We start from the raw sequence: 138,891 nt of genomic DNA on the forward strand, positions 1-138,891 counted from the left end.
TGAGATTTTCTGTGCCCTTCCTTTATTTCCCTTTTTCATTTATCTCCATTTTTATTAAAATTACATTGGTAAGAGCTACTAATGGATTCCTGATTTGAGAATAAATTTTATATCGGTGATCACAATATTTTATTAATATTACATTTAATAATTTCACTTTTCATTTATTCCATTTGGCAGACCACAAAGGTTCAACAACCACCTTCCATCTTCTCCAATTTTCTTTGCTTTTTACTCTCCTTAAGTTAATTTTTTAGTAGTTCACTAGGAGCTGTTTGACAAGGTCACATGCGGAAACCAGTTACTGCAAAGCAGCCCTCAGGAAGGATGGAAGCACCCACTGAAACTTTCCTTATGAACATCCCCTTATTATTGGAATTGCTATGATTATTCCCCAGAAAAAATAGATGAGAGCAACATGCTTGCAGGATTCATACAGATGCCTCATTTTAATCCCCCCAGAATATCACCAAAAGATTATAAATATAGAATTAAACCTAAGGATTCTTATGTACCCACTTAGATAGGACCCTCTTTTCAAGGCATAAAACTGGCAAATCTGTGCTCAGAATTCACCAACCTAATTTGGGTCATGTTGATTCTCCCTCTGACCCTGCACTTAGCAACAATGTTTTGTTGACTATGTCCTTAGGTTTCATGTCTGTTGTTAGGATCTATGGAAACATTTATGTTGAGAATAAAACTGTGTGCCAAGTAGATGTGTGACCGTGAGGGTATAAAATAAAGCCAAGCATCAGCCAAGGCAGAGCAGTTTTTCCTGTGAAACCTGTGCTACAGGTTGAATTGCAAGCTATGTCCTATTCATCATTCTGCCAACACCATCCCACCTCCAAGACTCCATCCCATGTGGGAGGCTGCTTCATCCCACAGCAGTAGCTAATTCTTTAACTTGGAGTTTTCACCCCACTATTGGTAGAGCAGTTTTGAAATAACAAAAGGGCATTGGTCTGATACTAAAAAGCTTTAGAGATCCCTCAGCAGTGGCAGAGAAAACAGCCTAAGGAAAGCTGTGCAATGGCAGCAGGCTTCCTCAAGCCACCAGGAGTCAGACCTTGTGGAGCCTGATGCTACTCCCACCCACCTCCCACCACTTCCTGCCACTCCTGATTTCTGCAAGCTAATGAAGTCAGCTCCCAGTGAGGATCCTTTGGAAACACCACATCTTCTTCTGATGTAGGCCTACTCAAATCAGCTGCAACTGTTCAAATTAATACAAAAGAAGGTCCACCTCCTTCTATTCCTCAGTATCCCCTATAAAAAGAGGCAATTGAGGGAATTACCCCAGTGATAGATTCATTAATTGAGCAAGGAATAATAATTCCATACAAAATTGAATATAATACATCTATTCTACCTATAAAAGAGCCAAAATTAGACACATATGGAAAACCTGTATGTTGATTTGTACAGGATTTATGGGCTGTAAATAATCATGTCATAAAAAGACGCCCTGTGGTTTCCAATTCAGTCATAATTATCTCCTCTCTTCCCAGCACAGTCACTTATTGTACTGTAGTAGATCTGTTTTCAGCATTTTTCTCAATCCCTATTCACGAAAATTCCAGCAATATATTTGCCTTCACCTGGAAAGGTTCCCAGTGGCCCTAGTCCAGGTTACCAAATGGGTTCCTGGAAAGTCCTACCCTGTCCTCACAAATTTTAAGACAGGCTTTAGAAAATATTAAGTTTCAGGAGATCTGTTTGATACAATTTGTAGATGATTTGCTCTTGGCCTCATCAAATGCCTCTGTATATCAGAAAGATAGCAAACATCTTATTTTAGAGCTACATTGCAGAGGCCACAAAGTCTCAAAGGCAAAGGTTCAGTGGTGTTTCCCTAAAGTGGAATATTTAGGATTTATTTTAATTGCTGGTGTCCACTCTATTTCCCTGAAGTGCATTCAAGATATTCAGAAATTGAGTGCCCCCTCCACTAAGAAACAGTTGAGGGCAATTTTAGAAGCAACACAATTTAGTAGTCAGTGGATCCCTTGCTCTGGGGAAATCACTAAACCCCTTATACCACTGCCCCTGCTCTAGGCATTCCAGATTACAAAAAGCCATTTTCTTTGTATGTACATAGACAATGAGAAGTAGCTTCAGGTGTTTTGACTCAAACCTTTGGACCTGTTCAATGTCTAGTTGCTTCTTATTCAGACCAACTGAACCCAGTAGCTTCAGGAGCCTCACCATGTCGTAGAGACATAGCTTCCACAGCTTTTTTAGTAACAGAATCTACTGATTTAGTATTGGGATGCCCATTAATCATAATGTGCCCATATGATGTCGAAGCATTGTTGCTAAGACATAGAACACAGGCATTTTTAGATCAAAGATTTGCTAGGTACAAGGTAACTTTGTTGGGTAATGAGAATATTACCTTAAAATGCTGTACAATTCTTAATCCTGTCACCTTCTTTCAGATTTACCAATTTCACAAGCACCATTATACAGTTGTGAATCTTTAGTGTCCTTGGCTAAATTGAGATAATCTCTGGGACACTCCTTTAGATAACCCAGTCTTAGTGTTATTCACTGATAGTTCTTCTTTCATGAGGAATGGAATACGCTACACTGGAGCTACTGTAGTCACAGAATTGGCCACTGTGGGGTCAATTTAACTGCCCTCAAATATAAGTGCTCAAGGTGCTCAAGTGCTCAAGAACTGATAGCTCTAAAACATGTGTGTATAATTGCCAAAGCTAAGGAGGCAACAATTTACATAGACTCTAGATATGCATTTGGAATATGTCATGCAGTGGGTCTGCTATGGTTCCAAAGGGGTTTTAACCTCAGTTGGAAAATGTATAGCAAATGCAGAAATCATTAATGAAATAATTTCTACTCTCCAGTTACCTGAAGCCCTGGCTGTGATTCATTGCTCTGCCCATACAGGTGGAACTGATCCTGTTTCTAGAGGGAACCACCAGGAAGATACTACAGCAAAACTAGCTGCCTTTAAAGGACCTGAATTAATTTTAATTTTGGAAACTAATAATGATTCAAATTTATCCGTGCCTTACAATGAACAGGAAGTAGAAAAATGGAAACAAAAGCTTAAAGCTAAACAGAACAATGGAGTGTGGGTGTCATCTGAAGGAAAATCCCCATTCCCTAGAAGTTTTTATCACCAAATATTATTATCCATTCACAAAAACGGTCACTTTGGAACCCAGGGCATTGTAGACTCTGTTAAAAGAGTATGGATAGCCCCTGGTATAACTACCATAGCCTCTAGAGTGTGTGCAGCCTGCTCTATCTGTCAAGTCTATAATCAGCATGCCCTTTTGTGGCCAAACTTTTGGTGGGCATCCTCTGGCTTACACTCCTTTCAAGCATTTACAAATTGATTTTATCACTATGTCAAAGGCTGAACATTGTAAATTTTGTCTGGTCATAGTGGATCAGCTGACCAGATGGCCAGAAGCATTTCCTCCTGCCTGAGTCACAGTGGCTTTTGTTGCCAAGGTGCTCTTAAAAGAGATTATTCCTCACTTTGGCCTACAAGCATGAATTGATTCAGATAGAGGAACTCATTTTACTGATTTGGTTTTGTCTCAAATTTATTCATGTTTGGGGATGACTCCCAAATTCTCATATCATTACCAGAGCTCAGGCCAAGTGGAAAGAATGAATAGCAATATTAAAACTATGATTGGAAAATTGGGCACTGAGATTCATTTAAAATGGCCTGAAATTCTCCTTCTAGCTCTCTTCTATCTTCAAAGCAGACTCAGGGAAGATCTACATATCTCACCATTTGAGATGCTTTTTTGACATCCCCCTATTCAGACTAACCAACAGCTATTAAAACTGGAGAAAAGGACTCTTGGATTAATTTATTACATATAAAGTCAGCACCTTCTATAGACATGGAATAACTGTATCCTGTAATGCAATTGTTCTTTTTATTTTTACCCCTCCTATGATAGGACTGGAGGTATAAATCCATATCTTATGGCTCCTCCCAATCATTGACTGACACGTTGTCATGAAATCGGTACTTATGCTTTTTTAATTTTGAAGAATAAGTTAAAATATACATTATCCCTAATATCAATGCATACCCCAAAGGTTTGGACTATAAAAACATGCCATTAATTGTTAAGTGTTATTGGACTTTAACTAATAATTATGTCTTTCAGAAGAAGGAATCACAAAAGAGTCACTGTACAGTGCTGATATGCACAAGATCAAGAAGACCAACCAATCCCAGTGGGATTGATGAGAATCTGCACCAAGACAGGAGACTTGTTTTGAGGTTTGATAAAGCAACTGTTTGACAGTATCAGACACTGGACTTCCCCATGCCTGATTTCTGACAAGTACCTCAGGTTGGCTGCCATTTTGGATCCCCTCTCCCTGAGAGTAAAGATAAAGTCAGACAAGGGAATATTTCCCTTTTGCTTCAAAATCTAGTCCCTTTTCTTTCTTTTATGGTATGGCAATTTTCTGTAGTTCTGGCTACCAAAGAGTAAATGCTACATTGTGTTATAAGTAAGAGAGGGTTATAGCTTGAGAGGGTGATGTGCAGTGACAGATGCAGAGGATGGAAGCAGGGGACAAACAGGGAAGGAATTCTGGAATGTTGAAAAGAGGGTTGAGCTGAAAAACTGAGAAGCAGTTAGAGTCTCTCTGAGGGTTTGTTGACAAGCATCTAGGAGGCTTTGCTGTGAAGCTACCTGGTGGATTACCTTCACCCATCCCATCCTTCCTGCTAAGTCCTGTGTTTACTGAGAAAGAAAATCCTTGAACTGAAGCTAGCCTGACTTAACATCTTGTCTACTGCAGCTATCAGTGACTGGGAGATATATAAGTCCATCTGGACTTGGGATCTTTCCCCGAGCCCTGCCAAGCTTACTGCAGGCCAGTACCTTAGTATCAATTAAGGAGGGTTTTAGTGCAGAATTAGCTAGAGTAGGGACTGGGAATTTTAGGTAATTGAGGTGAGTAGTGTAGACTAACTCAGTGAAGACTCTCCTTGAGGAGACATTTAGATCCTGGGGGCTTTAGTTAGAGAAACTTAGTATCATGGCTACCTGATCTCCATTTCAACCTTTCCCTATTTAATTAAAATACTGTTTCAGTTACTGAGTGGTCTGTGTGTTGCTCTCAGACCAGGCTCTGCCCTGGTTTGAGTTTCTGTTGGCCTTTCCACCCACAGTTAACAACCTGATTCTGACCCAATGCAATTCATCCTACCCCAACTCCAAACCACCATGTTACAATAATTGTTACAATTATCCCACAGGCATAAATCATTTTAATTGGGTCCTGATTTAAGGACCTGTTATTATTATTATTGCTTATTATTGGATACTTAGAATTTTATACACATAGATATTGAGATTTCCCCCAAAATTTTTGAGTTGATTCATATACCCCATAACTCTGCCATGTATTCCAGGTTGATTCTGATTTTGGTCAATACCTTCCTCAGAGGGGCATTGTATAATTGTCATTGATTCATATTTAAACATTTTTTCTTGTTTTAGAGTAATTTCAGCAAAAGAAGTTCACTAATACCCTGAATTGAGAAAGTGAACTGTTGGAAAAGGCGCCATGGGGAAGCTTGAGGAGGCCATACACTGCACTGGGAGATCCAGAGTGAACTTTGGGATATACTGAATTGAACTGAAGAGGGTTGAACACATTTACTTTGATTGTAAACTTTTATGCCAAAGGGAATTGCCCCCTAATAGAATTTTTGTTAATGCACCTACCAATCATTGGTTTTGTTCTCTTTCTCTTTTGTTTCTCTCATATCTCCAGTTATGGTAATTTTCCATTAGATGTATTGTATGCTCCTTTTGTAAGAGATATAAGCTGGTTATTTATAATGATTCACTGGGGAGACTAGGCATGTAGATCTAGGAGATTTCAACATACTTGTCTCCCAGTAGAATCATAAGGGGGATTGTGATGATATAAACCACTCCCTAAGTTTGTCCTATCCCACACCATTTTTGGCATCCATATGTAGTGGGATGTAGGGGCATGTAGGATAAAAGGTGTGGGGTAGAGTGCTCTGTGTGTGTGTGTGTGTGTGTGTGTGTGTGTGTGTGTGTGTTGGGGCTTAAGGGTTTTGCTGGTGGACTTCAGATTTCGGCTTATTTTTCTAAGTATGTGAGATTTTCTGTCCCCTTCCTTCATTTTCTTTTTTCATATATCTCCATTTTTATTAAAATTACATTGCTAAGAGCTACTAATGGACTCCTGATTTGAGAGTAAATTTTATAATGGTGACCACAATATTTTATTAATATTACATTTAGTAATTTTACTTTCATTTATTACTGCACTTGGAAGAGTTTCCATATAAGACCTCATACTTAAATATGTAGAATAAGAAAAAGGTAAATGAGACTGGGAGAGGGGAACTACTATATAACAGGGAGGGCAGTTAGGTGTCATCATGTTCCTTCATCTTACAATTTGGTCACTGTTTTAAATAATTTATTTGAAATGCATTCTATGTTGGATTCAGAGAGCCTTCGTAGACCCCAGTCTTATGACAATCTCCTGTAACTTTGAGGGGAAGACTCAGTCCTTCAGGAAGAAAGAGTCTGGTACAATGCTTTGCAGTTACAGATAAGTCTTCAAAATGGTGGTGCATCCATAATGCCATTAGTGAACAAATTCTGAAAGCCAAACTAAGAAAATAAAGTAAACCAAAGAAAGTTCATCTGTGAGACTGGAGGATTCTAAGGAAAGGCAAGAGAAATGTCAATGCCAAGAAAATATAGTAAGCCAAAGAATGTGCACTTGTGAGCCTATGGATGCCAATGGTTATTAATCTCAGGAGGAGGGTTCATTACCTGCCAGGGTTGAAGCACCAGGTATCCTTCATTTCTCACAGATCTCATTTCTGCTCTGGTTTGGAACATTTCATGAAGAGCCCAGGCCACAGCATACACAGCATTGTAGACCAAGTAACTGAGGCCAGACATGGTCATGTCAAAATAGTGCAAAGGCAACATCTCCAAAGAAGCATTCAAGAAACAGTCCTCTCGTTCTAGTTTTGCTAGCTCATCTGGACACTCAAATGCTGAGACCCAGAAACTCTTGAGGAAAATGTCCCCTGGGTATTTGGCTGGTGTGACTGTCATGAGAAATGTTCTGAAACCAGGAATCTCACTTGTCTGATGTGAAAATATGAGAGAACCATGAAAAGTATCACCATCATGGTTGTGGGGTCTCATAGTGACATCCCAGTGTGATGTTATAATCCAAACCTTCCAAAAAGAAAGTACAGGTGGCTGAGAATATCTCAGGATCATCAGTGAGTCTGTATCACCATGGACAATGATCACCTTGGCTGATGATGCAATGATCCTGGGCATGAAAGCCACCCGGGATTCAGCATGGCGTCGCTCACTGACAGGGATCTTCTCTGTGAATGCCACACAGGCTTTGTTCTTTCTCATTTCTTCTCCCAGGACCCAAAGGAACTGTTCACCTTTCATGTTGTCAGGGACAACCAGTCCTACCCAAGTCCAGCTAAAATACAATAGCATCTGGACAATGCCCAGATGCAAGAAGGAATCCTGAGGTGCCATCTGATAGAGGGAAGAAAACTGGGCCTTGTCATTCAGGGTTGGATCAAATGGACCATAGCTGATCTAGATGGGAAAGAAAGATGGGTCTTCCTGGGCTTTGTGGAAGTGACATTGGTGCATACCAACAAATCTCAATGAAGTCATTAGGGAAAAATAGAGTGGGTGGCTATGGGTGAAATTTTGATTATCCCATTATTAGGACACTTGAAAGCCAATGGCTAGATGACAAAATACTAATGCTACTGCTTTTGTCTTCCACTTACCTGAATCCTGTAATTTAATAAAATTCAAGATTTAAATTTTTGTTCGAGAAAGATCTTCTTCAGAGAAGAAGCTTGCTAACTCCTAAATCCAGAGAATGAACTGTTTGCTGAAAGATATCTAAACCCTTTCACTACAGGAAGATCCAGAATGAACCTTGGGGTATGGTTGATTGAACTGAAGGTTGATTGAACATTTATTTTGAATGTACAATTTTGTACCCTTGGAATTCATTTCCCAGCATTCTTTTCCTTTTGTCCCCATGTTGCATCCTTACATTTGTATAGATAAAAGGTTCTGTAACTCTGCCCTTTCCCTCTCTCTCTTCCCACTTTTCATGGTCCAGATAGCTACTCTTGTTCAGGCTACCACTTTCCTTTCCTTCAAATTATTATTAATAAATCTTATAAAGATACAATACTTGGAGTAGTGGATATTAATTTTTAATCTTACATTTATGGTGATCCACTTCAGGATAGACCTCATATTTGTTTAAAGATAGACTTTCAGTAAAGATAGTAAGTTTTCCAGGTGCTAGGGACATGCCCATCATGGGAGCAAGGAGCGGGGACTGGTGTCTCTGTCCATTGCTGCTCCCTGCCTCAGGCCAATGCTATTCATGTGCCTCTGGCTATTGCTTGCTGCTGCTGCCACTTATTGCTGCCAATTCAGCCTGGGTGGTCCCCATCCATCCAGTAGCCTCCAATAGCCCTTGGAGGGCTCTGAAATTAGTTCAGCTTTGGTAGCTGAGTTGGAACTTGGACTACTTTGAGTAGCTGGGTCTCTGAACACTAGAGTTTTGCTTGGACAGATCTTGTGGTGAGTGATAAAAGACTGAATAGACTCTCTTAAGGCTCAGGCCTAGGCCATTTTGGCCTAGGTCCTTCATACTATATTTCTCTTATTCTCTCTCCTTTTTCTTTAATTCCTTCATTTGTATTAATTAAAATCTCCATAAAATCCAGCTGACTTGGGTATTTCATATTTGGGAATTTTTCCCATGGCAACCACTTTATTTTTAATATAAAATCCAGACACTAAGAATTATCTTTATGCTTTTGGCAATTCAAAGTCTTGAACTCATATTTTCATGGTCACAGTTTATGGCAACCACTCTTTTAACTGTAACACCCTCAACCAGACCTGTTGCTGTGAGCCTGCCCCACTTTTTTTCCCCCATGGAAGGGTGAGATCTAATCTCTATTTTCTCCTCTTAAAAATTGAAAGCATCTGGATAACCATTGCTTGCTACAGCTGGGAAGCTGGGTATTTTGTTTTGTTTTGTTTTGTTCTTAGCAAAAATTAGCCTCTAATCCTTCTGACTCCTTTCACCTGGGAGAAACAACATTGACCCCTCACCCCTCCACGTGGGTTCCTGGGTTGCAACCTTAAGTGTCTTTTAACCTAGAAACAGCTTCACAGCTCAGTGTAAATGCTGCCTACCCTATTTACCTTACTGAGGTGCTAGCCCACATGGGGGTCTCCTGTGCCACCCTCACCAGATCCTAAAACCCAGTATAATAGGGAGTCCAGGCACCATGTCAGTGGATTTGAAGCCAAATTTTTATTGGGAGTGGGGATAAATCTCTGATATTTTTTTTCTCCTGACCCCAAACACCAAAGGGTACTCTGTCTTTCATATTCAAATGCCTTATTGTTCTCCCTGGCAGTTTTGCCCCCAGGAAAGGGGTAACAGAAGAATAGCTTTTACAAGCCCCTTAGCAAACATCTGAAAAGTTTTTTCCCCCCTTCAAGTCAGGGTCTTTGGTTTATCTGTAAACAAAACCCCATTGACCTTTATTTGAAGAATAAAGATGTTATAAGCTTTGGTTGAAACTTTCAAGGAACACTTTTTGTTTCCTGGAATTTTTATTCAGGTGGAAAAGCTTATAAGTTTAGATTGGCTCAGTTTACTTGTCCTGGGAGTCCTTATTTTCATTGGCCATTTCCCACTTTATTTGCTTCTCATCAAGAATATACAACAACAATCTAGGCTGCTTAATTTACAGACCCAACTGGAAATTTTTGACAAAGTTTTAAAAATCTTAATTGAGTAACTCCAGAGGTGTGACCAAAGGAATCGAAATGGATGATCATACTGGGGAGGGGAAGTAAACTTAAAAGAGTCTAAAGGTGATTTGTTAAGCCTTTTCAAACACCATTGTTTTATCGATGTTAACTCTTTTCAGTTTTGTTTTCCCTCCATAATAGTCAAGAAGTCTGTTCAAATTGGAGAAAAGAATTTTTGAATTCAATGCCTGTGTCCTGTCATGCTTATTGCATTTGATGAGTATTTCTTTAAGATTTAATTTTGTTTTTAAGTTTATGTATATATTAATATGATCAATACAATTCTGTTACAATTAATCATTTAAAATTACTATGTTTTGACTATTAACTATATGTTCTGTTACATTGTCTTTCTTTGTACATCCCCCTATGACTGTACTGAAGAAAATATCACCGTAAAAGCCCATAGTCAAGTTGCACAAACCATTTTCAGTGGCAAAAACATAAGTCCTTATGGATGCTAGGTTTGTCACCAGATCCACTGAGATCACATGTTGCCTTAACAAACTTTTGTTCCTTTTTCCTTTTGTTAATTGTCACCTAGATGATGGATGAACTCCATCAAAATGGTTACAACCTCTATAAAACTTTTGAAGAATTTAATGAGCTAAATATTGTAACTGATTTTAAGGGGCCTTCAGACATACTTTTTAGATATCCCTACCTCTAACTGATCATTTGCCTGCCTCTGAGTTGTTTGTAACAAGAGGTAAGGGTCCATTATTGTTGAAGTGAAGTGCAATAGTACTATTGTATTTTCCCATTTCTGCATTTATTAAAAATGTAATGGATGAGGCATCTGAAGTGATTTTTGCTATTTTAGTTCTCAGATCCACATTAAAAATGGGTGTGACATATTGGAGAGAGCTCTTTTACACTGTCATAGTTTCATACCAAAGGGAGGAAGGTCCCCAAAAAGAATATGTCTGATTCCAGGAGAAGGGATCACAAAAAGAGACACTACATAATGCCAAGGAGGCACAAAGAGAACCCACATAGTGCCAAACAAGCACACTGACAAAGAGACCAACCAATCCCAGTGGGATTAATGAGATTCTGAGCCAAGACAAGAGGACTTGAACTTCCTTGAGGTTCAAGGTTATGGCTGTTTGACATATGTTAGATGCAGAACTTCCCCATTCTACATTCTACCAAGTACCAAACTTTGGCTACCATCCTGGCTCCCCTATCCCTGAGAGAAAAGGCAAAATCAGACCAGGGAATACTATTTCCCATTTGCTGCTAAAATCTAGTCCCTGTTCTGTCTTTCATAGTGTGGCAAATTTTCTGTAGTTCTGGCTGCTGATTGGGTAAGTGCATAATTGCTACTACAGCCTCATGGGACATAAATCACTTTAATTGGGCCCTGATTCAAGGTCCTGTTATAGGTCAACTTTTCCTTTACTTAGAATTTTTACACATAAGACTTTGATATTTTATATTTCATCCAGATGTTATTTTTCTCTTTCATTTGGATTTTTTGATGTTTTTCACTTTCTTTTGCCAATTGATTCATATACCTCATAACTCAGCCATGTATCCCTGTGTGATTCCTGTGTTTGTCAATATCCTTCTGGGGGGGGGGCTGTATTATTATCCTATAATGCAAAGTTTCAATTCTTTTGAGAGTAATTTTACAATAAGGATCTTGCTGCTTTTCTGAATCCAGAAAGTGAACTGTTTGGAGAAGGCACCATGAAGATGAGTGCAGAGACCACACACTGCACCAGAAGATCCACAGTGAAATTTGGGATGTGGTGATTTGAACTGTGGGCAGTTGAATGACTTTTTTTTAATGTACACTCTTATGCCAAAGGGGACAGTCACCAAATTGTTTTTTATAAATATAACAATCATTGGTTTTTGTTCTTTATCTCTTTTATTTCCCTCTTACTCCCAAATTATTATAATTTCCCTTTAGAAACTGCAATATTATATATACCTTTAGTTAAAAATCTTTAGAGATTTATGTTGGTTATGTTTAAAATTATTCTTTGGGGAAACTAGGCTCTCAAAGGATCACAAGGAGAGGGATGTGTAAATAAAATTTTGTACCTTTGGACTTCATCTCTCAGCATCCATTTCCTTTTGTCCCCATGTTGCATCCTTATGTTTGTATAGATAAAAGGCTCTGTAACTCACCCCCTCCCCTCTCTCTTTCCTCCCACTTTTCATAGTCATGGCAGCTATATTCTTGCTCAGGCTATCACTTTCCTTTATTTCAAGTTATTATTAGTAAATCTTATAAAAAATATAATACTTGGAGTAGTGTATATTAATTTTTATTCTTACAACTAGGACTCAAGTCAGGAATCTCTAACATAAAATTCAGCTTCAGACACTTAGTAGATGTATGTCCCTGGAAAAGTCATTTAACCATTGCCTATTTCAACTGAAAAATTAGGAAAATAATAGCATTCAACTCCCAGGGTTGCTGTATGGATCAAATAAGATAATATTTCTAAATTACTTAATTAATCTTAAAGCACTCAGTAATAGCTATTTATTATTTTTAATAATTATTATCTTACTTATGTTTACAAGATTGATAACTCACTTGGAAAAATCTAATTTCTAGAAATAGGGAACCACACCTGTTTAATTATTGCGTTAAATAAATTTATTCTACTAAAGCTGGCCAGCATTTTCTTTGCAATACTGAGGTAGAGAAATAACTACACCTCTGAGGAATTAAGTGACTTACCCAAAGTCACACAGTCAATATTGCTCAGTCTCTGGGATCACTCTCCTAAAGCCCATTCGCACTAGCAGACCAGATTCATAGAGGACAATTGGATACTTCTCACCTCTTGCTTCAATGGGTAACCCTAAGGGACTGGAATTATCTTTCTTTTTTTTTTTTAATTTTAAACATTATTTAATTTGGTCATTTCCAAACATTATTCACTGGAAACAAAGATCATTTTCTTTTCCTCCCCACCCCCCCTCCCACCACCTTTCCCTCTCCCATAGCCGACGCACGATTTCACTGGTTATCACATGTGTTCTTGACTTGAACCCATTTCCCTGTTGTTGGTATTTGCATTAGAGTGTTCATTTAGAGTCTCTCCTCAGTCATATCCCCTCAACCCCTGTAGTCAAGCAGCTGCTTTTCATCGGTGTTTTTACTCCCACAGTTTATCCTCTGCTTGTGGATAGTATTTTTTAGATCCCTGCAGATTGTTCAGGGACATTGCATTGACACTAATGGAGAAGTCCATTACCTTCGATTGTACCACAGTGTATCAGTCTCTGTGTACAATGTTCTCCTGGTTCTGCTCCTTTCGCTCTGCATCACTTCCTGGAGGTTGTTCCAGTCTCCATGGAATTCCTCTACTTTGTTATTCCTTTTAGCACAATAGTATTCCATCACCAACATATACCACAATTTGCTCAGCCATTCCCCAATTGATGGGCATCCCCTCGTTTTGCAATTTTTGGCCACCACAAAGAGTGCAGCTATGAATATTTTTGTACAAGTCTTTTTCCTTATTATCTCTTTGGGGTACAAACCCAGCAGTGCTATGGCTGGATCAAAGGGCAGACAGTCTTTTATCACCCTTTGGGAATAGTTCCAAATTGCCCTCCAGAATGGCCGGATCAATTCACAACTCCACCAGCAATGAATTAGTGTCCCGACTTTGCCACATCCCCTCCAGCATTCATTACTTTCCATAGCTGTCATGTTAGTCAATCTGCTATGTGTGAGGTGATACCTCAGAGTTGTTTTGATTTGCATCTCTCTGATTATAAGAGATGTAGAGCATTTTTTCATGTGCTTATTAATAGTTTTGATTTCTTTGGCTGAGAACTGCCTGTTCATATCCCTTGCCCATTTATCAATTGGAGAATGGCTTGATTTTTTGTACAATTGATTTAGTTCTTTGTAAATTTGAGTAATTAAACCTTTGTCAGAGGTTTTTATGAAGATTGTTTCCCAATTTGTTGCTCCCCTTCTGATTTTGGTTACATTGATTTTGTTTGTACAAAACCTTTTTAATTTGATGTATTCCAGATTATTTATTTTGCATGTTGTAACTCTTTCTAAGTCTTGCTTGGTTTTGAAGTCTTTCCCTTCCCAAAGGTCTGACATGTATGCTATTCTGTGTTCGCCTAATTTTCTTATAGTTTCCTTCTTTATGTTCAAGTCATTCACCCATTTTGAATTTATCTTGGTGTAGGGTATGAGGTGTTGATCTAAACCTAATCTTTCCCACACTGTCCTCCAATTTTCCCAGCAGTTTTTATGAAATAGTGGATTTTTGTCCCAAAAGCTGGGATCTTTGGGTTTGTCATATACTGTCTTGCTGAGGTCGCTTGCCCCCAGTCTATTCCAGTGATCCTCCTTTCTGTCTCTTAGTCAGTACCAGATTGTTTTGGTGACTGCTGCTTTATAATATAGTCTGAGATCTGGGACTGCAAGGCCCCCTTCCTTTGTATTTTTTTTCATTATTTCCCTGGATATCCTTGATCTTTTGTTCTTCCAAATGAACTTTGTTATGGTTTTTTCTAAATCAGTAAAAATTTTTTTTGGAAGTTCCATGGGTATGGCACTAAATAGATAAATAAGTTTGGGTAGGAAGGTCATTTTTATTATATTGGCTCATCCTACCCATGAGCAGTTAATGTTCTTCCAATTGTTCAAGTCTAGTTTTAGTTGTGTGGAAAGTGTTTTGTAGTTGTGTTCATAAAGTTCCTGTGTTTGTCTCGGGAGATAGATTCCTAAGTATTTTATTTTGTTTAAGGTAATTTTGAATGGGATTTCTCTTTCTAGTTCTTGCTGCTGAGCTGTGTTGGAATTATAGAGAAATGCTGATGACTTATGTGGGTTTATTTTGTATCCTGCAACTTTGCTAAAGTTGTTGATTATTTTGATTAGCTTTTTGGTTGAATCTCTAGGATTCTTTAAGTAGACCATCATGTCATCTGCAAAGAGTGATAATTTGGTCTCCTCCTTGCCTATTTTAATGCCTTCAATTTCTTTTTCTTCTCTAATTGCTACTGCTAGTGTTTCTAATACAATGTCAAATAATAGAGGTGATAATGGGCATCCTTGTTTCACTCCTGATCTTAATGGGAATGGATTCAGTTTATTCCCATTGCAGATGATATTAGTTGATGGTTTTAGATATATACTGTTTATTATTTTTAGGAATGACCCTTCTATTCCTATGCTTTCTAGTGTTTTTAGTAGGAATGGGTGTTGTATTTTATCAAAGGCTTTTTCTGTATCTATTGAGATAATCATGTGATTCTTGTTGGTTTGTTTGTTGATGTGGTCAATTATGTGGATGGTTTTCCTAATATTGAACCAGCCCTGCATCCCTGGTATAAATCCTACTTGATCATGGTGGATGACCCTTCTGATCACTTGCTGGAGTCTTTTTGCTAGTATCCTATTTAAGATTTTTGCATCTATATTCATTAGGGAGATTGGTCTATAGTTTTCTTTCTGTTTTTGACCTGCCTGGTTTTGGAATCAGTACCATGTTTGTGTCATAAAAGGAGTTTGGTAGAACTCCCTCTTTACTTATTATGTCAAATAGTTTGTAGAGTATTTGAGTTAGCTGCTCTTTGAATGTTTGATAGAATTCACTGGTGAATCCATCAGGCCCTGGGGGTTTTTTCTTAGGAAGTTCTTTGATGGCCTGTTGGATTTCTTTTTATGATATGGGATTATTTAAGAAATCTATTTCTTCTTCTGTTAGTCTAGGCAATTTATATTTTTGTAAATATTCATCCATATCACCTAGTTTGGTATATTTATTGCCATATAGTTGGGCAAAGTAGTTTTTAATGATTGCCTTAATTTCCTCTTCATTGGAGGTGAGATCCTCTTTTCATCCTTGATGCTGTTAATTTGCCTTTCTTCTTTCCTTTTTTAAATTAGATTGACCAGTACTTTGTCTATTTTGTCTGTTTTTTTTCAAAGTACCAGCTTCTAGTCTTGTTTATTAGCTCAATAGTTCTGTCACTTTCGATTTTATTAATTTCTCCCTTAATTTTTAGGATCTCTAGTTTGGTTTTCTTCTGGGGGGTTTTAATTTGTTTGTTCTCAAGTTTTTTGATTTGCATTTCCAATTCCTTGATCTCTGTCCTCCCTAATTTGTTAATATATGCACTCAGGGATATGAATTTTCCTCTAAGTACTGCCTTGGCTGCATCCCATAAGGTTTGAAAGGATGTCTCGCCGTTGTAATTTTCCTCAATGAAATTATTAATTGTTTCTATGATTTCTTCTCTAACTAACAGATTTTGGAGTATCATGTTATTTAATTTCCAATTAATTTTTGATTTGGGTCTCCATGTACCCTTGCCGATCAATATTTTTTATTGCCTTGTGATCTGAAAAGGCTGCAGTTATTATTTCTACTTTTCTGCATTTGAGTGCCATGTTTCTATGACCTAGTGTATGATCTATTTTTGTGAATGTGCCATGTGGTGCTGAAAAGAAGGTGTATTCCTTTTTGTCCCTATTTATTTTTCTCCATATGTCTATTAACTCTAATTTTTCTAAGATTTCATTCACCTCTTTTACCTCTTTCTTGTTTATTTTTTGGTTTGATTTATCTAAATTTGATAGTGGTTGGTTCAAGTCTCCCACTAATATGGTTTTACTGGAATTATCTTTCTAATGCTATTGTTCATTATTCCCTACCGTAAGTCTCCCCCTCCTGGATTATAAATTGATACCAATGAGTCATATGGACTTAATTAGCTTTTAGAAATAATTATTTAGTAAGGTCACCTAATAAGAATAGATGGTACAAAGATTTCTGCCAAATATGAATGAATGAATGAAATATGAATAGGCATTTTTCAGATAAAAAAATCAAAACTATCAATAAGCACATGAAAAAAGGTTCTAAATCTCTTATAATTAGAGAGATGCAAATCAAAACAACTCTGAGGTACCACCTCACACCTAGCAGATTGGCCAAAATGACAGCAAAGGAAAGTAATACATGTTGGAGGAGATGTGGCAAAATTGGGACATTAATACATTGCTGGTGGAGTTGTGAATTGATCCAACCATTCTAGAAATCAATTTGGAATTATGTTCAAAGGGCTTTAAATGACTGCCTGCATTTCAATACAGCCATACCAATGCTGGATTTGTACCCTAAATAGATAATAGGGAAAATCCATGTACAAAAATATTCATAGCTATATTCTTTGTGGTGGCAAAAAATTGGAAAATAAGGGGATTGCCTTTGATTGGGGAATGACTGAACAAATTATGGAATCTTTTGGTGATGGAATACTATTGTGTTAAAGGATTAATCAACTGGAGGAATTCCATGTGAACTGGAACAACCTCCAGGGATTGATGCAGAGTGAAAGTAGAACCAGGAGAACATTGTACACTGAGACATACACTATGGTACAATTGAATGTAAAGGATAATTTTAGCGTTGTGACCTAAACTATATTAAGTATTTGGTTGCCATGGATATCCCAAATCAAAAAAATACCCAAGTTAGCTAGAACATTTATGGTAATTTAATTAATATAGTAGAAAGAAATTTAAGAAGGGAGAAGGAAAAGGTGTAGGAGCCAGGTAGGAAGATTAGAGGCTCCAAAAGGTAAGGTTTTGAAGAGTAAAAGAGGAAGGAATCAGCCTGAACTCCAAGAGGGCTCAGCCAAGATGCCTGAGCATGAATTAGCTCAAGAGCAAAATCACCGCCCAAATCCAGACAAATAGCTGCCACCATGCCAAGATGTCGGAATGCTTAGCATGCTGCCAGCCAGAGCCACCTCTCCAGGAAAAGAAGCTGAAGAGAGTAACTGACGTGTCCTATATAGATGGTTTTATGTCACTTTCCTGTGTCTCGTCTGTACCAATGTTAGCTTAGCTTGACTTAGGACAGCCCAGGGGTCTGTCCACTGTTTCTGCACATGTCTGTTGAAGGCCATTTTCTCAGATACTTAATCCTTGAGTATGGTGCAGACATTCCTGACCTTGTAAAACTAAGTAGGGTGGAGAAATTTAGAGTTCCCAAGACTTGATTCTGTTAGACCAAGTATCTCCATTGTTACTAATCACAAAATAGCTAAATCAGATCTTCTAAAGTATGGTCTGAGTAGGGTGGAGTAGTTTTAAAATTTACACTCTACTAGCAGAAATGCAATGATTCAGGACTTTCTGAGGGGCTTATGAGAAAGAATACTATCCACATCCAGAGAAAGAACTATGGGAGTAGAAACACAGAAGAAAAATATTTCCTTGATCACATTGTTCAATGGGGACATGATTTGGGATGTAGACTCTTAAGTGATCATTCTATTTCAAATATTAATAATATGGATATAGGTCTTGATCAATGACATGTGTAAAATCCAGTTGAATTGCTCATTGGCTACGGGAGGTGGGGAGGAAAAGAATATGAATCATGGAATCATGGAAAAATATTCTAAAATAACCAAACTAAATAATTAATTAAGTAATTAATTTTAAAAATATTCCTTCCAAGAGACAGTAAAGAACAATGAATAATTCAAGCTCTATCACTACAAGTAAGAGCTCACACAAGTCATTTAAATTTTCTTAATTCTCTCCATTTTAATTTTTTTTTTAACTCCAAAGTCAGGGGACATGATTTGTGAAGATTCTTCCATGTCTAACAGGGAAATAACTATAATCTACTCTATTAAAGGACTAGAGTTTCACCCCACCCACCCCCCACATCTCATGATGTTAGAGTGAGGGGGTAATGCTGAAGTTGTCAAAGACTGACATGGCATGCCAGCAGAGCTCATGTGGAAAGACAGACCAGAAAAAAAAAGCCTGACTGAGTTGGAATAGATACTTCCTCAAACTGGCTACCAGCTGTGACATTTCCCTCAATAATGCCTGAGCATGAATGACACTTTGACCTGACATATAAGGTTTCATGGGACATTGCGTATTATGCCAGAGACATCAATTTGAGCTCTATTGAAGTATGAATTTCATTCTAACTGCCCTATCTCAGGTAGAGTGCTAGACTTGAAGTCAGAAAGTCCTCGGTTAAAATCCTACCTCAACAATGAATAACTATATGGCATCTCAGTGGCATGGTGGATAGTACTCTAGGACTCAAGTCAGGAATACTTGAGTTCAAATCTAACTTCAGTCAGTTATTAGCTGTATGACCCTGGTCAAGTCATTTAACTTAGGTCTACCTCATTTTCTGCCACTGTAAAATGAAAATTCATAGTAGCTCCTACCCCCAGTGTGATTGTAATGATTAAATGGCATCATACTGCCAAGGCATTTAGCACAGTGAGCAGCACATAGTATAGGTACTTAATAAATTCTTGTTTTGTCCCTCCATCTTGTGCGACCATGGACAAATCACTTAATTTCAAGAAAGAAGTAAAAGGTGGCAGGTCCAGAGTTCCCTACCTGTGGGAACTGGTACAGCTCCAGAAGGGTTCTCATCTGGACAGAAAGAGCAGAGGTGGCTCCTCCAATAACAGCCAGCAACTTGTCTTGCCTCTCACAATTATAATTTGGGATGGTCTGGCCCTGTCCTGAGAGCCATCTCAGGGAGCTCTCCAAGGTCCTGGCATCACTGTGGTAGCTGTTGTAGATGTGAAATCCCAGGGTAGTATTGGGGAGGAGTTTGGGGTCTCTGTTGATCTCCTCCACAGCAAACATCAGGGCCAGAACCTGCTGGTAATTTTTGTGTAGCCACCTGCAGGAATGGGGAGAAGACCAGAGGCTAGTAACAAATTCGTGAGGACTCAAACTTCAAGGAGATGCACCAGACAGCCATGCCAAGGTCAGATCACAGGGCCTGTGGTTGATGCCTGGTCTGTGCTTAATGACACCTTTTTTTCCCCAGAAGACCTATATACCTCTGCACTGTTGACTCTTCTGAAATTTGGAGTGTGGGTGATGGACTTAGAATTTTTCCAGAATTCCTTCTGACATTGAGTGCCTGGAATATTCTCCTTGCTCAGGGTCAAGGGCCTGTGATTTCCTGATTATAGGAACTTCCTCCGCTAATACAGTTCACCAGCTCTCAAGAACTTCTAATCTTAGAGTACCCTGATACTCATTGTAACTCTATGTTGTGAATTTTAAAACTACTCTCCCCTACTCAGACTGTACTTTAGAAGATTTGATTTAGCTATCTCCTGATTGTAACAATGAAGATATTCTCTTTAACAGAATCAGGAATGTCTTGTAGTACTTTACATGACTCCAACTTATTTAGACATGCTTTAGGGGAAGATAAAGTTGTGATCTCCTAATTGAACAATGAAGGTACTTAGTTTTCACCTTATAGTGAAGCTAGAACTTTAAGCTAAGTCTATTTTTAGACCTTAGTACAAAAAGGTGTTAAGGAACTATAAAGGTTAAATTAATCACAAAAAGGTCAAATAACTAACAAAAGGTGAACTCAACAAAGAAGTGTGAAGTAGCTCAAAAGATATAAACTAATCAAAGAAGGTGAGAACTAAAAGTATGGGCAGTTCTGGAGAAAGCCTTTGATGTGATTGGGAGACATGAAAATTTAGAGGTGGAGACACAAGGGTGAAAGGTCTATATATTTGGGATTTTTTCGTCTCTCAAAAACTCTTTCCCCGGAAAATTGGATCTGACTGATCACTTCCTGTGAATAGCCTGGGCACCAGTTCGATCCTGGAACTCAGCCTGGAGGAGCTCACTCAGACAGCTTCCTTGATACAGTCTCAGTCTTGTTGAGAGTGATAAGACTGATTTCCTTTTCCCTTGGGCTCAGGGAGGCCCCTTTGGCCAAGGCCTTTAACTCCTGTCTGGCTCAGCCTGAGCCGGAGTAGTTTAAATTAACTTTTTCCTCTCCCTCTCTCATCTCCTTAAATTCTTTTCCTCTATATTAATTAAATTACCATAAATTTCCAGACTGACTTGGGAATTTTATTTGTCAACCACTTAAATCTAGATTTAAAGTCACAACTCTAAATTCATCTTTACAATGTGTCAGCTTATGTCAGAGGAGAGATATGAAACTATGTCTTCCTAGCTCCACATCCAGCTTTTTATTGAATATTCACACTACTTGTCTCCCTCTCTCACTTCTCTACTGTCCCTAAAGTTTGTTTCATATTCTTATAAATTAAATCCAAATGTATTTAATATGGTTGGGAAACAATAATAAAAAGGAGAAAGATAAGAGCAAGCTGGCAAGTTCACAGACTAAACTTTTATAATTTTAAAAGTTTGTTCAATGTCGGGAGTTATAAGAAACTTTAAAAAGTAAATGTAGGATTGTTGTAGTTGGCATGCAGATCAAAGCATACAATTTTTCACTTTAGTTTATTTGGATTTTAATTTGGGGTTTTGGGCTTTATACCAGTATTCTCTTATAAAAATGAACAATATGAAAATGTGTTTTGCATGATAAACATGTTTTATCCAGATCAAATTGCTTTTCCTCTCTGGGAAGAAAGAGAGAAGAGAAGGACACAATTTGGGTTGTATAACTTCAGAAAACTTATGTGAAAAGTTGTTATTACATTTAATTGGTAAAATAAAATGTTTCCAAAAATAAATAGAAGTAAGTGTAATTTTCATTGAACAATTTTAAATCTTTAAATTATTCAATATGAAATATTTTGAGAAATTCTACTCTTAGGCCACATAGGAAAGCAACAAAAAATAAAATGTCAGAAGAAACATATAAAATGTTAAATATGATTGTAAATGGGAATGGCTAAAAATCTAAAAAATTTTAGAATGTATTATAAAAGAATAAATATTAATATGTTGCTTCTAGGAAATATTTAATTTTTAAAATGGATTAAAGTTGAGGTTAACCTAAAATGCATTATACAGGTACAAGATTTTTTTTAGAAGCATAAATGGCAATATTCAGAATTTCATAATCGAGAGGGACTTCAGAAGTCATCTGGTCCAACTCACATATAAACAAGTTTCCCTATGAGCTACCTAATGAGTGATTATCTAGAATTCTCTTGAAGGGCTCTACTTATAGGGAATCCTTCAACTTCTGAGATTAGAATATGTCTCATGGTTAGTAAATTTTTCTTTACCCCAGTAGCCTCTTTACTACTTTTACCTATTGTCCATAGCTATGCCTTCTGGAACAACTAGAACAAGTCAAATCCTTTATCTATCTGTCAGTATTTCAGATGGTTTTATAACTTTGCCTGGAAACTCTTCATCATCTTTATTGTCTTCCTTTAGAAAATTTCCAGCTAACCAATGCCCTCAAATTATAGCATCTAGACCTGGACATCATATTTCAAATCTAGTATGACTGTGTCACAGTACAGTCAGATCTTTGCCTTTCTACTCAACACCCTAACGCTATTCATGTGGTTTATGATTGTATAACCCTCTTTGGTTGCCATATCACACTCTGATGAACCATCTTATTCCAATCAAATTGTCAAAAACTAATTAAAAACAAAGAAGATGAATGTTGGCAAAATTGTGGAGTCACAGACACACTTGTTCATCATTGGAAAAATTTCAAAATAGCAGAATCTTTTTTGGAAAGTAATGTTATCTGTATATAGAACAATTTTTAAAAGGGCTACACTCATTTAATCAAAATACCACTGCTTAGAATAGACTCAGGGAATATTATGAAAATGGGTGAAAAGATTAATCTGTTCAGAGATTTTCATAGCAACATTGAACAAATGTGCTTGAAATTTTTAAAAACCAAATCTTGAAGTCATCGAATTGTTCTAAAGATCTTAAACTCATGGTCCACAGGTCACATGTGGCCTACAACAGTTCTGAGTGCCAGACAAACCAGATTAAAATGTAACTAGGAAATCTTTAGTAAGTGAAACAAAATAAAATATAAGTAGTATGATTTTCTAAGTCAAAATGGAGCCTTATTGGATCCTTAGGTGTGATTGGTACCAATAGGGTACCAATTTGCATTTGAGTTAATGGAATAGAAGCCACATGGTATGGTGGAGCTGTATCAAATTTAAGTACATATGGGGGCACTCCTTACATAAAATCATAAGAATCCCTAAAGTGACTGAAAAGTTGTTTGAACATTTTGGGGAAATATTGAAATTTGGTTATTTGAATATAAACAGTTATAAAACACTTTTAATTGTTGTGCTACTATTTGATATTACATTGATCATAAAACATGGTTAGTAGTGGAGGAAGTTTCAACCAGAATTAAATAAATGCAACAGGGAAGAAATAAGTTTAATTCTATAATTTAAATAAATTCCATGAATGAAGAGATCAATATGGAGAGGAAAGAAAATGACAGTAAAGCATAAACCATCTTGCAGGAACAGGGAGACAAAAGGGAATGCAGATTATTTTGTACTCATGAGATGTGAGATGGCCTTTAGGTTTGAGACCTGACTTTGATACATTACCATGTGCAACACTAGCTTTAATAACATCTCTCACAGAGACTATATATACTATTACTCCATATTTAAGAAGGAATAGATTATTACATGACAGAGAGTTTAACTTTGGGAATGGATAGTGTATTACTTTCTATGGGAGAAGAGAAACCAGATAAGGTATGGAGACAAAGAGGATGAAAGAATATTAATCCTAAAGATCTGTTTTCATTTTACCCTGGGAAGAAAAACATTTCTAGAGAACTCATGAAAGACTTTAGCGGCTCTCTTGAGAAAGTTGAATGATGGGACTATGTTTCCAGAACTGAGAAGTCAGTAATTGCAATGATAAGACAAATGTGACTTTGTATATGATTTTCTCACAACTAATATAATTGAATGTTTTATCTTGTTACACTGATAAATAAATAATATTGACAGTAACTTTGTTGTTTATTTAAACCTAATAGATTGGTTGAATTTGAGATTATAAGCACACATATATAATATACTTACTTATATTCTACATATTCATACAGAGAAAGAAAGGAATGGAAGAATAAAGAGATGAACTATTGTTTTGGGGGAAATTATTTCACTAGTTTATCATATAAATGATCTAAATCAAATAAATAATATTAAGTGAACTGGTGTGGGGACTCTCATCTGATTAATTACTTAAAGAGAGAAAGTTGGTAAGGGGACACCCAGTCATCTTTGAATTATTACAAAACTCAGGATTTTTAGAATGAATAAGGTACCAAGTTGAGTAGCTAATGCTGAGCTTCCTCTTGCTCCATGGAGGTCACACATGAACATCCCTCAACTTTGCTATATGTCTACTATTAATATTTCTATTGAGAGCACCACCTTTCTTCTAGTCACTCAAGTTTGTGACCCTAGAGTCATACTCCACTCTTGATCTTCACTCTTATTCACCCATTCAATCATTTGTCAAATTTTGTTGAATATTCTTCCTTGACACTCCTGGAATCCGTCCCTTTCTGTCCATTCACACCACAAATTCTCAGTGCAAGACTACATATACCCTTTTGCCTATATTATTGCAATAGTCTCCAAATGATCTCCTTACATATAGTCCTTCCTCTCTCTGATTCATCCTTCATATATGAAACATGATTTACATCCCCTCCCTGTTCAAGAAGCTTCATTGACTTCCCATTGCCTCTAAAATGAGACAAATTCCTGAATAGCATTGAAAGTCCCTTGCACTCTGGGTCCAACCTATCTCTTTAGGCTGATTATATATTACCTCTTTCATGTACTCTATAGTATAGTCAAACTTGCTTCCTGGATATTTCTCTCACTTGACATTCCATCTCAAACCTTCATGTCTCTGTGCCTTGTGTCTGGAATTTTTTTCTCTTCTTATATCTGCCTCTTGGAACTCCTAACACCCTTGAAAGTTCTCCTTCCATGCTAACTCCTAGAAGAATCTTTTCCTGACAAGTCCATTTGTCAGAAGCTTCCATCCCTTTATTTATTCATTTGTTTAGCACATCGTTTATATTTACTTATCTGTGTATACATTGCATTCTTCCCATACCCCAGTTCTTTGAAGAAAAGGAATATCTTGCTTGTTTCTTGGGTATCCTCAGGGCTTATCAAAGTGTCTGACACACAGTAATTAATAATGACAATAACAAAAATAGCTAACAGTTACATAATACTGTCAGGCCTGTGCTAAGCATTTTCTACAATTTTTCATTCAATCATTAACAATCCTAGGGGATGGGTGCTATTACTGTTCCCATCTGCTGTACAGATGAAGAAACTGAGGCAAACAGCGGTTAAATTACTTACCCAGTCACTGACTAGTGTATGTCCAAGGCTAGATTTGAACTCTGGTCTTTATGACTTGAGGCTCAGAAGTATATAAAGCACATCACTGCCCTTAATAGATGGGGTTTAAATTTTTTTTAACTGGAATATAACTTTATAAATCCCCAGACAACTTGCTAACAGAGGAGTTGCTGCTTTGTATCAGTGGAGATTTCCCCAACAAGGATTCTTTATTCCATTGAAATCACATGCCCAATCTATGACTTCTCATTTCTTAATGAAGTCTGATTCCTGTCAAAACACACACACACACACACACACACACACACACACACACACACACACACACACACACACACACAGAGGCACACAGCCAGAATCCAAAGTCATGTTCTAGTACCATTAGTCTTCAGTGACCTCACAATAAACATGACAAATAAAAGTTTATCCCAGGGAGGAATCCATGACTTTTTAAACTCACACTACTCTTCCTGACAGTGCCTAGTGACTGATCACTAAAATGTATCTTTTTTTAAACCCGTACCTTCTGTCTTAGTATCCATGTAATGATCAATTCCAAAACATAAGAGTGGTACGTGCTAGGCAATTGGGGTTAGATGAATTGCCCAGGGTCACACAGCTAGGACATGCCTGAGACCAGATTTGAATCCAGGTCCTTCGGACTCTTGGCAGGGTATTCTATCCATTGAGCCATCTAATGTACCTAAAATGTGTCTTGATATAAGTTTGTTCCCTGCTATATCATCTTGCATTTTCCCATCAGGAACAGAGCAAACAGGCACCTCTCTTCTCCAACACAAAGCTTCAAGCCAGTGTCTAGACCATCAACACAAAGTAGGACAAGATTCAGAGGAAAAATCAGGCACATGACAACTGGCCCGGCTGAAGGCAGGTAAAATGGTTCTATGTCAAGTTGCAAGTTAATACAAGAGAAAACAAAAGCTCTTGATGCCTCTGAAAATTTCAAATTTCATATTTCAGAAACAAGTCTATGAAGCCAAAGCTAGAAAGGACCCAAGAGGCCATCTAGTCTAAGCCTTTATTTTCATCATAACAGCTAGACTATATGTAGCCCTTTCAGTATATTGCACATAATTTCTCATTTGATACTCAAAACATCCATGAGAGGTAGACATTATTTGATCTCCATTTTATAGATGCAGAATCTGGGACTGAGAAAGGGTTAGTAATAGGCCCAGGGTAATAAAAGTCATAATTATCCAAAATAGGATTTGAACTCAGATCCTCCTGACTCCAGTTTTAACATTCTTCCCACTCACTAGGAAGAAATTGAGATCAAGTAAGGTTAAGTGACTTTCTCAAAATCACTCAAGTAACCACTATCAGAAATAAAATTTGTTCCTAGGTCCTCTGATTTCTGAGCTAGGACAGTTCTCAAAGCTGCCTTTTCAGAATAGTCTGTCCATCCATTCACCTGCCTTCATCTTCCTATTTACTATGACCTTTGGGTATAAAACTAAGAGAGGAGCCTTGGGTATAGAACTATCCAGTGAACGAATTTAGGGAGTGTGAAGGAAAACAAGATTGATTTACAACTGCTTCATTCCTTTGGTTTTGACCCCTCAACACCCATGAACCCAGTCCATCCTATAAGCCATTGGTCACCAGGAAGAGTCTGATGTAATCAATCCACTGTCACTAGTGAAGGAATCTGCACCCTGTATCCTGTGATGATTTTGGAGGGCAGTCTCTTTATTTCATCTTCTTAAATGAAAGAAGACACTCAAGTTCCCTACAACTCACACCCTCATTTGATATTTAAAGCATTAATCAATTAAGTATTTGTTAAACTTATTGGTATCCTGGTATGGCTATTGGTCTCAGTATCAGAAGACCTACCTGGCCAGGATGCCTTAGAACTTCAGATTCTTCATCTGCAAAATGGGTATAATTATAAGCAGGCATCCTACAAAACAGGGAATGCTTAATACTCACACAAACACACACACACAGACCCACAATTTGAGGCTACCCACTTTTCTGGAGGGGTTCCTGACAGGACCACAGATAATAAGCAGAAAATAAATTATTCCTTTAACTTGGCTGCATCCAAAGATTGGCACAAGGAATGGTGCCCATGCCAAATATTTCTTCTCACAGGATGAAAAAAAGTTGTTTTTAAAGCTTATATTTATAAGGTACTTTGGGATTGCCATAAAAGCTTTTTGTGCATTGTATCATTTGATAATGATCCCCTTAGGGAGAGATGCTATTGATATTGACATTTTCACATAAAAATGGGGTTCATCAAGGTTAAGGGAATAGAAAGCAAATTGCAAACATTAAAGTGTTATCTAAATGGCTAGCATCATCATCATCACTATTACACTGAATCACACATAACAATTGCCAGGGGCTGCTTTATACCCTAAGCTTACTTTCTCTAACACTCAAGAAAGTGATTCTGGTGTTTCCAGTGTTGGCTAGCCTCCTGCTTGAGTTCCCAGTATCTAAGGACTTTCATTTATCCCTTCAGTATTGACAGCATGGCAGTCAGAGCAGGGAAGGCAGAAGGACCTTGCCCAGTTAATGGGGTAAAGGGCAGGATTTTCCTCTTTCTTGGACTTGAGTGACCACAGAGAAGATTTAGATACCAGTAAGGTGGCCCCTCCCGGGTCCTAAATTTAAAAAAAGGTTCTTTTGTGTTTTTTTGTCTACAAATTTTAGGGATAGACTAAGAGGTGAGAAAGTTACAAGAAGAGACAGAGACAAAAAATGAGGAAAGTCCCAAGAAGCTGGGGGTTGGCTACTCAGACTTGGTCATCTATTTCCTTAGATGAAAGCCCATGTAACTATTCACTTACTGGTGTGGATTGCAGGTCTTGTGTGGATGCTCAGCTCCTGTGAAACTATTCACTCCCATTAAGTACAAGGGAAAAAACCCGCCAATGACCAGGTCTCCCTCTCTGTGGTCTCGTGGTTTGATTTGCTCAAAGCAGGGAAACTTTTCTTTCCTAAGTAAAGTAGATGGTACATGGAAGAGCAAGAAAAGGACCGGCAAAAGGAAAGTTAGGGACTGCATCCTGAGCAATGCCCCAAATTTTCATCCTGCGAGCAAGCAAGATGCCTACAACTATTCCTTGAATTAAAATTATTCTTTACCAGAGAAGTGTCTTCTCTGGACTGATAGACACTTTTCTGTTCCTGACATGAGCAAACACAGCAGGCATCCAGCTCCTGCCAGGATACAAGCTATAATAATCAGGTGCCATTTATGATCTTGGGGAAAATGCGAGGGAGAACAGTCCCCAGTTGGTAAAGGAGCATGTGTCAAGGAAGAGCCCTGGGGAGCATCTCTGCCTAGATTCTGCACCTGCATCTCAGCCTCTAAGGGAAAATCCAAATTAAAATATGTTTGAACATCTTTCTTCCTCCTTCTTCCCAGCAAATCCTTCTGGGAAACAGCAGCTTATTGCCTCAAGGACATTTGATCAGCTTAGGAAATTTGTATGTAGTTGCCAGAGCAAAAGTCCTAGGACTGAGTGTATGGCATGGGTTGGACTAGGAGGGATTATCCCAGCCTTATAGAGAAACTGAGAGAGTGAGTTGCTGTCAATGGGACTGCCAGCCTCTTGGGATCAGGCCCTAACCTTCTACAAATCGGACACCACATGCTTTCCAACTTCAGGGGCTAGAGAAGCCTCTTCATGAATAAGGTAGTTACCCCAGGACCAAGACCTCTCATCTTGCTATCTAAACTGCACACAGACCTGAGTAGGGATTTCTTGGGAGTGACCATCTGGAAAGGAGTTCATGTGACATTCTTTGATAGAATGGAAGACCTTGAGGGCAGAGACTTTCATTTTGGTATTTTTATCTCTAGTATCTACACCATCACCTGGCCACAGTAGACATATAGCGAATTCTTGTCGACTGATTTAGTTTAAGTGACTTTTCTTAGTCCGCACTCTCATGTCTACCACTGCTACTGTCTACCCTTCTAAAAGCCCTTTCTATCTGCTCCATACTCTTATAGACCTTTTATTGACCTAGCTGTTCTCAAATCTTCCCTCTTAGAATATGGGCTACTTAAAGGGAAGAATTGTGCTGGAATTACGCCCAAAGTTTTAAAAGAATGCATGCCTTTTGAGCCAGTAATACTACTACTAGGTCTGTATCCCAAAGAAATAAAAAAATGGGAATAGATCAGTTTGTAAAAAAGTATTTATAGCTGTGCTTTTTGTGGTAGCAAAAAATTGAAAACTGAGGGGATGTCTCTCAATTGGGAAATGGCTGAACAAATTGTGGTATATGATGGTGATGGGATATTATTGTGCTCTAAGGGGCCAGTCATAATTTTCTAATTTGCCTGGGCCACCCAGGGGGCATTCCAGGGAAGATCATCCTGCCTTCCTGGTCTCTTGATATTCTTGACTCCTTTGCACCATTTTTCTGGCTGATTCTCCTCTCATGACTGAATTTATCCAATGATTTTCCTCACACAGCCCTCACTTCTGGCATGAGTGCAAACAAATGCCAGGTACCCATAGTCAAAAAGGATAAATTTTCTTTTCAAAAGAGGTAAAAAATGGGTACAATATAATAATATAATATAATAACCAAATTAGAAGAGAATTAAATATTTTACTCATGAGATGTATGAATAAGGGAGTTTTATGACCAAATAAGAGATAAAGAGCATTATGGGGTAAAATGGATACTTTTAATTACATTAAGTTAAAAAGGTTTTGTACAAACAAAACCAATATAGCCAATAATAAAATGAAGGCCAGAAACTGGGGGGGGTGGGGGATGGAATTTACAGCATGTTTTTCTGCTAAAGATCCCATTTCTCAAATATATAAAGATGTACAATCATGTAAAATATTTTCCCATATTAATCATTTTGTGAAAGAGAACTCAAATTTAAAAAAGGAAAAAAGTGAAATATAGTATATGTCTCTAATGAATAATGTTTGGAAATGATCAAATAAAATATTGTTAATAAAAAGAAATATAGTATATGTCATTCTACACTCAGACACTATCTGAATATTTTGTGTAAAAAGGTTAAATATAAATGAATATTTACATAAACATATAAATAAATACAAGTCATTCCCCAAAGGTTCAATGGTCAAAGGAAATGAACAGGCAGTTTTCAGAAGAAATCAAAACTATAATGATAGAAAAACTTTTTCTAAATGACTATCCACTAGAGAAATACAAATTAAAACAACCCCCATGTACCATCCCACACCTCAGAGCAGCTAATATGACAGAAAACAAAAATGACAAATGTTGGAAGGGATACATAAAAATAGGAACAGTGATGCACCATTAGTAGGGTTGTGATCTGATCCAACATTATGAAAGCAGTATGGATCTATGCTCAAACAGCTACAAAATGGTGCATACTTTTTGACCCAGAAATACCACTACTAGGTCTGTATCCCAAAGAGATCAAAAAAGAGAACTTATTTGTACAAAAACATTTGTTACAGCACAGAATTGGAAATGAAAGGTTACTCATGCATTGGGGAATGGTTGAAAAAGTTGTGGTATATGGATTATGACTGTACTGTAAGAAATAACAAGCAGGATGATTTTACAAAAATCTTGAAAACTTCCATGAACTGATGCAGGGTGAAGTAAGCAGAACAAGAACATTGTACCCAGTAACAGCAATATTTTTTGATGAACAACTGGAGATGAATATTAAAGAGAAGCTAGGTTGTTCAATGGAGAGGATCAGACCTAGAGAGGGAAGGTCCTAAATTCAAATGTGGTCTCAAACATTTCCAAGTTATATGACATTGGGCAAGTCACTTAAGCCTCATTTCCTAGCCCTTACCACTCTTCTGCCTTGTGTGTGTAATAATTAGTGGGTTTAGCAGTTTTTCTCAGTAATATATTATTAGTCCCTGACTTACACTCCAATATTTCCAGGAGATAAAGGGGCACAGTTTAAAAAGCAGTTTTAAAGGGTTTTTTCTCCTAATTAGGGAAACACCTTGAGTAGAAGCTTATCTTTAGTCTGGGAAGGATGCTAGCTCTAGCAAGGAGTGAGAGAAGCAGAATAGGAGCTCTCCCAGAACCTTCTTAAAGACATGATGTTCTCTGCAAAAGGAACTTTTTACTCTAATTTGGTGAATTGCCCAACATATCATAAGTTTGGATGAGCTGGCAGAAAGAGAGTGAAGAGGGGCTGGGGGTGTGTAATATCAGAAATCTCACACTCAAGATTATAAGCATCTGTTTGGAGGTAGAGCCAAAACCACAAAAATCCTCTCAGACCAAGATTTAAAATATCGCCACAAAATGAATACAGGAGTAAAAGAACCAACAAGGAGACAGAGTGAAACAACTTTCAAGAAAAGGAAAACCCAAAAGGTAGTCACTAATGTGAGAGGAGAGCAGAGCCAGCAAGAGACTGTAGAAAAGAGAGAACAAGCCAAGAATAAACCACATCCCTCTCCTAACCACACCATCTGATGTCCTAGGTTCCAAACCTTAGTCCAAGCCAACATTCAGATCCTGAGATCCTGCAGGGAAAATAGTGGTCCAAGCCAAGACACAAACCAAGGAATTCCAAACCCGTGACGTCGAGAATCCCAGCCCAGGGCAATCAGGACTAAAGTGGGCTGATCTGTGTGGGCCCAGAGTGAAACCAAGAGTCCCAGTCTGGGCTTTGGATGAGGACACATACACAGTTTGAGGTGGCTGATAGTACTAAGTACCAAGTACTGATCTTTTTGCCTAAAGCTAGGGCAGGGAAATAAAGGGTGTGCCTGATTGGATCAAGTACACAGTGAGACTAAAAACTTGAGCCTAAACCTGTCTCTAGAATTTGACCACCCCTGAACTGATCAAGTTCAGATGGAAATCAAAAGCTTATACCCAGAGGCAAGTCTTGAAGATATCAGCATCTCAAGAGTCAATTGAATCATCAGGGGGAGGGGACTCTCAGAGCTCTCAGCCCTCAGACTATCACATCATCCTCCCTCCCCAAGCCTACCTATAATTAGATAAGAAAAATGAGCAAACAACCAAAAAACAAACAACTAACTAAAGATTTTTTATGGAGACAAAGAGGAAGCTACAGATAGAAAGGGGGACACTGAAAGCAAAGGAAAAATATGCAAAATTCAAAAGAAAATTTTAGTTTGGACACAGATTCTGAAAGATATCAAAAAAGACTTCAAAAACCAATTAAGAGAGGCAGAGGAACAGTGGGGGAAAAGAAATGAAAGTGATGCAAGGAGAAATGGGAAAATTGAAAAAGGAGAACCAAAAACAGACAGAGGAAAATCAGGCCTCCAGTTAGACTAGGAGCAGGACTCCTTTCCAGGCCTATCTACTGGACCTGCTCCCTGCCCCTGCTAGTTGTCCAAGCTCCTCCTCACATCACAAAGGTTCTGGAGTACCACACACCTGTTTAGTATTCAGTTGTAGTTGCCCAGTCTTTATGTCTCCCTCATAGTATCAGAAGGAAATCTGAGTCAGGGGCCACTGATGTTCCAACTAGTCTCATTTCACTGGGGATCCCAAGTACCTTCTGCTTCTTAAGATTTGATGTGGAAGTTGGGGAATCAAGCCAAAGATGGGGTTAGAGAGGATGGGAAGGCTTCTCCCTGTTCATTTCAACTTCATTTCCAAGCCTCACTCTCCCTGTTCCCCTCTTGTTGGGTAGAATCTCCCCAAAGCACAGGAGAAGGACCCTTGTAGCTCCTCTGAGACCTCTTTTTTCTGTAATTTCCTACAGGCACACAAAGAGAAAGCCTCATCACCTTGGGGATCATACTATCTGAAGAAGGCCAAAGTCTGACCCAAGGACAGACCTAGAGCTCGAGGGAATTGCCCCTGGGACCCAGAGACCCCCATCCCCAGGTGAGTGCAGTCCAGCCCCAGACCTGGCTAAGCTTCCCTAAGGTGGCATATACAACAGAGCTAAGGAAGCTTAATCCTATTAGACTCAGCATGTCCTTTGCAGAACTGTTGTCAGAGCAGAAATTGTCCATTGAAATCTTTCCCTTTTTCCATTTCTTAAGTCAAGTCAGGAAGCATTTAGCAAGTGGATGCTCTGTGTCAAGCACTATGCTCACCTCCTGGACATGCAAAGGAAGGGAATAAAACCAGCCCCTGCCCTCTGGGAGGTCACAATCTCATGGGGATGTGAAGATTGAATTTAGCTATCTCCTGATTGTAACAATGAAGATACTTAGCTCTTTCTTTACTGTGAAGATAAAATTGTAATCTCCTGATTGTAACAATGAAGGTACTTAGCTCTTCCTTTATAGTGAAGCTAGAATTGTAAGCTATAATCTATTTTTAGATTTTTAACTTCAAAAAGGTGTTTAGTAACTATAAAAGGTGAATTTACCAAAAGAGGTGTTAAGTAACCCAAAAAGATGTAATCTAACCAGAGAAGGTGAGAACTAAAGAGTGGGAAGTCTTGGAGAAACTCTAACCAAAGAAGATGAGAACTAAAGAATGGGCAGTCCTGGAGAAAAGTGTCTGCTGTGATTGGTAGATGTGAAAATTTAGAAGAGGTGACACAAAAGTAAAGGATCTTTAAAACGATGACCAAAAAGGCAAAATCATTCATTTTTGATTCAGTCAATCACCCAGGCTTGGAGTGAAGGATCAGTCACTTGGAGCTGAAGGGAAAATGGACATTCGGAGATTCAGAGATTCTTTTGGACATTCAGGCACTGACTCGGAGAAGGACTGGAATACAGACACCCAGACTTCTTTTAGACTGTTACCATTGGTGAGTGAAAAGCTGACTTACTAACCCTGCCTCCAGGAAAGGCCCAACTTCTTGAGACTCTTTTCCCCTGGCTGGGACTTTGAAATTCTAAACTGGTATAAAAGAAGCCAGAGCTCACTCACACCCTCTCTCTCTCTCTCTCTCAATCTCTCTCTCTCTCTCTCTCTCTCTCTCTCTCTCTCTCTCTCTCTCTCTCTCTCTCTCTCTCTCTCTTCCCACCCCCCTCTGAGCTTAAAAAACTAACCACAATTTAAATTTAACAGGGAGAAACCATGTGAACATGTGTGTCCAGAGAAGCCCTAAGCAGTATAGATAGGAGTCCTCTAAGAAGACTCTAGCTTGTTCAAATACCAGGGAAAGCTTGGAAAGGGACACATTTTGAAGAGCTAGGTGTCTTGGCCAGGGATAAGCCAGGAGGCCAGTTTCCCTGGTCAGAGAGGAGGTGGAAAGGAGGAAGATATAAGTGCCCTGGAAAAAGGGTTTCAAGGCTAACTGTGTGGTGTTTGCTCTCAGCCACCAGCCCTCTCAGTATGATGGTATTTAGACCTGTGGGGAGATTTGTCAGGTTCCTGTCCAGGGTTCCCCTACAGCATGGAATTGCTGGTTATTTGATTCTAAGGTTGACGTTTACTGGGAACAGCCAGACTGAGGCAGCCTAAGAGGCAGCCTGACAGGCCTTGGGCTGTGTTTGTGTCCACTCAGGAGTGTGACCTACATGCTAGGTGGGTGATGGACACTTAGGTCTCCCACTTTTAGAGATCCCCTGTTCTGTTTGTTGTTGTTGTGGGATTGTTGTTGTTCAGTCATTGTAGGTGTGTCTGCCCCTTTGTGACCCCATTTGGGGATTTCTTGGCAAAAATTCTAGAGTTCTACAGAGTCTCAGGGAGAGACTTGTGTGAGGAAAGTAAGAAAAGCAGTGTCACTAGATCCTGAGAATATGGAAGAGAATAAAAGGAGAGTGAGGGAGGGTAAGGGGAGACTTCTCAGGGTGACCAGTCTTAAAGGTTGCTGCCCAGGCAGAATAACAAGCCCTGGGGTGGTTTAGAAGCCTGGGAGGAATCTAGGCTGCAGAGGGGCCATTCTGGTGGCAGTGGTATTACAGATAATAGAGGACAGGGCTTAGGGTGGAGAGACTGGCAGGGTCCTGAGATCCTGCCCTTGAGTGCCATTGGAGGAAGGCCTTAACCTTGGGACTTCAGAGGCAGGCTGGTGGGGCCATAGGAACTGGGAGGATCCACAGAGTAGACTGCTTCTAAACAGGAAGCTGTCATCTTTCCTTGGAACGTAGATCTCTCTGCCTTCTTCCCATGGAGCCCAGATTTCTCTGCTTCCTTTGGGTCTCAGATCTCTCTGCCTCATACCTTTTGTTGCCCCTTCTTATGTTGGTTGCCCCTTTCCACTGGGCCTCATCTTTCCTATGTGAACTCCTTGGATGTCCTTCAGAAATGTCAGCAGAAGTTCTTCTCCTAGGCCTTGCACAAGGGCTGCTTTCTGCCCCTGGTACTGGTGTAGGAGAGTGAATTTTGTTGTGTGAGAGCAAACGCTGGTTCTCGCCCAGAGAACTGTAGCTCAGACTTTGTCTTCCTAAGGCATGAAAGTGTTTATTCGAAAATGTTTACAGATAGTTTAGCCAGGAGAATGGAAAACCCCATTGCAGGCAATGGAATAGCCCTGGGGTAGGGGGACAATGGAATTGTCCCTCATAGGATTTCAGGATTCTAGATTTTACTAAGAGTTGGGGGGATTGCTTCTTCCCATTCATGGAAACTCAGCCTTTCTCAGAATATTCCTTCCCTGAGTGTGACAGGGCTGTTTCAGGCCCAGAATCAGGGGATGGGTCAGTTAGGGGTACAAAGATCCCTCATGCACCTATGTGATGTTATTCTCACAACCCCCTTCCTTTTTGCCAGACTTTCAAGGTGGTTTTTGGGTGCTGGGGGCATCATTTCTCAGCCTTGCAATCTCTTATAGAAGGGAATGAAGCCATAAGATCATCTGTTAGCCTTCAGGTTACCTCAGATGCTTCCCCCACTCTTCAGGCTTCGAATGTCAAGCAAACCCTTTTCAATCTGGAGGAAGTGCACAGATAAAGAATAGGAAGACATCTACTTTTCTACATTCTAATTTGCATTCTCTGCTACTAAAAAGCACAAGATCTAAAAGCACCAATAAAAAAGATTTTAAAGCATTTCTAAGTTTTTCAAGGACCATTTAGCACTGCAAACTGTTATGATGGGATTTGGGGTGAGGAAAGAAGAAAAGGGAACAAATAAATAAATTTAGATTTATTGGTGGAAGGGTAGGAAGGAACAGGGGTGTTAGGTGTAAACAATACTTATATTTAACTTAAAAGCTAATATCTATAAACTAACTAAAACTATCTAATTAAGCTAAGCATTAACTTTCCAATATCCAAGTTTCACACCAGGAGTCCAATCAAATGGGCCACGATCGTCAGTTGTTTGATATCCAAGCAGATCCAGAGATCTTCTTACTGATGCTGCCAGCAGCCAGATCCAAAAACCTCTTTCTTCTGCTGGTTTCAGGAGAAAATATCTTCTTCAAGCCTTGGGTCCTTCCAGGAGAGAAGACTATGAGATGAAGCACCGTTGGGCATAGAATTTTCCCAGATCTCAAGCCTCAGGCTCCCATGTGACCCTTAGTCACATTATCCTGTCAATTATCCTCTGAGGTTTGCATCTCTCAGTTTTTGCAACAGTTTTTGCAAACCTTTCATCCTTTAACACATAGCTCACATCCTTACTATTTGCCCAGGCTCCCATCATATCTCCAAGACCTTGGAGTGCCATTCTCAGTCTTCCCATTAGGTCACAGCTACAGGACTTTCATTTGTCAACCATCCTATGCCTTGGAGTTAAAGCTTGGCTTCAGGAATCATTGATGTTCTGACTGGTCTCATCTGCTCTGGGATCCCCAGCCCATTCTGCCTTCTAAAACTCTGCAGGAGGATGAGGGACTGAAATGGGACTGTGAAAAGGGAAATAACACTCACTTTGTTTTCTTTAATGTAATCAGTCAGAAACTTGAAGATCCTTTAGCATTGATTGCAAGGAAGTTCACACCCTCAGAGTTGATCCCACAGGCACGTCCGTCCCCTCTGAGCAATGCCAGAAAAATTAATGAACTATGATTGGTTCCTGAGATGTGACATGGGAGAGTTAATGGATGGAGAAAATTGAGTATAAGTCAAGACCCAGCCACTTCTTAGTCTCTTTTGGATTGGTGACTTGGGCTGAAGGGAGATGCTTACTCTGGGGACTCTTGCTGAAGATATTCTCTGGGACTTCTGACTGGAAATTGGAACTTTGTCAGAGGTGTATCCAAAGACTTGTTCTGTTTGTTTAAAATGTCAAAGGTCCTCTTTGACTGGGGAAAAAAAAGAAGAATAAATTTACTTTCTGCCATCAGAGGAAAGAGCTTAGATTTCCATGTTGATATCATTATTTGTTTTCTTCAGAGGCTGAGGCCAGTTTTGAAGTGAAAGAGATATCTACAAAGCTGAGCCTTTTTGTGGAAGGTTCTGGCCCCCAAAGATGCATGAATGAGGCTTCCAGTGACTTCTTTTGGAGAGAAATCTGTGACCAATATCAAGGTAAATAAAAATCCAAAGTGTGACTGTGAATTTGGTGAAACTGAAGAAATTCAGATAATATTCAATCCTTATTCAGTACAAGAAAATAACCTCAGGAAATGGCTATAATTATGTTAGTGAATAAAGAAAATACTTTCCTGAAGCAGTAAAACTTCTTCAGTCCCATGGACATCTCATGAAATACTCATTGTTCAAGTTAATCTAGATAGAGTGGTCTTCAGACGTCATTAGACATCCAAACAGTAATCCTGTAGAAATGGTTTTTGGGTGTAATAAAGGTGAGACAGCCTTCACTCAGAATTCTGAGCTTGTTGCATATCAGATTATCCACAATGAAGAGAAACCCTATGAATGTAAACAGTGTGGAAAGGCTTTCACAGAGAGGGGCCATCTTGCTTCACATTAGCAAATCCTCACTGGAAAGAAACCTCATGACTGAGACTGAGCTTACAGTTGCCACTCTTAGCTTATTTAACAGAAGAAGATCCACACTGGAGAGAAACTTTAGGAGTAGAATTGATATGGTAAGGCCTTCAGGCAACAATCATCTCTTGTTCCCAGCCTGAGAATTCCATATAGTAGAATATTATGTATTGTATTATATTATATTATAATTTTATAATAGATTGTTATGTCATTTTGTATTATAAATTATATTATAAACACTATAATATTATTACAATTATACAAAAATCCCAACAAACTTTTATCATTTTTATAAGTACATTAAAAAAGCCATCAGAATGAAATTTAATGCTTCAGAATTAGATTTAGAACTGAAATTAAAATTCAGAAAACAATGCTTTCTATAATTAAAACACATGATCAACCAGGCAGGTAAAATACGTGATTTTTTTTTTCCAAATGAATGTTTTTTTACCTTAAATGTTTAGATCATAATCTAGCATCCAGATTGTAGGAGAAGCAGCCTTTCCATGCCATATCTTCACCAGATGTTGTCAAATTTCACCCTTTCATAAAAAAATATTTTGAGTTTTAGACCTGAAATGAAATTATTATCATCTTTTCAAATTCCCTATCAGAGAATTGCTTCCATTTTTTACCCTTTGAATTTTTAGTCATGTCGAAAGTCCTTTATGAGGGCATCTAATATGAAGTAGTTCTTTTCCATTAAAGCACTAATAACAACAACAACAATGGAGATAGCAAGATGGTTCAGTGTATTGACAGCCAGACACAGAGTGGTTCTGATTTCCCATCTGGCCTCAGACACTTGGAAGCTTTGGAATCCTGGGCAAATCACTTAACCTCAACTGGCTAGCCCTTACCACTCTTATGCCTTGGAACAAATATATAGTATTGATTCCAAGACAAAGGTAAGGGTTTAAAGAAGAAGAAGAATTAAAATATATTTATTGCCTGTCATATACAAAACAGAGTAGTAGATTTTTTAGGTGGAACTATTTCTGTATTCCCCTTTAGACAAGTGAAATCACATGGGTAAATTACACAACCTGGCCAAATCATTATATTTGCCAACATTGTAGTTCTTCCTTAAAACTGTTAGCACTTCAAAAGAAAGAAAGAATCTCATTTTATCAGTGCTCAGTTTCCAAATTCCTGGATCCCTACAAAATTACCCCCATTTCCTTTCAAATAACTGGATCCATTTTTATCACCAGCCTGCTTCATATTCATCCTCACTCCAGTTTCAGGAGGTAAAAATTTCAAGCTGCAATTTTACACAGAGTAACCACATAAAGTTTATCACATACAAACTACATCTGTCTTCCTTTATATCCAGCTCTAACTCTTCCCTTAACAATCACATCCTAAGTTATTTATAGAAATAATACTTTTACTTCACTAATTTCTTTTTACAACCTTCATGGCTGAAGAGTGATAGGGGCTAGGCAAGTGGGCTTAAGTACCTTGCCCAGGGTTGTAAAGCTAGGGAGGGTCAGAGGGATTTCAACCAGGACATCCTGCCTCTTTACTTGATTGACTCTTAATCCACTGAGCCACCTAGCTGCCTATCTAACAACTTGTTTTGATTCCAAATAGCTGTGCACTTAGTGACCTCAGTGCATTCTGAAACCAGTATTAAGAATTTCCAATTATTTAGAAAACTTTCGACTTCCAGGCTAAGATGGCCACAGAATAGAAGCAAGGGTCATCTTCTCTTCACCAACAACCAATTTAAAAAGGATAAAAACCAAAATCAGATGAGTGAAGGGACTCTACCACAGAGTACAGCCTTGAAGTTAGGCAGGGTTTGGGCTCCATGCTATAAGGTGTAAAATTACTCCTACCAAAGTATGAATTGATCACCCCTCCCCCACTCCACTGCACAAGTTGGAGCGAGTGTAGGGCAATCTCTAGGTTTTTGTGGGGCTGGCTGAGGACACCATAGACTTACCCCTGAGAGCAATGAGACTTGGGACCCCAGGGACAGAGACTGAAAATAGCCTTGTGACAAAAACCGCTCTGTAGCTTGATAGACAGAGACCTCCCTACCATCCTCACTCATATTTCTGGCTGGAAAGGGAAAAAACTAACACAGCAATGGCCACCAACACCCACAAACAACAATCTATAACTACCAAAAAAATAAGAAACAGACTTTGACCCTGGATAACTTCTATGGTGAAAAACAGTAGACTACAGAGTAGATAGCAGAAGGTGACAAACAAGGAAACACATCCAAACTTTTTTTTTTAAATGGAAATTGGCCACAAGCTCTCAAGGAACTGAAATTTGATTTTAAGAACCAAGCAAAAAAGATAGAAGAAACTTGACAAGAAAAGTGGAAAACAGTTAAAAAAGAAAATGACAGTTTAAAAGACAGAATCTCCCATTTTGAAAAAAAGAGCCCAGAAATTAAATGAAATGATAAGCAAATTGGAGACCAGAATTGATCTGCTGAAAGTCATGACAAGCAGGATAGACCAAACTGAAAAGGAAAATCAAAAGATCGAAGCTGAAAACTAGTTTTTAAAGACTAGATTTGGGCAAGTAGAAGCTAATGATTTCACAAGACCACAAGAACTAATAAAGCAAAGTCAAAAGAATGGCAAAATAGAATATGAAATATCTTGTTGAGAATACAACTAACCTGGAAAACAGGTCCAGGAGAGATAATTTGAGAATCATAAGTCTACCTGAAAACCTAGAAAATATTTCCAAGTATTTGTAAAGAAAAGACCAGAACTAAATGGGAATTTAATGTCTAAATACAAAATTCAAGAGAAACATGAAAAGGTAAATAAGAAAGAGAGAAAAAAAATTTAAGGGCTTCAGTAAGGTCAAATTGTTTATATTCCTATATAGAAAAATTTTATTTGTAACTCTCAAAAGCTGTATTCAGTATCATAATATAAGAATTATTCATTGGTAGAGGTTGGGGTACTAAGTGGTTTAAGATGATATGTAAAAAAAGAAAAGGGTTGGGGGAAATAGAAGATGGCACCAAGAGAAACTTGAAGGAATAAGAAAAACAGAATAAATTATAACACAGAAAGAGGTACATGGAAGGGAGAGGGGAAGAATACTATTATGAGGAGAGGAAAAGAGTGCTAATAGGTAATACTTAAACCTTACTCACAGTGGAATCAATTCTGAGAGGGAAAAATGTCTAGATCCATTGGGGTATAGATTTCTATCTTACCCTACAGGGAAGTTGAGAGGGAAAAACCAAGGGGAGGGAGTGGGGGGAAGTACCAAAAGGAAGAGAAAGAGAGGGAGGAGGGAATTCAATAGATCCTAAAGAAAAATAAGAGGAGAATAAGAAGAGAGGGGATAGGAAGGGAACTAAAATAAGGGTGGGGATTAGGGGGACTGATTAAAAGCAAAACATTGGTGTAGAAGAAAATAGTAAAAGAAGAAAGGTCAGAACTAGGAGAAGAAATCAAAATGATGGGTAATACAGAGGTGGTGATCATAACTCTGAATGTGAATGGAATGAACTCACCCATAAAACAGAAGCAAATAGCAGAGTAGATTAGAAATTAAATCCTACCATATGTTGTCTACAAGAAACACACATGAGGCAGGTAGACACATATAGGGTAAAGGTAAGAGGCTGGAGAAAAATCTGTTGGGAATCAACTGAGAAAAAGAAAGCAGGAGCTGCAATCATGGTATCTGACAGTTAAAGTAAAAATATATCTGACTAAAAGAGATAGATAAAAGGTAGTATAGACAATGAAGAAATAGCAGCACTCAACCTATATGCACCAGATGATATAGCATCCAGATTTTTAAAGAATAAACTATTAGAGATTAAGGAAGAAATAGATAGTAAAACTATACTAGTGGGAGACTTGAACCTTCCTCTATCAGATCTAGATAAATCAAACCAAAAAATAAATAAGAATAAATTAAGAGATGTGAATGAAATCTAAGAAAAATTAGCATTAATACATAAATAGAGAAAAATAAATAGGAGCAGAAAGATATACACCTTTTCAGCAGCACATGGTACATTCACAAAGACTGCCATGTATTAGGGCACAAAAAATTGCAAACAAATGCAAAAAAAAGCAGAAATAATAAATGCAACTTTTTTCAGATCATAATACAATAAAAATTATAATTATTAAGGGTACATGGAGAGGCAAATAAAAAATTAACTGGAAATTAAATAATATGATTCTCCAAAATTTATTGGTTAAAGAAGAAATCATAGAAACAATTAATAATTTCATTGAAGAGAATGACAATGGGGACATCATATCAAAATCTATGGGATGCAGCCAAAGAATTACTCAGGAAAATTTCTATCCCTAAGTACATACATTGTTATGAGGAAGAGATAAGTTTAGTAGGAAAATTAAGGTTTGCAGAGGACAGAGGCATGGGATCAACAGGGAAAGATTCTGGAATGTTGCAGATCAGTGACATAAGTAAGATCCAGTGGAATTACTTGTTGCCTAAGGGAGGGGGGGTGAGAGGAGAAGGAAAGAACATGAATCATATAACCATGGAAAAATATTCTAAATCAATTAAATAAAACTTTTCAATTCTAAATTTTTTTTAATTAAAAAAAATTAAAAAATCAGACCAAGGAAATAGTTTTTGTGGTGCTAACACAGACTTTGGGACAAATTTATCATCCTATTGGATATTATATCTGTCAGCTTGATTCCATAACTGTAGGCACTGTGCCTTGTCTGCAGGGGGTTGCTGCTCCTGCTGTGTTAGTCCAGAAATCAACTGACTTAGTTTTAGCATGTCCATTGACTGTATACTGTTTACATAGAATAGAACTGATGAGAAAATTTCATACTCAAGCTTATTCAGATCAGAAAATTTCTAAGTATGAAATTATACTCCTAGGTAGGGATAATATCCAGTTGAAGAGGTGTAATGTATTAAATTCTGCTATGCTTCTTCCTGATCTTACAAAGAATGGTGAACCATTACATGAATGTGTAGAAGTGGTGGATATGCCTAGAATGGATTTGAAAGACACTCCTATTGAAAACTGAGACTTGGTTTTGTTTACTGATGGTTCTTTCTATTTGTGGAATGGTATTCGCTGTACAGTTTTGGCTCATTACATGGAAATATCAATGTTCAGGGAGCAGAGTTAGTAGCATTGAAACAAGCCTGTTTCTAGCTGATGGTAAAGTTGCAAATATCTATACAGAGTCTGGGTATGCTTTTTTCAGTTTGTCATGAAGCAGAGAAAATCTGGAAACAGCGTGGTTTTATTACTTTATCAGGAAAACCAATCACACATGCAGAAATAATAACTGAGTTGCTGGGTGCTATCCAGAAGCCAAAACACCTGGCTGTGTTTCATTGCAAAAGTCATACTTTGGGTCCGTATCAAGATTTCTATACTGTGGGTGAAAGGGCCTAACAGATAGCTTGGACCAGGCACAGCCTGGTCTGGGACCAGTACACAGATAATCAAAGTCATAGTAAATAGGAATACAAGGGCCTGTTATGAATTTATTCTTGTTTCACTCAGAAATTTTATATCTAATCCCATTTCCCAAATACCCCTATAATAATATTAACAAATTAGAGAGGGAAGAGGACAATGAATTGGGTATACAAATTAAAAAAACTAGAAAGCAAACAAATTAAAAATCCCCAGATGACAACTAAATTAGAAATACTAAAAATTAAAGAAGAAATTAATAAAATTGAAAGTGAAAGAACTGTTGAATTAATAAATAAGACTAGAAACTGTTACTTTGAAAAAGACAAATAAAATAGATAAACTGCTGGTTAATCTAATAAAAAAGGAAAGAAGAAAATCAAATTAACAGTATCGAAAATGAAAAGGGTGACCTCGCCTCTAATGAATAGGAAATTAAGGTAATTATTAAAAACAATTTTGCCCAATTATATGGCAATAAATATGGCAATCTAGGTGATATAGGTGATTATTTACAAAAAATATAAATTGCCTAGATTAACAGAAGAAGAAATAGAATTCTTAAATAATCCCATATCAGAAAAAGAACTTGAACAAGCCATCAAGGAACTCCCTAAGAAAAAATCCCCAGGGCCAGAAGGATTCACAAGGGAATTCTATCAAACATTTAAAGAACAACTAATCCCAATACTATAAAAACTATTTGACAAAATAAGTAAAGGAGTTCTACCAAAATCCTTTCATGACACAAATACGTTACTGATTTCAAAGCCAGGCAGACCAAAAACAGAGAAAGAAAACTATAGTCCAATCTCTTTAATGAACACAGATGCAAAAATCTTAAAGAGAATATCAGCAGAAAGACTCCATTAAGTGATCAGGAGGGTTATTCACTATGATCAGGTGTATTTTATACCAGGAATGCAAAGATGGTTTAATATTAGGAAAACCATCCACATAATTGCCCATTTCAATACCCAAACCAAAAGAAACCACATGATTATCTCAATAGATGCAGAAAAAGCCTTTGACAAATACAATACCCATTACTGTTGAAAACATTAGAAAGCACAGGAATAGACCATAAGCAAGTATCATCTGCAGTGGGGATAAATTAAAAGCTCTCCTATTAAGATCAGTAGTGAAACAAGGATGCTGATTATCACTTCTATTATTTAACATTGTTCTATAAACACTAGCAGTAGCAATCAGAGAAGAAAAAGAAATTGAAAGGATTAAAATAGGCAATGAGGAGACCAAACCAATTTCTTTGGGATGCTTAAGGTAAAGGAAGTGCAACAAGCCGAAGTCTAGATGGCATCTCTGAGCCAGGTCTGACAAAGAAATACATAGAAATGTTCCTAAAATTCAGGAAGTGGGGCTTTTCCACGCTGGGGCTCTGCTATTAGGATCAATACGGCACCGGAACCTTCCCTCCTCGGGCCCCTCATTCAAGAAGAGGACCAGCCTGTCGGCCTCAGTTTGGTCCTCCCTGAAATGAGGAGGTCGCGCTCAGGGGCTTCTTGGGTCCCTTCTCACCCTCAGTCTGCGTTCTCCTCAGAAATGCTTCCGTGGTTCTTAATAGCCGCTTCCTATATGACAGAATACATAATGTGTGTACACACACACACACAGTTAAAAGTACCAGAAAGGAAAGGAAACTAAAAGGACCCGGCTGAAGTCAGGGAGCCTGAGGACTCTGGGTGCGTGGCCCCTCCTCCACCAGAGCTCCAAACCTAGGGGACCAGGAAGTAAGACTCCATTTCCCTCAACACCTTTGGCATGACGACCTCCAAATCTTGGCACTCCCATTATAGAAGACTTCATTTCCCAGAATGCCTGGCTTCTGACTTTACCCAAGTCTTGGCACCTCCCCCTGTGCAGTCTCAAGGCATGCTGGGAATCTCTTGAGGGCAGTCTCTGCTCCTGGAGTGTTCACAAGTTTGGGATTTTGGCTTTTGTCTTGAAAGGGGGAGGGGAGGGAGTTAATGCAAAAGTTGCCACTGTGGCTTCGGCTGTGGAGCTTTCTGCTCCCTAGTTCCTGGAGAGAGAGAAAACCCGGGTGGACCAGTTGCGGGTAACAGCCTGGAAGTCCGGGTGGGGGGGTGGGGGAAGGGGGAAATCGGTGCACGTGCAACCAGAGAGGCGGGGCAGGGGCGGTGTAAGTGTGGGGGGGAGGGGGAACGTCTTTGTGTGGCTGCGTCTGTTCATCCCTTTAAAGGACGATAGGAAAGGGACAAATACCGAAGTGCAGGTGTCATGCAGGCGCGGCTCTGTCAGGACTCGGAGCCTTGGCGGGGATTCGTCCTCCCCCAGAGGAGAGAATAGGCTCCCTCTTCTTCCCTTAACCCCCTCCCCCTCAACCTCAGCAACCGAGAGTGGAGGCAGCTGGGATGGGGTTGGAGCTGGTCGGAGCCCTTCCCCAAAGGTCCAAGGGGAGAAGCAGCCAACATGAGCTTGGTTGGAGGGGGATTGGGGGGGGGGGGGGATGTGCCGGTGCCCACCGACCATGGAAGGGGCTCTGATCTCTGGCACAGAACAAATGCCAACATGTTTTCCCCCAACCCCGACCTGATGTCTGTCTCCCTCTCCAGCATCTCCTGCTCCCCCCATTACCCATAACCTCTCCTCCTAGGAGTCTCCCTCAATCCACCCTCCGCACCCAAAGCAGTTTCTGAATGGAATGAAGCCAGAGAGAGCAGCAGAGGGGGTGGGGAGGCTTCTCCTGACTAGTCCAAGGTCCTTTCCAAGCCTGAGGCTCCCTGTCCCCTCCTGTGGGGAGAGTCTCCTCTGAGGCCATGGAAGAGCCCTGGGAGCTCCTCTGAGCCCTCCCTCTCTCTAATTTCTCACAGGTGTACAAGAGGAAGTCTCCCCTCCTTGGGGCTCCCACCCCCTGAGGGACCACAGTCTGCCCCAAGCAGAGACCCTGGAGCCCGAGGGAATGGCCCCCGGGACCCCGAGGCCCCCTTCCCAGGTGAGTGCAGTTCAGCCCCGGCCCTGGCCAAGCTCCCCCCAAGGAGGAATCCAGCAGAACTCAGACCTATTTCTTTCCCAGCCTCCAGGAGAGCCATCACTGCTTGCTGTCAGGGTGACCTCAAAGGTCACCTCCAATCCCCAGCTGTCTTCTGGGGGGTTTTCCAGGGCCTCTGTGACCCCTGCGTGGATGAGGTTCCAGACAGACAGGTCCAAGTGCAGTCATTTATTCATTCATCCTCCAGTGTGATAAACTCCATCAGGGAGGGATGCCTGTGTGTCCCACCTTCCAGGGATGGCCCAGGCACAGTCTGCTCCTGACTTTCAGGTTCTGGGGTTTGGACAGATCATTTAGGGCTACCAGGGAGGCTTTGGAAGATGTTTGGGGTGAGATCAGGTGAGAGCACAGACAGGAAAAGGTGTGTTTTTAGTAGGAGAAAAAGGATGGTAATTCCAGGGGAGGGCTAAAAGGTCTGCTTTTCAGATATTATTAAACTATCAGGAACTTGGAGTGCACTTAACATACAGAAACTTTACGCCTTTCCTTTTCCTATTAAAATCATATATCTTGAACCTACTAGGATTACATGACCTGTTGCTTTCTGAATATTTGTCATTTTGGTTCCTTTATTTTTTAACTTAAAAAAATTTTATTTAGAATATTTTTCCGTGGTTATATGATTTCCCTCCCCTCCTCCCTCCCTTCTCCTGGAGCTGACAAACAGTTCCACTGGGCTGTACATGTATTATTGCTGTAAAAAGGAAGGGAGTTTGGGGATATGTAGGGATGAATTATGTTGGGCCAGTGTTAGAAGATGATTATCTATGGTTTGGAAAAGCCACCAAAACCCAGCCAGGCAAAGCCTGGTCTGAGACTACACACACAGTTCACTCAGTGAAATGGGAAAGCAGGTTTAATAAAAAAGAATGAGATAGAACCGTATGGGATAACCTAAAGCTAATTTTCTAATTTCTGGGGTATTTCCCTCTAAGGGAGGTCCTAGATTCAAAAAAGTCCCAGGCCTGGTCTCATAATCACTGCAGATGTTTCATCAGGATCACCAGGTTCTGCTTTGATGAAATATAACAACAAAGACAGCAAGTAGGACAGGAACAAGGATAGGATCAGTCACTAAGGAAATGCAGCCACACCTCTAGATATCTCCTGAGAGAGAGAGAGAGCAGCTAACAGCCTTAGTACTCAGTCTAACCCTTCCTTCAAAGTTCTAGAATCTTCCTGCTGGTCTCATGCCACTTCTCTCTGCAAACTTACACACTTTCCTCCAACATTGCTCAAAACCTATTTCTATGTTATTCATATTTGGAATAGAGTGATCTTTTTAAAAAAATAATTAATTAAAACTTTTCCCCCTATATTTCCACGATTCATTTTTTCTTTCTCCTCTTTCTTACCCCTCCCAGAACCGACAAGCAATTCCACTGAGTTGTACAAATGTTGTCACTTGATACCTATTTCCATATTATTCATTTTTGCTATAGAGCAATTATTTAAAGCCTAAACCTCAAATTACATTCCCATATATACATATGATGTGTGATGTGTAAAAATGGATTTGAACTCTGGACTTCGATCCCCACAAGCCCTAGCTCCACTTCCCCAAAATGCTTTGTAATCTCACTGAATTCTCAGGTGGGCCTAGATCGAGAAGGGATTTAACCTGATTGCAAAGGTTTTGTGGTCTTTTTTGGACTTCCATTTTGGAGCAGACACGGCTCTTCCATGATGTGAGATTATCTTGTCTAGGCCGCTCTGTCCAAGGCACGTTTTTCTTACTTGTATATTCTTAAATCCTTAACCTTTAATAAACATCTAAAAAATATAATACTCGTTGGAGAGAGAAACTAATTTCTACCTGCCTCAGTCTCCCCTAAATTTTAATCTTTACAGATGTCATATACTTTCCTTTTGCATTTTTACTCCCATAGTTCTTTCTCTCAGGGTGGATACCATTGTTTTACATAAGTCCTTCAGGAGTGTCCTGGCTTGTTGCATTGCTACTACTAGCAAAGTCCAATACATTGGATTTTTCCTCAGTGTTTTGCTTTCTGTGTACAATGTTCTTCTTGTTCTGCTCATTTCACTCTGCATCAGTTCATTGAAGTTCTCCCAGTTCATATGGAAAACCTCCAGATCGTCAATCCTTATAGCACAATAGTATTCCATCTCCATCATATACCAAAATTTGTTCAGACATTCTCGAATCAAGGGACACCCCCTTGTTTTCCAATTTTTTACCACCACAAAAAGCAAAGCTATAAATATTTTTGTACAAATATTTTTCATTTTTACCTCTTTGGGATAAAAACTCCATACTATTATAGCTAGATCAGAGGGCATGCCATCTTTTAAAGCCTTTTGGGCATAATTCGACATTGCCTTCCAGAATGGTTGGATCAATTCACAACTCCATGAACAGTGTTTTAGTGCCCCAATTTTTCCACATCTCTAACATTTATTATTTTCCTTTACTGTCATATTGGCCAATCTGCTAGGTATGAGGTGGTACCTCAGAATTGTTTTGATTTGCATTTCTCTAAAGAGATTCAGAACACTTTTTCAAATGATTATTGATTGGTTTGATTTCTTTATCTGAAAACTGCCTATTTGTGTCCCTTGACCATTTGTCAAATGTGGAGTGGCTTGATTTCTTGTACAGATGACTTTTTTCCTTATATATTTGGGAAATTGGACTTTTGTCAGTTTTATTCTAAAATTGTTTTCCCCTAGTTTGATGCTTTTCTTCTAATTTTGGTTGCATTGGTTTTCTTTGTACAACCACTTCTTAAATTTAATATAATCAAAATGATTCACTTTATATTTTGTAATGTTCTTTGTGTTTTGTTTAGTCTTAAATTCCTTTCACATAGATGTCAGGTATACTCTTCTATGTTCTCCTAATTCATTTAAGATTTCACTCTTTATGTTTAAGTCTTTTATCCATTTTGAATTTATCTTGGTATAGGGTGTGACATGTTGAACTCAACCTAATTTTTCCCATACTGTTTTCTAGTTTTCCCAGCAGCAGTTTTTTATCAAATAATGAATTCTTGTCCCAGAAGCTGGGATCTTTGAGTTTCTGAAACTGTAAACGCCAAAACTGTAAGGATAATTTTAGTTTTTGACTTAAATTCTAAATAAGTGGTCGCCATGGGAAATTCCCAAATATGAAAATGCCCAAGTCAACTGGGTTTTATGGAGATTTTAATTAATAAAGAAAGAAGGAATTAAGGGAAGGAGAGAGAGAGAGAGAGAGAGAGAGAGAGAGAGAGAGAGAGAGAGAGAGAGAGAGAGAGAGAGAGAGAGAGAGAGAATGAGAGAATGAGAATGAGAATGAATTTAAACTGCTCTGGCTCAGGCTGAGCCAAGTAGTCGTTAAAGGCCTAGACCAAAGTGGCCTCCTGAGCGTAAGGGAGAACAAGTCAGTCCTATTACTCACCACAAGACCGTCTCCAAGCTAGCTTCAGTCCTCCACTGAATCTCCTGAACTCCAATTACCCTGAACTGACTTTTTACCCTTCCTTTTAAAAGGAAGGGTAAACTTTTCTCTTATGTCACCTCCCCTAAATTTTCACGTCTACCAATCACAGTAGATGCTTTTTTCCAGGACTGCCCATTCTTAGTTTTCACCACTCTTTAGTTCACACCTTCTCTGGTTAGATTATATCTTCTGAGTACTTCACACTTCTTTGTTAAGATTGCCTTTTGTAAGTTACTTGACCTTTTTGTGATTAATCTAACCTTTACAGGTACTTAACACCTTTTTGTATTAGATCTAAAAATAGACCTAGCTTAAGGTTCTAGCTTTACTATAAGGTATGAGTTAAGTACCTTCATTCAATCAGGAGTTTACAACTTTGTTATAAAATAACAATTGTTTAATAAAATAAGGACAGGTTAGAAGGGATTTGGATATAACTTACTCTAATAATAACCAACTACATCTCCCCAGATCTACAAATCTCTTCACAGAGATATCTTCTGAGTGATTTTCCTACTCTACTCTCCTATACTCTTTATAACCCCAAATTACTGTACTCAGCTAAGCTAACACCAAATGCCCCTTTTGAAGATCTAAGGAAGGGGTCTGTGTGCAAGTCTGACAGGGCCCAGCAGTGGTCTTAAGATCAGCTGTCAGTTGTTACAAGAGCAGCACAGAAACTTGGCAGATGTCAAATAGCCAACAGGGTAACAGGGTAATCCAAACAGCAGGTAGGATGTGAAGATCAGGTAGTCAAATGCCACAGGGAAAAAGCTAATCTTCTCAGGTCCACCCAGAGGGAGAGAAGCCACAGCCCCTAGCCTCAACTGTCTCTCTCTTACAGCATCTGCTCTGTCCCAGAATTCCAGAACTCTGCACTCTGCTGTCCATTTGCAAACTTACACACCTTACTTAACTTTTCCTATAACAGTTCCCTCTTTGCACAAAGTCAAAAGTGTTGAAAACAATGTTTTGGCATTTGTGCACCAACAAACTTATATCCCACCTAAACTAAATCTTACCCAAAATAGTAAACAGCCTGCACTCACTTATCTTATCCTATCTAATATTACCTTAATGTAGGAATTCAAACCAAGGAAAGGAAAAGGAAAAATTATACATTGAACAGTTAAAAATTCAAAATACAAAGCAAACATGCGAAAACAAAACAAGCAAAACATCAAAATAGAGTTACAAACACAAAACTTCATGTAAAACATTAAAGTCATAAAGACTATTCTTATAAATACAGAAAAATCCCATTACTATTGCATATATATAAATGTATATATATGCATATATATAAATGCATATAAATGCATATATATAAATGCATATATATGCATATATATAAAACTTAGAAGAAAAAATTTTAAAAGTACAATAAGCACATTGCCCAAGTTTTTACAAAAAAGTTAAATAAGTCCATTAAAAAATACGTATGCAAAATACATTTAAAAGTAGATGAAAATTCAACACAATCTTGTTCTAAATTAGAATCTCATTATTACACAAAACTCAATCTGTTACATAGAACTAAGATTTTCTATTCTGTAGGCTGAGAACTTATCAAATATTAACTACTTACATAATTTTACACATATACATGTGTGTATGTGTAAAATACACATATAAACATATACAATATATACACATGATCTACATGTATGAATACACACCATATTTACACACACGTTGCATATATGCATGTATATACATACACCACAATACAATTTTAACCCTAACTATAATATACACTATTTACATATCTATTTACATGCTTGTGTGATATGTATTATGTAATGTGTAATATGCACATTGTAATGTATATTGCAGTATTTGTTGTAATGTATTTCAGTACCCTATCTTAACAACCCAAAATTCTAATCTATCTAACTACAGCTCTATCTTAAAAATTTCCTAAAAACTAATACTGATACTTTTCTAAAGTACCTAAAATCTAAACAGTAGCCATTTACCTACACTTATATAACTAAATTCTATAACAATAATTAGTCATTGTTAGTGCTACCTATTTTATAACTAAATATAGCATTGTTAGTAACTTCATGATTTACTACCTGAACCAATGTATCTTAACTATGTTTATGTTTATGTGCTTATGTTATGTTGTGTCATGTTTTTGTTGCATGCAATATGCCTAACAAATTTCAGATTTTTCATTTTCTCATCTTGTCTGATGAAATCTATTCTTCAGTGTCTGTGGCAGTAATATGTACTGTTTAATGTATTATGCCATGTTGTTAAGTTACATTATACAAAATTTTTACAAACATTAGTCCATCAATTACTTCCTCTTTGATGAAAATTCTTCTTTAAAAGTCTCTTATTGTCTTCTGTGAATCATACATTTCCTGCACAATATCCTCTATTGTCTTTGGATCCTCCTCTTCCTCTGGAATGTCCTTCCCCTGGAATGGTCCTCTCCTTATGATCTTTTTGACTGCAGACTCTATTTGACTGATAAAATCTCAGTTTTTCACTAACCTTTCTTCTGCTTCTACTAATTCTACATTCTCATCATCAATTCCATGAGCTAATTGTACATGAGAACAATGTAATCAAGAGTCTTTTCCTAATACTTTCACTGATGAAGTTGAAATTAATACAATTGTATAAGGATCAACACAACTCTTGTGTAGCTGACGCATTGGTAAAATTTTTCACATATGCTGTATCACCTGGTTAAAAATTATGGAGAGAATAATCCAATGGGCCAGATTGGCTCAATACTCCTATATCATATAGTTGTTTAAGCCTTTGTTATAAAGCACTTAAATATGAAGTAATTTGACAATCTCCTTCTCAGAGAGCTGTATAAACAGCCTCACAAGTTTTTGCTTGCAATGGAGCATGTTGTAAAGATTAAAATTAGAAATGTAGTCTCTAGGGTTTAAGATTCTAAATCAATACAATGTCCAAAGAGCATTTCATAAGATGATACATGCAAATCTGCTTTTGGTCTTATACACAGGAAAAATAAATCAGTGGGAAGAATATCTGGCCATTTTAGATGAATTTCAGCACAAATCTTCCCTACCATAAACTTGAGTTCCCTGTTCAAATGCTCCACTTGACCTGAACTTTGTGGATGATAAGGAACATGAAACTTAGATATTGTTCCTAGATTCTCATAGACTATTTTCAGAATATCTTGAGTAAAATGAGATCCTCTCTCTAAATCTATGGTAATTGAGACACCAAATCTAGGAGCAATTTTTGCAAGCAACACTTTCACCACAAAGCTGGCTGTATTAGTATTAGTTTTAGATGGAAAAGCTTGAGGCCATCTTGTTAACCAATATACAATTACAAGACAAAACTTGTATCTTCCAGCTTTTGGCATGCTTATATAGTCATATTTCCATACTCTCGATTGGACAGTATGCCAAAGGTCTACCACCTAAACTTTTCTTTCTGAATGCACTTTGAACTTTTGGCAAACAGAACAGCTACTACAGATCCTCTTTGCAATAGTACTTATTCCCGGGTCTACCCAATGTCTCTTAACAGAATCCAGAACAGCTTGTGTACCAAAATGACCTTTTGTATGAATGGTTTGACACAAATAGGTATAAAAATCTTTTGGTAATAGCGGTTTCCCATTATCTGCAACCCATATATCATGTTCTTTCCTAGCTCTAAACTTCTTTCATGTTTGTATCTCTGAGTCTACATAAACTTCTTGTAAATCATCAGACTCAATAGTGGAGAGATTCATTATATACACTGGAGCATTCTGGGCTGCATACTTTGCAGTTATATCAGCTCTATTATTTCCTTTTGATACTGAGTCTCGACCACAATGACTTCTGCAATGAATTACTGCTGCTGTTTTGGTTTCTGGATATATAGCATCCAGCAACTCAATTATTATTTCTTCATGTGCAATTGGTTTTCCTGATGCAGTAATAAAACCTCATTGTTGCCAGATTTTTCCTGTTGCATGACACACTGAAAAAGCATACTGAGAGTCTATATAGATATTTGCCCTTTTACCATCAGCTAGAAGATAGGCTTGCTTCAAAGCCACTAATTCTGATCCCAGAGCACTTAAGATTTCCAGTTAATGAGCCATACCACAGGTTCTCAAATTCTGTGACCACTGCAGCACCAGTACAATTAATACCATTACACAAATGTGTAGCCTGGACCAGGCTCTGACCCCAGGCTGGACCTCTTTGGCAATCTTGCCCAGAGCAGAGTCCCCCACTCCACGCTATCCTCCCCCCCCTCTCTTCCCAGGTGTGCCATGACCCTCACCCAGGGGGGCTTCCAAGCTCTTGGCTGTGAGGGCAGGGACTGAAGCACCAGCCCACACAGGGAATCTCCCATGCTGCACCCTGAACTCAGCAGAGGGCTGAGGCTCCTGCTCCCAACTGTGGTTAAAGGTGCAAATGTAGAGGAACCTGCAGGCAAGACATAAAACTACAGGTAATTAAAAATGTTTTAAATAGAATCAAATATAATTGAATACATTAAACTGAATTGAATCAAATTGAATAAATTTAAATAAAAGAATTATTAAATCAAATTAATCCAAATTAACAAACTTAAGCCAAATTAATGCAATGCAGTATTAATAAAATATAGAAATTCTGTGCTTCATTATTTCAAACTTCATAATAATATCTTTAAAAAACAAATATAGTTTTTATAAGTAGATATTTATTATTGATACTATTGCCTTGCAGCAATTACTAGTGCCTTGCATTGGTTTCTTATTTAACCCTCCTGTAGTTTCATTGCTTTCTACAATAAAATTGATTGTCTGAACTTTTTTTTTCTAAATGTTTTGGGATCCTTTCATTGTTGGAATTCCCCATTCAGCAATAGGCAGAACAACTCCTCACTGATAGTTATAGAATTATAGCAGAGCTACTGAACTCCTTAATAGTAGCAGCTAGAAAAGAAGCCTCACTCAGACAGGGCAAAAGGCCCAGGAATTTCTCCTAAAGAGATTAAGATAGAAAGGCTAGAATTTTTTTCCCCCTTTTAAACACTATGGGAAGTCTTGCAACAAATTAGAGGAAATCAGACTAGATTCCTCCCAGATCACCCATGCATAGACTATTGAATTCTTGGCGTAATCCTGATTTCCCTAAAGAACATGGTATGCCAAAGAAGGAAGCAAAGAGTGTGGCAAGGATGGGTAGTCACATTCTTTAGCTGGCCAAGATTTGGTTCATTTGACTTTAAAATTTTAAAGAACTAAACTTGGCTGTTGGCCATAAAAACTCTAAAGACTACTCATTGACTTCTCTAGCCATATCATCCTGACAAGCTAACCTAACCCACTGCCCCTGAAATGACCTGGTTGTCTCTGAGAGCCCTGACACATGGTGGTCACTGTCACCCAGGCATGAAGCAGTTCAGCCTCTCAATCCAGGCCATTCTGGCTTGACTCCTTCAGTTCCTCCTCATAAACCATTAATTAAATCTAGCAAGAAACACACCCTTTTGTTTCCCTGCCTGCCTGTGAGGAGGCTCCTCCTCTTGATTCAAGCCAGGATATGACTCCTTTTGCCCCTCCCCCTTCTATGCCCCTCTTACCTCCCAGCCCAACTTTGGTAGCATCTCTATTCCCCACTCTTAACTTGGAAGGCTATCCAGGCTTTGCCTTGCCCTGCCCACCTCTCTTGTCTTGCCCAGCTTTTCACTGCCCAAACCTACCCTTTCCTCCCCCTTGCTCAACTTCTCCCCCTCCCTCACCCACCCCATCCTAACTCCTGACTCAGCCCCTCCTCCCACCCATCATCCTTCTTCCTCCCGCTCTCCTTCCCTGACCAAACCTTCTTTCCCCCCACCAGTCTTCTTCCCCCTGACCATGACCAACCCCTTCCAGCCAGTCCAGTCTCCTCTCCTCCTTGACTCTACCCCATCTCCCTTCTAAAGGAGTGTATGTGATCACTTGTATTGTGAACAATAATATAAAGGCAGGAAAACAGCTTTCCTTTTAATATGTATGAGAGAAAATATAGGAAATCAAATGAAGAGGGATTCACAAAAGCATCTGCAGAAGATGTGATTTTATTTTTATTTTATTTTTGTTTAATCTTTGTTTTGTTTTAATAACAAATTTACACATACATTTTTAAAATTTACATGAGTCATGTTGTCTCCCTCCCTTCTCTCCCTACCCTCCTGGAATTGACAAAGAAAATGAAAGTTTAGTCCAGATGTGAAGGAATCCAGTGGACTCAGGAGGCAGAGACTAGAGGGGACAGCAGTGAAGGCTGGGGAAAGAGGCAGAGGAGGCTGGGACAATAAAAAGTCTAGAAGATGGAGAGTCTCCTGTGAGGGACTAAAGAGAGCCTAGTGTCACTGGGTACTTAAGAGTATTGAAGGAAATAAGGGGAGAGGGAAGGCGGATAAGGGGGGAGTTCTTAGGGTGACCAGCCTTGTAGGTGGCTGCCCAGGTGGAAACCAAGCCCCGGGGTGTTGCAGATGCCTAGGAGGAGTCTAGGATGAAGAGAGCTCACTCTGGTGGCAGTGGCATTCCAGATAATAGAGGGCAGAACTTGGGGTGGAGAGGCAGGTAGGGTCCTGAAGTCCTGGCCTTGGATGCCATTGGAGGGCAGCTGTGATCTTGGGACTACAGAGACAGGACAGGAGGGGCAGTGAGGACTACTAGGACTCACCTAGTGTAAGACGAGTTCAAAAAAAGCTGTTGCTCTCCTTGGAACTGAGGTCTCTCTGCATTCTTCCCTTTGAGTCCAGATTTCTCTGGGGCTGAGTTCTTTCTGCCTTCTGGTTCTAGGTATGTCTGAATGGGGACCTTTTGCTGGCCCTGCTTGTGGTGGTGGCTGCCCTTTTCCCTGGGCCTCATCTTTCCTGTCTGAACTCTTTGAATGCCCTTCAGATAGGTCAGGGGCAATTCTCCCTCAGACCTAGCTCCAGGGGCTGCTCTCTGCCCCTGCTACTGTTGTGGGAGAGAGCTTTATTGTGTGAGAGGGAATGCTTGTTCTGGCCAAAAGAATTGCAATTCATAGTTATTCCTCTCAAGACACAAAGGTGTCTACAAAGTGTAGCCACAGGGGTGGAGAAAGCCATTGCAGGAGAGTGGAATAGCCCCCAGATGGGTGCAGAGGATAGTGGAATGATCCCTTGTAGGTTTTCAGGTGGAGAATTGTGTGTCCTCCCATTTTTGAAAACTCTCAGCCTTTCCTCACACCAGTCTGACTGTAAAGATGATTTTTAGAGTTGTGACTTAAATTTGGTCGCCAGGGGAAATCCCAAATAAAATACCCAAGTCAGTCTGGAATTTTATGGTAATTTAACTAATATAGAAGGAAGAAATTTAAGGAGAAGGAGGGAAAAAGATACAGGATTTCTCCTGCCTGGCTTATGCCAGGGGGAGTTTACAATCCCTGCCTCTAAGCCTCTGAAGAAGATTATATGCTTCTAAGAGGATAAAGTTGGAAAGTAAAGGAGGAAATTGAGCCAGAAACTCACCACTGAAATGGACAATAGCTTGTAGCCACGCTAAGATGCTGAAAGCTCAGCACGCTGCTCTTAGCTAATTCTCCACCACCAATCAGGGAAAGAGAGTGTTCTGAGAGACAAAATATCCCAAATATATAGACCTTTCACCCTCGTGTCTCCTCCTCTAAAATTTCACATCTACCAGTCACATCAAAGGCTTTCTCCAGGACTTCCCATACTTTTAGTTCTCATCTTCTTTGATTAGATTATATCTCTTGAGTTACTTAACACTTCTTTGTTAAGTTCACCTTTTGTTAGTTACTTGACCTTCTTGTGAGTAATTTAACCTCTGTAATTACTTAACACCTTTTTGTATTAAGATCTTAAAATAGACTTAACTTAAAGTTCTAGCTTCACTATAAGGTAAGAACTAAGGACCCTCATTGTTCAATCAGGAGATTACAACTTTATCTTCCCCATAAAGTAAGATCTTAAGTAGGGTGGAGTAATTTAAAGTTCACACTCTCCTGGGTGTGCCAGGGGCATTCCAGGCTGAAAAGTAGGGAATGGGTTAGGAAGGGGTGAAATGGAAGAGCCTCCAATACCAGGTGAAGCCTGGGTTTTCCATGGAACAATATAGAAAAGTAGAAGAGTCCTGCCAAGTAGTGTGTTATTGTTACATCTGGCCATTGACCTGTCAGTTATTCCTTAGTCTGCCTCTTAATTTCTTCTCTTGACCCTTGTTCCCCAGGTTTCCATAGTTATGGGGCTAGGCTTAGATCCTTTGTTTTTTCATAAATAAGCTTTTTGACAATTAATGTTGAATTATGATGTTTTTGTGGAATATCCCTTTAGCCTGGCCTAGGTTAAAACTCCAGACTTTCTGTCCATTTCCCCTGAAGTTATGAAATTAGGGGCAGCTTCCCTTTTATTGTTATGATAAATGGATTAAAGGTCTGACTGACTAGCCATGGTGAACTTTGACCCATTTTGAGAGTGTTTTGGGCAAAGCCACAAGGCTGGGGAAAGGTTGGACTGACACCTTCTTTGTATGGACAAGGACCTGCTTTTCTTGTGAAGAGGTAATGAGGGAGGAGTTGAGGTCTCCTAAATCCCCCTCTTCAGGAGTTAAGAATTGGAGAATTAATCTGTTCAGCCCTCAAAAACCACACAAATTTTTTGTTTTATGTTTTTAAATAAAAAATGTAGTTTATATATAACAATTAAATATATTTATAGATAATAAAGAATGTAAAGAAATAAACTTGCTTATAAAATGTTATTTACTTTCAAGTTTAGGTGAAGATGCTGGCAGAAAAGGTTTTCATTTCATGCACTAACTCTTAACATAACTTACTATCTACACACATAATGCTACATTTAAATGCAAAATTGATCTTACACATTACTTGTGATATGTAAATATTGCTAAACTTAATTGCTATTTTTAAACTTAATTATCATCATTTTCTTCATTTAATTTTGGGTGTTATGCCACACTTTCCTGGATTTCACTTAGAGGCCATTTCAACATAAACCTTTTCATGGAAGTTTGTGTTAAAGGGATTTTATTAATCTCTCCCTCTGTCTCCTTCAGAGGCCAGAGGGGTTTCTAAGTAGATGAGAACTGACAGGATTCAATGAGACAGAGCTGAAGATTCCTTTACTAGGGAGACAAGAACTGAGGAGAGAAAGTAGCCACCCTCTGACAGGAAGTTAGGGAGGACACTTGGTCAGTGAGGAGATAAAGGAAGCAGCTGGTGAGAGTTAGGGGTCTTGGGGACTTCCAGGTAAGCATGGTGGCAGTCTAGACGCGGGATGCTCCCTCTCCTCAGCACCTACTGATTTAGACTACCTCAAAAGTCCCAGAAAAACCAAATTCATAAGAACGAAGGGATTCTACAGTAGGGCACAGCATTGAAAGTACATAGGATTTGGGCATTTCCACATTATAAGGGGTTGAAAAAGCTCCAACCCAAATGTGAGCTGATCTACCCTCCCCCACCCCACCTATGGAACCAGAGTCAGAGCCAGGGCACACAAGAATCAGCAAATGAGCAAGGGGCACCTCTAATAGAGTCTTGGGAGCTGACTAAGACCACCAAGGATCTACACCTGAAACCCTGGTGGGCTGGGGAGCACAAACTGTGGGTGTTCCTGAGAAGGTGGCACAGGGAAAGGCAGCAAACAACTGAAGCTGCTGAGATTTGAGAGCTTTCCTCAGGCAAAATCCTTGCTCCTTAACTCCATAGACAGAGAGCCTGCTGTTCTCACTTGGATTTCTGACTAAAAAGGGAAGTAAAACCCTCCACAGTGATGGCAAATTGTGTCCAGGAGCCTCAAACTCCCTCCACCAAAAAAAAAAAGAAAAGAAAAGAAAAAGAAAAAGGCATTGACCCTGGAAAATTTTTATGGTGGAAAAACCCAGGCTACAGAGGAAATACAGGAGGAAATTCAAATGAACCCAAAACCTTCCAAAAAATGGAAATTGTCCACAAGCTCTTGAAGAATTTAAATTGGAGCTTATCAAATAGATGGAAGCCTTCTGGAAAGAAAAGTGGGAAATAGTTCAAAGAGAAAACAGTCTGAAGGACAAGAACTCCCAATTGGAGAAACAGCTGGAAGCCAAGAAAAGCAGGATAGACCAAACCGAAAAGGAAAATCAAAAGATTAAAGCAGAAAACCAAAAGATTATAACCAAAAACCAGGACTTGAGGACCAGAATTGGGCAACTGGAAACCAATGATCTTACAAAACAGCAAAAATTAATAAAGCAAAGTCAAAAGACTGACAAAATAGAAGAAAACATAAAATATCTCATTGACAAGCTGACAGATCAGGAAAACAGAGCATGACGAGACAATTTGAGAATCATTGGTCTACCTGAAAAGTCAGAAATAAACAGAAATCTTGACATCATACTTCAAGAAAGCATCCAAGAAAACTGCCCTGATGTCCTTGAACAAGGGGGCAAATTAGACATTGAAAGAATTCATAGGACACTCTCTATACTAAATCCTCAAAAGACAATTCCCAGGAATGTAATTGCCAAATTCCAGAGCTTTCAAGCTAAGGAGAAAATACTACAAGAAGCCAAAATAAGAAAATTCAGATACCAAGGAACACCAATGAGGATCACACAAGACCTGGCAGCTTCCACACTAAAGGATTGCAAGGCCTGGAACATGATATTCAGAAAGGTAAGAGAATTGGGTATTCAACCAAGGATCACCTATCCGTCAAAACTGACTATATACTTGCAGGGGAAAGTATGGGCATTTAACAAATTAGAAGATTTCCAAGTATTTGTAAAGAAAAGACAAGAACTAAGTGGAAAGTTTGATATCCAAACACAAAGATCAAGAGAAACATGAAAAGGTAAATGAGAAAGAGAGGGAAAAGGGGAAAAATGGTTTTTCTTATTCAAACTCTCTTCTCTAAGGACTACAATTATATTAAATTATATGTGTACATATATGTTAACATATGCAGAAAATGTTATTTGTAACTCTCAAAAATTTTATTTATTATTATTGTAATTAGAAGAATCATTCATAGGAAGAGATTGGGGCATTAAGGGCTATAAGATAATATTCAAAAAAAGAAAAAGAGAGGGGGGAATCAAAGATGGCACCAAGAGATACTTGAAGAAATAAAATAAATAGGATAATCTTTATCACACAAAGATATACATGGGAAGGGAAGGGAAAGAATACTCTTATAAGAAGGAGAGGAAGAGAGTGCTAATAGGAAATATTTAAACCTTACTCTCAGTGAAAGCAAGTCTGAGAGGGAAGACCATCTAGATCCATTGGGATCTTGAATTCTATCTTATCCTACAGGGTAAGTGAGAAGGGAAAACTAAGGGGGGTAAGAGAGAGGGAGTAAAAAAAGGGAGGGAAGGAGAGGGGGGAGGGAACTTAACAGACCCCCCCCCCCAGAACAGGAAGAGAATAAAAAGGGAGGGACCAGAAAGGGAAGCATATTAAGGGATGGTATTAGGGGGATTGACTAAAAGTAAATCATTGGTTTAAAAGGATATAGCAAAAGAAGAAAGGACAGAACTAGGATAGGATATCAAAATGCTAGGGAATTCACAAGTGACAATCATAACTTTGAACGTGAATGGGATGAACTCACCCATAAAATGTAAAGAATAGGAGAGTGGATTAGAATCCAAAATCCTACCATGTGTTGTCTATAAGAAACATACCTGAGGTGGGTAGATACTCACAAGGTCAGAATTAAATGTTGGAGTAAGACCTATTGGGCCTCAACTGACAGAAGGCAGGAGTTGCAATCATGATATCTGACAAAGCCAAAGTAAAAATAGATCTGATTAAAAGGGATAGGGAAGGTAAATACATTCTGATAAAGGGGAGTATAGACAATGAGAAAATATCACTAATCAACATGTATGCACCAAATGGTATAGCATCCAAATTTCTAAAGGAGAAACTAGTAGAATTGAAGAAGGAAATAAATAGGAAAACTCTACTAGTGGGAGTCCTGAACCTACCACTATCAAAATATTTAGATACATCAAATAAAAAAATAAATAAGAAAGAGGTAAAAGATGTGTTTTGGGTGTCTTTTGTCTTTTGAATCTTGAGAGAGCAAGAGGTCTGTCTCTGAGGCAAGGGGCTACTGGCAGTTGCTATTGACAGTTGGGCTGCTATAGAAAATTGAAGGGAGTGGGTGAGTGGCCGATGACTATTATTTTAGGGATTTAGGTAGTTAGTTAATAATTTATAGATAGAGTAGGTTAGATAGGCCTGGTATGCCAGGCAAAAGAAACAATCCTCATAAGACAGAGGTAGTTTTTGGAAATTTTAGATAATATATGGAATTTTAGGTTTATTTATAGGGTATAAAATTAATAATATCTTTTCTCTTGTGTAATTTAAATGTTACCCGTGAAAATTACGATCCCCAACAAAAGTGCTATTCCCAGTACTTTATTTACTTCCTGTCATTACGTGCTAACATTGACTGGATATAAATTGGTTGCAGTTCCGTGTCTAGCCCTCTTTTCCTTCCTGTCGGGGGCTTTGGTGGAGAAGGAATTTTGAGCTGGCAGGAAAAACTTAGTCACATGGTTTCCATTTTGTCAGATAATAAACTTTATAAAATAATACTTTAAATATTGCAGATTAATTTAAAATCCTATATTTATGGTGACCAGAAGTGGAGTTCAGAACCCTTAATTCTCTTTGAGTGGATCAGTTTGAAAAGAAAACATGTTTCTCCTGCCACGGCTTTTTTCCCCACCCCCAAACTCTCTTTGGAGTTGCCACCTGTTGCTGGTGATCCTGGCTCCTGCAGCTAACTCCTTGAGTGGGCTTAGCAACCTGCTCCTGCTAGTACTAATGCTTCTAATTGCAGTTGCTGCTCCTGATTGCTATCAACAAGCTGGAGGTTTTTGGAGCTGCTCTCCAAATAAGCTGGGAAAGTATAAAATCCCTCTTTCCCTTACATTGCAAATAGCTGAGTGCTTTCTTGCTGCTCGATTTGGAAGCCTGGGTGTGTTTCACTTAGGCAGTCCCGCTTAACTCCCTTACCACATGGCAGGAGGAGCAAGCTGCTCCCTGGTGTTTTATCCCTATGGGGAAGGTGAAGGAAAGTTACTCTTCCAAACAAGAAGTAGAATTGCAAGCATGGCTCACTCTATCTCAAACATTTCCCAGTTTTCTTCCTACCACTCCTGGGTGCACTGGTCCTTTCGAGGACATATTTATCTCCATACACCCCCTTGCCATTCTGGCCTTCCCTGTCTCTACAATACGTCCAATATGGGATTCCTCCACAATATGTTCAGCATACCAGAGCTGTGACAAAAGGAACCTAAGTGGACAATGATCCTGGGGAGGGGAAGAAACCTTAAAGAGTCTGAAGGTAGATTTTAAGTCTTTTCAGTCTCCATTGTTTTATGGAAATCTCTGTATCAGAATTTGAAAAAAGAACTTTTGAATTCAGTGTCTGTGTCCTGTCACATATATTGTATTTGCTGATTGCTTATTTTAAGATTTTATTTTGTTTGTTCAGGTCTGTTACACTGTGTAACTTTAAGTTACTGTGTTTGGGCTATTAGTTGTATGTTCTATTACATAGTCTTTATTTGTGCCTCCCCATATGACTGGACTGAAGAAAATACCTTTGTAAAAGTTCAGGAAAATGTAATGATCTAAAAAAATTTAATTCTATTTTAAAGGACTTTCTTTTTTTTTTCTTTAAAGGACTTTCTGATGTGAAGTGCCTATTATATTCCCCCCCTCCACATTTATAAAAATGTAGTGGATAAGATGTGTATACTAGCGAGGGATCAGGAACCAAAGCTTGACAGGTCTAAGAGAGATGGAGGGAACAAATAAATAGGAGCACTACTTTATCTCCCAGGCAGAGCTGCCCAAGAGAAGGTGAACTTGGATATCACTGTCTAGAGCTGAAAGGTAAAGAGGAAATCCCCTTCAGTCTCTGGCTTCTGTTTCCTTTCCTGGATGAATATTATCTTGATCCCCTTAGTACATTTGAAGAATGAGATGTTTAGTTCTTCTGTAATTTGTAAGATCTATTTATTGTCTGGAGATTCAGGACTGGTAGGTTTAGGAAAGAGGGAAAAGTAGTGTAGGGTCCGAGAAAATCCCCCAAGAATTGAGACACGGAGACAATGCAAGTAAGCAAAGGATCACCATTTATTTCTAGCTTGCTCTAGGGCTGCCCCAAAGAAAGGGGGGTGCCCTGGCTTGGCTGGGGGAACACCTTTTATAGTATAGGGGGCCAGCATGAAATATTGAACAATAGGATATCATGATTTGGCAGTTGCTGCTAGCTGTGGGGTTCACAATACAGGGAGTGTCTGCTTAGCTGCTGGAATAGTTATGCTGACTTGGGCAAGAGTTTACTCCTGACCCCAGGGGAGGTTGTTCTGATCTCCTTCAGTAGGAAGTCCCTATTTCTATTTCACCCTAAAATCTCTTCAGGGGTTGAGGGCTTATGTGAATATTAGATTTACCTATTTTCTGATTTTAACAATGAAGATATTTAGTCTAACAAAATCAGGGGGGTTGTGAATTTTAAATTATTCCACCCTACTTAAATCTTACCTCATGGGGAAGATAAAGTTGTAATCTCCTGATTGAACAATGAAGATACTTAGCTTTTACCTTATAGTGAAGTTAGAACTTTAAGTTGTCTATTTTTAGATCTTAATACCAAAAGGTCTTAAGAAACTATAAAGGTTAAATTAATCACAAAAAGGTTAAGTAACTTAGAAACAATGAAGTGTTAAGTAACTCTAAAGATCTAATCTAATCAAGAAGATGAGAACTAAAGAATGGGCATTTAGAGGAGGAGACACAAGAGTAAAAGTGCTATATATTTGGCTCATTGGCTCTCTCCAGAGGAACCTTCTGGCTCTTTCCCCAGAGGGGTGGTTCTGGCTGGTCACTTCCTGTGAGCTGGACTGGACGCCAGTTCAATCCTGGAACTTGAGCCTAGAGGAGCTCCCTCAGACAGCTTCCTTGAGATGGTCACTTGGTGAGTGATAAGACTGACTCCCTTTTCCCTTGGCTCTCAGGGGAGGCCCCCTTGGCTAAGGCCTTGAACTCCTGCCTGGATCAGCCTGAGCCGGAGCAGTTTAAAATTAACTCTTTTCCTCTCTCTTTCTTAATTTCTTTCCTCTATATTAATTAAAATCACCATAAACTTCCAGCTGACTTGGGTATTTTATCATGGGATTTCCTTGGTGACCAAATTAATTTAGATTTTAAGTCACAACCCTAAAAATTATCCTTACAGTTTAGCTGACCACACCAGTTATGACGAGAACCCTCAAATTTCTGTGAAATTTCTTTCTTTTCTCTCTTTATTACTTGCTTAAGTCAGTCAGTTTTTTATTTTTATTTATTTATTTATTTTTGTTACAATACTCACTTTATTTCCCTCCCTCACCTCCACCTACCCTTCTCTCAGCCAATGTGCAATTTCATTGGGTATTACTTGTGTCCTTGATCAGAACCTATTTCAATGATGTTGTTTGCAGTAGGATGTTCATTTAGAGTCTCTACATCCTCAACCATATCCCTTCGACCCATGTATTCAAGCAGTTGTTTTTCTTCCATGTTTTTACTCCCACAGTGTTTCCTCTGAATGTGGATAATGGTTTTTCTTGTAGATTCCTCCAAGTTGTTCAGGGTCACTGCATTGCCACTAGTGGAGAAGTCCATTACATTTGGTTGTACCATAGTGTATCAGTCTCTGTGTATAATGTTTTCCTGGTTTTGCATCTCTCACTCTGCATCAATTCCTGGAGGTTGTTCCAGTCCCCATGGAATCCCTCCACTTTATTATTCCTTTGAGCACAATAGTTTTCCATCACCAACATGTACCACAATTTGTTCAGCCATTCCCCAAGTGAAGGGCATCCCCTCATTTTCCAATTTTTTGCCACCTCAAAGAGCACAGCTATGAATATTTTTGTACATGTCTTTTTCCTTATTATCTCTTTGGGGTACAAACCCAGCAGTGCTATGGCTAGGTCAAAGGGCAGACAGTCTTTTAGCATCTTTTCGGCATATTCCAAATTGCCCTCAAGAATGGTTTGATCAATTCACAACTCCACCAGCAATAAATTAATGTCCCGACTTTGCCACACCTCCTCCAGCATTCATTACTTTTCTTTGCTGTCATGTTAGCCAATCTGCTAGGTGTGAGGTGATACCTCAGAGTTGTTTTGATTTGCATCTCTCTAATTATCAGAGATTTAGAGCACTTTTTCATGTGCTTATTAATAGTTTTGATTTCTTTGGCTGAAAACTGCCTGTTCATGTCCCGTGCCCATTCATCAATTGGAGAATGGCTCGATTTTTTGTACAATTGGTTTAGCTCTTTATAAATTTGGGTAATTAGACCTTTGTCAGAGGTTTTTGTAATGAAGATTGTTTCCCAATTTGTTGCTTTCCTTCTAATTTTGGGTGCATTCATTTTGTTTGTACAAAACCTTTTTAATTTGATGTAATCAAAATTATTGATATTATATTTTGTGATTTTTTTCTACCTCTTGCTTGGTTTAAAGTCTTTCCTTTCCCAAAGGTCTGACACGTATACCATTTTGTGTTCGCCTAATTTGCTTATAGTTTCCTTCTTTATTTTCAGGTCATTCACCCATTCTGAGTTTATCTTGGTGTAGGGTGTGAGATGTTGATCCAAACCTAATTTCTCCCATAATGTTTTCCAATTTTCCTAGCAGTTTTTCATCAAAGGATCTTTGGGGTTATCATAGACTGTATTGCTAAGGTCATTTACCCCTAGTCTATTCCACTGATCTTCCTTTCTGTCTCTTAGCCAGGTCCAAATTGTTTAATGACCACTGCTTTATAGTATAGTTTGAGATCTGGGACTGCAAGTCCTTCCTTTGCATTTTTTTTCATGATTTCCCTGGATATCCTTGATCTTTTGTTCTTCCAAATGAACTTTGTTATGGTTTTTTCTAATTCAGTAAAAAAGGTTTTTTGGTAGTTCAATTGGTATGGCACTAAATAAATAAATTAATTTGGGTAGGATTGTCATTTTTATTATTTTAGCTCAGCCTACCCTTGAACAATCAATGTTTCTCCAATTGTTTAGATCTAGTTTTAATTGTGTGGAGAGTGTTTTGTAGTTGTGTTCATATAGTTCCTATGTTTGTCTCAGCAAATAGATTCCCAAGTATTTTATATTGTCTAGGGTGATTCTAAATGGAATTTCTCTTTCTAATTCTTGCTGCTGAAATGGGTTGGAGATATATACAACTGCTGATGACACATGCGGATTTATTTTGTATCCTGCAACTTTGATAAAGTTGTTGATTATTTCGACTAGTTTTTTGGTTGATTCTCTAGGATTCTTTAAGTAGACCATCATATCATCCGCAAAGAGTGATAGCTTGGTCTCCTCCTTGCCAATTTTAATACCTTCAATTTCTTTTTCTTCTCTAATTGCTACTGCTTGTGTTTCTAGTACAATGTAAATAATAGAGGTGATAATGTACATCCTTGTTTCAATCCTGATCCTATTGGGAAAGCTTCTAGTTTATCCCCATTGCAAATGATGTTTGCTGATGGTTTTAGATATATATTGTTTGTTATTTTTAGGAAAGGACCTTGTATTCCTATACTTTCTAGTGTTTTCATGAGGAATGGGTGTTGTATTTTATCAAAGGCATTTTCTCCATCTATTGAGATAATCATGTGATTTTTGTCACTTTGCTTGTTAATATGGTCAATAATGTGGATGGTTTTCCTAATATTGAACCATCCTTGCATTCCTGGTATGAATCCTATCTGGTCATAGTGAATAACCCTTGTGATGACTTGCTGGAGTCTTTTTGCTAGTATCCTATTTAAGATTTTTGCATCTATGTTCATTAGTGAGATTGGTCTATACTTTTCTTTCTCTGTTTTTGACCTGCCTGGTTTTGGGATCAGTACCATATTTGTGACATGAAAGGAATTTGGAATGTCTTTGCTTATTCTGTCAAATAGTTTGTATAATATTGGGATTAGTTGTTCTTTGAATGTTTGATAGAATTCATTTGTGAATCCATATGGACCTGGGGATTTTTTCTTAGGGAGTTCTTTGATGGCTTGTTCAATTTCTTTTTCTGATACAGAGTTGTTTAGGTAATCTATTTCTTCCTCTGTTAGTATAAGCAATTTATATTTTTGTAAGTATCCATATCACCTAGATTGCCATATTTGTTGCCATATAATTGGGCATAATAGTTTTTAATGATTGCCTTGATTTCCTCTTCATTAGAGATGAAGTTTCCCTTTTCATCTTGGATACTGTCAATTTAGTTTACTGCTTTCCTTTTTTTAAATTAGACTGACCAGTACTTTGTCTATTTTATTTGTTTTTTCAAAGTACCAGCTTCTAGTGTTATTCATTAAATCTATAGTTTTTTTACTTTCAATTTTATTAATTTCTCCTTTGATTTTTAGGACCTCTAATTTAGTCTTCATCTAAGGATTTTTAATTTGTTCACTTTCTAGTTTTTTTAATTTGCATGTTCAATTCATTGACCCCTGCTCTCTCTAATTTGTTAATATATGAACTCAAGGATATAAATTTTCCTCTGCATACTGCTTTGGCTGCATCCCATAGGTTTTGAAAGAATGTCTCATTATTGTCATTTTCTTCAGTGAAATTATTGTTTCTATAATTTCTTCTTTAACAGGTTTTGTAGAATTGTATTGTTTAATTTCTAATTAATTATTAATTATTTACCTCTCCATGTAGCATTACTAATTATTATTTTCATTGCATTGTGATCTGAGAAGGTTGCATTCATTATTTCTGCTCTTTTACACTTGTTTGCAATGTTTTTATACCCTAATACATGGTCAGTTTTTGTGGATGTATCATATGCTGCTGAAAAGAAGGTATTTTCCTTTTTGTCTCTATTTACTTTTCTCCACATATCTACTAATTCTAATTTTTCTAAGATTTCATTCACTTCTCTTACCTCTTTGTTATTTATTTTTTTGGTTTGATTTATCTAGTTTGGATAGAGGAAGGTTCAGGTCTCCCACTAGTATAGTTTTTCATCTATTTAATCCTTGAGCTCCACTAGTTTCTCCTTTAGAAATTTGGATGCTATGCCATTTGGTGCATACATGTTGAGTACTGATATTTCCTCATTGTCTATACTGCCTTTTATCAGGATGTAATTATCTTCCCTATCTCTTAACTAGATTTATTTTTACTTTGGCTTTGTCAGATAGCATGATTGCAACTCCTGCCTTCTTTTTTATCAGTTGATGCCCAATAGATTTGGCTCCAACTTCTTACTTTCACTCTATGTGTATCTACCTTCCTCATGTGTGTTTCTTGTAGACAGCATATGGTAGGGTTTTGGATTCTAATCCACTTTGTTTTTCTCTTGCATTTAATGGGTGAGTTCATTCCATTCACATTCAGAGTTATGATTACCAGCTGTGTATTTCTCAGCATTTTGATTTCTACTCCTAGTCCTGCCTTTTCTTCTTTCACTATTTCCTTCTACACCAGTGTTTGTTTTTAATCAGTCCTTCTAGTTCCCATCCTTATTTTGCTTCCCTTTTCACCTTCTCCCTTCTTGTCCCCCCCTTATTTTCTTTGCAGTCTTTTTAAAACTACTCCCCCTCCCTCCCTTATACTGCTTCCCTCCTTACCAGTCCATTTGTTACCCTTTTACTCCCCTATAGGGAGCAAATCTATTCTCTGCTTTAATAGATTGGATTGTTCTTCCCTCTTTGGGTCAATTTCAAAGCACCTAAGAGTTCTGTATTTTCTGTCTCCAACCTCTTTACCCTTCCAGTGTATTGATATTCTCCTCCCTCCCGCCATGAGCTTCTTTGTGACATATGAATTTACCCTCTTTTGTTTCATTTCCCATTCCTTTTAGTATTAACGTCTTTTTTAGCTCTACTTATATATATATATATATATATATATATATATATATGTTTATATTGTGAATCTTAAAATTTCTCAGACTTGTGAATGTTAAAAATTCTCAGACTCTACCTTAGAACATTTGGTTAAGACCAATTCCCATTTTAAACAATGAAGGTACTTGATCAGGAATGTGAGAACTCTAACATTATTCCACCCATTCTTAAGCATACTTTAGTAGAAGATAAAGTTATAAACTTCTTACTGAACAATGAAAAGTACTTAACTCATACTTATAGTGAGGCAAAAGCCCTTAAGTTAAGTCTATTTTTAGATCTAATACAAAAAGGTGCTAAGTACCTATGAAGGTCAAATTAATCACTAAAAGGTCAGGCAACATGCAGACTTGCAAGGGACCAGCTTAACAAAAGAGGTGTGAAGTTTTAGTCTACCCAGAGAAGTTCAGAATTAAAGAAAGTGTGAATTAAGAATGGTCAATCCTTTGGAAAACGTCCACTGTGATTGGTAGAGGTGAAAACTTAGGGGAGGTGACATAGGAGAAAATTCTCTTTAAAAGCAGGTTAGAAAGGCCTCTGAGGGAGGTGAGCTTGCCAAAGCTGAATTGGAGGGCTCAGTGGCTGAACTTAGTTGAGCTGAGGAGCTGAACTGGTGGGTCTCTCTGAACACTAGAATCTTGCTTGGGACAAATCTTATGGTGAGTGGATTAAAGACTGACTGATCTCTCTCTTAAGGCTTAAGCCTAGTCTGGCCTAGCTCTTTTCTTATTATTTCCTCTTACTCTCTCTCTTTCTTTAATTCCTTTATTCATATTAATCAAAATCTCCATAAAACCCAGCTGACTTGGGTATTTAATATTTGGGAATTTTCCCATGGCGACCACTTTATTTTTTATTTACCTTAAGACACTATCTTGAAACCATATTTTCGCGGTCACAGTTTAAGGCAACCACTCTTTTAACTGTAACAACATATACATATACATGTGTATGTATTTATGCATACATGTATCTATGTATACCTATTTATGTCTTGTTATTTCATCCTATGCAGTTTGTCACTGTTCTCTCTAAGTGTAATTCTTCTGGCTGCCCAGGTAATGACAACAGTTTTTTTTTTTTAAACCCTTACCTTCCATCTTGGAGTCAATACTGTGTATTGGCTCCAAGGCAGAAGAGTGGTAAGGGCTAGGCAATGGGGGTCAAGTGACTTGCCCAGGGTCACACAACTGGGAAGTGTCTGAGGTCAGATTTGAACCTAGGACCTCCCGTCTCTAGGCCTAGCTCTCAACACACTGAGCTACCCAGCTGCCCCCAATGACAACAGTTTTTAAGAGTTACAAATGATCTCTTTTCTTATAGGGATACATATCATTTTAACTTATTGAGTCTCTTAAAAAAGAGTATCTTTTTCCCTCTTTTTTAATTACCTTTCTCTTGAGTTCTGTACTTGGACATCAAATTTTCTGTTCAGGTCTGGTGTTTACAAATGCTTGGAATTCTTCTATTTTGCTAAATTACCATACTTTCCCCTGTAAGAATATTGTCAGTTTTGCTGGGTAGTTGATTCTTGGTTGTAGACCTAGTTCCCCTGCTTTCCGGAATATCATATTCCATGCCTTTTGGTCCTTCAGTGTAGATGCAGCCAGATACTGTGTTATCCTCACTGTGGTTCCATGGTATCTGAATGACTTCTTTTTGGCAGCTTTAATATTTTTTCTTTGGTCTGATAGTTCTTGCATTTGGCTATAACATTCCTGCGTTGTCAGTTGGGTATTAAGTACAGAAGGTGATCTGTGGATTCTTTCAATCTCCACTTTTCCCTCTTGTTCTAGAATATCAGAGCAGTTTTCTTGAATAATTTCCTGTAGTATTATGTCCAGGCTTTTTCTTTTGTCATGGTCTTCTGGTAGACCAATGATTCTTAAATTGTCTCTCCTCGAATGATTTTCTAAATTGTCTGTTTTGTGAATGAGATGTTTCATATTTTCCTCAATTTTTTCATTCTTTTGGTTTTGTTTTGTAGTGTCTTGCTGCCTTGTGAGGTCACTTAATTCTAGTTGTTGTATTTTGGTTCTTAAAGACTGGATTTCATCCTTGGCTTTTTGGTCATCCTTCTCCTTCTGCTCTGATTTTTGTTGGAGGTCATCTTTCATCCTTTTTGCCTCATCTCTCATCTCCTTTGCCTCATTTTCAAGCTGGTTGATTTTGGCTTTCAAGACCCTATTTTCTGTTTCCTGATGACTTATCTTAGTTTTTAAGTTCTTTTCCCAATTGTCTTCAGCCTCTCTTAATTGTGTTTTGAATTGCATTTTGAGTTCTTCCAAAGCCTGTATCTAATTCGCTGGGATTTCTGATTTAATGTATGCTGACCCCTCCCCCTCTGTTCTGTTTGCTCTTTGCTCATTGCCTATACAGAAGCTGTCTTTTGTAATTTCTTTATTCTTTTTCTGTTGTTTTCTCATGTTTACCCCTTCTTTGCTTCCTGTATTTGTGCTCTTGCTCCTCTAATTTTTTGGTCTTGGGCTTTCTGTCTGTCTTCCCTCTTGGAACTTTGACAGAAGATGTCTCCCTGCAATCTGTGGGGGAGGGGTGTTGGAGTTTGAGCTTCCCTGTCCTCTGGAGGCTTTTGATTGGATTAAAGTCCAGCAGTCTGTGAGGAAGGGGTGTTGGAGTTTGGGCTTCCCTGACCTCTAAAGTCTTTTGACGTGATTAAGTTCAGCTGGGTTGGGGTGGATGTACCCTGAGGCCAAATACTCCTGGAAGATTGGAGCAATATGGAGGGTCTCAGCTGCTGTGATCAGGCTGTCTACTCTATGCTCCCTCTCCTGCTCCTTCCCCATTGCCTGTTTTCAATATTCTGAGCCTGGCACAGCTCTGCCCATGAGGTACTCCCCCCAGACCAGCACCTTTGCCCATCCAGAGGTTCCTGCTGCCACTGGAGGCTTAGTGTTCTAGGTGGGGGAGGGTCCTGGGACCTTCCTTCTGCCTTCCCCTTAATCCCGTGTGTTCTCAGATTCTGGCTTTTGGGGGGCGTACCTTTTGGATTGAGTCCAGCAGGAGGGTTCCTTGGCTCTGCCCTGTTGTTAGGTTTATCAGTCCCCTAGGAGCATTCAGTTTGTGATTGTTAAGGAAGGGTATTCAGAGGTCTGAACTTCTACTGCTTCTAGGTCGCCATCTTGACTCCGTCTACTGTCAGTCAGTTTTTTAAACAGCTAATTCGGCTTCAAAACACAGCTGTTAGAGCAGGTGAGTAAAAAACATATTAATTTCTTTTCCTCTTAATTTAAATTGAATACAGCTTTTTTTTTAAACCAAAAAGCAGCAAGACTGGGGAAGCTGTTTAGCTACACACCCCCTTTCCCTCAGAGAACAACTGCCTAGGTTACTCTTAATTAAGAGTGAGGGAAACCTGGAGAGAGTTTTGGCCTTGACCTGCTCCCCACATGTTTTGTGAAATCACTAGGAAAATTTACAACAAAATAAATCCCTTGGCAGTAGAGCCATCTATTATTGACAAAAGGCAAAATTTCAGGCAACTTAATGTTTGACTTTAGGAAAATATGGCTACAACTAGTTTACAATTTATTTAACAACTGGCATTTCAGGCTTTTCAGTAAAAACATTATTCCTTTTAAGGTACAAATACTGTTCTTTGTCTATTTCATAATCCCAGACTATGTATGGCAATGGCTATACTTCACACTGCTCTTGGTTGCTATTTTACTTGTTGGAGCTGTAACATTGTATCTAATTTTCTTTAAGAGAAACCTAGAAAATACCATACATTAGTTAGAGAATCAGATAAGAGATTCAGGTCAGTCTCCCCTTGAAAAAACCATTTCCCAGTCAAACCAATCGATTGCTCCTTCTAATACTCAACAAAATGCAGAACTAAATACTCTGCTTAAGTTTTTAGAGGAAAGTATGGGAGAGCTCATAGCTTTTATGAAAAGCACTAAAAGGGACTCATTAACATCCCAGAATAGGAGTGACTTATCTCTCCATACTTCCTCATTATCAGAATCTCTGTGCCACCCTTCTCTGGACAATATGGCTCCTAGTTCACAGATGAGCTCCTCCCCACCCAACTTACTACTACCCAACCCATACTGACCACCCCACCCCCTCCACTCCAAGTTCACAACCTGCCCATGCTTCCTACCCTACCCACTCCACCCTAAGTTCACATCTAAGTTCACACCGTGCCCATGCCTCCTACCCTAACCCCTCTGCATCCTTTCCCCCAACCACTGACCCTTCTTCCGTTGCCCCTCCTTCCCACCCTGCCTAGTTTATATCCCATACCGTTCCTACCTCTCCTCCTTCTGGCACTATGGGGCAACAACAAACCCTCCCTCTCAGCATGCCCAACACTTCCCTTTCCTCATACCTACCCCATTGAGAACGGAGCAAGAAGCCTAGAAATATAAGCAGGAGAAAATTCAGATAGTTTATTTCCTTTAAGGGAAATTCCAACTTTCAATAAAAATGGGAACTTGGTATCTATAAGACACCATACACCTTTTAACTCTGAAGATTCAAATAAATTTAAGGAAGATCTTCCATTATTTGAGGAAGAACCAATATTAATTATAAAAATATTGGAGAACATATTCAGAACTTTTTACTCCCCTTGGATGGATGTTGAAAATTTATTAGAAAAATTTCCGACAAAAAGAGAGAAAAATAACATCATCTTTCTGGCTAATCATAAGCGAGGTAGAGGAGCAAATTATTGGCCAACTGAAAATCCACACTGGAACCCCAATGTTGAACTGGATCACACAAAACTAAACCAGGCCAGAGAAGCATTATTGACAGCCATGAATGAGAACTTGCTCTGATAGACCTGAAAAATGGTCAGAATTTGAAAGAATCCGACAAGAAATTGATGAGACCCGCTCCCAGTTTATGGATAGACTTATTGACATAGGAAATACATATATGGACCTTGATTTGTCCAGAGAAAGGGACATTAGACAAATACGTAGGCAATTCATTGAGAACTGTTGTTCAGTGGTAAAAGACTGCTTTAAAATGAGCTGTACTAATTGGGATTCTATTGACCTCGAAGAATTGAGGAGAATAGCAGCCTATGTTTATAAGGGTCATGTAAAAAGATCTGAGGAATACAGTATGTCCGTGGAAATCTTAAAGAAAGAAATTGAAATGTTAAAGGGATAATCGAAAAATCAGGGGGAGACCATAGCCCCTTTGCAGGAATCCACAGATAAATCACTAACATGCCTGTACTGTGGGAAGAGAGGCCATGTAATTATGGTCTGTAGGAACTTGCTATGGGAAAAAAGAAATAATAACAACTTTAGAAATAACAACTATAGGAATTGTAATGCCAATCAAAATAATGACAGTGCTCCAAATGAGGAAAATTATAATACCCAACATCTATATATAATGGAGCTTGTCCGCGCTATACTCTGGGTGAGAATCCCTTGCCGTGTGGGGGATCCCAGAAAACTGCCCAAGCACACCTTCATGAAGGTGTGAAGGGGGAAGAGGTGAAGGCCTTGGAATCAAGGAGTGAAACCTTTGATTTTCCAGATCCTGATATTTTAATGCTAGTAATACCTATACATGCCCCTCTGCATAGTAAGGAACCTCTTATCACTTTGAAGGTAGGAAATTCATACTATGCTTGTCTTTTGGACACTGGGGCATCTAGGTCAGTTTTGGTAAGCAAACCAGATGCAAAATGTGACTCTATTGGTTCTCTAAATGTAGTAGGTGTATCAGGAAAACCTTTAAAGGTCCCAAAACTTTCTCCTCACATGGTATGCGTGGGACCCCTAACTGTTGAACATTCTTTTCTTTTAATGCCTGGAGCCCCCACAAACTTGCTGGTGAGGGATTTACTATGCAAATTATAAGCCACAATAATGTGCACCCCAGATGGTTCTATGTCCTTGGAAGTGCCTGAGGAATCCTTAAATTTACTCCCTGTACTTCTTTCAGAGAGCCAGGAGGCAAAAGAGCCTTCCACTTTTGAATCAGAGATATCCCTTGCCACTAGGCATATTAATGTAGTCAATCTATAAACATTGGAAAGGTGTATAAGATAAAGATCTTTCTCCCAATACTTTGTTCTTGAAATGACCTTGATGAATTTCCTGCATATATCACATGCCTGACAAATTCTAATAGTGTTTGTAGATATCCCTGGGGCTGTCCAAAATCTTCTTATTTCCTCTAACATAGATTGAACTCCATGATGACCTTTAGAGTGAATCACATTACACAGATATTGATAAAGCTTTCTGGGCAGTATGGGTTTTCCTCCTTCTGCTAGCCATATTCCTTTCACTAATTTGGCTCCTAGGTGTTTTTGCCATGACTGAATTTCATTTCTGTGGTACATTTTAGTAATATCATGCTTTTCCATCAGAGAAAGATTCAGAACACAGAAAGGATCAAATCTGGCTGCATATCTCGCTGTTATGTCAGCCCTGTTATTTCCCTGGGATATGTCGTCCTTGCCAGAAGTTTGCGCCTTGCAATGTATCACAGCTATTTCACTTGGCAAGTCTACTGATGCTATTAGGCGGGATATGAGATCTTTGTATGCAATCTTCTTCCAAGCTGATATTACAAAACATATAGATGGAATTCTTTGTCATAATTAGGTATCCCTAATGCTAGGGCTGTTAGAATTGCCTGTTTCAACTTTGACAAAGCGTGGAGATGTTCTTTTGTTAATTGCAATGGTTCTTCTACCTCATTCTTTGTCGTCTGTTAAGCATTTAGATATGTTGGAATGCCCTATGACATATTGCTGAGAGAAAGGTCCCAAGGAATGCTCTTAGTTGTTTCTTTTTTCTTGGGATTCCTAGCTTTTGAGTATCAGCTATCTTTTTACTAGAGGTTTTCCTGGTTCCCTTTTCCAGGATAAATCCTAAGTGTTTGACTCTCAGGAGAACCCACTGTAACTTCTTCCTAGAGACCTTATGTCTATTAGCAGCCTTTTAGAATCTTCCAAGCATGTTTTTGAATCGAGTGATGCAAGGAGTAGATCATCAATATAGTGTACCAGTTTGCTATGCTTGAATTTAATAATCTCTAGTTCTCTCCTAAGCAACTGACAAAAAAAATCAACACACTTTCACAACAGCCCTGAGAACTAAACGAGTCCAGCAGAGCTGATTTTATCCCCATGAGAATACAAAAATGTTTTGGGAGTCAGAATGCAATGGGATCATAAAATAGGCATTGCTCAGGTCCCTCGCATTGGGTCATATTTCAGTGATAATGTCATTTGGTGGCGGTGTTATGGTGTGTGTCTTCTTAACGTTGTTGACTGCTCTAAGATCTTCCACAAATCTCCATGAAAATGACCCATCAGAATTTTGTTTGTTCTTCTTGATAGCTAAGATGGGGCTGTTAAATTATGACACTGTTGGGCTTAATATGCCCTGCTCCAATAAACTATTGATTATAGGACTGATGCCTAGAATTGCTTCTTTACTGAGCTTATATTGAGGTATCTTAGGAGGTATGCCATCTCTGGCTTCTATTTTTACTGATGTTGTTGATTTAATTCTACCCACATCATTCTGGTGTTTAGCAAATACTCCTTGTGGTATATCATTGGAAATTTCATACATCGATGTTAATTCTTGCTGCTGTTCAGTTGTTTCATCTAGTTGTTCCAAAAATAATAAAGAATAGTGTTTGAGAGACTGCTTGAGTAGATGTAAATATCTGTTCCCAGATTGTTCACACTGCAAAGTCGCTCCTATTTTACATAAAAAATCCCATCCCAAAAGGTTGTCCAGATATCTAGGAATTAAGAGAAATGTATGGTCAATGGACAGAGGACCTAGTTTTACCATGGTGCTTTTGAGCTCTGATACCTGTTCTATTTCCCCAGTAGCTCCTGCCACTGAAACCATCCCCTAAATGGTAGTATCTCTTGGGAATGACTTTAATACAGACTTGGAAGCACCAGTATCAATGAGAACTTCATATTCCTTCTTTCCGACTTTAATCCATACATATGGTTCAGGTGTGTCAGTTGTTGTACCAGTTGTGTTGTTAATGTGCACTGCCCCTACATTAGCTATAGTCTGTGTGGTTGGACTAATTGAAACTTCTTGGCTTAAGGTACTTTCTGTTTGCTTCCTGTCAACTGCATCTTCTCCATGCATTTTTATGATAAGAAATCATGGTTCAGGACCATGGTCAACTGCCTGTTCATTTTGCAGCGTGAAGGGAGACTTCGGATCTGCATTTAGAATGTTGGAGAATATCAAGCTTTTTGAAGACTGAGTGTCATTGAAAGGCGTTTCTTGCTCTATCCTACCCATTCTTTCAGTTGTTTTTGTTGTACACTTTGGTATTAGGGTTAACATTTCTTGGTTTTGTGATTGTGTATTCATGTCAACCCCTTTCCCAAGCTTACAATTGAAATGTTTTGAGTCTTCTTCTTTAAATGGCAATGGGTAAAATATTGCTGCTTCTGCATTCAAACTAGTCTTTTTCTTCTCTTGAGTTGTCCCTAAATGTTCTTTGGTTGTTTCAGTTAGCACCTGTGTGGATTGATTTGGTTCTGTAAGACTATCAGTGATGTATTTTGTTTCTTCAGTTGTAGATTTCTGCACACAAGATCCAGAATGAACTTTGGGTTGTAATGAAATTGAACTGGGGGGTTGTAACACATTTATTTTGTATGTATATTCTAAGACCAAAGGGGACTGCCCCCAATTGGCTTTTTGTCAGTGTGCCTAGCAATCATTGATTTCATTCTTTTTCCCTTTTATACCCAAATTATTGTAATTTATAAGTTGGTTATGTTTCTGAGATCCATTGGGGAGGATAGTTTTCCAAAGGATCTCAGGAGGATTGTGTAATTTGAATCTTTTACCCTAAAAATTTTAATCCCCAGCAAAACTACTATTCCCAGCTCCCTATTCACTTCCTGTTGTTATGTGCTGATGTAGACGGGATATAAATTGAGTGGAGTTCCTTGTCTAGCCCTCTTTTCTTCTTGGTGGCAGCTTTGGTAGAGCAGGAATTTTGAGCAGGTAGAAAAAAGTCACATAGTTCTATTTTGTCAGATAATAAACTTTATAAAATTAATACTTGAACTATTTCACATTAATTTAAATCGTACACTATTTTCTATCTTTCTATATGTACTTCTTAAATTAAAGTTTCTGTTAAACTGCACTTTTCACTTTGTCAAACTCCTTTATTTAACCCTTACATTTGTTTCTTCCTCCCTTTCAGAACATTTTGATAATGTGCGAAACAAGTGTCCGTACACAGCTCCAATGCAGGACCTGCTGCAACTTTTTCTGGGTTTATCTTTTTAATAAACTGTTTAATTTTTTCCCAAACCCTCATCCTTTCCTACATCTCACTTGTACTGATTACCTCATCCACCTAGGACTCCTCCCACAGGGGGAAGCTTGTGATTCAAATAGCCACTCATGAGTTAAAGCAAAACATCCTGATTGTGACTGCTGGTATCTCAAAATTGCTTGTAACTGAAGAGGCTCATGTATCAAGGCACCACTATATGTGTGTGTGTATGAGAGTAACTGAAGAGGCTCATGTATCAAGTCACCACTATGTGTGTGTGTGTGTGTGTGTGTGAGAGAGAGAGAGAGAGAGGGAGGGAGGGAGGGAGGGAGGAAGGGGGGAACAGAAATGAACAAGAGACAGGGGGAGGGAGAGAGAGAAGGGGGAACAGAGAGACAAACATGGGAAGGGGGAGAGAGAGAGAAGGGGGAACAGAGAGATAAAGAGATGGTGAGGGTAGGTTAAGAGAGAAGGGGGAACAGATAAACAGAGATGGGAGAGGGGAGGGAGTGAAGGGGGAACAGAGACAGAGACAGGGGAGGGAGAGAGAGAGAAGGGGGAACAGAGAGACACAGAGACAGGAGAAGGGGGAGTGAGAGAGAGAAGGGGAAACAGAGAGACAGACAGGAGAAGGGGGAGGGAGAGAGAAAGAAGGGGGAACAGAGAGAAACAGAGAAGGGGGGGTGGAGAGAGAGAGAGAGAGAGAGAGAGAGAGAGAGAGAGAATGAATACTCCAGTGCTAGAGGAATTACCTTTTTTCTTTCTTTTATATTGTGGAGAGGTTCAACTGACCACATTAAATGACCAGTTGATTAATTCTTCAAATGAAAAAATTGCAGTCAATGCCTTTCTTATGAACAATCTCAGTCCCCAACCCCAGTTAATCAAATGTTATCTTTTTAAAAGATGAAACACCCCCTCCTTTCCTTATCACATTTACTCTTCTGTAACTAAATATAAAATGACTGAATTTTTTCCACTTTTGACGGGGAAAAAACACAGAACTATTAAATTAAGTCAAAATCATTCTTTAATCAAGGGCAAATGGGGTTCAGCACTAGTAGGCCTCGGCAACAGAGCTGCATGCCACACAAGACTGCACAGAGTCTGAGGATTGACTGGTTACTGAGCCCTGGGAGTGCCACTGGGCTAGATTACTCCAGGGAACAAAAGAATTTAGGGAATCCAGGGGCAAGGAAAAATGATTGACATCATTATAACTACAAAGGAAATGAGAGTGTTCAAACTACATTGACATGATACAATCAAGCTTGGGAAAGGAATCATAGCTAGAGGCTAGGGTGTAAGAGAAAGGGCTACTTACCATAGATACTAAAGGATGGTTCCTGCCCAGCTATGGATCTTCTTGGGAATGGGTCTGATACAATAGGAGAAACTACCTGAAACAAAGAGGATCCTTAGCATATGCTTAGTCTCACCCAACTAGAATTGTCATTCCTCTGAGGGTACCCCACTCAGTTTGAAACTGCTAGCCTGGGATTCACTTCAGGGTAGATTCCCATGGGAAAAGGGAACAAGGACAAGCTTTGGGGTCTCCAACCTATAAGCTTGTCCTGAAACTTGGGATTCATCAGATCCCACTAGACCACAAGTTTGGGATTCCTAGATTCCATGTTGACACTACTAAGAATTGACATACATCATAAAGCAAAAACAGGATATTTTGACACTTCATACCCAGTGTTTTGCCAAACTCATTATAATAACAAAAGATTGCTCTTCTACACATATCTAGAATCAGAGTCTGATCCCTTATAACTCTGGAGTCTTCTTTATGCTTTCAGTTATATAAAAGTCTTTCCGCCTTTTAGGAAATTAAGTAGAGAATTCTTTTGTCGTCATTTTCTCCTTATTGATCTTTGGCAATTTTCCTCCCCAGAATGCCCAGTAATTTCTTCCTTCTCACGAACTTGCAAAATGTTCTTACTAGATGAATTCTGACAGTTGTGATGAGGAGGTGTTTTAGATGACCTTTCTTCTCCACAGAACTCCCACCTCCCTCAGAGAGCACATATCCTCTTCCTCATTCCATAGGGGAGAGCATTTCAGAGTAAGACAATTCTACAGTCTTTACTCTTCCAACACAATTCTCATTTCAGACACAAAATGCCTTTGTCAGTATTCCATTGGGCTCTGAATGACTGGTCTCCAGAGCTAGCTCTGACACTTTAAGGTGTAAAGCGTTTGGGGTGAATTCCTTGTGTGCTTCAATTTCTTCAAGTTAGCTGATGAGCCCCAGTTGGATGAAATCTGCAGGCTCAGTTCTAAATCTTGTGACTTTTTCTGGTTTAGGGGTCAATAACATTCAAGGATGTGGCTGTGGACTTCACCAAGGAGGAGTGGTGCCTATTGGACTATTCTCAGAAAGAGCTGTACAGGGAGATCATGCTGGAGAATGTGCAAAATCTACTCTTCGTGGGTAAGGACCATTTTCTCCATTGTCTATGAATCTTCCATGAAGGGAATATCTTCATTCCATGCCAAAGGTACATCATTTTAGCCTTTGTCAATAATTTAAAAAAGCAAAAGTGCTGATATCTGCACAGGGTTCTCCTCCTGCCTTGTATCATTAAAAAAAAAAAGTCTTTGAATTCTGTGATGTATAACAGTTAAATTAGTTTCTCTATTAAAAGTATTATATTTTTTGAGGTTTATTAAAGATTATCAGACTTAAGAAATAAAGAAAATACAAAATAAGAAGACACATGCAACCTACTCACTACATTTTGCCTGCCTGGTAGAGAGACACATCTGCTTAGAAGTGGAAGCAGAGCGAGAGACCGACATAGGCAGAGAGTCAGTTTAAATACAAATTGTGTTCTTGGCCCACATTAGGAATTCAGGTGATATTATAGGGAATTCTGGGAACTGCCAAGGACTTCTGGGGATTGAAGTCTGGGGTTCAAATCTCCATTTTTACATACCCCTGTTTGATCCTATTGGGAAAAGTTTCCCCAAAATGATCATGAAAGCATAATCAACTTAAAGATTACAATAATTTGAGGAAAGAGAAAAAAAGAACAAAACCAATAATTGCTAGACGCATTGACAAAAAACCAGTTAGGGGGCAGTCCTCTTTGGCATGAAAGTATACATACAAATAAATGTTCAATCAACCACACCCAAATTTCATTCTTGATCTTCTCGTGCAGCTTGTGGTCTGGAGGCATCTTCATGGTGTCTTCTGCAAACAGTTCAGTTTCTGGATTCAGAGAGGCAGCATGTTTCTTAACCTAAAATTCTTCTCAAAAGGAATTTAAACTTTGCAATTTAAAATATTTTTAAATTCCCCCTGTAAAGAGGGTGATTAAAAAAAAACAGGGATCGTTTAGGGATGCATGGCTGAGTTATGAGGTTTATGAATCAATTGGCAAGAGAAATTAAAAAGACATCAGGAAAAATCCCAATAAAAATAATTTCTGGATGAAATGTAGACTATCAAAACCTTATGTATAAAAATTCTAAGTAAAGGAAAAATAAATCTATAATAGGTCCTTTTTAAATGATATAAGCAAGTAAGCATTTACCCATTCAGTAGCCAGGACTACAGAAAGTTTGCCACACTATGAAAGACAGAAAAGGGACTAGATTATAGGAGCCAGGTTAGGAGCCAAGTTTGGGATACTTGTCTGTAAGTATTTTCACAAAGAGTGTGGATACAAGGAAGGCCTATGTCTTAACATATGTTAAGCATCACAACCTTGAATCTTCACACTATGTTCAAGTCTTTTGTATTGGCTTAGAAGTGCATCAATCCTTCTTGGATTGGTTTATTTGTTGACCTGTGTACTCATTTGGCACAATTCAGGTTTAGCTTTGTGCTTCTTTGGCCCTATGAAATGGCTCTTTTGTATATCTTGTCCTGGAATCAGATAGAATCATTAAGCAAAGTTCCATAATTTTTAAAAAAATAATTACTGGCATCATTTTTTACAGTCTCAAGCTTTTTGGTTATGCATTGACATTAGGGCAAATGTATTTTAAACTTACTGCTAAATCAAAAAAGTTAAAGAAAATTTTCTCAATGCTGGTGACATGTGATTCAAATACAAAACAGAGAGAAAAAATAAAAAACTGAAAAAGTATTTTGCACATGTAAGAAAAATATAATAAAAGAGTTTTAAAAATACAAATATAGCTTATAAATATTGACACACTGTGTCAGCTAAGAAAATATAGAATACAAGGCTTTCTCACCAAAAATTATATCCATTTCCTTTTCATAACTGGCCATGATCCACTGTGAGTACAAGGAAATGAATTTTACAAGGTAACGGTTTTTTAAATAAAGAACACAAGGTAACGGTTTTTTAAATAAAGAACAGTAGTACAAATATGTAGGTAACAATATCCCCAAAATTCTCAATAGCCCAATTAATTACAATAACAAACACACTATCATTTTTTATATGAGTCTGCTGTATGATATTTAAAGAAAATATATACTTGTCACAAGTTTTTATAGACATAACAAATCTTTCAACGTTGGTAAACATATTTTTAAACAAAGTAAAATTTATTTTGGGTTTTGAACATCATCAAGAATTCTAGATATCATTCTGGTGGAAGTAAAATGAGCTGAAGAGTTGTAAATGAGAAATGCTCCTTTTTTGGGGGGAGCCATCCAGGGGTACTATATGCCCTGGGATTAACTTTCCAGCTTCTGTTCACATTTTTATAAATGTGGGAGCTGGGGATTATAATTATATTTCACTTCAGCTACTAAAATGGGCCTTACCTCCTGTTAGGGGCAGGCAAAATGACCAGAGATTGTTAAAAATATTTTCTAAAAATCTTGTTTAAAGAACCCTTAAAATCAATTTGAGATGTTTAGCTCATTAAATTTTCCAAAGGTTGTTAAATAATTGTAACCAGTTCTGATGGAGTCCATCTATCCTCTATGTGACAATTTACAAAGTCAAAAATAGAAAAGCTGTTTTTATATATGGGCTTACTCAACAATGTTTGTTCAGTATAGTTATAGGGGGAACGCAACAGAATATAACAGTAGTTAAAACACAGTACATTAAAATGATTCAGTGTAACAGAATAGTATTGAATACAGTAATATATGAACTTAAAATCATAGTTAAATCTTAAACAAAACAATCAGCAAAATGCAATAGAATACAGAGATTTTAATAAAACATTGGAGTCTGAAATGCCTTAAAAATATAACCTCCACCCAGCTGTGTGACCCTGGGTAAGTCATTTGACCCCCATTGCCTACCCCTTACCACTCTTCTGCCTTGGAGCCAATACACAGTATTGACTCCAAGACGGAAGGTAAGGGTTTAAAAAAAAAAAATGTATATATATATAACCTCCAGTCTCTTTAAAGTTCCTTGGGTTTTTGTTTTTTAAATTATCCATTTAGATGCCTATTGTCAGAATGCAGAAGATTGGTAAGGGGTAGGCAGTGGGGGTTAAATGACCTACCCAGGGCCACACTGCCAGGAAGTGTCTAAGGCCAGATTTTAACCTGGGACCTCCCATCTCTAGGCCTAGCTCTCAATTCACTGAGTCGCTGAGCTGCCTCCCCATAGTGAGGGTGGATTTTTGGAATTTCAATTTTTGCCAAAGACTTGCAGGGAGTTGAATTTTTCCCCTGACTCTCAGGTGATATAAATAAAAGTATCAATGCAGTCAAAAGATATCCTTTTAAAGCAGTCATGCTTGTAACATCCTATTTGGGAAAGTCTCTTCCTTCTTTCCCTCTTTCTCCCCCCCCCCCCCCATGATATCCTGCCCCCAGTCCACGTGGAGGCTAATTGTAGCCTAAAGAAAAAAATACCCCCATTTTTACCAGCTGGTGGAGGTGAGTCAACCTGGGGCAATGAATGATCTGCTCGGAGCCCAGAATTGCTGGGCTGGGTGGTTCATCTGGGTCCAGATTGAAGGCAGCAGCCAGGCGGGCGGGGCTGGGACCAGTTGAGCACAATAGCCAGGAGTAGGAGCCAGAGCTGGGAGCCAGGAAGCAGGCAGGCAGGAGCGAGATGAGTTAAGAGGCTTGCTTAAAAGCCTTGGAGAAATGTGGCTTAGAAATCATTATCTAGGCAATCTTTTTTTTTTCTGAAAAATTGAGAGTTTTTTCCCGTTTTGGTCACCATAACTGTAACAGTTAAATTAGTTTCTCTACTAAAAGTATTATATTTTTACAGGTTTATTAAAGATTATTAGAAATAATATATAAAGACAATACAAAATAAGAAAACACGTGCAAACTACTCACTACATTTTGCCTGCCTGGTAGAGAGACACGTCTGCTTAGAAGAGGAAGCAGAGAGAGAGACCAAAGTAGGCGGACAGTCAGTTTATATACAAATTGTGTTCTTGGTCCAGGTGAGGAATTCAGGTGAATTCTGGGAACTGTCAAGGACTTCTGCGGATTGAAATCTGGGGTTCAAATCTCCATTTTTACAGATGGGGAGCTGGGACTTTCCTTTTTTGCTCCTGTCTCTCTTCTATTTTAGGTAGCTTCAGGTGAATACTTAAAAGAGTGTTAACAGATTTGCATTCCTGAAGTTAATCACAAAGGTCATCTAGTTCACCTACTAATTAGATCTGAATTTTGTGTGCAAATCCTCTGTTAATACCAAGGGATATTTTCCTTGCAGATGGCCATTGAAGGGGACATTCTACCTGCCAAGGCAGCCCCTTCCCATGTGGGATGACAGGTATTTAGAAAGGTTTTTTTGTTAAGAAGTATTAATAGAAGAGGCAGTGTCAAGATGGCAGCAGAGTAGAAGCAAAAGCTGGAACTACCCTAAGAATCTGAAAAATCTTAAATGAGTGCTTCTAGAACAAGAGTCAGAGTAAGGTGAGGCTCCTGAGGAAAACAACTTGAAAGGTAGACAGAAAGGGTCTTATTTCTGGAGACAAAGAGGAGTTGGATATAAAACTGGTCAAAGGGGAGTGGAGAAAATCTACTCCGTATATACCAATCCATATCCTGTACCTGGGCAGAAGAGAACTTCAAGATCCCAGACCCTTATTAAGCCTTCATTAGTGCCTCCCACATTCACCCCTTGAAGGTAGGGATACAGAAAGTAAAGGGAAGGGGATGGAGGAGAAACTATTGGACTTCAACTCAAATAAGAAAAGCAGGAATAGCAATTATGATCTCAGATAAAGCTAGAGCAAAAATAAATCTGATTAAAGAGATAAGGTTTGTAATTACATCTTAATTAAAAAGGTAGTCTAGATAATGAGACCATATTAGTTCTTAACATATATGTACCAACTGGCATGACCTCTAGATTTTTAAAGTAGAAACTAAAGGAAAATAAGGAGGAAATTGCTAATAAAACTATTGGTAGGGGAACTCAAACTTCCTTTATCAGAACTCTCACCAAAAAAATAAATAAGAAAGGAAGTTTATGAAATTATAGATAACTTACATTTAATAGGTATCTGGAGCAAATGGAATGAAATTTAAAAGGAGTTAACATGGAAAATATGCAGAAGACCATGTACCAGGTTATAAAGACTTCAAAATGAAATGCAAAAAAGCAAAAATAATAACTGCAACCTTTTCAGATCATAATGCAATAAAAGTATTGTCATTAAGAATTCATGGAAAAAAATTTTAATTCATTGGAAACAATCTAATTGGTCAAAAGAGGTGAGTCAACAAACAAATGATGGAAACAATCAATATGTCATAAAAGAATGACAGTGAGGACACTACACATCAAAAGTTGTGGGATGTAACCAAAGCAGTACTAGGAGGGAAATGTATATCCATGAATACTTATCTTAATGAAATAGAGGGAGAAAATGAAAAAGAACAAATGAAAAATCCAAGTAAAGACTAAATTGGAAATCCAAAAACATCAAAGTAGAAATGAATAAAATTGAAAGTAAAAGAACTTTTGAACTAATAAATAAGACTAGGAGTGTATTTTTAAGGGGGAAAAGGGCAAAAAAATAGAGCATTAATCTTACTACTAGTTAAACAATTTAGGAAAATAGAAAAAGCAGTCCTATAAAATTTTTAGTGTGATACAAATAAGATACTGATGGATGAGCCAGGCCAAAAAAAAAAACAGAGAAAGAAAAATATAGGCAAATTTCCTTAATGAATAGTAATGCAAAAATCTTAGACTGCTCATAAAGTTTATTATCTGTGAGCAGGTGGAATTTATACCAGGGATGCAAGGCTGGTTAATATTAGTAAAACTATCAGCATAATTGACCATATCAATAAGCAATCTAACACACATCACACAATTATCTCAATAGATGTAGAAAAAATCTTCAACAATATACAATACCCATTCCTCTTAAAAATCCTAGAAAGCAAAGCAATAAAAGGGCCATCCTTTAAAATCATAAGTAGTACCTGTCTAAAACCATCAGCAGTTACCACATGCAATGAGGATCAGTTAGAAGCCTTCCCAATAAGATCAGAACTAGAACAAGGATGCATATTATCACCACTATTATTTAATATTGTCCTAGAAATGTACACTTTAACAATAAGCAGCTTTATTTTTCCTGTAATTGCATGTAATAATTTTTAACATGTTCATTTGGGTTTTTGTTTTGAGGTTATGGTTTTATATGATTATTCACTTCTAAAAATAAATAATATGGAAATAAAATTTAAAAAGAAGTATGAAACTAGAGCTCACAGCCCCTAATTCTGCCTAGTCTAGCAAGTTTATCCTTATTCCTCCTTCATTCTTCCCTCAAATTCCAGGCCTTGTGATAGGAATGAAAGGAAAGGCAGTAAGCATTTAAAAATACCTGATCTGTGTCCTCTACTAGGTAAAGGATTTCATAATTATCACTAATTTCACAAAATGCCTGTCAGTTTGATACTCTTATGGTCCTCAATTTATAGTTGAGGCATCTGAAGTAACAGGTTAAATAACTTATCCTGGAAAATCCACCAACCATCTCTCTCAGACTGGATTAAATTTGTTTTTCTGAATCCAAGTTCTGACCTCTTCACTACCTTTAATTTCTAGCTAATGGAGGTTATGGAATATTCTTTTATTCTTCTCTTACAAGAGGTAAATCAAGATGGAATTTTCTGATTGCAAAAGTGTTCTATGATCTCTGGCCTTCTGCAGATGGCCCAACAATGAATACAACAGAAACCGTTCTGTGGGCCTTTGTAAAAATGGAGATTTGAACCCCAGACTTCAATCCCCAGAAGTCCTTGGTACTTTCCAGAATTCCCTATATTCTCACCTGAGTCTCCACCTGGGCAAGATCACAATTAGTATTTAATGGGCTCTCTGCTTCCCAAGAGCTCTTTTCCTCTCCACTCGGCAATTGCAAGGATGTAGTGAGTAAACTAAGCACAGGGGTTCTGAATTTGGCTAATCAGCCATGGGCACGTGGTTTATTATTTTCTATCCTTGATTTCTAATAATCTTAAACCTCAAAAAACATATTCTCTATTACTAGAGACTAATTTAACTTTTACACCTTGCTTGTGTGCTACTTTTCCAGTATTTTTTCTCTCCTGATCCCTTTATTCTTCCTTATGCCCAGGGCTTCTAGTTACAAGAGCAAATTTTATCTCTGGTTTTCAGTGAGGGGAATCACCATGGCTGCTAGAGAAAAAAAGCTCAAAGATCTCCTTTCCAGGGGAGTGAGGTGAATGCAGGTGGATAAGCGCTTTTACCCCAAAAGACTTTTCTTTGTTGTAGTGAATGGAGGGCTAGACTTGGGGGCTGGCAGACCAACCCTGAATTATACTATTCATTTCATGAGACATGCATGATGGACTCAGTATATAGAAGGAGACATAATATATGATAGCTTATAAAATAAGATGAATATTTAGTATGTCTGCACTGAATGGCATAATATCTTTGCATCTGTGGAGAAAATAAGAAAACTTATATTGCACTTTGAAAATTGCTGCATGAGTGTTAAAAAGAGTGAAGTTGTTTCTTAGATTAGCATACAAAATTTACCAAGAATGACCATGTGATAGTGCATCCAAACTGACGGGAATGAAATATCTGGAAGGTTACCTGAGATTGACAAAATTATAAGATTAATCAATGAGTAACTTTAAAAGGAAAGACAGAAAGGACAGTGGACAAAGATTGTTCAGTACTGTAAAAAAAAGCATGCTTAGGCACAGGATTTGAGTTGTAGTCTACTTGCAAGGAAGTTGGTTAGGTCACTTCTCCATTATTTACATATGACATGAGTCGTGAAGTATGATGAGAGTCTTGGTCTTGTCTGTATCACAGATCTGTTGTGAGGTTTCATTGTTATTTTATGTGAAAGTATTTAAAAAAATCTTCCATCTTTCAGATAATGACTAAATCATATATCCAAAGTCTGGTTCTGCTCGTTTAAGTCTGAAAACTCCTTTTGTCCTTGGGAAATAGAGTAAAAATCAGTTTAATTACTGCCATCAGAGGAAAGAACATATAATCCATGTGTGTATGTCCCCTTTTGTTTTGTATTTATATCATTATTTTTTTCTTCAGAGGCAGAGACTGATTTTGAAGTGAAGAAGATGTCTACAAAGCTGAGCCTTTTTGTGGAGGGATCTGGTCCTCCAGGAGGCATCAATAAGGGTTGCTGTGACTTCATTTTGAGAGAAATCTGTGACTCTAACATCAAGGTAAATAAAAATCCAAAGAGTGAGTGTGAATTTGATGAAGTTGCAGAGAAATTCAGCCAACATTCAGTCCTAAATCAATATATTAAATTGACCTCAGGAAATGACTGTTTTGGGGATAGTGAATACACCAAATGCTTTTCTGAAAAAGTTGAATTTCATCAGTCTTATAAGAAGCCTCCGGACATGCCCATGAATCAAGATAACCTAGAGAAAGTTACCTATGACTCAAGTTTAGACATCATAAGACATTCAAAAAGTAAACATGTAGAGATGCCTTCTGTGAGTAATAAAGATGGAAGACCTTTCAGTCAGAACTCTGAGTTTGATTCCTATCAAATTATCCACTCTGGAGAGAGACCTTATCAATGTAAAGAATGTGGAAAGGCTTTCACACAGAGGGGTAATCTTGTTAGACATCAGAGAATTCACACTGGAGAAAAACCTTATGAATGTACACAGTGTGGAAAGGCTTTCACAGAGAGTAGCTCTCTTGCGGCACATCAGAGAATTCACACTGGAGAGAAACCTTATGAATGTGCACAGTGTCAGAAGACTTTCACAGAGAGTAGCTCTCTTGCTAGGCATCAGAGAATCCACACTGGAGAGAAACGTTATGAATGTACACAATGTGGAAAGCCTTTCACAAGGAGGGGTGATCTTGCTGCACATCAGAGAATCCACTCTGGGGAGAAACCTTATAAATGTACTCAGTGTGGAAAGGCTTTCACAGTTAGGGGTAACCTTGCTAAGCATCAGAGAATCCATACTGGAGAGAAGCCTTATGCATGTACACAGTGTGGAAAGGCCTTCATAGAGAGTAGCTCTCTTGCTAGGCATCAAAGAATCCACACTGGAGAGAAACCTTATGAATGTACACAGTGTGGAAAGGCTTTCATAGAGAGTAGTTCCCTTGCTAAGCATCAGAGAATCCATACTGGAGAGAAACCTTATGAATGTACACAGTGTGGAATGGCTTTCACAGGGAGGAGTAATCTTGCTGCACATCAGAGAATTCACACTGGAGAGAAACCTTATGAATGTACACAGTGTGGAAAGGCTTTCATAGAGAGTAGCTCTCTTGCTAGGCATCAGAGAATCCACACTGGAGAAAAACCTTATGAATGTACTCAATGTGGAAAGGCTTTCATACACAGGGTGAGTCTTGCTGCACATCAGAGCATCCACACTGGAGAGAAACCTTATGAATGTACACAATGTGGAAAGATTTTCACAGTGAGGGGTCATCTTGTTAGACATCAGAGAATCCACACTGGAGAGAAACCTTATGAATGTACACAGTGTGGAAATGCTTTCACACAGAGGGCAGATCTTGCTGTGCATCATAGAATCCACTCTGGAGAGAAACCTTATGAATGTACACAATGTGGAAAGGCTTTCACACGGAGGAGTCATCTTGTTATACATCAGAGAATCCACACTGGAGAGAAACCTTATGAATGCACTCAGTGTGGAAAGGCTTTCATACACAGGGTGAGTCTTGCTGCACATCATAGGATCCACACTGGAGAGAAACCGTATGAATGTACACAGTGTGGAAAGGCTTTCACACGGAGAGACAATCTTGCTGCACATCAGAGAATCCACTCTGGAGAGAAACCTTATGAATGTGCACAGTGTGGAAAGGCTTTCACAGAGAGTAGCTCTCTTGCTAGGCATCATAGAATCCACTCTGGAGAGAAACCTTATGAATGTACACAGTGTGGAAAGGCTTTCACAGAGAGTAGCTCTCTTGCTAGGCATCAGAGAATTCACTCTGGAGAGAAACCATATGAATATACAGTGTGGAAAGGCTTTCACAGAGAGGGTCAAGCTTGCTGCACATCAAAGAATCCACACTGGAGAGAAACCTTATGAAGTAAATTTGGATAGCCTTTCTCTTTATGCTCCATAGTTGCTTAATATCAGAAAATCCCCACTGAAGAGAAACCTCTTTAGTGAGACTTTGCTATAGTTTCTATTCTTAGTTTATTTAACATAAACGGATCCATACTAAACAAAATCTTTAGAAATATGATCAATGTGGTAAGGCCTTCAGGCAACAATTATCTCGTATTTTCAAGCGAGAATTCCTTTTGGATAGAAATCTTATTCCTGTCATGAATGAAGAAAGAAACTAAAATGGAGAATCCAGAGCTTATTCAGTAGGAGAAAATGTCTTCTGGAACAGATCAGTTCCAAATGAATTCCCTCTAGGAAGGCTTTCAGCTAGAGATCATCTCTTATTTCATGTCAGAGGATTCATATTATAAAAAAACCTAATGACTGTGCTCAAGTTGATGTGTTTTCCTCAGGAAGAGGGTGATGACTGTCATTTGGAGAAGTACAAATGATCAAGTCTGAGGGACCAGTCCACATCTATTAGATTGGTTATTATTACAGAAAAAGAAAGTGGGAAAACTTGGTGTAGATGTGAGAAGATGTGAGAAGGTTGGAGAAGGAATGAACTTTTGGGGTTGTTGTGAATTAATTCAACCATTCTGGAGAAGGCAATTTTGAACTATGTCCAAAAGGCATTAAAAAATGAAAAAGAAAAAGTCCTAAACATAATAAAAATGCAAAACACTTAAAGATGCTCTTTTTGGTATGATGAAAATATTAGAAATTAAGAGGAAATTCATCAATTGGGAAATGGCTGAGCAAATGATGGCATATGATTGTAATGGAATCCTATTATTTTATCATTAATGAGGAGGAACTCAGAAAAACCTGGAAAGAATTGAGAACTGATGCAGACTTTTTAATTTAATGTAATCAAAATTATTCATTTTATATTTTTTAATGTTTATAGTCTCTTGTTTGTTCTTAAATTATCCTTCCTTTCCCATAGATCTGACAGGTATACTATTGTATTTTCCTTTAATTTACTTAAAATATCACTCTTGATGTTTAAGTCATATGCCCTTTGTGAATTTATCTTGGTATATGGTGTGAGAAATTAATCTGAACCTAATCTTTCCCATGCCGTTTTCCAATTTCTCAGTAGTTTTTGTCAAATAACGAGTTTTTGCCCTAAAATCTGGGATCTTTGGGTTTATTGAGTACTAGCATGCTGAGGTCATTTATTCCTAGTCTATTCCATTGCTCTACCCCTCTGACTCTTAGTCAGTACCATATTGTTTTGATGTTCAGTGTTTTTTAGTACAGTTTAAGATCTGGTACTGCTATGTCCCCATCCTTCACATTTTTATATTAGTTCCCTTGATATTCTTGATCTCTTGTTCTTCCAGATGAACTTTGTTATAATTTTTTCTAATTCTTTAAGAAAATGTTTTAAGTAGTTTGATAGGTATAGTACTGAATAAGTAAATTAATTTGTGTAGGATTTTCCTTTTTATTATATTCGCTCATCAAACCCATGAACAATGAATGTTTTTCCAATTGTTTAGACCTAGTTTTATTTGTTTGAAAAGTATTTTTTAGTTGTGTTATAATACCTGAGGAAAAAGATTTTCAAATGATTTATATTGTCTAGAGTGATTGTAAATGGAGTTTCTCTTTCTAACTTTTGCTGCTGATTTTTGTTGGAAATATATAAAAATGCTGATAATTTATGTGCAGCCATTTTGTATTGTATAATTAGCCTTTGCTCCCCAGAACTCTAAATCTCTGCTTCCCACTTTCCTTCTCACATTAAGTTCTTACATTTTGGAGATAAAGTTTTTGTGTGACCTTGCCTCTCGCTCTTCTCCCTGTGATCGTGGCTATGGGTATGGGCTTCATGTCAACCAGGAGAATCTACACACGTGTGTACTTTTTATTAGGTAATTAGGGTTCAACTTTCTGGTTTTTTTTTAGTTTATTTTCTTTCTACTTCAGGTGATTATTAATAAACTTCATAAAATATAGTACTTGGAGTTATTGGATATTAATTTACATTTTACATTGTGGAGCCCAGAAGTCAGGAGTTTAGAATCCTTGCCCTTCTCTAAGTTGGTAGAGCAATTTTTTTAAGAGACAAAAAGACAGATTAGTTTTAAAAGCCTTTGCTGCCCTCACTGCTCTTCCTCCCACTCCTGCTGCTCCCATACCCCTAGCTGCTATTGCTATTGCTGTTGCTGTTGATGCGAGCCTGCCTCTGCTTCTCTTGAGCACTCTGGCTGGGGGTCTTTGTGACCCGTTTTCTATGCAGAGGCTTAGGTTTTAAATCCCCCTTGTCATTGCATTGCTAACATTGCACTGCTTGCTGCTGCCTTGGAAGCTTGAGTGTTTTTTTAAGTCAACAATTTGCCTCCTAAAGGCTTTTACCTAAGGAGAAGCTTCCACTCTCTTAACTCCCTGCTATAAAAATTTTTTGAAAAAATGATGATGGCAAATATTAATTGAAATATGTAAGGATAAAGAAGGATTTCTAATTCTAAGGGATTCTAAGTCCACCTAAATAACTCCCTGGTTCTGCAAGGAACTGCTTTTCCTGTGTTTTACAGGTTATACTATTCCTCCCTGATCTGACTAACCCAAATTTATACTAATCTAAATAAAAACTACTGCTGTTATTCTTTGCCTTCAAATTATAACATAGCAAAGGCTAACTGGTTGAGTCTCAACAAGAATCAAATTAGGACTCTGAGAGTCCAAACGAAAGACCAGGTTTTTCTTTGGTCTTCTCAGATATAAACCTATCTATAAAGACCGCAATAGATAGCCAATAGTATTTCCCACGTTGGGAAGGGAAAACACTGAGCTCCTTCAGATATTTCCCTCAAACAGAGAGAGAGGCAAAGATGTTACCTCCTCAAGCCCTGAGAACAAGTCTCTGAGAGTGTGTCTCTGCCAACTGCCAGAGACCAACTTCCAACTGCCAGTGAGAGTAATTGACACAGAAAAAAAGGTTATAACTGTCAACATCTGAAATCAGCATGCTCTCTCAGCTCTGCTTCAAACTCCAGTTCTTTTCTCAATCAGCCACCTTATTTCTTATCTCTAAACTAATAAAACAATACTTATTTTCTAATATTCTTACACTGCCCACCTACTCGGGGAGAGCAATTAAGAGGAGCCGCAGTCCCTGCCCACGTGACAGTGGAAACAAGTGTCTCCCTGGCGTTTTTACCCCTAGAGGTGAGGGGAAGGAAGGTTACTCTTCCAAATATCCTACCTTTAGGCACTACATACTAGAGTAGCGCCACCTGCGGATAGGAAGTAGAATTGCAAGCATGGCCTACTCTATGAAAGAGCAGAGCCTTACTAAAGTTTTAATATGTCTTTTCTTGCTGCTATGTATTGACTGCATGCCTTGCTGTTAGCTTGTATAATCTCAAGATTCAGAGGGGAGATTCATCTCCCTACACCCCTCCTGCCATTGTGGCCTGCTAAGTCTCTGAACACATCTAATATGGGTTTCATCCACACTGTGTCTAGTGTGAGTATGGGAATGGGAATCCCCAGAAGTGTGAGCAAAGGAATCTAAATGTATGATGATACTGGGGAAGCAAAGGAACCTTAAATTCTGGAGGTAAATTTTCAGACTCCTTTGCTTTATTTATATTTACTCTTTCAGATTGTTCCCCTCCAAATAGTCTGTAACACAGTTATCAGGATTGGAGAAAAGTTACTCTTGAATTCAGTGCCTGTATCCTGTCATATGTATTGCATTTGCTGATTGTTTGCCTTAAGATTTCATTTTGGTTTTAAATTCACATATTGATCTAATCTATAATGTTCCATTTCACTATGTCATTTTCAGCTATTCAGCTTTCAGTGTTTGGCCATTAGCTATATGTGCTGTTACATTGTCTTTATTTTTACCTCCCCATATGATTGAACTGGAGAAAATACCATTATAAAAGCCCATAGTCAACTTGGGAAAACCCTTTTTCATGGCAAAACCATATGTCCTCATGGATGCTGAGTTTGTCACCAGATCCATCAAGGTCACATGTTGCCTTATGACTTTTTGTTACTTTTTGCCTGGGTTAATTGTCACATAGATGATGATGAATGAACTTTATCAAACTAGTTACAACCTGTATACAACATTTGGAGGAGTTAATGAGCTAAAAATTTCAATTGATTTTAAGGGATCCTCAGAAGTGATTTTCAGATATCTAGTAGCACCACTACCTCTGACTGATCATTTGTCTACCTTTGAGTTGTTTAGACCAAGAGGTAAGGATCCACTTAGTAGTTGAAGTGAAGTGCAATAGCACTATTGTATTTTCCACCTCCACATTTATTAAAAAGTTAATAGATGAGACATCTGAAGTGATTTTCACTATTGTAGTCCTCGTCTCCATATTGCAATGGATGGGACATATAAAGACATGCTCATTAAGCTATTACAGTCTCATACCAGAGGAGGGAAGTTTCCCAAAGCATTTGGTTACCCTATGATGGGTTATAATTTCATCCAGGAGGTTTTGGAAGGATTTTCCCATGGAGCCTAGTGGCTTCTGGATGGTTTTTAAATTTGTAACTCTTAGCTTACTCTACCCTTCCAGCAGAATGATCTCGATTCTGGGTGACATTTTAGATCCAAAAGGTTTTCCTCAGGAGTACAGAGGTTTATTGGTTTTTTTGTTTGTTTGTTTTTTTTCTGGGTTCCTCTGCCACATTTTGGAATGATGTCAATAATAGACTTTGTTAAAAATATCTCAGCCAAGGTTGAATGATATTCTAGATCTGGAGAATTTGTGACAAGTTCTTCATGAACATAAGCTTCAAAGATTTTTCAACTGTCTCACAGCAACTCATGTGAATCCTAATGATAATAGGTTTGTTTGCTATTGTCATTAAATGAGGTCTTGTGATTTGGGGGATTTTGGTACTTCTTTGCATGTGCATTAGCTGCTGTACTACTATTTTTGAAAATCTGTTACTTTGTGAAAATTATGTGCACTCACACTGTGGATCATGGCCAGGTTAAAAAGGAAATGGATCTCATTTTTGGTTGAGAAACCTTTGTATTGTTCCTTTCCTTCAGTAACACAGTGTGTCACTGAGTGTGAACTATATTTATTTATTTAAATTTTATTATTATTTTTCCTTGTATGTGCCATAGAGTATTTCAATTTTCTTTTTCTCTTTATCTTTTGTTCTTGAAGCACACATTACCACTATTAATGGTTTTTGATTTTGCACTAATATAAGTTTACAGTATCCATTAGCCCTAATATAAATGCATACCTCAAAGCTTTAGACTGTGGAAACCTTCCATTGATTGTTTAATATCATAGGACTTTGACTAATAATTGTGTGTGATTTCAGAAGAAGTTATCACAAAAGAGCCATTATACAGTGCTAGGAAGCACAAGATCAAGGAGACCAACCAATCCCAGTTGGATTGATGAGATTCTCTGCCAAGACAAGGGATTTGAACTTATCTTGCAGTTAGAGGAGGCAACTGTTTGACACTCTCAAAGGCAGGATTCCCTTGAGCCAGATCCAGACATCTGTAAGGTGCCTCAGTTCAGGTGCCATTTTAGCTCCCCTATCCCTGAGAGCGAAGGTAAAATCAGACCAGGGAATGCTATTTCCCATCTGCTTCAAAATATAGTCACTTTTCTTTCTTTTCTGGTGTGGCAATTTTCTGTAGTCCTGGTTCTTGATAGGGTAAGTGCTACATTGTTAAAAATCCTACTACTGGTTTCTGGGACATAAATCACTTTAATTGGGCTCTGATTCAAGGACCTGTTATAGGCATTTTTCCCCCTTACTTTAGAATTTTTACACATGAAAATTTGATATTTTATGCTTCATCCAGAAGTTACTTTTTACCTTTCATTTGTTTTTGTTGTTGTTGTTTTCTATTTTCTTTTTGCAAATGATTCATGTACCTCATAACTCAGCCATATATCCCAGGGTCATCCGTGTGTTGGTCAACATCCTCCTCAGGGGGGGATTGTATAATTGTTATAAAATTCTAGATTTATAAAATTTTTTCTTATTTGAGAGTAATTTTAGGATAAGAAATTTGCTACCTCCTCAAAACAAGAAAGTGAATTGCTTGGAGAAGACTCCATAAAGAAGTCTGCAGAAACCATACATTGCACCAAAAGATCCAAAGTGAACTTTGGAATGTAGTGAGATTGAACTGTGGGGTGTTGAATGCATTCATTTTGAATGTACACTCTTATACCAAAGGGGACTTCCCCACAACTGGCTTTTTGTCAGTGTGCCCACCAGTCCTTGGTTTTGTTCTATTTCTCTTTTATTTCCCTCTTATCCCCAAATTATTGTAATTTCCCCTTAGAAAGTGCAATATTGTATGTACCTCTAGTTAAAGATCTTTAGAGATATAAGTTGGTTATGTGTACTGATTCCATGGGGAAACTAGGCATGCAAATCTGGGAGATTGCTACATGCTTCTTTTCTAATGGAATCATAGGGGGGATTGTTTAATTAAGAATTGCTCCCCAGAACTCTAAATCCCAGCTTCCCACTTGCCTTTTCAAGTTACGTCCTTACATTTTGGAGATAAAGTTTGTGTGTGACTCCACCTCTCCCTCTTCTCCTCATGATTGAGGCTGAGGATGCAGACTTTATGCCAGCCAGGAGAATCTACACACATGGGTGTACTTTTTGTTAGATAATTAGGTTTGAACTTCTATTTCTTCTAGTATATTTTCTTTCTACTTCAATTGATTATTAATAAGTTTTATAAAATATAATACTTGGGAGTTCTTGGATATTAATTTAAATTTTCTAGTATCCTGCAATTTTGCTAAAATTGTTAATTATTTCTACTAGCTTTTAGTTGATTTTCTAGGATTCTCAAAGTATTCTATCATCTCACCTCCAAAGAGTGATAGTTTTGTTCTGGATCGATTTTTGTCCCCATCCAAAAGCCTGATAAAATGTTTTTTGTTCATTCAAATCTCTCCAGACTATAAAGTATTCAAGAGTTGTATGATCAGTAGTGAACAATATTCTTTTTGGAATGGAGGGGTGTAAAGGAAATGATGACAGAAAGGGCTTCATTTTGAGCTCATACTTGACTATACTCTGTGTGAAGAGTGAATCAAACTCTTTGTCTATCAATCAGGGACATTTAAGTTAATCAGTCAAAAACATAAGCACCCCTACTTATTAGTACCTTACCAGATACCAAGAGAGTTCGCAAGTAACTTACTAAAGTAAGCTCACATCTCCAAAGGTCACTGCGCCTCTTTGTGCATTGCTAGGCAAATTGAAAGACTGAGTTTGGTTCCTGTCAAGTGAGGGATTAACAGGAAGTGATGATGAGAAAACTGTTTTTAAAAGATCAGCTCGAAGATTCATTCATTCTCTCTACATTGGTGGGTCATACTGGAGGAAGACTCTTTTCTTGGATCCTGCGTCACCTTGCAGTGGTGAGTGGAGATTCCTTCCTTGGTTCTTTGGTAAGGAGACCCTCTTTGCTTGTTGGGGCTTTGGTAGGATACTCCTTTGAGTGTGGGTTCTGGTGATATTCTTGGTGGTCTTAGCCTTGTGTGTACTAAACTTCTTGTTGGATTCTTCAGCGTCTCCTGGTTCTTTGGGTTTCAGCTTCCTAATTAGGATTTTGGATTCTGGTAAGATTCACTTTTGGATTCTCATTTGCAGTCTGGAGGCATTAGGATTAAACTCAGGGTATTTGTAGCTAGATAGTACTTTCTTTCTCTATCTATATTTTCCCACTTTTCTTCTTTCCATCTCTTTGTAAACAAAGCTGCTAAAAGTCATTTTGACTTAAACTGTAATATTTTTAAATCGGCAACCACAATATTACTTTAGAATTCTCATATTTAGCCTAAAACCTAAATTTAAATTGTTATATCAGAGCACATTATGCAGGAGATTCAATGTCTCCAATTCACTAGGAAAGATTTTTTCTTGTCTCCCCTTCTTCATAGACTGTCCCACAGACATTAAATACTCAGACATTAAATCCCTCATTAAATACTCCAAATTTCATACTTTATATAGCAAAAAAATGCTACAACGATAAGGACTTTTTGTCTGAGATCCTAGTACTTATCATTTTTCCTCATTATTTGTCAGCATTCATCTATTACAGTTGTTTTAGATATTGCCTAGTTAATTGGCACTCATTAGTTTCCTGTTTTTTTTTTTTTTGCTGGCACATATAGGTCTTTCCAAACAGAGATACGAGGGAATGGGGAAGATGTCGAAGAAATAGGAGACCTGATCCATATTTTTCCGTCCATTCTATCCCAGGAATCAGGGTCATATTTCAGTTGGCTGATTTCTGGGACTGAGCAAAAGTCCTACCCCTCTGATGAAGTAATATGGGAGGATTTGAGGTGTAGAAGTCCACTTTGTCTCTTGAAATATCAATACAGGTTTCAGACAGTGCTACTAAAAATTTAAACTGCAGATTTCTTAACCCTTTACTGGCTTAAGAAAAGGAAAAAGTCTATGAATTGGGAATGTCTTCTCTATTTCATAATTCTTTTAATTGGAATTCAAGAACTATGTGTTTCTCACTGCAAAAAGGAAAACTTGAAGAGACTAAAGGAGGGCAAGCCCATGTCCCTGAAAACTCCCAAATAAATAAATTGTGATAGTCTGGGGTGAAATCCTCTCAGTTAGATCCAGTATAGAGCATTGAAATTCTCTGAGGACTAAAATATGGAAAGAGAGAATAAAGAAAATAAAGAGTGGGTGATTACTTTTATGGGAAGGTTAAAGGAGAAAACATTTTATCTGTAAACTTATAAGACTTTAAGAAGTCAATTGAGTGGGCAAAGCAATTAGCTTGCAGAAACCAGATTTTGGTTTTGTTATAGGAATTCTAACAAAGGAAATGGGATCATTGATGTATTTATTTGACTATGGTACAGTAATGATTTCTAAGAATTGATCTTTATACCAGGATAAGTTCTAACTTGAGGAAAATCAAATAAAACAACCAAATGAAATCTCTTCTCTGTGTGTTGTGAGAGAAAAATCCCTTTACTCCCTTATTTGAGAATTAGATTTTAATGTTATCAGTAGTCTTGAGATAATCATCATTGTAATTCTAAGATAGTTGGCATAAGTCATGATTTCAGTAGTTTTTTGGTGAATACTCTGGTATAAGTATTAAGGTTTTGAATTAATTAATAACTGCTTTAGTATAGGCCTACCCTTCAAAGTTGCCATATTAGTCACCCTAGCTTGGGATCCATTTAACATTATAATGCCTGACCTTTAATTCAGAACCAGCCATCATTCAACCCCACCTATTCTTATGCATCATTAACCCAGGACCATCTGCTCTCCCCCAGATCTATCAAGTGATTCTTAAATCATTGTCAAATGACTTCTGTCTGTAAAAGTTAAAATTGATTTGACTAAATTTAACAGTTCAAAAAACATTGTTGTGGTCACAATTTATAAAAATTAATTCTCAAATCAAGAGGCTGCTAGTAGCTTTAGTAGCTTTATTATAGCAAGGTAGAGATAGTAAAGAGAGAAATGTAGGAAGGAGATAGGAAGTTGACTAGCTAAATGCCCTAAGTCCTAGCTAAAAGAGATCCAGTTCACCATGTTGAAGGTTTCAGTCTCCAGGAAGAAGTTCTCAGGAATCTCTTCAGCCAAGCATATCATCAGAGCATCTAACTCCAGAGACAGAGCTTCTCCAAGACTGTGCAGTCCACAGAGGAGTCTCCAACCCAAAGAGGCTGAAAAGACAATCTCTGAGGCCAAGGAGGCAAGAGTCTCACCAGAGTAAATAAACATCCTTCATCCCAAGTCACCAATGTAGCAATCAGAATCTGAATCTGAAATCAGAATGAAAGTCCAAATGAATCAGAATGTTACCAGACCACAAGAGTATCTCCTTCAGTCAGCATGCCAGTCTGAATCAGAATCAAATACCCAAACTTCCTGTTGGGTGTTACCTTATAAGCATTTTACTCTGCCCAATAGATCTCCCACATCACATCTCAGGAACTAATCATAGTTCCTTAATTTGTATAGCACTGCTCAAGAAGCAGTGCCTGTGGGATTCACTTCCTATCCTATGAGGGTGTGAATTTCCTTTCTCTGAAGGTATGAGCTTTTTCTATTAAAAGGTTCTTCAAATTCCTGACTAAGTTAAAAGGGAGGAGCACTCCAAGTACTTGATTAAGTTAAAAAAAAAAAGGGAGTAAAAATTTCCTTTTACATGCCCATGAGAAGTATTTCCTGATTGCTTCAACCGATCCACATTTCTATTTTTATCACTGACCTGAATTATTTTTGTACTGGTATAAAAACTTGTCTAATTCTTTGGGGTATAAAAGATCTCCCACAGTGCTCAGGGTCATTTTGGTCTTGACTGGAAGTCCAGCTTTATTTTGAGACACCCCCTCCCCAATAAACCTATCTTTCTTCATGGCATGGAGACTTTATCATTTACGTACCTGTGGTTAGAAATTACACAACAGGTTGAATTATAGGAAAGTTTTTTGCTCTAAGTTGTAATTGGTAAGATTTGCCTTTTGAGGTAAAAGCTTTTGGCACTGCAACTAATATTTTGAGTCTTGAGTTCAGGATCATTGATCATGAAGTCAGTTATCTACCTACCTCTGTAGGGAAAAGCCACCAGTTACTCAGAAGGAATATGATCACAAATACTCACAGGTCAAGGTCTGGCAGAAGTCAAGGAGATAATTCTCAGCACATGTGAGAGTAGGATCCCTTTTTGATTCAGAATTTCCACTTTGTCTTTTCCTTTTAAATAAGAATATTTTCCACCCAATCGTCCTGAGTCTGGCTCTAAAGAAGAATTATTACCACCCTATTGACACCTCTGACTCTTTCCTAAAGTCAAATAGTGTTGAATCAGTCTATGCACAGAGGCTGATGTCTAAAGGACCAGTGTTAATGTGGTTATACTCTTGTGTGTGCTTTTTCTTTGATGGAAATTTTCTATAATCAGAGCAGGTGGCCAGGGAAATGTAGGAGTATAGTGCAGTTTGTAAAATGTGACTGTTTCCAGTCTAATGTGAAGTCATTCTATATCCCACAAAACCAAGTGAATTGGTTATTGGAATGTCCGTTCCTGCTATTCATGTATAAGAGGAAATCCCTAAAATATCTCATTCTTCCTAAATGTAAGGAGGGTTTGTGTAATATCTTTCCATTTGAATATTGTCAACAGCCAAGTATATTCTACTATGGGCAACTCAATGGATATGCAGTTTTCTATATAAAGTAGGGAATTATTGAAGTGTTTTCGCACCCCACCCATGGTTTTTTTTTTAAACTGGAGAATAATTAATCTCTTGTAAGTTAATTTTTTTGTGGAATCACTACACCTGGGGTTAAAGAAATCTATTCCCCACAAGACATTGTTGTTTATATTTCTGTCCATAGAGATAGAACCCTAATTGCATCTCATCCTCCAAAAAGAACCAAATGAAAAATATTGAGAAAGCAACAGGTTAGATAATTCTATTAGGTCCAAGTTACATGATTTTAATGGGACATGGAAATACCTAAAGTTTCTGTAGGTTTCTATATGTTAAGTACACTCTAAGTTCCTGATCGTTTAATATTTGAAAAGCAGACCTTTTAACCCTTATCCAAAATTCTCATCCTTTTTCTTCTGCTCAAAACATATCTTTTCCTCTCTTGTGTCCTAACCCCAAACTGGTCTCACGCCAAACTTCTTCCATAGCCTGCGATTTCAATATCACACCTGGCAGGCCTGACTGACCTGTCCAAACCCCAGGTCCTAGAGGTCAGGAGCAGAGACTGTCCCTGGGCCATCCCTGGAATTGTGGGACACACAGTCATCCCCCACTGATGGAGTGTGTCACACTGGAGGGTGGATGGATGAATAAATGACTGCACTTGGGCCTGTCTGTATTGAGCCAGGAAAACCCCCAGAACACAGTTGAAGATTATGGGTGACCTTTGAGGTCACACTGATAGCAAGCAGTGATGGTGCCACTGGAGACTTGGGTAAGACAGAGGTCTTCATTCTGCTGGATTCCAGCTGTGGGGGGAGCTTGGACAAGGTTAGGGATGGACTGCACTCACCTGGGAGGGGGGTCCTCTGGGTCCCAGGGGCCATTCCCTCTGACTCCAAGGTCTCTGCTTGGGCCAGACTGTATTTCTTCAGGGGGCGGGAGCCCCAAGGTGGGGAGACTTCCTCTTTGTACACCTGTGGGGCATTAGAGAGGGGGAGGGTGCAGAGGGGCTCCCAGGGTCCTTCCCCTGGCCTCAGAGGAGACTCTCCCAACTTGAGGGGACAGGGGGCTTCAGTCTAGGAAAGGACCTTGTACTGGACAAGTAGGTTCCTCAGCTTCTCTGGTGCCATCTTTTCCTTCATTTAATTCAGAGACTGCATGGAACCAGAGGAACATCTCATTAGGCATTCACCAGTTAGGGTTGTCTCAGTGTGTTTCAGGGAGGGGCTGAATAATGATCTCCTCAAAGTCTCTTTAAACTCCCTAAGTAGCTTCCAAAGAGGTTAGATCCCAAGGAAAGGCAACAACCACCTTATAAAGGGTTCGATATGTGCTGAGGCTATGGATGAGGGCAGGGTTGAAAAGTAACAGGCTGCACTGCAGACAGCTGGCCATCCTTGTTTACAGACCAGAGGAGGAGGACCCAGACATCCCAAGTCAGGACAAAAGAGAATGGTGGGTCAGAGAGGACTGTTGAGGGGGAGCAGGAGATACCAATGGTCCAGGGATCCAAGGCCAGAATCCAGCCCAGAGGAGGGCGGGGGCAAGGGGGAAATATTGGATGGGCAGCAAGTGGCTTGTGTGAAGGAAAACTATCAGGGAATGAGGAGGGGGAAGGAGGGTTTAGCTCTGAGGCCATTTTTATAGGCCCACTTCTACATGGCAAAGCTTAATATTCTGCCCCTACCCTCTACAGTTTAAATCAGAGACCTTCTAGATCTTCATTTCTCTCTCAAATAATTATGAATTTAATATGTCTACAATTAATTATAATTATAATAATATGGGGGAACAGGCTTCCCTGGACACCCCAAGTTTCTAAAGGCACACCAGGTCAAAGAGTACATGAGGAATTCCCCTGTAGTGCTGGCTGAAGGGAGTCGATCTCAGAGCCACAGAAGCTGTATTACAGAAGGAATTTCTGAGAGATACATCTCAGCCTTTCCCCAATCTTTTGGTAAGCATAAACTCTAGATGTTCTTAGCTGATAGGCCCAGATATGTACCTTCCATTTACAATCCCCCCCTTCTCTCTTATAATCATTGCGAAGTTTGGGTTCCAAGGCAGAAGAGTGATAAGGAGTAATCAGCTGGGAGGACAGATTTAAACCCAGTACCTCCCATCTCCAGGCTGGGCACTCTATCCATTGAGTCACCTACCTCCCCCTCAGAGCCTTTTCTGTGGCTCTCTTTTCTGCTTGGGATGCTCTCCCTCTTGCCTCTACTCTGTCTACTGGCTTCTCTGCCTTCTGCTTTCACTCAGATTCCATCTTTTATGAGCAGCCCTTCCCAGACCTTCTCTCTTCTAGTGGCTCCCCTCAATAATTATTTCCCATCAATCCTATGTAGAGCATTCTTTACAGGTATTTGTGGGTGAGTTTGCTTCTCCATTAGATCGTCTGCTACCTGAGGCCACAGACTGGCTTTTACACCTTTTGTATCCCAAGTGTTTAGATCATTGCCTGGCACATAGTATGAAATTTGAGTCTCAAGAATTAGACTCTCAGATACCGTCCAAATCCAGAGCTGCATCACCTCCTAGAGGAAGCCTGGTGGTGTACTGGAAAGACCAATGGGCCTGGAGTCATAAAGACCTCAGTTCCTGGAAAAGTTATTCACCTCTGCCTTCAGTTTCCTTCTCTGAAAAATAAAAATAATGGTACCCATTTCTCAGGCTTGTGGTGATGACCAAATGAGAGAATATTTAGCCCTGAGCACAATACCTGGTGCATAGTAAACATTTAATAAATTCTTGTACTATTTGTGGTATATAAGATTGTGATGGCATACTATTGTATTTTAATAAATGAAGAGTGGAAAGACTAGGACAAAGAGAATTTGGGGAAAATATTTATAAAAGGGTTATGAGATAGAGGTCTCCTATCCAAAATATGTACGCAACTTTGTCAAATTTATTGGAATAAGAACCATTTCCCAATTGAGAAATAGGCAAAAGATATGAGTGATCAATTTCCAGAGGAAGAAATCAAAGCCATATGTATGTAAAGGGAAAAAAAATGCTCTAAATCACTATTTTATGTGGGCAATGCTAATTGGATCTTGTCCAAGGAAGTAATTGATGGCTAAAAGGGACTCCTGTTCAGGAAACAAGCTTCATTATAAGAGAATATCCTAACAGAGTAGATAGTATAATAAGCAAATAAAGGTGAAGATAAAAATAAGAGTAAGAATTAGATTAAAGTAAGAGTAAGAATGGTTTGGTAAGGTCCTTTATTGCTCTGAGTTCCAGGGAACTATTGTAGCTTTACCCATGTTCCACTTTGCCTCTGGTGATATAACTAATTTATATGATACTTGGTTGTATAGGGATGTTTGTATTAGGACCAGTAATCAGAAAGCTCTCGGAGTTTGGGAAGGACAACAGGATACAGTTAATAGGATACCAATAATATGTAACAGGGTTTATTCAAGTTAAGGGAAGGAAGGGAAGAGAATTAGGATGATCTCTCAATAATATAAATAAACCTACCCCCCAAATCTTATGACAAATCTTATGACAGTTGGTATCTGCACTATCAGGGAGGGGTAGTATCTCTGGTATGGAGGGCTTGTCTTGCCCTCCTAGGGCAGCTCTCCAGCCTCTGACCCCCACCTGACACCCAGCTCTCACTTGTAGCTCCCAGTAGCTGCTAGCATGTGGCAGCGGCCACACCCCGGGCAACGGCTTCGACAGGCCTGCTAAACCTTGTGAGGGTAGCCATCGGGTCATCCACCCCTGGTGAACCAGGGCTTTGCTCACCCAGCATGTGAAGACTGTTTCGGCTGAACAGGTGGAAGAAACCAATAAGAAAGTTCAATGGGGGGGTGGTACCGGTGTTTCCGGCGTCCTTTACATAGCTGCTGCCATTTGGGCTCACACCATCTAGAAAATCTAAGGGAGCCATGGTGCTGCTCACGGCGCCGCTAAAGGTACGCACCCACCTCACTGACCGCTTCTGGCGGACCCAGGACTTGCTGCAGTATGCCCGGCACTTTCGGGGAAGGAAGAATCGCTGCTACAGGTTGGCCATCAGGGCTGTGACTAGAGCGTTTGTGAAATGTACCAATGCCCGGAGGCTGAAGAAGAAGAACATGAGAACACTTTCTATTAATCAAATTACAGCCGCTTCCCAAGAACATGGTTTGAAGTATCCATCATTTATTAGCAATTTAGTCAAGTGTCAAGTGGAATTCAACAGGAAAGTCCTTGCTGACCTGGCTATTTATGAACCCAATATGTTTAAATCTTTGGTTGCTTTGGCAAAGAGGAGGAGAGAAGAAGGTTTCGCAGCTGCTCTGGGGGATGAGAAGGAGCCAGCGGGGATCTTTTCCCAGGTGGTGCACTATCAGTGGAGGTGAAGCCTTCACCATGGCCTCAAGGGCACTTTACACAAGGAGAGACTTGGATTAACTATCAGTTACCCCAATTACAAAGTTGATCATTTTCCGAGGTTCCACATGTTGTCCAAATTTGTTCGTAATCATGTCTTTTCACATTTCAGGAGCACAAAAAAGAGGAAAGGTAGCTGGGCTTTTAACAGGGTGGAGGGATGGGAGGGCCCTTTGCCCCCTGGTCACCCTAAGGAATTCATTCAGTATGTTTTCTGTTGAACAAGGAATAAACTTTAAAAACTTATCCTTGAAGAGATGATAAAATAAAGTTTTTATACCATGGTTAAAAAAAAAAGAAGGTTCAACGACTGAGATGGCAACACAGCAAAGCACTGTGGAGTGCTTAGGGCGTGTTGGAGCACAAAAATGCAGCTGAGGAAGTCTCCAGATGTAACGATTTTTCGTGCCATTGGAACCAGGCTTCCAACGCCGAGAGAGTGGGACTGTTTCTGTGCAACGACTTTTCCATTTAAATCTCTTCCACGCACAAGTATCTTTGTGCACACTCATCTATCCTGACCCCGTCCACCCTCTTCAAGACCTGCGGCGATGGGGGAGTGACAACGCAACAGGTGGAGGTGACCACTGGCAGTTGTAGTCACAATCCTGCACATAGGCGGCCCACGGACCAGTGGTCGCTCGGCCCTGTGGGAAGCAGGGATGTTCGGCAGCATCCTGGGTGACTGAGCAGCCCTCTTTAGGACAGCACTGCTCACCCTAGTCAAGGGAGGGGACTAGAAAAGGTGTCCCAAACATTGCCTGCCCTACAAACACCCGGTCAGCACACCGCGGCTGGTGGGTCATTCCTTTAAGAGGTCGAAATCAAAAGAAACAAAATACAAAGAAACTCCTACTAGGAGCATGGAAAGCATGGAACATCAGAACGTTACTTGATAGAGAGAATACCCCAAGACCTGAGAGAAGAACAGCTCTAATTGGTAAAGAACTGGTGTGATATAACATCGACATCACAGCTTTAAGTGAAACACGCTTACCAGAAGAGGGATCACTCAGCGAACCCACCACTGGATACACCTTCTTCTGGAAAGGTAGAGCCACAAATGAAGACAGTTCACGGTGTTGGCCTGGCTATCAAGACCAGTTTGCTCAAACAGCTGCCAGACTTGCCTGTGGGCATCAGCGAGAGGCTCATGAAGATCCGTTTGCCTCTCAGCAAAGATCGGTATGCCACAATCATCAGCACATATGCCCCAACACTGACCAGCTCAGAGGAGACCATTGAGCAGTTCTACTCTGACCTGAGTGCCGTCCTTTACTCAGTGCCCACAAATGACAAGCTGGTACTACGGGGAGACTTCAACACCCACGTTGGCCAGGACCATGAAAGATGGAAAGGAGTGCTCGGCAAACACGGCATGGGCAAAATGAACAATGGCCTACTGCTACTCAGCAAATGCTCAGAGTTCAAACTCATGATCACGAACACTGTGTTCAGAATGGTGAACAAATATAAAACAATGTGGATGCACCCACGATCAAAACAGTGGCATCTCATTGACTACATCATTGTATGCCGGCGAGACATCCAGGATGTACAGATCACCAGAGCCACGAGAGGAGCTAAATGCTGGACAGACCACCGATTGGTTAGAGCAACTCTTCAAATGCGTATTGTGCCTCTCCATCCAAAATGCACCCAGACAGTTTGCACATTTTACAACGTGAGTCATCTTATTTGCAAACATTCCAGTCCTTCCTGGACGACAAGCTGTCTGCCAAGGCACCACTCACTGGAAGCTTAACCGAGAAATGGAACCAGTTCAGTGACGCAGTGAAGGAAACATCAAAGGCAGTCCTAGGCCCCAAACAACGCAACCACCAGGACTGGTTCGACGAGAACAACACTGCTATTGAAGACCTATTGAGCAAAAAGAACAAAGCCTTTATGGAGTGGCAAAATAACCCAAACTCTGCTCCTAAAAAGGACAGATTCAAGTCTCTCCAAGCCACGGCGCAGCATGAGATCAGGACGATCGATGCAAGACCGATGGTGGGAAAAAAAGGCAGAAGAAATCCAGTGTTTTGCTGATACGAAAAACTACAAACAATTTTTCAGTGCCCTCAAGACTGTCTATGGGCCATTAAAACCCACCACCCCTCCCTTGCTATCCTCTGATGGTGACACTCTCATAAAAGATTAAAAATGCATCAGCAACAGGTGGAAAGAACACTTCAGTCAGCTTCTCAACCGACCCTCTTTAGTCGACCAAAGCACCCTTGACCAGATCCCCCAGAATCGCACCACTGAACAACTTGACGTCCCTCCTTCAATAGAGGAAGTCCAAAAATCCATTAAACAAATGAGTGCAGGCAAGGCACCCAGTAAAGACGGGATCCCAACTGAGGTGTACAAGGCCTTAAACGGAAAGGCACTCCAGGCATTCCACATAGAGCTGACCAGCATATGGAAAGAGGAAGACATGCCCCAAGAACTCAAGAGATGCCTTCATCGTAGCCCTATACAAGAACAAAGGCTCACGAGCAGCCTGTGACAACTACAGAGGCATCTCACTACTCTCCACTGCTGGAAAGATCCTCACCCGTGTTATACTCAACAGACTCCTGTCATCTGTTTCAGAGCAGAACCTGCCTGAATCACAATGTGGCTTCCAACCAGATCGCAGCACCATCGACATGGTCTTCACGGTGAGGCAAATGCAGGAAAAATGCCTTGAGCAGAACCTAAGTCTCCACATTGTCTTCATAGACCTGACAAAGGCGTTCGACACAGTGAACAGGGATGCATTGTGGGTGATCCTCAGCAAGCTCGGCTGCCCAGCAAAATTCATCAAACTGATCCAGCTCTTTCATGTCGACATGACTGGGGAAGTCCTATCTGGTGAAGAGACTTCTGATCGCTTCAACATCTCCAATGGCATGAAACAAGGCTGTGTCCTCGCTCCGGTACTATTCAACCTATTTTTCACCCAAATATTATGACATGCTGTGATGGATCTAGACCTGGGCGTCTACATCAAATACCAACTGGATGGCTCACTATTCGACCTTTGCCGCCTGACTGCAAAAACAGAGACAACAGAGAGACTCATCCTGGAAGCTCTCTTTGCAGATGACTGTGCTCTCATGGCCCACCAAGAAAATCATCTTCAAACCATTGTGGACAGGTTCTCCACCGCAACAAAAATGTTTGACCTGACTATCAGCCTCAGCAAAACAGAGGTGCTGTTCCAACCCGCACTAGGGAGGCCAACTAACCAGCCGTGCATTACAATCGACGACCAGCAGCTTTCTAACGTCAACACTTTCAAATACTTGGGCAGCTCCATAGCCAACAACGGGTCCCTAGACCACGAGATTAATGCCAGGATCCAAAAGACCAGCCAGGCACTTGGGAGGCTGTGCTCCAAAGTCCTCCAACACAGCGGTGTAAGCACTGCAACGAAGCTCAAAGTGTATAACGCAGTGGACCTCAGCTTGCTCCTGTATGGTTGCAAGGCATGGACACTGTACCGGAAGCACATGAAACAGCTAGAGCAATTCCACCAACGCTCCCTCCGGTCAATCATGAGGATCCAATGGCAGGACCGCATCACCAATCGGGAAGTCCTCGACAGAGCCAACTGCACCAGCATTGAAGTAATGGTCCTCAAAACGCAGCTATGATGGTCTGGACACATCATCCGCATGGACCCACAGCGAATACCAAGACAGGTATTCTATGGTGAACTGTCAACTGGACTCAGGAATCAAGGCTGACCAAAGAAAAGATTCAAGGATCAGCTAAAGTTCAACTTGAAGTGGGCTGGCATTACACCAAAGCAACTAGAACTTGCTGCCTCTGACAGAAGCAGCTGGCAAACCCACATTAACCATGCCGCCACCACCTTTGAAGATGAACGATGTTGACATCTTGCTGCTGCGCGTGAATGCCAACACCAGGCCACAACTGCACCTCCTGGAGTCCCGTGCCCCATGTGCCACAAACTTTGCGCCTCAGTCTTTGGACTCCAAAGCCACATGAGGGTACAACGTAGATGAAACTGCACAAAGACAATAGTCATTCTCATTCACCAAGAGACTACCACTAACTAATCTGCACTATCTATCACCTCTCTACCTAAAGTCTCTATTCCTACAATAAATTACATTTCACTGACCCTAATCTCCCCTTTGATAGTGATAGATGTAATAAGGTTGGAAGGTAAGCAGGAACAGGTCTCAAAGGGAAGTTCTCACTAACAGATGGCTCAAGTGTTTCAAGCAGCTCTGCAAAAACTATCAGTCCACAGGATACATGGGTACAGGTAGTTGTTTTGATGGATCACCAGGAAAGTCACAGGAGAGAAACTAGCTAGTTCACTAGGTCTACCCTAGGAGACTGAACAAAAATCAACCTCCAGCCTAACTGTGTGTTAGAAGACAGACCTGTCAATTCCTCAGAATTCCAGAATCTTCCTGTTTCTGCCTTTTCTGCAGCCCATGCTCCTGCTCCTTTCTTTATAACAGTTCCCCCCTTTGCACAAAGTCAAAATAGTGTTGCAAACACTATTTTGGCATTTGTGTACTAACAAACTTTATTTACCACCTAAACTAAAATTCTTACCCAAATTAATAAACAACCTATGCTCACTAATCTTATCCTATCTAATACTACCTTACTCTAAGGATTTAAATCAAGGAAAGGAAAAAGGAAAAAATACATTGAATAGTTACAAAGTTCAAAGTACAAAGTAAACATATGAAAAAGCAAAGTAAGCAAAAAACATCAATAGAAAAACAAACACAAATTTCAAGCAAAACATTAAAATCATAAAACTACTACTCATAAACTAATACAGAAAAATTATATTACTATTGTAATTCATTAATAGAAAACTTAGAAAATTTTGAAAAAGTACAATTATAATATTATATTTACAATATAACATTATAAAGCACAACATATAATTACAATTACAATTAGCACAATAAGTAAACCAATTCCATCAAACTTACTCATGCAAATACATTCAGAAATAGATGAAAATTTAACACAATCTTATTCTAAATTAACTTTTATTCCTATTACATAAAACTGAACTTTTACATAGAACTGTGTATCTTGCTATCCTATGTAAATATATTAACTACATACAGAATTTTACATGCATGTATACATGTAATATATACACACATATACATGTCATACCTAGATACACACTATGTTTAAATGCATGTTACATATACATACACTATACTACAATTTTAATCCTAACTATAATATATACTATTTATATCTATTTACATATCTACATATTTATATGATATGTAATATGTTGTATGTAATATGTAATGAATGTTGTTATGTATGTTGAATGTATTTTGTAATTTATTTCAGTACCCTAACTTATCAACCCTAAATTCTAATCTAACTATAGCCCTATCTTAATAAATTCTTCTAAAACCAACCGTATCTACCTATACTATTACTATTCTAAACTATTAAAAATCTAAACTAAATACTATACTAAATAACTATTTATTATTACTATTTTATAACTAATTATAACAATGTTAGTAACTACCTATTCATTAATTCACTACTTTAATATATTCTAATCATGTTTATGTTGTATCTTATTATCTTGTTTGAAGAAATTTCTTCCTCTCTGAAGTTCATGGTAGTAATATGTACTGTTAAATGCTCTATGGAATATGCTGTGTTACATTATACATTATGCATTACCCAAATCCTTAAAAACCATTAGTCCATTAATCACTTGATCCTCTTCATTGAAACTTTTCTTTAAAATCTTTATCTGGAGGGACTTCTGGGTCAAGATGGCTCTAGAGTAAAAGCAGAGTTCTTCTCCTCTCCACTGATTGAGACAGATTGCCTCAAAATGACAAAACCAAAATCAAACGAGCAAAGGAGTTCCACGGTAGGGCACAGCACAGAAGGTAGGCAAAGTTAGGGCATTTCCACGCTAAATGGGGGTGAAATTTCCCTCAACAAGGGGCAAGCTCATCACCCCTCCCCCACTTCACCTACCTTTCCAGAGTCCAAGTGAACATGGGACAAACTTCTAAGTTCTAGAAGGGAGGCTGACTGAGGTCAACACAGACTTACCCCTAAGAGAAACTAGACTTGGAACACTGGGAGGTTGAGGACACAGTGAGATAGGCTGTGGAACTTGGGGAAAGGGGATGGCTCACAGCAAAATGCCACAGAGAATTGAAAAAGCCCTCAGGTTAAAACCTCTCCAGTGCTCAATACAGACTTCCCTACATTCCACACCCAGACCTCTTTCCAGGCAATCTTTTAAGTTCTCAGGGGCTGGACCTGCCTGTAAGAACAGCAAGATTAGGCTCCCCAGGAGGCCGAGGAAACATGGAGATAGGGCACAGAGCTTGGGCAGAGAAAAGCGGCTCAAAGCAAAATGCCACAGAGACCTGAAAAATAGCCTGTGGATAAAAACCTCTCCACGCTCTCAATACAGAGATTTTCCTACACTCCACACTCCACACTCTTAGGGGCTGGATCTGCCACTAAGAGCAACTGGACACTGCTGAGGCCTGCAGAGCCCAATACAAAGATCACCCACATTCCTCACTTAGACATCTGACCAAGAAGGAAAAAGGCAATTTCCATCAACTCCCAGTAACTAAAATCCACAAACACAAAAAAAAGAAAGAAAGAAAGAAAACTTTGACCCTTGATAATTTTTATGCAGAAAAAACTCCAGACTAAATAAGAGACAGCAGAAGATGACAAACAATTAAACATCCAAACCTTTAGGGAAAAAATGGAATTGGTCACAAATTCTTGAAGACTTTAAATCTGAGATTGTCAGAAAAATGGAAGAGATGTGGCAAGAAAAGTGGGAAATAGTTCAAAAAGAAATTAACCATTTAAAAGACAGGATCTCCCACTTGGAAATTGAAGTCCAGAAATCAAATGAAATAATAAGCAAACTGAAGACCAGAAATGACCTGGTGGAAGCCATGACAAGCAGGATAGATCAAACTGAAAAGGAAAAATCAAAAGATCTTAGCTGAAAACCAGTCATTAAAAACTAGAATTGGGCAAGTAGAAGCCAGTGATTTCACAAGACAGCAAGAATTAATAAAGCAAGTCAAAAGAACAACAGCTTCGAAGGCAACACAAAATATATCACTGAGAAGGTGGTTGACCTTGAAAATAGATCTCAGAGAGACAACTTGAGAATCATAGGCCTATCTGAAAACCTGGAAACAAACAGAGACCTTGACACCATACTACAAGAAATTATCCAAGAAGACTGCCCTGAGTTTCTGCAACAAGAGGGCAAAATAGACATTGAAAGAGTCCATTGATCACCTGCTACACTAAATTCTCAAAAAACAACCCCCCAGAACGTAATTGCCAAATTCAAGAGCTTCCAAGCTAAGGAGAAAATATTGCAAGAAGCCAGAAAGAGACAATTCAGATATCAAGGAGCACCAATCAGGATTACACAGGATATGGCAGCCTGCACACTAAAAGACCACAAGGCTTGGAATACGATATTCAGAAAGGAAGAGAATTGGGTCTACAACCAATGATCACCTACCCATCAAAATTGACTATATACTTACAGGGGAAAGTATGGGCATTCAACAAAATAAAAGACTTCCAAATATTTGTAAAGAATAGACCAGAATTAAACAGAAAATTTGACATAAAATACAAAAACCAAGAGAAACATGAAAAGGTAAATAATAAAGGGGTCTTTTTTTCTTCTTCTGTAAGGACCTAAATAAGGCCAAATTGTTTATATTCATACATGGAAAAATGTTATTTGTAACTATCAAAAATTGTATTCACTATTATAGTAGTTGGAAGAATGATCCATAGGTAGAGATTGGGGTACTAAGTGGTTTTTAATCATATATTTAAAAAAGAAAAAGAAAGGGGGAGGGAGGGAAGATGGCACCAAGAGAAATTTGAAGGAATAAGAAAATTAGGATAATTTATATTACACAAAAAAGCACAAGGGAGTGGGAGGGGAAGAATACAACTATGAGAAGGAGAGGAAGAAAGTACTAAAAGGTAATACTCAAACCTTACTCTCAGCGGAATCAAATCCAAGAAGGAAGAGCATCTAGATCCACTGGGGTATCAAATTCTATCTTACTCTATAGGGAAGTTGAGAGGGGAAAATAAGGGGGGAGTGGGGGGAGTTAAAAAAGGGGGAGGGAAAGAGACAAGGAAGGGAATTTAATAGACCCTAAAAAAATAAAAGGGGAATAAAAAGGGAGGCGTCAGAAAGGGTAGGGAGGGAAACAATACAAGGAGGAGAGTGTGTAGGATGGCTTAAAAAGACCCCAAAAGAAAAATAAGAGAGGAATAAGAAGGGAGGGGGAATAAAGGAAAGTAAAATAAGGGTAGGGGTTATGGGGACTGATTAAAAACAACACTGGTGTAGAAGGAAATAGTGAAAGAGGAAAGGGCAGGACATGGAGAGAAAATGAAAATGTTGGGGAATACACAGGTAGTAATCATAACTTTGAAAGTGAATGGAACAAACTCACCCATATAGCAGAAGCAAATAGCAGAGTAGATTAGAAACCAAAATCCTACCATATGTTGTCTACAAGAAATACACATGAGGAAGGTAGATATGCATAGGGTAAAGGTAAGAGGATGAAGCAAAATTTATTGGGCATCAACTGAGAAAAAGTTGCAATCATGGTATCTGACAAAGCCAAAGTAAAAAAGAATCTAGTCAAAAGAGATAGGGAAGGTAATTACATCCTGATAAAAGACAATATAGAGAATGAGGAAATATCAGTACTCAACATGTATGCCCCAAATGGCATAGCATCAAAATTTCTAAAGGAGAGACTAGTGGAAGTCAAGGATGAAATAGATAGAAAAACTATACTAGTGGGAGACCCGAACCTTCCTCTTGTGAATCTTAAAACTGCTCAGACTCTACTTCAGAAGATTTGATTAAGCTATTCCCCATTTTTAACAATGGAGGTACTTAGGAATGTATTGAGAACTTTAAAATTACTCTACCCTGCTCAGACAGTGCCTTAGGGGAAGATAAAGTTGTAAAATTCCTGATTGAACAATGAAAAGTCCCCAACTCATACTTATAGTGAAGCAAAAACCCTAAGCTAGGTGGTCTATTTTAGATCTAATACAAAAAGGTGCTAAGTACCTATAAAGGTTAAATTAATCACTAAAACATCAAGCAAGTTACAAAGGGCAAGCTTAGCAAAGAGATGTGAAATACTCGGAAGATATAATATAATCAGAGAAGATGATAACAGAAGATGAGAACTAAGAATGGACAGTCCTGGGGGAAAGCATCTACTGTGATTGGTAAATGTGAAATTTTAGGGGAGGTGACATAAGAGAAAATTTTCTTTAAAAGGAGGTCAGGAGTTCAGAGGAGTCTCTCTGAACTTAGTTGGAGTTTGGAGTTAGTTTGGATGATCTGGCTCTCTGAACTGAGTTCAGGAGTTGAGGATTTCAGTGAAGGACTGGAGTTTTGTTTTAGGACGATCTTTTGGTGAGTGATAAAAGACTGACTAGTCTCTCTTAAGGCTCAGGCCTAGGCCATGTGGCCTATGCCCTTCCTACTATTTTCTCTTTCTCTCTCTCTCCATTCCCTTAAATTCCTTCATTTGTATTAATTAAAATCTCCATAAAACCCAGCTGACTTGGGTATTTTCATATTTGGGAATTTTTCCCATGGCGACCACTTATTTTTGATTTAAATCAAGACACTAAAAATTATCTTTACAGTTTTGGCAATTCACAATCTTGAAACCCACATTTTTCACGCTTACTTGCTATCAGATCTAGATAAATCAAACCAAAAAATAAATAAGAATGAGTTAAGAGATGTGAATAAAATCATAGAAAAAATAGAGCTATTAGATATATGGAGAAAAAGAAATAGGGACAAAAAGGAATACACCTTCTTTTCAGCAGCACATTGTACATTCACAAAGACTAACCATGTACTAGGGCACAAAAACATTGCAAACAAATGCAAAAGAGCAGAAATAATAAATGCAACCTTCTCAGATCACAATGAAATAAAAATAATAATTAGTAAGGGTACATGGAGAGGCAAATCAAAAATTAATTGGAAATTAAGTAATACAATTCTCCAAAGTCTGTTAGTTCAGAAACAAATCATAGAAACAATTTCATTGAAAATGACAATAATGGCACATCTTTTCAAAATCGATGGGTTGCAGCCAAAGCAGTACTTACGGGGAAATTTATATCGTTGAGTTCATATATTAACAAATTAGAGAGGGCAGAGGTCAATGAATTGGGCATGCAAATTAAAAAACTAGAAAGTGAACAAATTAAAAATCCTCATATGAAATTTTAGAGATCCTTTTAGATCTTTTTAGAGAAAAATTAGAGATCCTAAAAATTACAGGAGAAATTAATAAAATTGAAGTTAAAAGAACTATTGAATTAATAAAGAGGACTAGAACCTGGTACTTTGAAAAAAACAAATAAAATAGACAAAATACTGGTCAATCTAATTTAAAAAAAAGGAAAGAAGAAAACCAAATTGACAATATCCAAGATAAAAAGGGAGATCTCACCTCTAATGAAGTGGAAATTAAGGCAATCATTAAAAACTATTTTGCCCAATTATATGGCAATCTACGTGATATGGGTGAATATTTATAAAAATATAAATTGCCTAGATTAACAGAAGAAGAAACAGAATACTTAACCCCATATCAGAAAAAGAAATTGAACATGCCATCAAATAAGTCCCTAAGAAAAAATCCCCAGGGCCTGATGGATTCACAAGTGAATTCTATCAAACATTGAAAGAACAACCAATCCCAATATTATACAAACTATTTGACATAATAAGCAAAGAAGGAGTTCTACCAAATTTCTTTTATGACACAAATATGGTACTTATTCCAAAACCAGGTAAATCAAAAACAGAGAAAAGTACTGACCAATCTCCTTAATGAACACAGATGCAAAATTCTTAAATAGGATACTAGCAAAAAGACTCCAGCAAGTGATCGTAAGGGTTATTCATTTTGATTAGGTAGGATTTATACCAGGAATGCAAGGATGGTATAGGAAAACCATTCACATAATTGACCTTATCAACAAGCAAACCAACAAAAATCACATGATTATCTCAATAGATGCAGAAAAAAACCTTTGCAAAATACAACACTCATTCCTATTGAAAACACTAGAAAGCAAAGGAATAGATGGGCCTTTTCTAAAAATAATAAAAAGTGTATATTTAAAACTTTCAGTAAGCATCATCTGCAATGGAGATAGATTAGAAACATTCCCAATAAGATCAGGACTGAAACAAGGATGCCCATTATCATCTTTATTATTTAACATTGTACTAGAAACACTAGCAGTAGCAATTAGAGAAGAAAAATAAGTTGAAGATGTTAAAATAGGTAATGAGCCCAAGCTATCACTATTTGCAAATGATATGATGGTCTACCTAAAGAGTCCTGGAGAATCAACTAAAAAGGTAGTGGATATAATCAACAACTTTAGCAAAGTTGCAGGATACAAAATAAACCCACATAAATTATCAGCATTTCTATATACTTCCAACTCATCCCAGCAGCAAGAGTCAGAAAGAGAAATTCCCTTTAAAAACGCCATAAACTATAAAATACTTAGGAATCTACTGCCAAGACAAACACAGGAACTATATGAACACAACTACAAAATACTCCACACAATTAAAACTAGATCTAAAAAACTGGAAAAACATCAATTGCTCTTTTGTAGGATGAGCTGAAATAATAAAAATGAGAATCCTGCCCAAACTGATTTACTTATTTATTTCCATACCCATGAAACTACCAAAAAAATTTTTTACGGAATTAGAAAAAACAATAAACAAATTTATTTGGAAGAACAAAAGATCAAGAATATGAAGAGAAATAATGAAAACAAATGTGAAGGAAGGTGGCCAAGCAGTACCAGATATAAAATTGTACTATAAAGCAGTGGTCATCAAAACCATATGGTGCTGGCTAAGACACAGAAGAAAGGATCAGTGGAATAGACTTGGGGTAAGTAACCTCAGTAAGACAGTCTATGATAAACCCAAAGATCCCAGCTTTTGGGACAAAAAACCACTATTTGACAAAAACTGCTGGGAAAAATGGAAAACAGTATGGGAGAGATTAGGTTTGGATCAACATCTCACACCCTACACCAAGATAAACTTAGAATGAGTGAACTACTTGAATGTAAAGAAGGAAACAATAAGTAAATTAGGTGAACACAGAATAGTATGCTTGTCAGATTTTTGGGAAAGGAAAGATTTAAGACCAAGCAAGAGTTGGAAAAAATTACAAAATTCAAAATAAATAGTTTTGATTATGTTAAATTCAAAAGGTTTTGTACAAACAAAGCCAATGCAATCAAAATTAGAAGGGAAGCAACAAATTGAGAAACAATATAACAAAAACCTCTGACAAAGGTCTAATCATTCAAATTTCTAAGGAATTAAATCAATTTTACAAAAAATCAAGCCATCCCCCAATTGATAAATGGGCCAGGGACATGAATATGCAGTTTTCAGATAAATCAAACCTATTAATAAGCACATGAGAAAAATTTCTAAAACTCTTATAATCAGAGAAATGCAAATCAAAACCACTCTGAGGCATCACCTCACATCTAGCAGATTGACTAACATGACAGCAAAGAAAGTAATAAATGTTGCAAGGGTTGTGGCAAAATTGGGACATTAATGCACTGCTGGTGGAGTTGTGTATTGATCAAACCATTCTGGAAGTCAATTTGGAACTATGCCCAAAGGGTGCTACAAGACTGTCTGCCCTTTGATCCAGCCATAGCACTGCTGGGTTTGTACCCTAAAGAGATAATAAGTAGAAAGACTTGTACAAGAATATTCATACCCTCACTGTGGTGGCAAAAAATTGGAAAATGAGGGGATGCCCTTCAATTGGGGAATGGCTGAACAAATTGTGGTATATGTTGGTGATATAATACTATTGTGCTCAAAGGAATAATAAACTGGAGGGATTCCATGTGAACTGGAATGACTTCCAGGAATTGAAGCAGAGTCAAAGGAGCAGAACCTGGAGAACATTGTACACAGAGACAAATACACTGTGGTAAAATAGAATGTAATGCACTTCTCTACTAGTAGAAATGCAATGATCCAGAACTATTCATAGGAATATATAAGAAAGAACACTATCCACATTCAGAAGAAGAACTGTGGGAAAAGAAACACAGGAGAAAAACAACTGCTTGATCACATGGGTTAATGGGGCTATAACTGGGAAAGTAGATTCTAAAGGATCACCTTAGTGCAAATAATAATATGGAAATGTCTTTTTATCAATGACACATGTTAAACCCAGTGGAATTGTGCATCAGATACGGGAAGGGGTGGGGCAGATGGGAAGGAAAGAACATAAGTCTTGTAACCATGGGAAAATGTAGCATACCAGACATATGTTAGCATCTGGGAAGTATGGTTGATGTATTAATATTGTATCATATATATTCATTTACCACACACATGGTCAGATCAGTTAATGATCATTGTATAGAAGTTACAGTCCAAAGGGCAAGAGAATTCCTGAGTGGCCACAGGGGCCTAGCTCATACCTTATCAGACCACATTCCTTTACAGGTGCAGGTCAGGTTAATCTCCACCTCTTTGATCTCATCATTGTCAATTCAACCAATGTTATTCATTGATCATCTCCCAATTCACATTCCTAAAACCTCCAATAAATACTGGGGAAGAAGCGTGAATCTCTCTTACTTTCCTGGATCTTCTGACTGCTCTGTCCTATCTTTTCTCATGATGCTATCACCCCCAGGCTTCCTATTAATCCTCTGGCTCTCTTGTCCATAGGAGGCATTAAGGAGTTGCTACTCCCCACGTGTTTTCTTATTCCTCATATTTCCCATTAATTCTCTGGCACCCTTTACAGTGGGAAATATTTCAGTGGGAAATATTCATGGAGATTGCACCTCTCCCCATATATTTTAACGTTTTGTCTCTGAGTCTTTATTATTCACCTATTTCCTTCAGTCTCCTTTCTCCTTCTCAGGTCCTTATAGAAAATATTCTAAATCATCTAATTAAATAAAATTTTAAAGAGAGATAAAAAATAAAATCTTTATCTGCTTTTTAGCTAGAAGTCTTAAAGGCTTTGCACACAATGTCCATCAATTTATCTGAATCCTCTTCAACAGCAATAGTCTTCCATCCAAATGTCCTCTTCCATTGGAATGTCCTCTTCCACTGGAATGGCCCTCTCCTTACTTATCTGTTTGACTGCAGACTCTATTTGACTGATGAAATCTCAGCTTTCCACTAACTCTTCTTCTCCTGCAATTTCTACATCATCATTATCAATTCCGTGAGCTAATTTTGCATGTGAACAGTGTAGCCAAAAATTTCTTCCTAATACTTTCACTGATGTTGGTGAATCTAATACAATAGTAAAGGACCAACCCAACTCACTTATGTTGCCAGTGTTTTGATAAAATTTCTCACATATGCCATATCACCTGGTTGAAAATTATGAAGAGAATAATCCAATGGACCAGATTGGATCAATACCCCCATATCATGCAGTTCTCTAAACAGTTGTTGTAAAGCACTTATGTATGAATCAATTTGACAGTCTCTTCCTAAGAAAGATGTATAAACAGCTTTACAAGTTTTTCTTGCAATGGAGCATGCCCAAAGAGTATCTCATAAGACAATATAACTGCAAACCACAGGAAGGTCTGATGGGGGTACAGTACTGAGGGATCCTGCCTTGGAGTGACCATGGTTACACCCCGATCCTCTATGCCTTTACTGAGGCGGGCATGAGAATGGTATCCAAAATATGCTGGGAAGATGCTTTGGGATTGAGAAATGAAAGAGATCAAATGCTGGCAAATGAATGATTCCTATGTGTGACAAGGGCATCTAATATATATATATATATATATATATATATATATGTATATATGTATATATGTATATACATACAGACATATATATCTGGGGAGGAGTAAAGGGATGCTAATGGCAAGTTAAATACCCTGGGGCAACCTGAGGTCAATGTTTGCTCTTTTCTGCCCAAGATCTAAGAAAGACAGTGAGTGTGGAAATGGAGTATTGTTGGAATCTAGTCTGTGTGATTGGGAAACTGAACCCCCTGAACTTGCTGTTCAGAGACCCCAACCAAGGACCTAGAGTGTGTCTAAAGATTAATGAGAAGAATTTTCTCATCACTTTGAATCCAAACAACTCATGTCTTATATGAAAGGGAGCCCCATTCTAATCAACTGGCTATTGTTTCTATGTTCCTTTGATTGTGAACAGCTACTAGGCAGTTTCTGTGGGACATTTAATTCCACAACATAAGGATTAGAGAAATGCAAACCAAAAGAATTCTGAGATATCATCTCATACCTCTCAGAGTGACTAAAATGACAACTAAGGGGGATGTGGAAAAATGGGGAAACTAATACACTGTTGGTGGAGCAGTGAACTGATCCATCCAGTTTGGAGAGCGATTTGGAATTACACCAAGAGTTATAGAATTGCATTTACTGTTAGACCCAGAAAGACCATTGTTGGGCCTATTTTCCAGGGAGATAAGGGGAAAAGGGAAAAAGCCCAGATGTCCTCAAATATTTATAGCAGCTCCCTTTGTGATGGCAAAGAATTCAAAATTGAGGGGGATGTCCATCAATTGGAGAATAGTTAACAAATTGATGCATGTCATTGTAATGGAATACCAGTAGGTTCTTAAGAAGTGAAAAGCAGGCTAATTTTTAAAATCATAGAAAGAACTACACAAAATAATGAACAATGAAATGAATAAAACCCAGAGAACATTATACACAGGCATATAAATGATAATGGAAGAATAAACTGTGAATGTGAGTTAAAAACTGAAAACATGAAAGATTTAGTTTGTCTGAACCTGTTGGTCCCCTAGATAATAACTTGTGTGATGCCAGGAGGGTAGTAAGGGCCTGGGACACTCGTGGATGGGATTTATTATGTAGATATGATAAAAACTAAGCTAAACATAATGATTTGTGATTGAAGTACAATCTTCTTTATCTTGGCATATGTAAATGTTTTATTTGGTTTTATAAAATTTGGGAGAAAATATGATTAAAAAAAGAAACCCCACCCCTCCAAGAAAGGAGGATCATGAAGTGTCAGACACTACTGAAAATGACTAAAATGACTAAATAACCCTAACAAATATAAATGCTCATTTCCTCCTCTTCCCCCTGCCCAATTAAAAAAAATGAAAGAAAGAAGAGCAGGAAGATTTCAGAAAAACCTGGAAAGACTTAAATTAACTAATGCAAATTGAAGGGCAGAGACCCTGGAGAACATTGTACGTACTAACTGCAGTATTATCCAGTGATCAGCTGTCAGTGGCTTTGCTACCTTCAATATTACTCTGTATTCATCTGCCTGGTTGTTTCAATGGCTAAAATTCTACATATCTCCATCTTCAATTCCCGTCTATTTCAGCATTAGCCAATCTCGGAATTTTTACTTTTCACCATTATAGAAAACTTGCCTTAAAAGAGAAAAGAGGGACATGACAACAGGAAGGGAGAAGAGCTCCCCTAACGGCACGTCTAAGTTGGCGATTGTAAACCTTAAAATTTCATAACACACAGCCAGGTCTAAAACATTCCAGGTATGCAACTGAAGTTTCTTTCTAGGGACTGCAGCTGAGCATCCTCTCAGCTTTCCCATGATTCAAAGCGATACATGCTCTTACCAGAAGATACCCATTGGACCACTTGCATCACCAACCATTTTTTCCCCCACAGCATTTCTTCCAATTACATTCCAAACAATTTAACCTCAAATTCTCTCCAATCATGTTTAGGATTGAATGTAATCATCTCCTGTTGTTAATGCTCATATCCATAGAGATTATCAGGCTCTTCTGTTCCTTCCTAAATGCTCCTGAAATCACCTTGAGAAATTATGTCATTCTTCAGTTAGACATACAAATTGAACATATGCAAATGTAGAAAAGCACTCTAGAAATTCTGTTGAAAATATTGAAATGGATAAATATATCAATATATAAAACCTCCTAACAAAATAAAACACAACTGAGTTGAGATTTTCCTCTTCTAATTAGAGAGAGGATGAGCTTTTTTTCCAATCTTAGAAGGGACCCTGCCACTAGAACTGCCAGCTTCTGTACTTAGCTTGGGTAAGAGGTTAAACTACAATTGGTCCATGTAAAGTGGAAGGAAGGCACAGGAAATGACACAAAGAAGGGTCTTTAAAAGTAGTTGCAACTTCCTGTGACCAGATCTTTCTCCTTCCAGCTTGGCCTTGGAGGAGCTCAAGCATGGGACCTCTTGGGACCAGAATGCTTCTGGTAAAACTGCTCTTAGATTTTTCTCCCCTTGGACTTTGGATTGGTGAGTGGAAAAAGCTCCCCTTCCTTTCCTGACTGCCAGAGAGATTAACATCAGATAGGCCACATGGGTGATACCTAATTTACCTCTGGGCCCTCTGGCTGGGCTTCTGGAACCCTGCCGGAGCAAAGCCAAGACACAGAGCAGATAGTTATTTAGATCATTAAGCTAGATTTCTTACTCTACTCCCTTTCTCATTTCTCTACCTTATGCTTTCCTCTACTTTGTAAGTAAATACTGCTACAAAGTCATTTTGACTTTAGATAATTAATTTTGGTGACCACACTCATATACTTAGTCCAACCTTAATTTTTTTTAAAACCTTACCTTCCATTTTGGAATCAATACTGTGTGTTGGTTCTAAGGCAGAAGAGTGGTAAGGGCTAGTTTGCATGTTAGCCTCATAATAAGAAAAATTTGGCATTTTATTTTTCAGCTGACTTTTATACTGTGCAAATGTCTCTGAACCCTGGAAGATTACATCTCCCAGGACTCTCTACCCCAACTTCCTCAGACACATTCCACTTCCTTTGTGGGAGGTGTCTGAGATGAAAAAAAAAAAAAGAGAGAGAGAGAAGCCTGGGTTTTGGTGCCTTTTCTGGAAAAGAGTGTTTTTTGACCTGGGACCCTTATACCCCCCAGACTGGAGATCTAACTTTCTCTAGCCTTTCCCAAACCTTTATTTTCTAGCCCAAATAAACCTATCTACCTACCCCTAGAGTCTGGATAGATTTAATTTAAATCCCTAGCATAATTATACAAGAAAAAGAAAAGCTTGGTCAATTTCCCTACTGGAGCAGGGGAAGGGGACCCCCCCCCACCTTTCCTTCCTTTCCCTCCCTTTTCCCTCCATCAACAATATTTGGTGATCCAGAAGAACCTGATCCTACAATCTTCTCAACCTGCTTGCTGCTCTGCCTCACAGTCTCCAGGTAAGTTTTAAAACTTCCCCCCCCCAAAGCCCAGAGCAGCAGAGGTCCTTTTTCCCTACTAAGCAGTTCCAACCATAGCTGGCTCCTCTGCCTAAACAAGGGTTCCTGGTATTCTTTGCCCCTGCTAGGAACCTTACCTTAATCCTCCTCGCACCCTTCCAGGCTGGGCTAAGACCCAGAAGAAGATCTGACTAAAGAAACCAGCAGGGATCCGGAAAAGCTGCTCTCTCTCCCTCTTCCACTCCCGCCCAACCTGCTTCAAAAATTCCCTGACTAGTTGCTCCCAACCTTAACTGCCTAGCTCTAATCTCTACCTCTGGAGCAAAATTGCCTTTAAACAGGCAACTCTCAAGCCCCCAAACCCAACTTACCTTTAAAGCAAGACACCCCAGAGTGCTTTAACTCCACCCCCTTTCTCCCTCTGGTTCCCTCCCAATATTGAAGGGTAATGGTGATGATGGAGATCCTTGTTCCACCCCTAATGTTAGTAGAAAAGCTTCTAGCTTATCCCCATTACAGAGGATGTTTGTTCTTTATTTTTTAAAACCCTTTCTGTCTTCATATTAATTTAGGGTTGAGATAGAAGAACAGGTAAGGACTAGGGATTAAGGAAGTGTCTGAGACGAGATTTTAATCCAGATCCTTCAGATTCCAGGCCCCTGGGGTACCTAGCTGCCCAACTTGCTCTTTATTTTAGATGAATATTACTTCTCATTTTGAGAAAAGCTCCCTTTACTCAAATGCTTTATAATATTTTCAAATATAAATGGTTATTGTATTTTTTTAAAAACTCCTACCTTCTACCTACACAGTATTGATTCCAAGGCAGAAGAGTGGTAAGGGCTAGGCAATGGGGACTAAGTGACTTGCCCAAGGCATTCAACTAGGAAATACTTCTCTCATCTCTAGGCCTGGTTCTCAGTCCACTGAGCCACCCAGCTGCCCAACAGATATTATATTTTGTGAGATCTTTCTTCTCCATCTTTTGAGTTGATTATAGCTATTTTTCCCCAATTTTTAAACAATTACCTTCCATGTTTAGAATCAATACTGGGTATTGGTTTTAAGGCAGAAGAGTTGTAAGAGTTAGGCAATGGGGACTAAGTGACTTGCCCAGGGTCACACAGGTAGTAAGTGCCTGAGGCCATATTTGAACCAAGGACCTCCCATCTATGGGTCTGACTCTCAATCCACTGAGCTACCTAGCTGCCTCCTATTTTCCTAATTTGAACCAGCCCATGCCTTCATAGTGGTATAAGTCCAAACTATTCATAGTGTGTGTCCTTTGTGATATAATTGTAATCTCCTTGCTAATATTTTAATATTTGCTTCAATATTCATTAGGGAAATTTGTAGCTTTCTTTCTTTGTTTTTGCTCTTGGTCTAGGCATTAAAATCATATTTCTGTCATAGTAAGAATTTGGTCAGATTGCTTTTTATGTATTTATTTTTGTATGTGCTAAGATATTTTATTTATTTATTTTATTATTATTAATATAATTAATTAATTTAGAATTTTTTTTCATGGTTACATGATTCATGTTCTTTACCTCCCCTCCTCCCTCCCCCCTCCAGTAGGCAATGAGCAATTCCACTGGGTTTTACATGTGTCATTTAAAAAAAAATTATTTAATTAGTCAATTTAGAACATTATTTCTTGGTTACAAGAATCATGTTCTTTCCCTCCCCTCCTCCCACCTCTTTCTGTAGCCAATGTGTGATTCCACTGGGAACATGTGTCAGTGACCAAGACCTATTTCCATAGTATAAATATCTGCAATAGAGCGATGATTTAGAGTCTACAACCCTAATCATATCTCCATTGAACCATGTGATCAAGCAGTTGTTTTTCTTCTGTGTTTTTGCTCTCACAGATCTTTCTCTGGATGTGGATAGTGTTCTTTCTCATAAGTCCCTCAGTATTGTCAAGGATCAGTGCATTGCTCTGTGAATAATATTCTTGTTCTGCTCCTTTCACTCTGCATCAATTCCTGGAGGTTCCATTTCACATGGAATTACTCCAGTTCATTATTCCTTTGAGCACAATAGTATTCCATTGCCAACAGATAGCACAATTTGTTCAACCATTCCCCAATCATAGAGCATCCTCTCATTTTCCTTTTTTTTTCCACCACAAAGAGAATAGCTATAAATATTTTTGTACAGATGTTTTTCCCCCATTATCTCTTTGGGGCACAAACCCAGCAGTGGTATGGCTGGATTAAAGGGCAGACAGTCATATAAGGCCCTTTGGGCATAATTCCTAATTGTCCTCCAGAATGGTTCAATTCACAACTTCACCAGCAATGCATTAGTGTCCCAATTTTGCCACATTGCCTCCAACATTTATTATTTTTCTTCATTTGAAAATTGCCTATTCCTGTCCATTATCCATTTATCAATTGGGGAATGGCTTGATTTTTTGTACAATTGATTTAGCTCCTCATAAATTTGAGAAATTAGACCTTTGTCAGAAGTTTTTGTTATAAGATTTTTTCCTAATTTGTTGTTTCCCTTCTAATTTTGGTTGAAATGTTTTTGTTTGTACAAAACCTTTTTAATTTTAATTTAATTTTTTTATTTAATGTAATGAAAATTATTCATTTTATATTTTTTAATATTCTCTGTCTCTTGCTTGGTCTTAAATTCTTTCTTTTCCTATATATCTGATATGCCGCGAGCTCAGGACCTGACTAGCTCATGGTTTCAGAATTCTCAGCCAGGTGTGATGGCAAGGTGGAAAAGAATGACAGAAGGCAGCTGTGTGTATGTATCTGCCTGGGGAAAAACTCTGCATGAAGTGGCTGCTTTGCCATGCCCAGGATTAGCCTTTATTTTTATACCCATTTTCTTGGCAAATAGTGACATTATTCAACATACATGTTCGAATAAAGATAATTGAAAAAGTGATACATTAACTTCTAATAAATAATTTGATTAATATTCTGAGAGCATTCTATACACTTATATTGTAACTATTGATTCTGATAAGATACACAAAGGTTTTACACAAGATAAATTATTTCATCATAGGTGGCTTAATTTTCTCATTAGCATGTGAGACTTACAGACAATCAAGGAAAATCACTTATTACCTTTAATAAAAATAGATTATAAATCAGAAATTCTAGAGACAATCAACAATCAAGTGGGGGGATCAAAGGGGTACTAGTCATTTTTCACAGTTTTGGGGGGGAGTTTTTCAGGAAGGGTTTTGGTCAGTAAATCAAGTCAGTGAAGCATGATGAGGCATGGTGTACCAAAGCATATTGTACAGTCTTTTCCTTATGAATGATTTATGTACTGGCTTAGGAGAATAAGTTTCAGAGCATGGGAGTAGGGGATTTCTGGGCACAGTTTGTGGGCACAGCTTTTGCTGGGAATTATGTACTGTATTTTAATAAAAATCCAAGATTTTAAAATTTTGTTCAAGAAAGATCTTCAAGGAAGAAGCTTGTTAACTCCTAAATCCAGAGAATGAACTGTTGCAGAAAGATGCCAGAAAAACCTACACTACATCAAGAATATCAAGAATGAACTTTGGATATGGTTGATTGAACTGAAGTTTTATGGAATATTTATTTGAATGTATACTCTTATACCAAAAGGAGGACTTCCCCCTAATTGGTTTTTGTCAATGTGCTCAGAAAACATTAGTTTTGCTGTCTGTCTTTCTTCTATTTCCCTCTTTTATCTAATTATTGTAATTTCCTCTTAGAAACTGAATATTGTGTACAACTGTAGTTAGATGTGCTTTAGGACTACAAGATGATTATGTTAAATGATCAATGGGGAGTCTCCCAGTGATCATCAGGGGGGATTTTGAACTTTAAAATTACTCCACCCTACTTGGCCCATACTTTAGGGGAAGATAAAATTGTAATCTCCTGATTGAACAATGAAAGTACTTAGTTCTCACCTTATAGTGAAGCTAGAACTTTAAGCTAATTCTATTTTTAGATCTTAATACAAAAAAGGTATTAAGTAACTATAAAGGTTAAATTAATCACAAAAAGGTCAAGTATCAATACAAAAAGATGTCAAGTAACCATAGAGGTTAAATTAATCACAAAAAGGTCAAGTAACTAACAAAAGGTGAACTTAATGAAGTGTTAAGTAACTCAAAAGATATAATCAAAGAAGATGAGAACTAAAAGTATGGGCAGTCCTGGAGAAAGCCTTTGATGTGATTGGTAGATGTGAAAATATAGAAGAGGAGACAAAAGGGTGAAAGGTGCAGAGCTTATAGTTTTAAAACATGCTTGTATAATTGCAAAAGATAAAAAAGCAACAATTTACACCAACTCTAGATATGCATTTGGAATTTGCCATGCAGGGGGTATGCTTTGACTTCAAAGTGGATTTTTAACTTCAGCTGGGAAAAATATTGCGAATGCAAAAATCATTAACGAGGTTCTTCCTGCTCTCTAACAACCTGGAGCCCTAGCTGTTTTTCATTGCTCTGCCCATACAGGTGGAACTCACCCTGTCTCTATAGGGAACCATGAGGCAGATACTGCTGCAAAACTCACTGCTTTAAAAGGGCCTGAACTAATTTTGCCTTTGGTAATCATTACCAAATCAGATTTATGCCTTTCTTATAATGTAAAGGAAATGCAAAAATGGAAACAAATTCAAAGCAAAACAGATTAATGGAGTTTGGGTGTCATTTGAAGGAAGATCTCTACTCCCTCAAAGTTTTTATCTTCAAATATGTCAATCAATTAATAAAAACTGTCATTTTGGAACCAAAGACATTGTAGACTCTTAAAAAAAGTATGGCTAGCCCCTGGTATAACTACCATAACCTCTAAAATGTGTGCAGCCTGCCTCACCTCTCAAGCATATAATCAGCATGCCTTTTGTAGAAAAGCTTTTGGTGGATATCCTCTGCCTTACACACCTTTTGAACATCTTACCAGTCAATTTTATTATAATGCCAAAGGCTGGACATTATAAATTTTTCTTAGTCATAGTAGACCAGATGGCCCAAAGTGTTTTCTATGTAACAGGGAAATTGGAGAGTGAAGCATGTGACAAGGAAATCACTTTAAAAGACTCATATATATTAATTTTAAGGTCATCAAGGAATTCAGCTATGTAATTCCTAAATGAAAACTCAAGTCAGCAGTCAACCTTTTATGGAGTTTTTAATTACAAACAGGAGGAAGAAAGGTATGAGAGAGAGAGAGAGAGAGAGAGAGAGAGAGAGAGAGAGAGAGAGAGAGAGAGAGAGAGAGAGAAAGGGGAGAGAAGGGAATAGGGCTTAAAAACCCCCTCTGTTTAGGCTGGGCCAAAAGGCCCAAGCCCTTAGATAGCTGAGGCAAAGAAAAGAGATCAGTCCCTATCACTCACGTGACCAAAATGGAGAAACAGTTTCAGGGGCCTCCACCTCCAGCTTCCTTCAGAGCAAGCTTCTCAGAGCACAACCTCTCAGAGCAAAACCTCTCCAACCCCCTCAGTCCTCAGACCCCACTGTCTTTAAGGAAACCATCCAAGTTCCCTCCCCTCAGTTCTCACATCTACCAATCACTGTCCATCTCTTCCCTGTGCCAATGGTGGCTCTAGCTTAACCCAGGACTGCCCAGAGGTCTGTGGCTTTGCACATGTCTGTTGAAGGTCATATTCTCAAATAATTAAATCTTGATCCTTTGCTGCAGCCCTTCCTAAATCCTGTTACCCTGAGCAGGGTGGAGATTGGAAATTCCAAGACCTGGTTCTGTCATTCCAAGTATCTCTATTGTATCAATTCTAAAATCAATCATGACTCAAAGAACTTCCTGTTCTATGCTTAAGCATAGATCAAAGCCCTTTCCATTGTTCAGCAAAGGGTTTCTGTCCTAAAGTAATCTTAAGTAGGGAGGAGAATGACCCTCCCATGCCAAGGGGGGGGGGGTTCATATTCCAATAGACTATCAGTAGGAAATTTTTCAAGTATGAAATTTCCCAATGGTGAAATTTCCAACATTTATAAGTCTAAGAAATTTTAAGGTTTACAAGCATAAGATGGAAAGTTGGCTTTATGGAACTGATATTGGCACATGCTAATGAATTTTGGAGAAAGTATTCTAGAAACCAAGGGGAGAGGAAGAAGGGTTAACTGATAAACAACTATCCCTTGGTCCTGGATCTTGATCTTGGACTGGCACTGAGATCATGGTCCTTAGCCAAGTAGAAGGAAGAAGAGCTGCTTCTAGGAGCTTTTTCTATCTCAACTCTCTCAACTCTTTGGGAGAACAATGGACAACCCTTCAATCCTTCCTTGTGATTTCTGATCAGCTGAAGAGCAGTTTGGCGCTGATCTAATTATCCCTGCTGTTTGTGAGTGTGTGCCAACTTCCCTGAGCTTTATTTTAAGTTAGGTTGGGCTTTGGGTCCCAACCCAGGGCCAAACCGTGCAGAGTGAGCTCTGTCATTCTGAGCCACTGTTAATAAACTTTTGGGAGTAAAAGGAGGATTTTAAACAGACAAATCTTAGACAGATTTTTTTTTTGGTGATTTAGCTATATTAGGAAGGTTTATCAGCTAGCTTCAAGAAATCAAAGAGTTTTTTCTTGCCACAAAACATAGCCAAGGTGAGAGTAGAGAAGAAATTTAGAAGGGGGCCCTGTATTCCTAATCCTCACCTCCTAATTTAATTTTAATTTAAGAGCTATATTTTATATATCTAAATATCTCACTGGTTTCAGAGTCATGTGCACTTCTGGCTTGGTGAGTGAAAGTAAGCAACTGCTTCACATTCACTAATAAAACAAGATACCTGTCAACATGGAATTTAGGAATCCCAAATTTGTTACCTAGTGAGATCTGATGAACCCCAATTTTAGATTTAGCTTGTGGATTGGAGACCCCAAAAGCGTGTACTTGTTCCCTGTTCCCATGGAATCTACCCTGAAGGGAAATGATAATTCTGGTTGGGTTAGATAAGCATATGCTAAGGACTTTCTTTGTTTTAGGTCTTCTCCCCTATTGTATTAAAACATTTTTCAGGAAGGTCAGACCTGGGCATGAACCATCCTTTAGTAACTTTGTAAGCAGCCCCCTTCTCTTGCACCCTAGCTTCTAGCTTGATTGTATCTTGTCAGTGTCGTTTGAACCCTCCCGTTTTCCTTATAGTCATAGTGATGTCCATCATCTTTCCCTGCCCCTGGATTTCCAAAGGGTATATAGGTTCCCCAAGTTCTTTTGTTCCCCGGAGTCCATCCTGAGTCGGTGGCACTCCCAGGGGCTAGTGACCAGGGCGTCTTGACTCTGTGCAGTCATGGGAAGCAGCTCTGTTGTCGCATTAGTAGCGCTAACCCCTTTTCCCTTGATTAAAGAGTGATTTTTGACTATTTAATAGTTATGCGTTTTTTCTAGTTGACATACCCATAAACTTGCAGCTGGTTTATCTAGATGGTTTCCTAGGCCAAATCAACACGTTGGTCCCCTTTTACTAACATGTTTTTTTTTTTTCAGTTGGCCAGCCAGTTGCACAAGAACGTGAAGAACTAACTTATTGTTGAAGGCTAACAGCCATTCTAAGCCTCTTTAAAACTCTTGGGCTTAGAGAGGAGGCTCAGGCAGCCATTAGAACTTTGCAGAGATGGTAGCTGCTAAGGGACAAAAAAGACTCATAGCTCCAAGTCTTAAAAAAAGCCTTAATTTTTTTTTCTCCTTCTTCAATTAGGTGCACATTCCCAAAGTGATATATTAGCTAACTTGATTTTTTAAATGGTAGGGTTTAATAAAGATGTTTGTTTACCACAGGAAGGATTGTTTACTCAGGGCATTCCATCTGAGCGTGAGTATAACAGGATAGTTTTTTTTTGTATTATCTTTCCTTGCTACCTGCATTTTCCCAGTATTTATACCAGATTTTTAAAAATGAATTTCTGGCTTTTATAATTTTAAGACCATTCTTCAATATGACCATAAGGAAGGCATTGTCATATTTACCATCAGTAACCATATTAATAGTATGTCTTTATTGGCTGAGAAAGGATTTAATGATATTTTTTAAGAAAATAAATGTGATTGCATGGTTTTAGCTAGGAAATTGTGAACTTAAACAACTTATTCTGGATTTGCAAGCTAAGCTTGAGAACATGGAAACAAAATATATGGAATTAGCTATGGGAAAAGGGATGGTATCATAAGAAATAAATAGAGTAGAAGATGCTGAGAGTCAACAAGTACCTACCAAGCTACAGTTAGAAGAATGGTCTTTGGTTGGAAAACTCTCCTGCAGCAATGTTCCCCCTTTGAGATATCCCTTATATGTCCCCTGATATGAGAATATTACATCTTAAATCTCACAAGAATTTTAGCCAAGCTCATTTAGAGATGATAAAAAAAAACAAACCCAAAAGTTTGAAGAAGAACCAGTAGGTGTTATCTGTGAATTTAAGAGGGCTAGTAGATCTTCAATGATTTTCACGATTCTGAATTACTTATGGATGAGTTATTAACCAGGAGGGGAAAGCAACAATTTATTGAGCAGACATCTAGCATACCAAACATGTTAGCATCTGGAAAGCATGATTGATGTATTGATATCGTATCCTGTAGATTAATTTACCAGACACATGGTGTGGAAAGGGACAGTCCAAAGGACTAGCAAAGGACGGGCAAATTCATGGGCTGGGCCACGCTTCCCTGGCTTGGAGTACATTCATTTGCAAGTGCGGGTTTGATTAGGGTGTTGACAGCCATGCCCTGACTCGGAGTACTTTCATTTGCAAAGAGCGGTTTGGATTAATCTCTACCTCTTTGATCCTGTCACTGTCAATTCAACCAGTTAAGACCTATGTCATGTTATGTATTCGTTGATCTCCTCCCAAACCATATTCCTAAAATCTCCAATAAATTCTGGCAAACAAGCGCAAATTCTGTCTCTCTTCCCTCCTCTTCTCTTACCTCTCTTGCTTCACTGTATCTCTTTCCTAGCGACTGTAAATCTTGAAATCTCTCAGACTTGTGAATGTTAAAAAATTTCCATATTGAGGAATCCTCCATTGGAACAAATTCCCTACTGGAAAACATTCCCCATTTTGATGTGAGAACTCGCCAGGATCAGAAATGTGTAAAAAATAGACTCGAATACAGGACTACAATCCCCATGAGCCTTTGCTCCACTTCCCCAGAATGCCTTGTAATCTCACCTGGGCCGAGATCGAGAAGATATTTAAGCAAAGGCTTTTGAAGGTCTGGGCCTTTTTGGACGGCCGTTTTGGGAGCAGAGGCGTCTCTTCCATGATGTGAGGTTATTTTGTCTAGGCCTCTGGCCTAGGCACATGTTTCTTACTTGTATATTCTTAATCTTTAACCTTTAATAAACCTCTAAAAAATATAGTACTCCTTGCAGAGAGAAACTAATTTCTACCTGCCTCAGTCTCCCCCTCTCCCCTAAATTTTAATCTTTACAGTTGGCGACCACGAAGGGATGAGAACTTCTCAAAAAATTTTTAGCCTAGAGAATTTTTTTTTAAAGCCAAGGTTCTCCGAGATGCTCTTTAGAAAACCATCTTGATCAGCTCCTGCCTGCGGCCCTCTCCAGCTCCTGCTTCTGCTCCTGGCCTCTCACCTGGTGCCTGAGCTGTGCTCCAGCTCCCGGCCCGACCCACCCCGGCGGTCTGTCTCTCACCCGTCTGGCCTCGGACTCAGCTGACTCACCACCCAGATCCTTGGAGCAGATCGCTCAGGACTCATTGCGACCAGCTGGTAACAGTATTGGCCACGTGGGTGGAGGGGAGAGAAGAGAGGGAAAGGAGAACGGGCAATTTTCCCTTAGGCTAAGCCTCCATGTGGCTGGGGGTATTGGCCACAGGGGGATCAGAGAGGGGAAAGAGAGAAAAGACTAGAGAGAAGAAACAGACCTTTCAAACAGAAACTTAATAGCAATGGGCTGTTTAAAAGGATTTTTGACTCTTCTGGCAATTTCATTGATTTTGCCTGCCTATCTGGGAGCAGACTCAGCCCAAAGATTCAACTTTGAATTTGAAAATGGGTGGCCCAGCGAACTGGAAGCCAGGCCCAGAGACGGGAGGTCTCTAGTTAAAATCTGGCCTCCGATGCTTCCCAGCTATGGGGCCCTGGACGGATCCCTTGAACCCCATAGCCTAGCCTTTACTACTCTACCTTCGGACAATAGACATTTAAATGGATAATTAAAAACAAACAAAAAAACAACCCAAGGAACTTTGAAGAGACTAAAGGCTATATTCTAAGGCATTTCAGACTCCAATGGTTTATTAAAAAATCTCTGTATTCTATTGCATTTTTTGTTTAAGGTTTAACTTTGTGATTTTAAGTTCATATATTACTGGATTGAATATTATTCTGTGAACTGAAGGTTGATTGAATTTATTTTGAATGTACTGAGTTTTGAAATTCTGTTGTTTTCCCCCTATAACTGTGTTGAAAAAATATTATTGTGAATAAGCCCATATATGAAAAAACAGCTTTTTTCTATTTTGCTGAGGATAGATGGACTTCAGAACTGGTTATAATTGTATTAACAACCTTTGGAAATTTTAATGTGCTAAATACCTCAAATGATTTGATTTTAAGGGTTTTTTAAATATGATTTTGGAATTTTTTTTAACAGTCTGGTTATTTTTGCCTGCCCCTACCACGAGGTAAGGCCCATTCTAGTAGCTGAAGTGAAATGCATTTTATAACCCCCAACCTTCCCACATGCGAATGGAAGTTGGGCAGTTAATTTCAGGGCATTTGTACCCTTGGGAAAAGCCTCCAAAAGGAGCACCCTTTATTTATACTCTTCAGCTCACTACTTTACTTGCACCAGAATGATATATAGATTTCTTGATTATGTTCTAAACCCAAGATGAGTTTTACTTTGTTTAAAAAAAAATATGTTTATTACCAAGGTTGAAGGATTGCTATGTTTGTAAAAATTGTGACAAATGTCCATCAATTCATAGGTTTTAAAAATGTCACACAGCAACTTATGTGAAATATGAAAGTGTGTTTGTTTGCTATTGTAATTAATTGGGCTATTGAGAATTTTGGGGATTTTGATATCTACATATTTGTACTACTGTATTTTTAAAGATGAAAAAATTGTTAACCTTGTTCAATTCATTTGCCTTCTACTCACAGTGATCATGGCCAGATACAAAGAGGAAATGGATCTCATTTTTTGGTGAGAAAGCCTTGTATTTTATATTTTCTTAACTGACACAGAGTGTCAATGGTTATAAGCTATATTTTTGAATTTTTAAAGCTCTTTTATTGTTATATTTTTCTTGCATGTGCAATATACTTTTTCAGTTTTTTAATTATTTTTTCTTTCCCTTTTATATTTGAAGCACATGTCACCAGTATTAAGATTTTCTTTAAACCTTTTGATTTTCAGTGCTACAAGTTTAAGATACATTTTCTAATGCATGCCCTAAAAAGCTTGTGACTATGAAACTGATGCCACTAATTATTTAAATAAATTATGGGACTTTGCTTAATGATTCTGTCTGATTCCAGGACAAGAGATACACACAAGAGCCATTTCATAGGGCCAAAGAAAGGCCAATCTAGGATGGATTGATGCACTTCTAGGCCAATACAAAGGTCTTGAACCTAGTGTGAAGACTCGAGGTTACTATGTTTAACATGTGTTAAGACATAGGCTTTCCTTGTATCTACACTCACTCTGAAGATACTCACAGACGAGTATCCCCGAAACCTTGGCTCCTACTTGGCTTCTATAATCTGGTCCCCTTTTCTGCCTCTCATAGTGTGGTACCTTTCTGTAGTCCTGGCGCTGACTGGGTAAATGCATCATTACTTAGATCATTTTGATTGGGCCCTGATTGAAGGACCTGTCATAGATTTATTTTTCTTCTACTTGGAATTTTTACACATGAGACTTTGATAGTCTATATTTTCATCCAGAAATTTTTCTTTTCTTTTGGATTATCTGATGTCTTTTTAATATCTCTTGCCAATTGATTCATATACCTCATACCTCAGCCATGCATCCCTAACTGATTCTGAATCTTTCAATCACCCACAACACGGGGGAATGTAAAAAAAATCATTATTTAAATTGCAAGTTTAAATTCCTTTTCAGAAGAATTTTAGGTAAAGAAGATGCTCCCTCTCTGAATCCAGAACTGAACTGTTGGAGAAGCCACCATGAAGAAGCCTCCAGACCACAAGTTGCACAAAATTGAACTTTGGGTGTGGTTGATTGAACATTTATTTGTATGTATACTTTTATGCCAAAGGGGACTGCCCCCTAATGGCTTTTTGTCAATGTGTTCAGAAATTATTGGTTTTATTCTTTTTTCTCTTATCTCTTATCCTCTGGCCTAGGCACATGTTTCTTACTTGTATATTCTTAATCTTTAACCTTTAATAAACCTCTAAAAAATATAGTACTCCTTGCAGAGAGAAACTAATTTCTACCTGCCTCAGTCTCCCCCTCTCCCCTAAATTTTAATCTTTACAAATGGGAGGACCTCTACTCCACCGGTACTTAAGACTGCTTTAGGGGAGAAAAATCCTTGCTATGGGAGGACCTCTACTCCACCCGTACTTAAGACTGCTTTAAGGGAGAAAACTCCTTGCTAAACAATGAAAGTACTTGGACCCATGCTTATAATAAGGCAAGGAGTTCTTTGAGCCATGCCTGTTTTTTAGAATTGATACAATGAGATGCTAGGTACCTAAAAGGGTCGGGCAAGTTTTCTCTTGATGAGATTAGTTGACTCAGCTGTGTTTTCACTGGTTCAGACTTACTGAGGAGATTAGTTGACTTAGCAGGAATTCAGATGGGCAGTCCTTTGGAAAACGTCTACAGTGATTGGTAGATGTAAGGACTTAGGGGAGGTGACATAGGAGAAAAACCCCTATATAAGAAAAAGCAGAATCTCTTGAGAAAAAAATCCTTTTGGAGGATCTCTGATGAGGATCGCTTGGGTAGAATCTCTTGAGAGAGGCTCTGGAGAAGGGAAGCTCTTGGAGGACAGTCTCTAAGGAGGTCTCGCTGGAGCTCCTCTGAGGGGACTCTGTCCCTCTGGAGACTCTGGAGAGAGGCCCTTTGGAACAGTCTCTGGCTGGAAGGCTCTTTCAGGAGGACTCTGGCTGGAACTCTCTCTGGTGAAGTCAGCTGTGATGGAGCTGGCGTGGTGTCACTAGAATCCTTGCTTAGACCTTGTTGTGAGTGTTAAAAGACTGACTGACTGATCTCTCTCTCTTAAGACTCAGGTCTAGGCCATGTTGGCTTAAGGCCCTTCATACTTATTTCCTTTTTCTCTCTTTTCTTTAATTCCACATTTGTATTAATTAAAATCTCTATAAAACCCAGTTGACTTGGGTATTTGAATAATTGGGAATATTTCCCTGGCGACCACCTTATATTTGATTTAAAAACCAAGACACTGTAGTGAAACATATTTTATGCGGTCAAATTTACTCACCCTCTCTTATAGCTATCACAATTTATATCTTCCACCATTTTAACTCACTACAGTTTACAACATCGCTCTTTTAA

The 138,891-nt window shown here is 38.6% G+C and overlaps 1 protein-coding gene, 1 long non-coding RNA gene and 1 pseudogene across 2 annotated transcripts; 2 read left to right on the top strand and 1 right to left on the bottom strand.

The window, feature by feature from the left end:
- Positions 1-34,032: 34,032 nt before the first annotated feature.
- Positions 34,033-45,327, bottom strand: LOC103093702 (uncharacterized). The gene is made up of 3 exons (XR_001622695.2): positions 44,796-45,327; positions 38,286-38,376; positions 34,033-37,179 (listed from the first exon to the last, which is right to left on the bottom strand). It is a non-coding gene; the product is annotated as an uncharacterized LOC103093702 (long non-coding RNA).
- Positions 45,328-45,419: 92 nt separating this feature from the next.
- On the top strand, positions 45,420-97,441 carry LOC107649196 (zinc finger protein 260-like; annotated as a pseudogene).
- An 8,740-nt stretch (positions 97,442-106,181) lies between these two features.
- Positions 106,182-107,283, top strand: LOC100029502 (39S ribosomal protein L20, mitochondrial-like). The gene has a single exon (XM_056825839.1). The coding sequence runs from the start codon at positions 106,551-106,553 to the stop codon at positions 107,004-107,006; it is 456 nt and encodes a 151-aa protein (XP_056681817.1). The 5' UTR covers positions 106,182-106,550; the 3' UTR covers positions 107,007-107,283.
- Positions 107,284-138,891: the final 31,608 nt, after the last annotated feature.

This window comes from Monodelphis domestica, chromosome 4 (assembly GCF_027887165.1).
Source record: "Monodelphis domestica isolate mMonDom1 chromosome 4, mMonDom1.pri, whole genome shotgun sequence".
Classification (NCBI taxonomy): Eukaryota; Metazoa; Chordata; class Mammalia; order Didelphimorphia; family Didelphidae; genus Monodelphis; species Monodelphis domestica.

Bases quoted from the DNA above. Each gene is read 5' to 3' on its own strand.
- LOC100029502 (XM_056825839.1), top strand. From the start codon at position 106,551: ATGGTGCTGCTCACGGCGCCGCTAAAGGTACGCACCCACCTCACTGAC.